The sequence below is a fragment of the Pelecanus crispus genome, chromosome 2 (genome assembly GCF_030463565.1).
Source record: "Pelecanus crispus isolate bPelCri1 chromosome 2, bPelCri1.pri, whole genome shotgun sequence".
Taxonomy (NCBI): Eukaryota; Metazoa; Chordata; class Aves; order Pelecaniformes; family Pelecanidae; genus Pelecanus; species Pelecanus crispus.
This window is the reverse complement of record NC_134644.1, coordinates 117,804,103-117,948,281: the sequence shown is the minus strand read 5'-3', so window position 1 is coordinate 117,948,281 and position 144,179 is coordinate 117,804,103. Positions and strand designations below refer to the sequence as shown.

General features: G+C 39.9%; 3 protein-coding genes across 6 annotated transcripts in view; all 3 read left to right on the top strand.

Moving 5' to 3' along the window:
* The first annotated feature begins 46,704 nt into the window (after positions 1-46,704).
* NDUFV2 (NADH:ubiquinone oxidoreductase core subunit V2) lies at positions 46,705-61,824 on the top strand. The gene is made up of 9 exons (XM_075705655.1): positions 46,705-46,804; positions 48,829-48,894; positions 54,831-54,893; positions 54,977-55,093; positions 56,711-56,879; positions 59,228-59,337; positions 60,255-60,331; positions 61,258-61,364; positions 61,643-61,824. Exons 1-8 carry the CDS (start codon positions 46,763-46,765, stop codon positions 61,349-61,351), a joined length of 738 nt encoding a protein of 245 aa, XP_075561770.1. The 5' UTR covers positions 46,705-46,762; the 3' UTR covers positions 61,352-61,364; positions 61,643-61,824.
* A 5,737-nt stretch (positions 61,825-67,561) lies between these two features.
* ANKRD12 (ankyrin repeat domain 12) lies at positions 67,562-138,146 on the top strand. Of its 4 annotated transcripts, XM_075706371.1 has the most exons (14): positions 67,562-67,633; positions 88,651-88,788; positions 96,932-97,079; positions 97,868-97,872; positions 103,220-103,283; positions 106,922-107,068; positions 108,829-109,029; positions 113,319-113,461; positions 115,108-115,255; positions 118,988-123,687; positions 131,196-131,294; positions 132,921-133,064; positions 135,929-136,024; positions 136,344-138,146. In XM_075706371.1, the coding sequence occupies exons 2-14, from the start codon at positions 88,702-88,704 to the stop codon at positions 136,527-136,529; spliced, it is 6,168 nt and encodes a 2,055-aa protein (XP_075562486.1). In that variant the 5' UTR covers positions 67,562-67,633; positions 88,651-88,701; the 3' UTR covers positions 136,530-138,146. The 4 variants fall into 4 exon arrangements, with proteins under 4 accessions (XP_075562486.1, XP_075562487.1, XP_075562489.1 ...); XM_075706372.1 differs by lacking the exons at positions 97,868-97,872; positions 103,220-103,283; XM_075706374.1 differs by lacking the exons at positions 97,868-97,872; positions 103,220-103,283; positions 136,344-138,146 and adding an exon at positions 134,886-135,037 and having other exon boundaries at positions 135,929-136,004.
* Positions 138,147-142,357: 4,211 nt separating this feature from the next.
* Positions 142,358-144,179, top strand: part of TWSG1 (twisted gastrulation BMP signaling modulator 1) — a 22,478-nt gene continuing 20,656 nt past the window's right edge. The window contains exon 1 of the mRNA XM_009492348.2: positions 142,358-142,480. Within this exon, the coding sequence (XP_009490623.1) occupies positions 142,358-142,480 (123 nt within the window). The remainder of the gene's footprint in view (positions 142,481-144,179) is intronic.

The following is a 144,179-nucleotide window of genomic DNA, read 5'->3' as shown; positions in this document are numbered from 1 at the left end:
TGAGGAGGCAACTCAGTCATAACTCAAGGGAATGTTTGTCACCTATAAAATTCATGTCAGAAAACAAAAATAGAAAGAGCAATAAAATAAATGAAATATATAATAATGGATGTCAGCATTGCAGACAAAACAATGAAGGCACTGCTTTACCATAAATCTACAGTGTGAAGCAAAGACCACAAAGGTTGTCTGTGGATTTTAAACAGCACTTTAAGTAAGAGGGATAGAGCAAGTGACTGAATAGGTTAGCATTGAAGTCAACAATAACTTAGCTACCCTTTGATTTTTCAAGCAGGTGAAGCGTTAGATGATCATTTGTTTGCACATCCCTGAAGCCTTTTATAATGTTGCCATCAGCTTTTTGTTGGAAATCCCAAGTTTACGGCTCATATCACCTTACAAAGAGTGTAACAAGTTTACAACATCTGACTTTTCCCCTTGCCACCTTCCCTGCATACCAAATGGAACGATAAACAAAAAGACGTTCCAGTGTTGATTCGCTTGTTATCAAAATACGCCATCAGCTATTTGGGGGCTCAGGAAGGTTTTTGCTTTACATCCTAAAGTCGGTAGAGCCCTATGGGCTATCTGATTTTTGAGGGTATTTTAGAGACTTCCAGAGGGGACACTGTCTTTATGAGGGAAGCGCTGCAGGAACCAGCCTACAACATGCTCAAGAGTGAGCTGGGCTTGCTGAAATCCCCTGCCAGCTCAGTCTGTGACAGCTCAGGTAGACCTCTGTGTGCGCCTTCCTCTGTGCATATGTGTGCATGCATAAGATGTGCTCATAAATATATTCTGTTAGAGAAAACAAAATGATAGCAGCTGGTAGGAGATGGCAGTTTCATAACCGCTTGCTAATTTTTCCATAGCTTATTACTGAGCATTTTAGAACAGTGATCTTGCCAGTAAGTGCCAGTTCTTTTTGTTCAGTTCAGTTTAATAACTTAATAATGCATAATTGGAGTTCTTGGGTACTGGTAGTGAAAGGACACTACGCTCCATTAAGTCCAGGATATTTATTTTGAGAAAATGAGTGAGTGCATAATTTTCTGGAAGCGCTAATAGACTTAGATGGGTTTCAAAAAGCCTTTTACCATTAAAGAATAAGACTCAACTATGGGTCACATGCTCCGCTCCAGGGATGAACCCAGGATATGGTCTGTCACTCACTCGTTCTTCATTAAAGAAATTCTGCGGATCTTGCTGGGAGTGTTCTTGACTCATTGAGCTGTGAATGGGATCAGACTCAGGCCTCTGATGTTTAGAACAGGCGGCACTCTTTATGTAAAAGATGTATGGGGTTTTGAAGCAAGTTAATTCAGCATTATATTGATTATTTGTAAGGCTACCCACTAGAAGTACCTCGTAGAAATTCTGTTACTGTCTGATTCATCCACACAGAGGGATGTTGTTCTCAGGGTCTTTTTAAAGTTCTTTCACTGACTGATGTGTTCTGTGTTCAAACTTCCTACACCCGCTCCTCCAGAGCTCATGTGCGATGGGCTGTAATGTAATGTAACAGCCTCTCTGCTGCTTCCTCTGGACCAGCACTGTGATTAGGTGGCTACTAGGCTATACAGATACTTAAGTGGAGTGATGGACATTTGGAGCTTGTTCAGCATTTTCCATGTCTGTGGAGCACCACACCCTTCCCACACTTAAGACTTCTGAGTTCCTGAGTCTTCAACCCAAACACCTATTCAGCAGTGTGCAGTACAGGAGATGTTCTTCCGTAACTTCTGATTTCTGATTAATGTTTATTTTATGGGTGTAACATCTCAAGCCTCTCAGACTAGCCTTCAACTTTGGTGTTAGAAAAAAAATTGCTAAGAATAGAAAGAGAAAATTTGGTCAAAGAGATTCGGCACAGACAATACATCCAGTGTGGTGCTGCACAAGGCTTGCCTATATTTCCTTGACGTCACTGGAGGGAAAGGGAAGTTGGGATACTTTCTATTGTTTGAGTATGGGAACTTTATTCCATTCTGATCAGGTTGGCTCATGACTTCTCTCCCCAACATCCCTCAGTTAGTCTTGTTAGATATTTTGATCAACTCTTATTCACCTTCCCACTTGCTCAACATAACGTACCCTCTGTTGAGGAGGTGGGATTTTTTTTTTTTTCCAAAATGCCTGGTATAAATGCCCAAATCTATTCCAGACTATGTGTCTGTCTTCAACTTTGCAAACTTGTTTCTCCATTGCTACCATCTCTAGTAAAAGTTCTTTGGAAAATCTACCCATTTTATACCCATGTCACTCATGTCTAAATAAGAAACAGATAAAATTCATGAGTCAACATGCTGGGCTGATGCTTGGCATATAAACAATAAAACAACAAAGCATATAAACAATAGCAGAAAGAACTAAAAGACTTCACATTTCACATTTTATCACATCTTATTTTCACTTGTTGCATGCATTTGGACTGTCCCACAACAATATTTCAGTTTTCAATTTAATTTTTATTGACTGCTTTTCTTTTTTCAGTCCCACTCATATAAATATGGCAATATGAGTTATCTGTGGATGATTCATTTATCTTGCTGACAGCTAGTCTGTCCAATGAATTAGAAACAATCACAGCTCCATGACATCTAACTATACTTTCCTTCTCTTTTTGCTACATTTTAGAGGAAAACAAGGTCTTAATCAGCAATGATGCATATTAAAAAAATGTTTTAAATATATTTGAGGGCTCTTGTTAGAGTTAAAATATTTTTTCTTTTAATTTTCTAACCGTGCTGAAGATACATGGTTTTCTGCAAGGAGTTGTAACGTTCTGTTGAATATTGGAGTTATGACATAGTATAAATACTAAGGTTTTTTATTTCTGGTTATTTATGTCTCTAGCAGCAGTTTCTCCACATGTAATGTTGTTTGTATTTGAGCACCACGGATTCCCTCGCCCAGATAAGGATTCACTCCATATGCCCACTTTCCCCTTCATGGAGTGTGGTTTGCATCATTCTCCACTCAGGAGCTTTGAGTCCCCTCAGCTCTTGGGACTGTTGACCTGGAGTCAACCTCTCTCATATCCATCTCTGATGATGTTAAAGGTAATGGTGCTAAAGAGAGTTTCCTAAGCAGAGTTTCTGAGGACAGATGGAAAGCAGAATTTGAATCTCTATTCCATAACACTTCCAACAGCAGGGAAAGTCCTAAATAGCTTCTTTCCTCACCAGCCATACTGGGGACAGGGATGTGACTCCTGTTCATGAGTATGCTTCTGTTGTGAGAACCCGTACATATTCAAGGGCTACCTCTGAGAAACAGGATTTACAAGTTTGGATCTGCAGTTTCTATATGAAGATAATCAGTAGAAACAAGACATGCTGCCGAACTTGAGTGCGAAAGGGAAGATCTGCTCCTCACAAGCTCATACTTCACCAGGAGGTGACCCACACAGAGCAACACTTCTCTCTAATCTGATGAGTACTTGCTAAAGGAGAGAGTTCAGACATCCCCATGAACTTTATTACTTTTACCTTCTGCTACAACTGATGACATATTGGCCTTCCTCTAGCTGAGGCCCAGGAAGAGTGTCATTTTGCGTTGTTTCATTCCACATTCATCCATATGGATTAAGTCCTACAAAAGCTTATATTCGCCAGCTGGCAAAAAGCCGTAAAACTTATTGTTTTACCGTGCCTCCAGTCTTTGGTGAGCACTATCGTTGACACCAAGGTCATTGTGCCCTTGTATGTACCATTGTCATTTTTGCCGGCAGGGCTGATGAGCCGCGGGGTGCCTGACAGCCAGCCGTTGCAAAGTGGCGTGGTGGATCTGACTCAGAATTTTAAAGTGGGGAGAAGCAGTAGGCAACAACGATACTGGGTCCTGCTCGCCATAAGTAAAGGGTGTTGAGCTTTGGAAGGAGTGTAAAAATTATTAGCAAGGCACGTAAAAGCTCCTGCTCTTTTTCTTTTGTACACGTATTTTTCCTAATGTCAACTTCATACAGAGTTCTCTGCGGCTGGTTTTCATTCAGGTCACCAACACAAAAAATCTCACCCACCATTGGGCAAAGTAATGCAAACTGTATGATAATCCAATTGAAGGAAATCAGGAGGAAAATCAGAAGATTGTCTCAAATCTGCATGTGCTTTAAACTTAATAAAACACCAAATGTCAACTAAATGCCTTGTGGTTACTAACAGCTCAGAAGTTGAAGGCTAAGAGCCATGAAATTATCAAGATTCACAGTTATGTTTTACATAGCTGCTAAACCTCAAAATAATTACTATTGACTGTCTCTGCTAATCAATCTAAAGCAGATGTTGGAAATCAGAGGCTAAATCATGTAATCCTGGCTGCCAAAAGTTTATCCAAAAATCCTATTTATGGCACACCATTGTGTTGTTATGTTTTTTACTTCAGTAATAATTGGAAGATGTCGTTTAGAACCATAACTGAAAAAACCCCACATTTTAATAACTATTCTGGGTTTATCTCAGTGTACATACGAGCACGCCTATTTGGAGGATTTCTGGCTCTTATATACACGTTTTCTAACTGTTGCCGATTTTGGCAAACAGCTGCTTAAATGCAAATATAAAATTTAACTGCAAGTGTCTCATAATCAGTCACATTGTAACTCACATTGTAACATGCTCTGAGAGCATGTTTGTTTGCAGGGTTATGGGATGCAGTCACAGAACGAGCCCTAAAAGGGATTTGAACAGGGGAGAACAGGCCCAGCTCTGGGAAAGCATTTGTTCACTTGCTTCAGTCTGGCTCTAGTCACGATATATATTACATATATTCTTAGAGGATCATTTCCAAAATTTGGGCTGAATGAGTTAAAGAAAGAATTTCAGTGGCCTTGCTGGCTTTTGAAACTTAACATGGCTTTTAAAAACAGCTACAGCCCAATTAAAAGAATTATGTCTTCGAGGTCTGAGTACACTGTCATTTAAATGGGACTTGTAAATAGTACCTGCAAAAACACCATCTGGCAACTCTCACAAATTAACGTTGTTATGCCTTCATGAAACTTGGAAGAAAAAGATGGAAGCTAATTCCTACTGTAAAGTAAAGAGTATAGAAATATATAGAAAATTACATTTCTTTGCAAAGTTCCATGACGCAACAGGCTTAATTTTAACAGTGAGGCAAACAAGTTCTATTGACAATAACTTAAGAAATATCCTCTTAAAAATAATTCAGATTTTGAAAGAGTTTATTAGCAATGATAAGTACATCCCAGGCCCTTCTGTCTGTCTTTCTGTCTCACAAATCAGGAATGCATTTGAGAGGGAAAGGCTTGAAACAGTGACTCAAATAATTTGTGCTGAAATTCCTGGAGCCTGAAATACAGGACTTGAATTGTTGTCAAAGCTGATCTCCACAATTTGTTCTACTTCAGCATAAATGAAAATACACGAATAGGGGAAAATCCTGTTGCCTCTAGTTTCTTTGCTGCGTGATTCTTTTTAACAGTCCAGTGAAAAACCTATGCTGAGTTTCTTGAAGCTAAACAGAAAAAATGCACAGAGAAAATGTAACCCTGTCTTCTCGCACCTCAGGCTTCCTGATGCCACAAGCTGCATAACAAAACCTTCATGTAGGCAGGAATCATGTCCTCCTTTCGCCTCACTTTTTCGGTCTCCTCAGCCCAGGAGACCCAGCCTAACCCCTGTGCCTCCCAGCTCTACCCCAGCTCTGTGCCGTCTGGCAAAAGTGGCAGCGTTTGTGCACAGGGAGCCCAAAACTGCTCCCTGGGCAGGCAGCAGTGCCCGGACCTTGTCACTGCTCTCTTTATTCCTGTTCCCACTGATGTCCGTGGTGGGCTGCTGCTGCGCTCCAGCCAGCTGTGAAAAGACTCTGGGAATTTACTGAGGGACCCATTTACCGGCATGTCATGTCAGGAACTGTATACGGCTTTCCTCTTCAGCTCTGAATCTGACCCACTCATATTAACCTAGATATTTTTATATTTGCATGACAATGAGCAGTTCTGCTCAAAAAACCAAGCCAACAAAAAAATCTGTGTAGAAAGCTGAGAAAGGATGAGAATAACTGTAGGTGTGAAGATTACGGTGTGAAGAATATGGCTCTTCTCCTGTAAGGCTGCATCACAGAAACAGCTGAGAAACACAGGAGGTAGGGGGAAATCACAAGGATTTTGGAAGTTTTGAGAAATAGCTAAATGATCCCAGCACAGATACAGCAGGTTACACGTACTATGGAATTTACAAGTCTTTTTTTTTTTTTTTTTTCCTTGTTCAAAAGGAGGAAACTGCTAAATTTTTTCAGCACATTCACTGTTTTTGATACTAAACTGCAATTCCAAACCCTTGCAAGTTGTGTGCCCTAGATAAACCAGCTCCCGGATAGCTCTGTTTGCTTAGAAAATATTTTTTACAATGTTAATTACTTCATAAGGGTTTTTTTTTTAAGTTTTGAAAAAATTAATTGAACATGAAAGTTTCAGGATTGCTCTTTCATGTAAGTCATTTGACTTCGTATACTAAATCAGCACAGCAGCTGATGGGGCCGTTATGTAAGTATTAACAAGACAGCTGCAGGTTATCCTTTCTTCATACTATTTAGATAAGCTCATTTGTTGTTCAGAAATCACTCAGAGCCCAAGCACTGATAAAAGTCTTCCAAAATCTGTGTTCAAAACAAGTCCAGCAGTATTCTGTAACACAGTCATCTGCACAACACAGCAAGTAGTTCCAAATATCTCTTGTGAAGTCCTTTTAAAAATAGATTTTCCCACAAACATATTGCTGGCTGAGTATGTGGAGTCTAGCTGGGCTTTTAGTTTAACTGGAAATAATTCCAGCCCCATCTACTGAGTCATTCTAAATTTGCAACAGATCATCTATTTAGAGAAAATGCACAGAAAATATACAACACTTGTCTTCTTCACCTATGTAAACTGTAAGTTGTTCAGAGAAGAGATGTTTTCTTTCTATATGCTGTTATAATAAAAAGGGCCCCACTAGCAGTTAGAGTCTTAAAGTAATATAAGTGTCTTAATAAGTAGAAATAATTAATGAACAAATGTGCAAAAGTTCTGAGGTTTACTGAGCCCGAAGCCTTTTATGTTTCCCTAAACCTACTGGAATGTCCATAGCAGGGTGACAGAAATTTTATAGGACATGTTCTTGTACATTACTTTTTCCTGTCATTTTCTAATCACTTTAAGAACAGAATTCCAATGAATTTACATTACTTTAAACTGTTGTAACAGACACCTGCCAGTGTCAACACTGAACAGCATAAGGACAAAATCAGCCCGCCTTTTCCAGAACTCACTCCAGAAATTTCAGCTGGGACAAATTCTGGGTTTATATGAAGAAGTTCACACATCTTGTCAGTGTACATTTGTGATCTCTTATCTTTGAGGAATATTTTAGAACACTGAAAGGGATGGAGATACAGGTAATACAGGTTAGGGACAGAATCAATATGCCATCCGTTCACTGGGGAAGCATTATATATCACATCTGGACAAGTCAACAGAAAGGGCTAGATCCTGTCCCACAGCAAGGCTTTGCACTGCTCCCTTCATCAGCACAAAGCTGCCATAAGGACTTAACTGGTCACCGTAACTCGCCACTGCAGAGCTCATCTCACACCTTTGGATGGTAGACAGTTCCGGCTCCACTACCCCTACTGTCTGGAGGCGGGGAGCGTGGTACCAGATACCCACCACGAAAGCCATTCCTGGAAGTCAGAATAGCTTTTGGGAGCATCAGACCAGCCTCTAGAGACTGCATGTGTGTTGGTGCAGTGTTAGTGATCCAGCGCTGGAGAGTGACACAAAAGTAGGGGAGCAGCTCCAACGAGACACCTTGCTGAACCGAGTCCTCCTGGCCACCGCTGAAGCGAATTACATCGACTAAGTTGTTTCTTCTGCTCTGAGGAGTAGTTGGGTTAGTAAGACCCATCTTGCTGTATTAGAAAGGCCTACATACCCCCATGTATGTAGGCCCAGGTCTGAGTCATTCCTGTATACCTGGGCAGTCCTACGTGCAGCTACACCTGATCATGTGGTGTTGAGGTGATGGCAGTATTTAATCATTCCTTTCTGCACCAGGTTGTGTTTCTGCTAGCTGGAGTCTGCTATGAAAGCTAAAGCTCCCTATAGCCCGGAGAGTGTTTACAGGACTTTCTCCTCAAGCTGTGGCAGGTGAGTTCTTGGTGCCTCAACAAGTGCCCTTCCCATCCGCAAGAGAAATGAGTCCCTCCAGCAGCAGAAATAAAAGTCCTGGGAAGCACCACCTACAGCTTTAAACTGAAATGCAGCATCACAACCGCATTAATGAGAGCAGCTGGAAGATTCAACATGTGACTGTCCAACAGATCTCTAGGGAAGGAAACACAGCATGCCAGGTTGGGTAAATCCTTCTGTCACGCCTGAATAATAGCAAGTACTTTCAAAACACTTTCTAAAAGCCAGAAGAAACTTATGCAACAGCTCATATCTCAACACATTGTTGCACTGAAAGTTAGTTACATGCAGCTTTTCCTATTCTTTTGTTTCACGAACTGTGTGGGACAATACCAGGAAAAGCCTCCTTTTTTTTTAACCTAGATAAATATTTCCTGAATTTCTTTGATTGCAGCTAACTTTCCAGTCATGTGGTCACAGACTGGCTCTTGTACTCTTTTCCAAACTCTCTCTTTTACTGCCTGTGTGCTTTCAGACAGATCCCATGCAGACTGCTGGACTAACAAGATAAGCCGGAGCTCTGCATGGTTTATGTAACATTGGTGCTTTACAGATACGAAAACTGAGGTGGAGCAGTGAAGTGCTCTAACTAAAGAAGGCCACATTAGTGCTGGGATTAGAATCCATTTATAAGATGTGATTCAGACGCCTAAATTTAGGTGTATACAGTGTAGGTCTCTATGATGAGGCAGCTGTCTGTGGTACCATTATCACAAAGGAAGTCGAAGGGTCGGTTCGGCTTCCTAAACCGTAGTTATCCTGTGCTATTTGAGACTCTCAAGGGCAACTGCTACACAGAGCTCACAGGCAATTTGTGTCCTGCTGCAGGGCAAAGATCCTGCTAGAGGCCAGGCAGGATGTTCTTGTGCTAGGGGCTCCATTTACACACATGGGCATCTACTGCCATTTGAGATGCCCTTGCAAATCCAAGGTGTGTACGAGGCTGGAAGACATGGCACAGGACCTCTGTCAGACATGTGCCCTTCTGAAATGGCAGATAAATATGCTTGTCCGGGCAAGGCACCCTGGCAACCTCAACTGGCACTAGATTAATACGTGATGGTGATGCAGATATCCTTGTCTAGGCAACTGAACCACATCCCTAGTCAATGTAGCTGGGAATGCAGTGACATCAGTTCAATAATCCTCTAGACTCATCCACTGCCAGGGCAGGTTCCTCAGGAGACATGGGGAGGATTCATAGACACTGGGTCTAGTGTCTGTCCTAGAAGTGTCTTATCTTGCTTAGTGTCCGGTTGCTGTTCCAGAAGAGTAAATGTCTCCTGTGGATCCTGTGCCACAGTCTGGCATGAATGTCCCAGAGGCAAGGAGGCATCTCAGACAGTTCCAGGAGCCCATTTTTAGGCAACTGAATCCTACAGTATCTCACCATTGGTTATAACGGCACCCTCACCACCAAACTCACACACAGACACTCACAATGTAGACACCTCATTGTACAAGCATGAACTGAGATCTTCACCTCTAGGTCTGCTCGGAGACTGCCATGCTGTAACATTTCAGACCACAGGCAGTTCCCTTACTTTCTGTCCTCCACCATGGGCCCCTGATCTCGGCTCCTTCCCACAGCTATGCTGAAATACAATCATTGAATCATAGAATTGAATCACAGAACATACTGAGAAGCGATCCATGGAGATCACCAAGTCCAACTCCTGACTCCACACAGGAAAACCTAGAAGTTAAATCATATGTCTAAGAGCATTGTCCAAATGCTTCTTGAACACCAACAAGCTCAGGGCCATGACCTGAGCACTTGTTCCAGTGCTTGACCACCCTCTCAGTGAAGAACTTTTCCCGTAATTTCCAACCTGAATTTCCCCTGATGCAACTTTGAGCCATTCCCATGCATCCTATCGCCAGACACCAGAGAGATCAGCACCTCCCTCTCCACTCCCCCGATGAGGAAGTTGTAAACAGCAACAAACAAACCTTGTATCCTCAGCTGTTCTTCATGTCCTCTAGTCCCTTCACCATCTTTGTTGCTCTCCTTTGGACACATTCTAGTAATTTTATATCTTTCCTGTGTTGCAGAGCCCAAAACTGCACACAGTACTCAAGGTGAGGCTGCACCAGTGCTGACTATAGTGGGACAATCACTTCTTTTTACCAGTTAGCTATGCTGTGCCTAATGCACCCCAGCATATGGTTGGCCCTCTTGGCTGCCAGGGCCCATTGTTGACTCACGTTGAGCTTACCATCAACCAAAACCCACAGATCCCTCTCTGCAGGGGGCACTCCAGCCTCTTGTCTCCCAGTCTACACGTACATCCAGGATTACACCATCCCAGGTGCAGAATACCCTCCCAGGAGCAGAATTACAAGTTACAATTACTCTAGTTACAAGTAGTAACTAAAACACACATCACTATTGAGAGAATAACAAACCCACCTCCTTGATGCTGAGCAAATCTACCTTCAGAGAAAATGCCTATGAGCAAATTCCCATTTGCTATTTCCTGCAACACCCGGGATCACAATGCCATAGGGAAAAGAGCCCTTAAACTTCTTCTCCCACTCCCACCTCTTTAATGACTTCCAGGTCTCTTCAAGCACCTATTTAAGCCTCTCCAGCTGCTGAACTCCCAAGTTTTTCCTGCCTTATTGATTCAACTGAATCTGCCTGAAAATGGACAAAAGGTGGTGAATACCTGGTTCATCAGGTACAGGTTTCAGAGTGGTGTTCTCTGCTCTGTAGAGAAAGTATCCTCAGATGGAGTCCTCCAAGTGTCATTAATTCTGCATCTGCTCAGTGTGCCCATGGTATCATCTGATTTTTTTATTTTTGTACGATTTCTAACATATCTCATTATTACCTTGGCACCTGGGGACTGTGATTTGCAGGAAGGGTTCTGTTCCAGGCCAGGCTGAATTATATTGCAGTTCCAAGGCATGTCTGGCAACAGCTAATAGTGGCTGGTTATTTTTAGGGGTTTTTTTCTGTTCTTCTCTCAGTTCAGATCTGTCCTATTTAAACTCTATTTTCAAAAAATAGAGACTTTAGACCAGCAATAGTTTTCACTCAAATTTGGGGGTATATTTTTACTGCTTATAAAAAGAGTTTTCAGTTAGATTGCTTCCACTCTGATTTTTCTAAAACAGTAGTATAATTATTTTGTACCTAAATCTGTATCTCTTTTCCATGGTGTGAAAGTATCTCTCAGAATAAGGACTGAATTCCCATCTAAACCCTTTGTTCACAGGGGAATTTTTTCACATATCCAGTAATACCTATTTCTGACATCTGAATATGAGCGGTTCAGCAGATATCAGTCTTTTTGAGGGCTCTGCTCCTCAGTCTTTGATATTTATTTGTGTGCTTCCAGATTTGCATTGCTCTAATTCACAAAGCCAAATTCAGTGACCCCCAATGCCAGAAAATGGCTGGGGCCACTTGCTGAGCTAAGAGTAGCAGAGGGAGTAGAATTTGGCACCTTCAGTACCAGTAGCAGTTAACAGAAAAAAAACTGCTTTCTTGGTATTATCTCACCTGAACCCACACAGGCTATTGCCCTATGTGGAGCTAATATTTTCTGGAACCCATGGTTCTAAGAAATGAGGTGGGGGGAGGAAGATAATTTGGAGGAAAAATGTACAGAAGATTTTCCAAGGCAGCTGCCAAAATTGTCACACACACATACACACAGAGGAAAAAATAGTGCAGGAGTGGTGCTAGATCCTCTCTCAAGCCATATTTAGCGTCTTGCTAAGTGATGACATTCCCAAAGGAAGGAGGAGTACTCTCTAGTATACATTAAGGGTACCAACAAAGTATGGAATGTATTAATATGCCATGCAAAATTGACTTGGCAAAGCCAAAAACAAAGGTCGCGTTTACTTTCCATTTCAGAGGTATCTGTAGTGCAAGCACAGCTATTACTCTGGTTTTGATTACTGCTACAGGCTTATTGTAACACTGGGGCCACGAAGGCAGACACTTCACAGGGTGATACACAACAAAGGAGCCATCTGCGACCTGCCATGCTATCATACATACTACAGTAATGTCTTCACAAAATATTTTCCCTAGAACATTTTAAAATCTACTTGATTTTTGACTGCCAGAAATATCAGCTTCCATTTTTTGCTGCTAGATTTCTTTAGAGAGTAGTCGTGCAATGGAGCATGGCAGCTGATCAAAAATCTGACCTGCTTAATGGAGGGGTTAGGGGTTGCAGAAAAGGAAACAAGCATATTTATTTTTCTTGGTAGCTCACTATTAGAAGCTTCCTCAATGCTGTGCAAATACTTATAAAGATTAATATTGCAACTGCTGCAGGTAAATTTACAGCCAGGGGACGAGAAAGCCAGGGAATGACAACTTTAATAAAAAGGCCTGCAGCTGAAAATGTGGGTCTTGATTCTTGTTTCTCTTGTTCTTGTGTAAAACAGGATTAAATTTTAAAAGAAAGAACTTACCCTGTTATAAATTTGTGAGATCAGACCGTGGCTCCTGATCTGGATGGGTGTAAAAGATCTAGTTAGAAAAGGGACAACTATTATTAGTCTGTTTTTACTTACAATGTTTATAAAGTGCATGAGTATGTTAGCTTGAATACATTTGTCTTGCAATAAAATCCTAAATTCCCTACAAGAGAAAGGGTTGTCATTTCAATTGTGTTCCACATCCCTGGTAACTCAAGCAGCCCCCTTTTCTCTTCTGCGTGAGAGTGCCTTATATAGGGCGTAAAAGCATGCGTAGGCATAAAAGCACAAAACGTTGAGCATTTGGAGAGCCCAGATGCTGTGAAATCAGGAGTATCTGAGGAACAATATGAGAGGAAATCCCCATCCCAGTTTTGGCTTTACGTGCTAATCTTGCTTTCCAGCTGTGTGTCATACTGTTTCTTGTAAGATACATCTCTGGCAAGATAGGCACTGTATTTCTGCTGAGTTTTCAAACAAGTGGGAGCAAGCGAGCCAGTAGCTTGCAGCCAGGTACACAACTAGCCCTGCTCCTTCATGTTTCAAATATTAGACTGTACTGATGCAGAAATTTTGCAGATGCTGCAACTCCATATTTGTGGGGTTTTGCAGGCTGATTTCCTACTTGGTTCAGGAGAGTTTCTGAGAAATTTCAACTATCTAGCAGGGCTTGGAAACTTTGCCATGAAATAGGATGAGTTTGTGTCCTGATGGTGTTTTGCTAGTAAAAGAAAAGGAAAATGGAAAGTTTATTTATGTGGCTGACACATCACAGATGGTTGCAACCATTTCCCAGCTATATGCTTTCCTTACTTTTTCCAAAATTAGCACTAATCATAACTCAGTCTCATGAGAATTGCCTCAAGAGTACTGTAAGAATTGCTATCTAATGGTTAGGAGAGAAACATCCCAGGTGCTGGAAACTCAACACAAAGTGCCTCTCACAGATATAACAGCCAGATTCAAAGGGATTAAAATTGCTAAAAAGCCTATCTGGGCCATTGGAAAAAAGCATGTGTGGTGTTTGCTACCATACCAAGGCTAATGCCAGAAAAAGATCCTTTTTCCACGTGTCTTTTTTTAGTTATACTCTACCTTCTTAGAGATGAGGGAGCCAAAACCACACACACTATTCACAGATTTATGCTGGAGCATAATGTTGCTTCCTGTTTTGCTAGTGCTTCCTTCCTTAATAATTCCTATCATTTGATTTGCCTTTCACTTTCCACTGATGTTTTCAAAGAGCTAAATGCAGACACTGCAGGATCTCTTTCCCCAGTGGTAATAGGTAATTAAAAACCCATCATTGCTCAAGTATAGGCAGGATTCTTTTTCTCCAAAGCATTAGTTTGCATTCCTTAATTTAATCTAATTTGAACTCATTATGGGGCTTTTTTCTCAGCTCATGGCTCCTGCTTCTTACGTGCACATCTGTCTTTCTCTCCCTCTCCAGACACAACTGGATATAATAATGTTGGCTTTGACACAACTTCCTAGCATGGATCTTTAAAATACAGGTTTCTTTCCAACAAGCCAAGGCTTCAGCTGCTACAAATTTCATTGCCAGACTTCTGCCCCATGCTACTGACAATAGGGACTGGAGTGGGCTCCCTGTGAAGGCTGCCATCCTGAACAGCATCTTGTTCAGTTCCTGCTCGCACCATGTGATCCTGTTCAGCTGCCTTGGTCGTCTTCATTTATTGAAGGGTCCCCTATTGCAGTATTGCTACTCGGAAAGATGGTGCGAGGGTTGAACTGCTCCATTACAGCCTCACTGTCAGGGAGCAGCAGTGGCTTGCTCCAGGTGAGGAGGGAAGCTGGGAGCCAAGAGTGACAGCAAGGCAGGCAGGAGCAGGGACCTCGCCAGCAAGAGTGCAGTCCCACACTATTCAAACACAAAGAGCAGAGCAAGTTCAGTGACATCAATCCAAGTCAGCTGAGAGTGCAAATTGGCAGGGAGGTCTGTAGTGACAAGGCAGGTTCGAGGTCAAGCTGGGAAGCCAAGTGAGCAAGGCAGAGTCAGAATCAGCAAGGTACAAGACCAGGGACAGGCATACCTACAACATAGCTCAGGCAACAACCAAGGGAGAGTGCCTGTACTTTAATGCAGCTCCTGAGCCAAGAAGGGGAAGGCCCTTGACCAGGCTTCTCACAGATTTCCCACACAGCTCTTTTCACAGCAGCCTGATCCCAGGATACACAGTGACACCATATCAGGGCTGGCCTTCATCACACAGGCCACTAAACCCTTGGGATGAGGAGGGAAGAAGCTACAGAGTCTTTTAGTGCAGTCAGGACCCTGACACTCATATCTTCCTCCTTTTCTTCCAAAAGAGGCTCAAGATGACCTGTGCTCCAAAAGTGGTACTTGAATATCAAATTGCTAATGGAAGATGGAAGTGCTTAGGAGGGTGTCGTGGTTTAGCCCCAGCCAGCAACTCAGCACCACGCAGCCGCTCGCTCACTCCCCCTACCCCGATGGGACGGGGGAGAGAATTGGAGGAGTAAGAGTGAGAAACACTCCTGGGTTGAGATAAGAACAGTTTAATAATTGAAACAAAATAAAGTAAAATAATAATAATAACAATATAATAATAATAGTAATAATAATATACAAAGCAAGTGATGCACAATGCAATTGCTCACCACCCGCCGACCGATACCCAGACAGTTCCCGAGCAGCAATCGCTGCTCCCCGGCCAACCCCCCCCAGTTTATATACTGAGCATGACGTCATATGGTATGGAATAGCCCTTTGGGCAGTTTGGATCAACTATTCTGGCTGTGCCCCCTCCCAGTTTCTTGTGTACCTGGCAGAGCATGGGAAGCTGAATAGTCCTTGACTAGCATAAGCAGTACTCAGCAACAACTAAAAACATCAGCGTGTTATCAACATTCTTCTCTTACTAAATCCAAAACACAGCACTATGCCTGCTGCTAGGAAGAAAATTAACTCTATCCCAGCCGAAACCAGGACAGAGGGTCATCAGGAACGAATACCACCAGGTTACTGGGAGAATGTAGTCCTTGAATCCTCTGGGTCTTCTCTGAGGAACTGATGCAGATTTCTGGCTGCTTCACATAGTTTACTGGTCCAGACAACTATAATGGATTTCTTATTCCCTCCTGAAAACTCAGTATAAAAAGAGATTCCTGGTCTCTTGCCAATATCTCAGTCATTATCAGAAGTAATCATAAACTGGTCATCTGAGAAGGTAATCTAAGGTAGAAATTCATTGTAACAGTTATAGCCATAAAATTCTATATTCTTTCATTTGGCAATAAGTTAAATAATCTAGAAAGTACAAGAAACAAAGAATTTTCATCCTTTGTTATCAAAGATCAGTTTAACTAGTACAATTTTCTAAAGAGAAGGCTCTGAGACTGCATACAGAAAAAGGTGCAGAGTATTATTCTTATGAGTAAACCATTGATTGAACCAAGCAGTTCACTGGGAATAAGGTTAAATCGGTGTTTTATGTGCATGGGACCAGGCCCTTGGATTACTTATTTTGTATTAATTAGCTACGTTCTCCCTATTTTAGACACAATTCCTTTTTAACGTGGTAAACAAGCCTTTTGAAGCCAGTGTGAAAAGGCACTTGAAAGCAAGATGTTCCTGTCTCAGAGGGGGGTTTCCTTGGAAGTCTAAATCATTATTTTTATGGTAACAGCTTAATTCTTAATAGCTTAACTCTCAGGCAGAGCTCAGAGAGGGCTAAGTTCAGAATGTATAGAGGTAATCTAACTACTTACATGGAAGCAGATCTAATTAGAGCTCAATACCTTTAAATGGCTAAATTATGCATGGTGTTGGGGTAGGTTGTGCTGACTGAAAATCAACACTGGCATTCCTGGTGGAAAGTAATTATTACTCTATTTACTTTATATATTTGCCTTGCTCTCACAGTAGGAAAGACTGTATTTGCTGCTTGGGAAACTGTATGGAAGGAATGCAGATGCAGGGTGTTGTATTTTTTTCAGCCAAGCTTGTGTCATTCTGTTTTAAATTCCAAAATAAGGTCACATTAAGTTTTCTGCATCCAAGTGCGAGCTTCTTTTTTGCTGCTGCAGTTGCCAGAAAAGTGAGCAATTGTAAATTTCCACACAAAGTTGAATCCAAGAGGACAGTGCAGATTTTCCATAGCACCTGTCAAGCAAGTAGTCACATCCACTGACTTCAACAGATGAGAAGCTGTAACACCGAGTGCTTTAGCTATTGACTCTGGTAAGAACAGCAATAAGCCAAGTTTGAGAGTTTTTCACAGCCTCATCTAGAAAGGATAAAAATACCAAGGAAAGAAGAGCTGTTTGGGAAGTACTTAAAAACACACTAGGGAAGAAAGATTTAAACAGTATAGAAGGAAAAAAAATATCCATTTTTATCACACAAGGATTCTAAACAACAATACATTGTCTTAAAGTGTTCAGAGTATGGTGAAACCCCATTGCCTGAGATGCTTAAGGTGAAATTAGTGCACCTGGGGGTACACCATAGGGGACAACTCATGCTAGCAGATGAAAGGTCACCATAGCTTTCCTGTCTAGCCTATTCATCCCTGGGCATAGACTCTGAAAACTATATTTTGATTTTTAGGTGTTCCCTCCAATGAAGCTGGGTTTTAACATGGAAAAATTATGCTCACTAGTTACTTTTTTTTTTTGTTTTTTTTCTTTTGTTGGCTTTAATTACAGCCATAACCTTTCAGTGAAATAAGGGCAGAAAAAAGACACAAAGGGTCACATTTTCTCAAGATTGCCCTCTCTCAAGTGACATAATCACTTCTTAATTCTCTCTTTATATTTCTCCCTCCTGCTAAATGATGAGACTAACAAGCCTCTTGATTGTTTTTTAAAGGCATGATACATTTCAATGGCCATATTTTTTATAGTAAGCACCTGGCTTTATTCCCAATTGGTCAAGCTAACACATGTTAAAATTTCTTCAGTATTGCTTCATTTAACACACTTCATTTTGACCAGCTTTCAGCTGGAGATATTCTTAAACAACAACAGGAATAAAACAGTGAAAAAATACTGAATAAAATATTTATACCATCACTGCTTAAGACTTTGTTATCTTCTTTTCTCTCATTTAACTTTTTGAGACAGTACAATGCAGTTACCAGATATGGAAAGTAAAAGGAGCTACCTTCACAGTTTCCAACAGATCACTGATTTTGATAGAATATCTGATTTAAACATAGTCATAAAATAGTAATACAAGCTCAGAAAATTACTATTTTCTGAGTAAGAAAAAAATCCAGTCTTGGTTTGATGTGCCTGCTGTCTGAAACTATAAAGATTTTTTATTATTGATTCAGAAGCATATCTGAGTTGGGAATAAACACCAAATTTAAAAAGTAGTTAATTTCCTCAGAAGCTGATTCAGAACTCATGTTTATGTGAAGATCAGGTTCAAGACCACCTGTCGAACCTGAACATATGTAAGTCCATGGGACCTGATGAGGTGCATCCCAGGGTGCTGAGGGAATTGGCTGATGTAGTTGCCAAGCCACTCTCCATCATATTTCAAAAGTCATGGCAGTCAGGCAAAGTCCCCAGTGACTGGAAAAAGGGAAACATCACACCCATTTTTAAAAAAGGTAAAAAGGAGGACCCTGGGAACTACTGACCAGTCAGGCTCACCTCCATGTGCTGTAATATCACAGACCAGATCCTCCTGGAAGATATGTTGAAACACATGGAAGATGGGGAAGTGATTAGAGACAGCCAACATGGCTTCACCAAGGGTGAATCATGCCTGACTAACCTAGTGGCCTTCTCTGATGGACTGACTGCCTCAGTGGACAAAGGAAGAGCTATGGACCTGTCCTACCTGGATATCTGTAAGGCCTTTGATACAGTCCCCCACAACATTCTTACCTCTAAATTGCAGGATATGGGTTTGACAGATGGGCTGTTAGATGGATAACAAATTGGCTGGATGGCTGCATCCAAAGAGTTACAGTCAACGGCTCAATGTCCAGGTGAAACCCAGTAATGAGTGGTGTTCCTCAAGGGTCCGTACTGGGATGAATACTATTTAGTATCTTCATCAATGGCATAGACAGTGGGATTGAGTGCACCCTCAGCAAGTTTGCAGACGATACCAAGCTGAGTGGTAACATCAATACACTTGAGGGAAGGGATGCCATCCAGAGGGACCTTGACAGGCTTGAGGAGTGGGGCCACTTTTTACCAAGGCCTGTAGTGACAGGACAAGGGGCAATGGTTTTAAACTGAAAGGGGGTAGATTTAGATTGGACATAAGGAAGAAATTTTTTACAATGAGGGTGGTGAGACACTGAAACATGTTGCCCAGAGAAGCTGTGGCTGCCCCATCCCTGGAAGTGTTCAAAGTCAGGTTGGATGGGGCTTTGAACAACCTGATCTAGTGGATGATGTCCCTGCCCATGATCTTTAAAGATCCCTTCCAACCCAAACCATTCTATGAATCTATGATCCTGTGTCAATGGAAAATGCTCGTGGATTTTTGATGGTGGTGGATTGGGATCTTTGATTATGTTTTGCCTTTTCTCTAACTTTCTTGTATAATTTCCTAATTTCTACCTTTTTGCTGTGATGCACTACAAATGGCAGATAATAAACTGTAGTAAAGATATTGTAAAGAGATAATACAGTTACATTATTATAAAACCCAATAGGTGGGCTCCTTGTTATTTCATTAAACAGATGAAGAATCCAAAGGGCATGGAAATAAACTGTCCTCTGATTTCTGAAGGGAGTGCATCTAGCTCCAGGGGAAAAAGTAATTGACACAGCAATTGTGGACATTTGACTTGTACTGCCTTTGTCCCAGCAGACAGAGGATTTCAAAGTGCAGGAAAGTGACTGACTATTTATAAATGTGACTATTAGTAGACACCAAATTCTTCACTCAGAACTGCTTTTAAAGTGAAAAAGTGACCTGAAGGCTGAGATGTAATGGCAAGCTAGCGTGTGATCACTTCTACACATGGAACAGACAAGACTGCATGTAGTGATGTCTGCCACGTTTTTGTGACATGTCGCAAAAGCCCAACAGGACATCCCAAACAGGCAAGGTTAATGTCAGCTACCTGATTTTTCATGGATGCCTCCTAGAAATTTGGAAGGAAGCATCCATGAAAAATATGATAAGGTCTTTAGGCAGAGATCAAGCTCAACTCAAATCAAGAACTGAAAACAAAGATGTTCCCTTGTCTAAATTCTTTCAAGGGCTCGGTGTGTAAGGAATCAGGCTAACACACCTATCATATCATGCCTGTTGAAGGAGGAGGTGTGGACTAGCTTAAAAAACTGATTGTAGCCTGCTATCAGCATAGCAAGCTATAGAGTGAATACCCATCCATCACCCTTCTCTCCAGGACTTCATTAACTCCCAACAGCCTTTAGCATTCCTGCTGCTCTTCTTCCCTCACAGTGAGACAAATTTGACCCTAAGGTACATTTATGCTTTTTCAATGAAGCAAATGAGGTTGCACAGATGAAACTGAGAGCAAGATTTCATCCATTATGCTCAGTTCATCTTTTCACTTTTATATAACCATAAGCAGGGCTGTTTCTTGATAATAGCAGGTTCAAGTCAAGTCTAGGACATTAAGTATTTTTCTTAAGTTTCAAGGGGCTCAGAAAGCATGCCAGATATCTCTGAGCCCAGGATTCCTGCTCAGGTAACTTCCAAACTAATTTCTGAATACAACAGCAAAGGAAGCAAAAGGAGACGGAGAGGATCTGGGGGCACCACTGAGTTCTGTGGCAGTCCTATGAGATTTGTGCACCACAGGTCAAAGAGAATTATTTTCAAATGTATTAGGAAAATCAGTTGTAAGAGCCATGGAATCAACTCATTCATTCAGCCCCTTGGTCACTATTTTATCCATGTACTTATTTCCAAGGTGAGCCAGAACACTTCCTCTTTGTTTTGTACGCTTACATCCTAACTTTTCCTCTCATATAAATACATTTTATACCTGTGTCATTTGATAGAGTCTTTTACCATCATCGCAGAAGAACAAGGTGGCTAATCAGACATCTTCCGTCTGAGGTTACCATACTTGACCAAGGGATTAGCTGGGCATCTACCCTGTGGGTTAATAACTCAAGGGGAAGGAACTATTACAGCTCCTAGCCTTGCTTTAGGATGGCACTTCAGCTCTGCCTTGCACATTAGTCTTAATTGTCCAGGCTGAAGGAATAATCAGTTCTTATGTTCCCTGCATCCTGGCAGTCTGAATTGTAATCTGCAGCCCAAGGGTAAAGATCTCATCTGAGGCACCTTTATTCAAGGTGAAAACCTAAGGAATTTTGCTTTAAAATCTTCTTGGTGAATTAAGCTAATACCTAACAGGACAGCATGCTTGTTCAACCACTTTTGCTAATTTCTCAGCACTAACAACTATATCAAATACATGTTCTACATTTAAAACCCCTTGAGGAGAAAAGCAGTGAAGGGGTTGGGAGAGGGAGGATTAGGATCCCATTTTTACCCCCAAACAAGGACAGCACCTGCCCTCTTCCTCCTCTGCCAGGTCTCTCATTCCCAATCCTGTATCATGTTGTGATGATGGTTATTCAGGCTGCAGGACCATAAACTCTGCACTGCAGCAGCATGTTACAGCTATATTTGCTAGTCACTCAGGGACCAGTTCTGTCCTTGCTTCAAACTGTGCAGAATGCAGGCTTCTCTCTTTCTGGGTTGCAGATGATAAACCGGTATGGCCACCTCTTCTCCAGGGAACTCAGGATATTTTTGCTTGTGTCTGCGTATGCTCTCACTCTGTGGGAAGAATAAAACATCTAAGGAGTGATGAGTTCTTGAATGCATTTAAAAAAAGAAACACTGGTGACTTTCTGAAAAAAAAAAAACGAAACAAACAGATTTAATTAATAGTTGTTACAATCAGCAGTGTTACATAGGGGCTTCAAAATGTCAATGACAGCCTAAGCAGTGACTAAAAACAACAGATTGATGTTCTACATTAGCTACTCTTCAATAAGTTCTACATTTACTCTGATTTACAAACCAAAACAAGATCATTCTCCCTCCCTTTCCCCAAGTGTCAGTTACTAATCTCAATATTTCAGAGGTTATTAAAGCCGGTAGATTAGCAGCCTTTACAAAGTATTCCTCATTTATTGATACCACTCACAGTTATATGAGCAGAACAAAAATTAAAAGGGCTACCGATCCTCCTCTCCAGGCCATCAGCCTCTTGCTGTGCATTTCCTACCTCTTCTAAGGTAAGCAGTTGTAGAATGTGACAGTCAGATGAAAATTGTCCCAGTGGTTAAAATTCTTACCTGATCAGCCTGCAGTTCCTTACCACAAACTCCCTCTGTGACCTTCCACAAATCCCAGGCCGGGACCTTGGCGTATTCATTGGATGCTAGCACTTCAGGAGGTCGTGGCTGCACCCATAAGCATGGTGCCTGGTTCCAGGAGCAAGCTCCACAGTCTGAATGTGGATGTTTTCCTCTTTCTCCTTCCCCTGAACATGTGTACATCCCAAACATTAAGAATTTTAGTCTACCTCCCTAGACCAGGCTGGAGAAAATGAAGGAGCACTGTTTCTGAGATGTGAGTTGGAAGAATGCAGGCAATAGGCTGGGCAAAACCTCCACGAGCCACGAGTTGCAAATGAGATTGAAAATAATGAATAAGATCTAGAATGCGGAATCACTTGTAGTGCGGTGAAATAAGATGGGGAAGGGGTTGGAGAAACAAATAACATCAAGAATAGATGTTTGAGATTGGAAAGAGTAAACCATGATTCTGCTGCAAGAGAGGAAAGTCAGACAACCAAAAAGTAGGGAGAAGAGTAAGAAAGCCTGAGTTCAGGCGGAAAACAGTCAAAAGCAGTGAGTCATCCGCTTTTCACATACCTACAAGCAAAATACCCTGTGGAAAGATGATTCTAGAGTCCTAATGTATCTACTGCACATGATAGATTAATCCTACTCTAAGCATTGTTCTCTTTTGCTTCCATTTGCCAAAGCTAATTTGGTCATTAAGTCCTTAACAAATCTGTGGACTTCCCCCAGTTTTACCCCAAAACAAGGAAAGTGCTTGCTGTTTTTAAACTGAATTCTTTCTCTTCAGAGGAAGCCAATACCTGCTGCTAACTCAAATGCCAGATGGTGCATTTGGATTTATTTAGACATGACCCACTTCACAGGAGGGAGTGTTGCCCATGTAAGATGATACCTGTACCCCGTGGGTTTGCATGAGGGACTAAATTTCAGCAGGCTGATAAGGCTGAATGCAAAGCAGTGCTGAGCCCAGCACTGTATACCGCAGGTGATGCATCACGTTAGCAGCTCAGCTGGATGCATCAGGAATCTAAATGCCTTCGAACTGGCAGTTTTTTTCCACATTAGGAACTAATAGTTCTTGCAAATGAATAAACTGCAAAAGTATCTTTCTGGACTGGATTAGGGATGAAAAGAGTGCAGAGCCAGAGTGGAAGAAAGAAGCCTGTATTTCTTTTCACCCACATTTCTAGCTTCAGCCTTTCAGAGTGATATTTTGCACTCCATTTTGCTCTCTAGCAATATCAAAACATCTGTTATGAGTCTCTAAAAGGCGACTGTTGCTAATCTGCCTAAAAAAGATACTGCAGAGACTGACTTTAAAACTTCCTGGCATAATTTCTTAGTTAGCCAAAGGAGTGGTGAATGAGCCAGTCTCTTCCAAAGAAGATGAGGATGGTATATAGTGTTTCATGCACATAACAAAACAAAACCAGGAATCCATCCATCTCATATGTAGTTGTGTGGAAAGATGTCTTTGCACAGAGGCATGTATTTATTTATTCACAGCAATAAAACACAAATAATGACTCATAATGTCCACAAGGGCATTGACATTTCTCAAGCAATGCAATTCTCTGGAGTCTGCTCCCTTCTAAGTGTTCACTAAGGTGACAGTGTCTTACTGCAGTTGGTTTTCACCTACAACACTTAAAAGATCTCCTTGGGAAACCATTAGAGGATTAATATGTCATATTTAGATCAAAATGTCTGACTACCAGGACATAAATGTCAGAGGTAAAATCCTTAACTTACAGTGTCTTCAAAGTCATTAATTACCTGCTTCATTTTGCAGCCACCTGATTTAGGATGTCATGAGCTAGAGGGTCTCCAAGGGAGTGTTTCTAAATCCTTTTTGAAAACCCTTATACTTTGGACTCAATGGCATTGAGTTTAATGATTTAATCATGCACCCTATGGAAAGACAACTTTGCTCTTAAACGTGATACCAAATCATTTCACTGACTATTCTGTAGCTTTCATACTGTGAGAAATAATGAACAGCAACTCCTTAATCACCTTCTCTGTACCACTCATGTTATTATAAAATTTATCACATCCCCCCCTTCCCTCCCACTCTTTGTTTTCCAAGTTGAAGGGCTCTAGATTACTTACTCTTTTTCTGTGGAAGTTGTTCCATTTTGCAGATCAGCGTCACCATTCTTCTCAGCATCCTTCCCAGCTCAAGTACAACCCTTTTGAGATGAATGGCAAGAATTTCATTAAATGTGAAATATATTTGTGAAAACAGAACATTAACTCCTACCATTTGTTTCCTACAATTTGGTTTTCAACACAATATTAATCCCTGAGAGATCTTCTGGTTTAGATCATGATAGCTTTACATGCCTTTGGTAAGAAATCTTTTCAAAAAATTTTTGAAAATCCATACGTATGAACAACTGTAATCATCTGCTCATTGACACCTTCAAAAGACTGTAATAAACTTGCAAATAAAAAGAAATCTGAGCTGATTTTTCCCCTATACCTCATATTTACACTTCACCCACTGACTGGTTTTATATAGTTTCTACAAATTTGCTTGGTACAAAAGTCAGATTTCCTTCCCTCAGAATAAGCTCTGTAGCTCTTTTAAAGACACATGCAGCATCTGCTTTTATTTTTAATGTATAAAAATACCTTCAGTATTCTGGCTGCAACTGTCTCAATCTTTGTATTCATTTAAATAAATGTCTAGATTTAAGAATATAAATAATGAATTAACCAGTAAGATACTATATACTTGATGACTGGATAAAAGTTTCAGATAGACACTTTCCAAGCAATAATTTTCAGTCAGTTCTTCTTCCACTTTCACTTACTTCCCTTTCTCTTAGATCTCAGACCCTGTACTTGATAGAAAAATACTATCTCCAGAACAATAATTCAATAAAGTCTGTATATGGAGATTTCTTTTCCCTTTAGCCTGAGTAATTCCAGTCTTGGAGGGAGGGTGGCAAGCCATCCTTTCTGGAACCTGAAGGTAAATGCCATTTTTCTCTTATGGAAGTTGACAGGAATAAAGGGCGTTGCAGTCTTAATGTGAACATACTGAGGTGCCCATGTCTTCATCGCTGCATTTACAAAGACCTGCCAAGTCCTGGCAACAAAATTCATTATATGAAGAAAAAAACCCAAACATATACTAAAATCTAATTCTAAAAGTAAAGGATCTGGTGACTTATTGATTGAGGAATTAAGAGATGCTTCCAGGCTGCTCATATGTACAAATTGTTTATTGCTAGCCTGTAGTCCTTATTCAGAGAAAAACATACACAGGAGTCTCTAAGCTTGAGCGATCTCCTCACAGAATTTTCTATACATTATTTTGAAAGTCGCTTCACCCACATTGTGCAATGCTTTGCCTCCAGCCCAAGCTCTCATATTTCAGACAATATCCTGAGAATTCTTTCAAAAGTGAGATGTTTTCATGCAGAAGCCCTCTGATTTTTTATTCAAGTGGGTACAGGAAAGCCTAGAGCTCGCAGTGGTAACATTCAGTCCACCAAGCAAAACAAATCAACTAGCTGCAAATGGCTTTCTGAAGTTGCAGGGAGTTCAGCAGGGCAAGAAAGTGATGTAGCTCTGCTGTTTTTCTTGTAAAGTGGAAGGACAGCACAGCAGCACCCAGCTGCAGTCTTTGAACAGAACAGCCTTGAACAGAATGGCACGAAATGGGAAACTGAGAAACCAGGGAACAGTTTTCCTGCTTGCTGGCCTCTGTGACCATGTAAAAATCTCTTTTAATCTCCATCTGTGAGTTCCCTGATGCAGGAAACAGGTTAACAGTGCAGCAATCTGAAAACAGAAGGGGTATTTTTCTTGGCTAAGCCAACTTACATATGTGTATGTCACATGTATCAATGTGACTTTGCAGAAATATTTCAAATGTTGGCAAGCAAGATCCACAGGTTTAAAAGAGCTTTTAATTAACATTGTCCTGCCTCACAGGGACAGTGAGAGGATGAATACACTGAAGATGTAAGGTGCTCCTCTAGTAATAGGACTCACATAAGTATAAATAAAACCCAGTTCAATTTTTATAGAATATTCTACCATCTGACTGATTGAAATAAAAATATCATATAGTCCCTGAGATCATCACCTGCAGACTTGTGTAACAGCAGAAACTGTTTTTCAGGAAAAATATTAATTGCAGCCTATCATTAGCCATGAAAACATTCTTCAGTGTTATGAGTCATGGTTCTTGTCATCAAGCTAAATGCCATGAAATGTATTTCCTAAAAGCAATACCCTTAACTTTACTCAATGCAGTGGTTGTGTTAGTATGGTTAAATGCTGGCTCTCCACAGTTTTATTATGAAATAAAATGGGCACATGTGAAAGGACTTGAATGGTATCACATGTATTTGGACTTCTGCAGTGGAGGCCTGATGCTGCCATAGCAACAAAATCTCTGGATTGTTTGAATTTGAAACCACCACTCTTAAACTCCCTGTTGTGATAGAAAACAGCTGTATTGCTAGCCTGTGGTCACCGTAATTTTTGCAACTACAGTTGTCTGCAGTATGGTCCATATTTATGTTATTAAGGGCTGTATTTCCCTAGGATTTTACATGCAGACTGATGCTTCTGTAGTCCTTCCCCCCACCTGACCAAGAATTTTGTCAACACCATATTTGCAGAAGATAGAGCTCCATGTACATGTCTGTATTTATATATCTAGCTACCAAAGCTGTGACTGAAGTTGGATTTTTCTATAGCAATATTGTCCTGATGTTGCTATTATTTGATTGTAAAGTATAACCACTGGACTTATAAATAAAAGTATACACATTTTTGCATCTTATTTTATATATTTATATGTATATACTGCAGCCTCAACCACAAACTAGGGGCAGTAAAATAAGCCTTTTGCCAGACACATGCTTCTGATACTTCTGTTCTTTTCTTCCTGGACTTAGCAGAGGTCTGGTTTAGGAGATTGCACCTCTGCTTAGAAAATGTAATACTTGAAAGCTTATAGATGAGATATTTTAAATTTCTGCCTTTCCAGCATTAAAGTTTTTGCAATATGATGCTTTGGATGCTCAATTTTTTTTCACAGTTCTTAAAGCACTAATTATCTTTTTCAAACACTGATCTTTTTCATATGCTCAGTCTTTACAGCAATTGCAGTTACTGATTTCATGAACAAATACTATTACAACAATATGAAGAATAGATATCAATTTTGAATCCTTTTAATGTACTGGGTACAGCTCCTGGTTTACATCTTTTCATTCCTCAACTGGTAGTACTTTCCCAAGTAATACCATATTTTCTCTATTTATCTACAGCCATTGCTACTCTAAACTTGGCTCTTCCTGCTCTTAGGCCGCTTATGTCACTCTGGTGGAGTAAAGGCTCTAGGTAAAGGTAGATTATATTTTCATCTATTTTCAGGTCTTTTTATGTACAGTAGTTGCATTGGGTATCTTCAAGATGAAAGAAAATCAGGTGTTCTGGTGTATTTTCCAGCCCTCTGTAATTTGCAATTGTTCACAGTCAGAAATGGTACATTACAAAAGAGCTGCTACCTATTAAAATACTTCTGGTGGGAATCCATTAGTGAAAATTTATGTTCCATTAGTGAAATTTCCATTAGTGAAATTAGTTATATAGCCAACATGACTATCTACTAAGTGTTGGATCAACATTCCTCTCCCTCCCTGCCTCGTAACTGGCTCACAAGTCATAGCAGAGCTTCCAACCACTGCTGCCCCAGGGAAATAAAATGGGAGTGTTTCTGGATATAGAGTCTCTGCTACAAAGCAGAAACTTGCCTGTGAAGGGAAATTATCCATACAGCTATAGGAATATAGTTACACTGCTACTACGGAGACAGTGCGACAACTCCTGTAGGTAGTTTCTCTCAGGATGCGGAATGTCTCTTTTCAGTTTAATATATGTTTCTTCAAAATATATGTTAAGCCAAAATGAAAACAAGCTTAAAATGATGTAGAGGTTCACAAGGGGACTGAAATTAACATAATCTTAATGATATAATTAAACCAATAGAGATGACAAACTTCCCCAGAGAAAAACATCCTTAAGTAAGCTCTTCAGTTCTGCATTAGAGGTTATTTCTCCCCCATTAATAAAAGAAGTGTGTAAAACACAACGTCTCTATCACATAAGCTGTTACATCTCATGGTACCCTACACGTGTGTTATCACAACAATCCTGAATGCAGGCGTCTCAGAGGAATAGTTACCCTCTAGCTCACCTTACTGGGGATTTGAATTTCAGTTCTGGGACTGAGACCCTGTTGGTGTTTGGGCAGCACTGGGCATCCAGGCTGCTGCATTTTCCCTCTGTAGCACCGAAGGTTCTTTGACCTCAGTGCAATAGTGTGGAAAATAGACTGTGAAGCTCAACCCTCACTCAGGTTTTTAAAAATAAACACCTTTTTATCTTGTGACCGGAGGCTAGCACAGGCTGTTCTATTGCTCTCAATAAATTTCCATCGTCTCTAAAGATTAACCAGCTTGGGAGCTTTTAATATATCATCATCATTACATTTGCCTTTGGTAAATTTACCTAAAATGTCTTTCCAGAGGACTAAATTGCAGCATAGCAAGGGAGATGAGAAATTGCTATTCACAAGCTATTGCCTCACAAAAAATGTATGCTGACTTAGGCACTATTCTTCATTGCCATTTTGGGGATGAAGATTTGGTTGTATTAAGATTTCTTACACATCCAGGAGTGTCCTCACACATATATAAATAAGAAGAACTGCCGAGCTCTGAAAATAAATCATTTAGCTTTGCTTGGAGATTTTTAGGCAACTCTGAGGGCTGTGAAGATAGAAAAATTGCTTAAAATACTTCCATTTGTTTTAAGAAAAGTCAGTTTTCAGTGGGCAGTGGGATACACAGCCAGCACTTCATCAGAGGCGTCTTCCAAGGATAGTCAGGGCACAGCACTGAAGAAATGAGTCAAGTGCCAGTTCTTGGTTGACAAACTGAAGGTATTTTGGAAAAATCAGGTACCCAACATCTATGTAGAGAGCTTGGCCTGTCAATGACTGTTATTCCTTGGACTAAGCGTGATAAAGGATTGTGGTAGCAGGGAACCAGAGTTTCATGAGCCTGGCAAGTAAGAGCAGTGCTTGAGCTCGGTACTCAACCTCCAGCAGTATGCATCCATTTGCTTACCTGCAGATTAAAAGGAGGAAAAGCAAGCTGAGAAGACCTAATGTTGAGGTTTTACAGTTTTCTGACAACACTTTAGTTTCCAAAACACAAAAACCATGTTGAAAAGAACATTTATAAATGACTAAGTGGTCTGAAGTCTTACGGATGCTTTCAGATGTTATGGCAGTCATTAACATGTTACAATGATAAAGAAAATGTCTAAGAGTTCTTCTGGTGATACGGGACTTAAAAATGATGGCAACATGTTCCTATTATTTAGTTTGCTTCAAAATTTTATTATGTGGAGCTGCACATCCCTAGAATTTTACATGCAAATTAGTGCCTCTTAATTCTTGCTCCCATATGAACCAAAGCATTAACTGGGCCACATTTTCAATAAGTGGAGCTCCATATGCGTACATCTGTGCTTACATGTGCAAATCCCAAAGCTGTACTTGCAGCTGAATGTTTTGGTATCTGTTATTTGCATGAAAAATGTTGTCACTAAGGGTAAAAACATAAGTATGTTTTGTATCAAATTATAGGCCTCAGTTTCCTGGAAAGATTTGAGCATATTAATAAATATAAATATGAATAGTATATCGCCTGATATGTTATCTCCTTTTGGGCTCATCCAAGTGGGAGAAATTGGCTCCATAGTCAGAAAACTAGTTATCATTTGGATGGTAAGACACCCAAACATCACGTTCTGGCCCCAAAACATTGCGGTGTCATTGCACTCCCTGAATCACCAAAGGCACGCTGGGTTGTTTCAGGCAGCATTTGTTGCAGGGACCCTCCAGCGAAAGTGGAATTGTCCATAAAATCTCAGATAGCCATTTTGCTGGCAAAGCAGTGTAAAGAAGTGCACGCTCTTCTCAAAGCACTGCTGTGAATTATCTTCCTGGTCACAAGGTGGCAACAGGAAAAGAATATGCTTTGCAAATAGGCATATATTTGAAGCACAGCACTTCCTTAAGTGGACAAGTTTGTATACCAGCTTACACTTTGCTCAAAGTTCTTCCTGAGCATAAAATCTCTTGCGGGAGCTTTGCAGGGTCAGAGTGATGTGCAGACAGTTTTCTTTAAAGTTATGAAGCTTGGTCATAATAGTCGGTGTTATTTTTAGCTCTTTCCTAGGGCACTAATTTCCCAGAGCTTCTATTGTAGTCAGTTCCCTTACACAATATTTCAGCTGTTCTGGATTGTAGAAAAAGTTGTCTCATCCCATTGTCTATAGGATAAGCAAAAGAAGGTTAATTTCCCTGGCTAAATTTAGTCTGTGCGAATAGCCCTTAATTTTTACAGTAGTTTTTTCTAACATTTTTCGTGAAAGGAGCCATTCAAAATAATGCAAATTATTCTGACAAAAAAGGGAGCCACAGGATCAGGTGAAGAGTATCTGGTGCCTGCTCCATTTTATCTTGTATATTGTTGTCAGGGGATAACTTTATAAACAAAGATTTTCCAGGCTGCATTTCAGATTTGCAAAGGACAACATTATGTCCCTAGTCACCATCACCATCCTCCTTCTGTGTCTATGTTCTGTAGCTTGGAAATACCGTACATTGTCTACTGCAGGCATGTGTTTTACATATCAAGACATGATCTAAAATTTATAGAAGTGGAGTTTTGCATTGGGACAGTTCCCACCTTTTACCAAGGAGGCCCTTCTCAGAGCACCTCTCCCAGTAGGAGAGAGCAGTGCCATCTATTGATTGGGTGGTAAAATAATGTCTCCCTTCTGACATTCAAAATGCTTTGGGAGTTTGGGAGTTCAAGTGCCTTCTTCAGAACACCAGCGTTGTTCACAAGTTTTTGTTTTGGTAAGTGTCATGCTTCAGTGATATCTTCTTGAGAAGGAAAAGACCTAACCCCCACAGCTCGAAAGTGTGATTCTTTTAGCTATTAAGCATTGCGATCTAGAACATGGCACTGTTAAGAAAAAAAGGCTGTACAGTGCTTTCTTCCTAATGCTTGGCTTCGGTTCTTTCTAGTATTTAACTTAGGAGCTATCTAATGAAAATGTAGATGTATATAATAAATGGCATACTACACAACAGAATTATCTGCTCCACCACACTTTATTTAGTAGGAATATACAAACAATATCTCTTACACATGTCTGGAGACATTATGCTATGTTATCATAGCAAACATATCATGTTAACCATGCAAACATATTATGTTAACCATGTTATGGTTAATGTGGAAATTCTTTATTACCAATAGTTTAAAATGGGCGTATAGAAGGCCATGATGAACCCAAAAGTAGAAATCACTGAAGAAAATCATAGATGAAAGCAAACAGAATTTTTGCATAGTACCAGCTACCAGACACTTTATTCAATATATTTCTGATTAAAATAAGTAGTCCTCAGTCGTTTAACTAGGACATTTACAAATTTATAGAAACTGGATTTTCTTCCTATAGTGTATATATATAGGACATACAGAACGGAATACCATGCAACATACCATGACATTCATGTAGGATGATGGGCGTAATTCACAGATGTACTGTGAGTAAAGTAGTCTTCTCAGACTCATGTTGATGAACCCTTTGACTAGTACTTCATGCTGCCATTTATTTCCTAACATTTAGCATGCTTATGTAACAAATCTGGTGGTGTCTGCCACCTGATTGCCAATTTCCTGAAAGATGCAACTACCCAAAAATCACTGAAGTCGGCTCTACCAACCCAATGTTTTGTTTCTATAGGTATTTATATAGGGCTGGTTCTTTCTCTACACCTCTGAAGTGTGAAGGCTCACATTTACTTGGAAAACAGCAGTAGCTGCAGAAGTTGTTACCCCACAGCTGAATAAAACCGGTGCTCGCTCCTCACCTTCAGTACACAGTGCGATAGCTCCGGTTAAGCTAATGCTGAAGATGGGTTTCAGGTAAGGCACCAGCTCAGGTCTTGTCTGGTCTGTTCAAATGTGACGTCGTGTCCAGGTAAGCACAGACCTGAGCAATGGACACAAACGTCCACTGGGTGGCAATAAATAACAAGAGTGTGGAGTGGTGCGTCCGTGTCTCCAGTACCGGCAATGTAACCAGCTGTGTTAATCTGAAAGGTTACAGGGTGCTACTGGCATAGCTGTGCATATTCCTCGGAATATTCTGAATTTTAGCTGTATGTTTTCTGTCAGGTGGGCCTTTAAAATTCGCAAGTGCAGCACTGTACTTCTTTTGTTGCAATGCAAAAGTATCACAGGGTGGAGACAGAAGCTGTGGCAAAACAAGGTATTGCCTCTAGCAGAAATCAGCGGTTTGCTCAGTGACTATCCATCTCTCAGATTAAAGCCTGCCCTTTCCTTCATCCTTTTGTTCCATGATAACAAGTCAGACTACATCGATCAGCCAAACCTTTGCAAAGAAGCTCTAATACAGTTGTTGATTAAACCTTGTGTTAAATAGTGTTCACCATAAAGAAACAAAGAAAGGCAAGGCTTGTAAGAAGAGTAATACCTGTTAGCAGATAATAGTGCAGTCTCACAAATGCCAGCCTTTCAAGCATATGCGCATTCTTCAGGACTTAAACCTAGTCTTTTAACAAACACTAACCTTAAGGCTTTAAAAAGTTTCCCTCTTGTGTTGTTTGAAGTGAACTGACCATCTGAAACAAATCCTCACTGGGACTCAGTGTTTATGATTTTGCCTCCTAAAACATGGTATCAGCATAGGCCCCTGTTTTGCACTTGTATGTTAAAAAATGTAATATAGGAAAATGGAAATGGCTGCAGGAGGTCACAGTGAAGATCAATCCAGTCCAGCAGTGGCCAACAGTAGAGCATGGGGCACATCGTAATAGGGCAAACAAATTCTTCCAGTTCCTAATAGCCTGAAGCTCAGCCCAGAGGTGACGTATGTGCTTGACAGCCTTTGGTGTTGGTTTTGCGTTTGTGCTTTTTTTTTTTTTCAATGGTTTTGTCTTATTTACATTTTCTCAACATGCATACAGTTTGGCATTGATCGCTCTGCATAGCAGTAAGTTCCACATTCAAGTATTCATCGCTTGAAAAGGTATCTCTGTTTGTTTGTTTTGAACGGAAAGAGTATTGCTGGGTGTTTGTTTTGAACCAGAAGAGTATTGCTGGATGCAAGTATGATGCTGCAGTATTACACACAAGGAGAGAAGTTTTGCACTTTTAAATCAGATAGGAGGGCTGCCTAAGCAGACTTATGTATGCTATTTGCACCACATATGATAAAAGGAGATGAAATTTTATATATTCTCTGTGGTCAGGTGATTACAGCAGCTGTAAGGCTCAGCTATAAAGGCTTTAGAACCAAGCTATCATAGTATTTATCCAGACATAAAAATGCTGTGAGGATAAAGCTCGTTATCTCAGGCCTTTCCAGATTGAGGGAGAAGTGTTATATTCATAATGACATATGGGAAGTACAGTGATATAAAGCACTGAGGTGAGATTCTGTGCTGTGCTTGAATCATCTTACAAGATCTTTAGGTGTTAAGATAGTTTTACACCTAGCCCGTTCGGAGGGTGTCTGTGACTGAGGAGCTTTGCCTGTAACTTACACTGTGTCAATCTCTCTGGGGCACTCAGAGGGTCACAACACTGCCTTGTGTCATCGCCTTCTGCTAAAACCTTTTCTATGACATGAAATACATGTTGTATATTTAAAGACAGCAAAAGGTTCAGTCTCTTTAAACCAACTGTGGATTAAATCCATCAAGAAGCTCTGTCGTTCCTCCTTTCAACAGTTTAGATCTTAGTGTATTGCTTCCTCTAGAAGTCAAACCAGTGTAATTATGGGGAAACCTGCTCTTTTAAAAGGATGGGAAAAAGAACTTTTCCTTGGAAAACAGTCTAAAAATTGGTGGTTGAAAGATTTTTTTACAGAAAATACAATAAAAATCTCAAGATAAGGAGCTGGAAGTTTCTTACATTTATTCGTAAGTGGCATTTTTCACAAGCGAAAAATGGGCCTTTGCATTTTCCAGTCCTAAGGTCAGCCAGAAAGCTAGGTGCAGACCTAGAGTTTAAAAGCATTTCCAAATTCTGAATAAATCTATAAACAAAACTAACTGGACCAAATTCCTTCTAGCCAAACCTAAGTGAAGCCTGTTGAATTATGTCAACAGGAAAAAAATTGACCTATCTTGTTTGTAAAATGTTGTGTAAATATACAAATAAATTGAGTAAACAGTTCCAGAAGGAGTGCAGCACCATCATTCAAAATACGTTCTAGAAGACATAAGGGTAGGTAGTGAGCTGAAGACTTGCATCATGGGGAAAAAAGCTAAATAAGGATTCAGATCTGCTCTAACACATTTAGCCTTGCTGCTCTTATTTCTTTCTCTAGTTTATTTAAGACAGAAGCAAAATCTACTTACCAATCAGACAGGACTAAATTCACCTCTGGTGTAATTTAGCTGGATTTAAGACCAAGACTGAATCAGTATTTTGATTGCCAGAGGATGACAGGCAGTGGGCATGGGTGAAGTGCAGGATACAATTCTATCTACATACACTGAATATCCAAAACCAATGAGAATACTTAGTGTCCAATGCATGGATTAAAAGCACCCCAGTATCTTCCTGCACAGGAGACCTGGTTCACTGGATTCGCAGATAATCCTGTTCCTCTCCTCAGCTTCTGCATGGCATTGTTCCTCCTGGCAGGAGTTTCTTTTCAGGCCCTGCAAAGCCTGGTAAACTGGTGTGGGTAGCAGAAACTGCAGTTCGCCAACTGTTACGGCTGGGACCTGGGAACCACCATAATGCGAGAGTTCTGAGAGAATGAGGTAGTCAATAATTCAAGCAGGCATCTATTTATGCTCAGCTTGTAGGCAATCCATCTGCTAACAACCAAAAATCAAGCATTAATTAAACAGACCTAAACATGAAGCCTTACGTCTACAATGCTGTGAGACTGCTGCTGCATTGTGGTTTCTGATGGCTACATCATTTGACCATTCTTAGCCTCCAAGGCTGCGTTGGCTGAGTTTGAGAGCTCTCTGGCAGGGGAAGCCACAACCAAAGGGGACACGTTCTCCCTTCCCCAAGCTCCACTGTGTATCACTCGTGCTTACGTACAGCTTTCCTGTGGATCAAGACCAGTCTGGTGCAAAGGTTTACTTCCTCTTTTCCTACGTCAGAACCAGTCTGTTCTGGCTTGTCAGACAGATTTTACACTCTTCTGCACGCAGGTCCAGTCCAGTCCAGTCCACTCTTCAGGTGGGTGTTACCTGTTTGCAGACTGCATGCTGGCCATCTGATTCCTTCAAGTTTTTTGCTGACTGGATACAGTTATCTTAGCTCTACTATTTTTGTGCAACTATGCCAACCAAACAGATATTACACAATATTTCACTTCCTACCCTAAATCAGTCCTGTGGTATGTCTGGGTGCAAGACAAACAGGATACCTCATGTTTCTGCTTTAACTCAAGCAGGCTTGTAGTATATCTGGGTACAATGCAAACAAAATATATTTCACAAATAGGTCTTCTCACTGCACAGTTATCCCTGCTGACCCTTGCTTCCTGTCATTCTGGAGGCAAACTAGCTGATCCCACAACTGAGTACACCATGATTTTTCTTCTTTTGTCAAATCACCTTTTACTCAGCATGGAGTTAGAGTCACTGACATTGAGAACAGTCTCCACTCCTCCTCTACCTGAGCTAAAAGCTGCCTTCTCACCATCAGGTAGAAGCAAAAGATAAACATGTTTTTAAATGCTTGTTTTTTGGTTTTTTTTTAAAGGGAATGGGTCATTCACATACTTAAATGTAAGATTATAATTGTACACGTCTCTGACTTACAACTTAGTAGCACTAACGATTACTTGTTTAATGATGGCTGGATATAAATACTAGATGGAATTTATAATTTCTTGTTCTTCAACTGTGAACCACAGCAGATGGTTTCAGTCTATGCAGATTAAGAGCAAAGTAACACATTTCGTATTTTCAGAATAAATAGGAATAACTTAACACCAATTATAGTTAGATCATGCAAAATAGGAAAGACAGCATTCTAAGCACTGAACATCTACTGATTTGAGCAGATTTTGAGATTATAAATATTACATTTGGCAGTTTAGAATCATCCACACCACAAATGGATGAGCAACTGTGAGAGTGAAGAATGAATCTGCAATAGGACTGGGATTTGGTTCCTCTTTCCTTTACACCACTCTTCCACTTCAAGCCTTTACAGTAATTTCCAATATAGCTCTTTTTCTGCAAGGACCCATGGTAGAACTAGTTTTGTCACTGGAACAGTTCCTCTGAGTAAAGCCCCTCTTATGTCCTATCCTTGTGTCCAGGAGGTTAAATTGAAGCATTAAACAGGAGAGGACTGTCCTGGTTTTGGCTGGGATAGAGTTAATTTTCTTCCTAGTAGCTGGCATAGTGCTGTGTTTTGGATTTAGTAAGAGAAGAATGTTGATAACACACTGATGTTTTAGTTGTTGCTAAGTACTGCTTATACTAGTCAAGGACTTTTCAGCTTCCCATGCTCTGCCAGGCGCACAAGAAACTGGGAGGGGGCACAGCCAGAATAGTTGATCCAAACTGACCAAAGGGCTATTCCATACCATATGACATCATGCTCAGTATATAAACTGGGGGGGGTTGGCCGGGGAGCAGCGATCGCTGCTCAGGAACTGTCTGGGTATCAGTCAGCGGGTGGTGAGCAACTGCATTGTGCATCACTTGCTTTGTATGTTATTAATATTGTTATTATTATATTGTTATTATTACTATTACTATTGCACTTTATTTTGTTTCAATTATTAAGCTGTTCTTATCTCAGCCCGGGAGTCTTTCTTACTCTTACTCCTCCGATTCTCTCCCCCATCCCACCAGGGCAGGGGGAGTGAGCGAGCGGCTGCGTAGTGCTTAGTTGCTGGCTGGGGCTAAACCACGACAAGGACAGAAGTACTTACGGGACAGATGGGGAAGTGCAAGGAAACGACACGAGTATTCATCAGTGTGACTGGCATCAGTTCCAGCACTCTTAAGTGTTGTCATGGGTTTTCCAGATATCAGAGCAAAGAAGAATTTCAACAAGGAATTGAAAGGTTATTTTAGATATTCATACATACAGGAAATTTCTCCCCAGTGGGCAGCACAGGGAAAGCATGAAACAAGTGGGCAATGCAGACTGGCATCATAGTGTAATAGAAGAGGAGATTTTCCATAGAACCACCGCCTTGACAGCACCAGACCTGCACATGGGCCTGCCCAGGAGCTCCCAGGTGTTTGATTCTGGTGCATAGCTCACCATCCTGCAGCCCAGATGGCTGAATTCATCTTAAACATGAGATGGAAATTCCAAGCCAAGCAATCTCTTGTCACTCTGTATGAGGACAACGTCCAGGATGGAGAGAGCATTCTTCTGTATGACAGCACCTGCAGTGGAGACAGGCATTTCTGTTGATGAGTTAGTGCCAAGGTATGTCCCTGTTTACCTTTGAGGAGTGACAGTTAGCAGTGTAGTGCAGATTGGACCATGGATTTTGTCAGGCAGGGTCTAGGCTGCAAGATGATGCCTGGTGTGTTTGTTGGTCCCATAGTTCCTGTTGTCACCCGGTTTCTGACACAGAAGTAGCTGTTGTACAATTGCATCAAAATAATTATAGGGATTGAATAGAAGAAATAAAAAATGTTACTAATGAAGCTTTGGAAGGGGGGAGAGGCCTTGAAAGTGAAAACAAGCCTTTGGAGATTAAAGGAAAGTCAGAACTTTCCCTTATTTTGTGACCAAATTTGGGGAAACAGTATTTGCAGCAATATTCTGAATGGCTGTGAATGGGGAAAGACTGAAATCACTAGGACATTTACTCAGGAGAGAGAAAAGAATGTGACAGCTACTCATATAAATAATAGACTTAGGTGTCAGCAAAGTACAAGGGCAGAAGCCGCATTGAAGTGGTTTTTTTGATGAAACCCCAGATAGCAATTGTAAACTGTTTGTTAAGTATGCTGAGAGATGAAAAGAGAAAGGATGATGAGGCAATAAGCAGGAAAGGCAGATGCGTTCAAGGGCACTATTTAGATTAAGATGGGAGAGGTTAAATCATGCCTGGATCTGTGAAGAGGATAAACCAAAAAGGAGTGAGGAGAAGCCTTAAGATGATTAAAGATAGTGTGATGAGTGGGCATCAGAAACTAAAAGAGAGGATGAGATTAAGTTCTTAGGAACATGGTCAGAAGAGGAAACCTGATGAGAAATTTGAAACCTCAGCATCTTTTGTGGGAGAAATAGCAGACGGGTAAGGCCATATATGTTTCTGGGTCTGGTACATGGCTCCTCTGTCACCTGTTCCAGTGTGGCCATCACAAATGATTGTGTTGGCTTTGGTGGTGAAAGACTGGCCCAGACTCTGGTGCCGTCACGCTGTTGGCACCCAGGCTTGGTGCTGGGTGCTGGAAAGGTGTGAGTGTGCAGGGGACACACCCGTGGGAGGCTCTCGTGTTGTAAGCAGGACCGGTGCACCAAGATGCTCCTGTCAACTTGGCAGCAATTTGTTTCACCACGGGTATCAAAGTGTGGAACAGCTGGATCCTAATAATCCACAAAGATATCAAATCAGCCTGTCTGTTCCCAACAGACTTCATTACGCTCAAAGCTTTGGATGCAAGACAAACATAATTCCTGTGCTTGTAATTATTATCCATGGAACTGTGGAGGTAGCTCTGACTAGGTCTGCATGTTTTGATTTACATTAGGTAAAACAGACTCCTTCCCTGGGGACCTACTTTGATGCAAGGGAAAGGCTGATATGACCTGGTGATAGCGAGAGCTATGCCAAAAGAAGTATTAAGTCCTGGAAGGACCATCCAAAGTGAACAGATCAAAGATTAATGGATAAATAAAAACCAGCTTCTGGTCATCCGAGGTGGTGTTTATGTAATAGTCGGGGGGGGAAAAAGTAAAAAAAAAAAAAAATACTGAAATACAGCATAACTGTTATAATAGACAGAATAGTAGACAAGGATAACAGAAACTTATTTGTGCCTTAGGATACCTGACAGGGTGAGAAGCATTTGTTTTCAGACAAGATGCTAACACATTAGAAAGTCAGCACCTTACTAGGCAAAGTAAAAATATTCCTTTAAACTGCATAATAATAATAAGTGCATAATAATAATTTGACCAGAAGTCAAATGCTTTCCTGGCAGAATTTTGTTGCCGCTAGGGAAGAAATGACGATGTTGTTTCCTTTCATGCACACATTCATTGTGTTGTGTTTTTTTGGTTAGGGTTTTTTTTTTTTTGTAACCTCAACCCCAAGAGGTTTAGTGCATTTTAATTTCTTTTTAAGTAGGTCACTGGTTTTCCTTTTCCGCATTGCCCTCCTTCTGAAACAACATGTAGTCTAAACCTTTATATATTATCTTTAGAATAGAACAAAAAAAGTTCTGCAGAAATTTCAAATCTACTCTAGCAATTCTACTGTATTCCACTTTAACCTCACCCACTCAATACCCACCAGGCTGTTCTCAAGTTCTTGCCTTTCCATCTGCTAGTCCTTCACAGAAAAGGATTCAGGAGGAAGGCATCCCAGAAAGATGAAAGCTGCATACCACGGAAAAAAGGAAACTTGTTCTTAAAGAGTATGGCAAGGCAACGCAAATTGTTACTAAAGCTGTCACCATTTTGGTCATGCATGATCTTTGTAAAAAGCCGGTAACACACTGACCGTCAGGAGCTAAAGAGTAAACAGCCTAAAACTCCATCCCATGATGTCCTTCCTGCATTTATCTTCACTGAAGATTACAGCTGCCTCTCTTGCAACCCCACAGAAGACCTGCAGAACTTGGTAATACAATAACCCACAAAATGTCAAAAGAATTATTTAGCCAGCATGAAGTGGGGAGAGACTGCGGTGAGGGACTGACAAGAATTACAGTACATTCAGGAGGTAACTGTGTAGAGAGGGTTTCATCTCTGATTGCTTGCCTGAAAGGCAGAAAGATTGCATTGGTAATTTTTTTGCTTGGGATGCTAGAGGCTGCAACATCCCTGGTTGCATTTGGTCAGCACCCTGAAGCCCAGCTTATGAATCAAGGGCCATGCCACAGGGACTGCTGTGTTACTTGGAGCTTATGAAAGCCAGTAGAGCAACATGCAGACTCCCATCTCTGCCAGTACAAGATGTGAGGTTCACAGGCACTGTGGGAGGAAGACATAAATAATAAATGAGCTAAATAATGAAGACTAGCTGTACCTAATTATAGCTCTAGCTGCCCTTTTGAATAAAGACAGTTCAAAGCTGCTGCAAAAAGATGCTGATCCCTTTTTTGAATGGTGTTTGAACTTCATGGATGATTAACATGGGAAAGTCAGGAGATGCCAATGGAAGTCACACCGGCCTTTCATAGCCTTGTTGAAGAGAGCAGCAGTGTCTCTTACAGCAGTTTATTTACACATCAAAATATTCTTAAGTTTAATTAATATTTGGCCTGACTACAGAAGCAATGTAAGAAGTAAAATTAAACAGTGTAGACTATTTGGAAGCTGTTTTTCCTTATAGCTTTTGGTACCTGACTGGGGAGACTAACTTAGGAAAATAGCTCTTCAGGTTCTGTACATAGTCAGGAGTCAGTTAACTACAGAATGAGTGCAAGTTCCTATCCTGGGCATTTAAGTGTCTAATGCTGAGTGTGTGAATGCATTTACCTCCTCCCCACACTCTATTAATAGTTTCATTGAGAAGAATTTGTTCCTAGTGCCCTTCCCGTGCTGCAAACCAGGGATTATGAATGCCTAATCACTGGGAACTAAATTTCTCTCAGACTGGGGGAAAAACATGGTCCATGGAATAGGAGCCCAGGTTATAGGTTAGTGGACTTGTGTTCTTTTCCAGCTCTTGGTGATTTCTTGTGATTGACTGGTGGTCAGTCCACATCTGCCTCACATTTTCCTATCTGTAAAATAAATATAATAATTCCTAATCACATTCTAAAAGAGGTCTTCATCTCTGGATAACAAAGTCTTAATTATAGACCAACTACGATTATTTCATTCCCAGCACAAATATCTATCTGTATGGGCATATTTAAGTTATTATTACATTTCTTAATAATGTGAGTAGCAGAAATAAAGGACAGTTTAAATTAATATTCTTCCTAAATTTTAAGTGCATTTCCACTTTCATACATAATATGAAATGTATGTCCACATAAAGGTGAAATTTAAACTGTCACAGTATATTGAAACAACTGCATTTGTAGAAAGTACAAATCTAACCAAAGGACTCATAAAATTCTACAATGCCTTTGTGCAAATAGCAAACACCATTAAGATGTTTTTCATCATATCTTATTCTATCAGTGGAATAATGTTCCATATTACTGTATAGGCTTGCTCGTTAGACCTCAGTAATGCTAACGCAACATCTGGGAACACAAGCAACATGTAGGCATGTTGAATAAAGTGCAGTGTGTCATAAAAGAAGTACATTGTAAAGAAAAAACATGTCATGTGTTGCTAATCTGTAATGCCATCTGTATACAGAACAGCCTCTATCATGAAGGAATGCCAACAAGTCATCTTTGAATTTAAGCACAGATTACTTCTATAATTAAATATATATCAAACTTTATGATATAACCCAAAATAACTGGCTAAACCATGTATCAATATTTTACCGAGTTCATGTCTCCACAGCTAATGCAAAACTTCCTCTTATTCATTTAGTGGGCGTTGTATAAAGGATGCCAAGGTTACAAGCATTTTATCTGCAGTAGGTACATAATACTGCTTCAGCTTATTTTCATTGTCATTCTCCATCATTTACTGGTACTGCTACCATTTGCTTCAAGCAAACTGTAGAACAGAGAGGCAAATTTATCGTCTCCAGTACTCAAGGCAAAGTTATCATCAACAAAGAACTGAAATATATTTGTTGCACACAATGGGCTGTGAAAGCTCGTATTTCACAAATGAGTAGGCCAGTTCAGTTCAGTTCAGTTCAGTCCTCTCCCCTTCGGTGCAGCTACACCACTGTCCACCAGCACAGAAGATGTGGCCAGTTACCTGTGGCAGTGTCACGCTCCTTCTTTAGAAGCAACTTTTCAGATGCTGTAACACCTACTACACCTTCCAGGTTTCTCTGGTATAGTAAAGATGACTGTCATCCCAGCCAGGCTCCCCCTACAGCAGTATTCCCTGGCGTTCACTTCCAGTTTGGTTCTTGACTGTTATTCAGGGCTGTGGCTAAGTAATTGTGGGTTGGGTTTTTTTCCATGTTCCATGTGCCTTCTCATTTTCCTTCCAGTCTCTACCCTTCTGCAGTTATGTCTCTGAAGAAAAACGTTCTGCAGAAGTGGTTCCATGTACAACCTCAACACTAACCAGTCATCTTTTGTTGGAAGAGTTCCTTCTATGGTGCTAATAAATATGCATTCTAATATTTACAGTTCTCCGTTGAGCGTGTTAAACGAGCAGGCAGTTCATTGCCTGCTTTGTCTCTTCTTCGCTTACAGAAATGGGTCTCAGATCATACTTTACACTAATTCTGCACTGCAGTACATGTAATTTTTTGATTAATTAAATCTAATCTATCACAAGGACAGCAACACTTTTTCAGCTGAAACAATCCTGAGTATATAAGCCAGTTTTTTGTACAATGTTGCAATGCAAAGATTGCAACTGAGAATGTTTTGTTTTCCAATGTTTTTAGGTCTTAATTATTTAATATGGTCTCTTCTGTTTGTCCCCTGTGTTTTCGCACTTCCTAAAATAGATCACTGTACTGGTGTAAAAATGAGCATACTAATGTATAATGCTGAGGTTCCAGAAAGATCTTAATAGCCTTTTCTTTTTCTTTTTTACATAGTTGATGGCAGAACTGATTGAAGGTGTTTTAATGTGATAAGAATTCTGTGATACCATTTGATAGTATTTATGTTCTCTCCAGATGACCTGTTTTCAGAAGAATCTCTTCAAATGGCTTGCCAACATTCACAGTCCCTACACTGCAAATTACTTACTATTTATATTACTTAATGTTAGAGCATGTATCATAAAATAATTAAAATTGAATGTTTTCAAGTATGATTGGTTAATATTGCTTGTACTGCTACGGCTGGAAGTACTACTTTTGAATGTCAGAAAATACACAGCGAGTGCCTGTACATGAATAATGGATTGAAGATTAATGACAGCCAATTTGTTTATTTTTGTATTTCAAGATGGAGAGCAATGTAACAGTCATTAAATATCCCTAGTGTATTCCCATTTAAAACAAAAGCCTGAAAGCAATTATTTGGCGTAATGCACACTAACAAAGAAATCCAAGGGCACAGTAAATAACTATTTGACTGCAAGAATAATTCTCTAGCCTACCTTTGCAGAAAACAATAGTATTCTCCATCTCTCCCTTACTAGCCCATGCCATTAGAGCTTGCGAGGCTGCTGGGGACAGGGTGCGAGGTTACAGAGAGAGGCGGCCTGGCCATTTCTCCCACCTGCCCTATCGGAGACACAGGCACCAGTACGTCGCCTGCTGCATTTCCAGACCCTTATCAAAAGAGAAAACACAGGGAGCCTCGTCCTCCTTCGCGTGGCTTCCCTTACTGGTGGGTCACACCGGAAAAGGAGTTGTCTGAGATCACTGTGGTCCATAAAAGACCCTGTGAGGAATCACCGGTGGTTCGAGGGGTTCTCTGCACGTGCTTTGCGGTGCTGCATCAGGCCCGGCGTGGGCAGGACCTCAGCACTTCAGCGCACGTGGAAGGCAGAACGCACAAAGCCAATGGGCCGGCCTGCGGATCACTGCAGATACTGGACTCCCATTCGAGGCCACACTCTTTCCAATTTATTTTTTTAGTATTGTCATCTGATAAATAGACTAAGTTGAAACTACAAATGCTTTCAAATGCCTTTTTTTTTCCTTTGTCTAGTAACACGTTTATGAAGTCCAACTGAAAAATGCATATTAGGCTAACTTACATACTTAATAAATTACCATGACTACATATTTTATAGTAAACAAATGAATGTTTCTGAATTTATCTGTGCAGGAACAGTCCCTGAATCTAATTCTACATGGCCTTTGCTATTCTCAGACTGTACGCCTAGGGCAGATTCTCAACAGGACATAAAAATTTGGCTTAGCGACGGGATCTGTAATTTGTGCTTGAACATCACTGCACCATTATGGTTGCTCTGCTTTAGGCACTCTTTTAAGTGTTTTAAGAATTCATCTCAGGGTAGTATACAAGCACAGAAATGAGGTTTATAAGCAACTAAATAATTAGTGAAAACAAATCAATGAAAATATCAAATACTGGTAGCAGCACTTAAATTACAAATGCTGGTAGTAGCTCTCAGCATTAAGGAAATGAAGAATAAGGAGCAGGAAAACAACCACTGACTACAGTAAACCCAAATGTAAAAGGCAGTAATCTAACCAGAGAGCTAGCACCACATCTTACCTGATTTGTGCAAAGGAAAGGTATTCTGTTGAAAGGACATTAATTCAGTAACAGTTACCAAATATATACGTGCAAACACATACATAGGGGTATATCTGTGAATATGTATATATGCAACTAGCTGAAAGAGTAATAATCTAAGTATCTTAAACTGGTTTTTAATTGCATTGCTTGGCATTTTGGGCTTTGTCTAGAGCTCTCTGTTAGGGTGCAGCAGGGCTCCTGTGGTGCCACAGACACAGGTTGCTTTACAGGAGCCCTCCAGATCCAACTACGCAGGCAGAGACACTGTGGTTCTGCCGAACCCGGCCTTTTGCCCCGACAAGTGCCCGGATGGATCATGGTACCGGTACGAATCCATAATGCGGTCATGAAATCTTTTTTGATAAAATTCAGTTTGCTCTAGCGTAGTTAATCCTGCCTTTTGAGCAAACCGAAATGAAGTAAAAAAGGGTCTGTCGACCCAAATAAGCAGATGAAAAATAAGGTAACGTTTTGGATGAAGGAAAACACTGTAAGGAAGGATGCATTTTTGTTTTATCACGTATTTACTACAAGTAGTTGATACTCACAGTGTTGCCTAGCAGATCGCCACAATTTTTGCAAAAATGAAATATACGTGGATAGATTTTCACCGTGCACTGCATGAATTTAATAAGGCTGCATCACTGAAAGCCAGGGTAAACGAGAGGGTGGGGAGTGCAAGGGGAGATTCCTCCTCAGGGAGGAGGATACGGTAAGAGATGTTGGAACATCAGCTGATGCTTTGCAAATCTGTGATGCTGAGTGCTCATTGGTATAAAATACTTCATTCTTTGTTGTTATTTGAAAAATGGGAATTTATTTTCCAGAGAAAAAGATACATTTGCATTCCTCATTGGAAGACCTGAATGATAAGGGGTCTACAGAAGGATGGATCTGTGACCAATGTTTCTAACAAGCTGTTGCATCCAAGGAAGAGCCTGTTACTTAGATTTTCTTTAGTTCCAGTATTGTAGTGTACTGACTGAATTATACCCTAAAATGAGAATGTTTATCAAAGGCCAAGAAGACAATCATATGTTTAGTCTTGTTTTTTCAAATCAAGGGAGGTCAAAATATGGATGCAAGCAGTTCAAACATTAAATACCCTGATCAGCAAAACTGTGTAGAAAGGAGGAAAAGAGAGGGCCAAAAAACCCTCACCATTTTCTGCAATTTTCCTCTATTTATTCACAGAATCATAGAATGCTTTGGGTTGGAAAGGACCTTTACAGATCATCTAGCCCAACCCCCCTGCAGTGCGCAGGGACAGCTTTAACTCGATCAGGTTGCTCAGAGCCCCAGCCAACCTGACCTGGAATGTTTCTAGGGATGAGGCCTGCACTACCCCTCTGGGCAACCTGTGCCAGTGCTTCACCACCCTCATGGTAAAAAATTTCTTCCTTATATCCAGTCTAAATCTACCCTCCTTTAGTTTAAAACCATTACTCCTTGTTCTGTCACAACAGGCCTTGCTAAAAAGATTCTCCCTATCCTTCCTGTAGGCCCCCTTTAAGCACTGAAAGGCCGCAATAAGGTCTCCCCGCAGCCTTCTCTTCTCCAGGCTGAACAACCCCAACTCTCTCAGCCTGGCCTCATAGGAGAGGTGCTCCAGCCCTCAGATCATTTTGGTGGCCCTCCTCTGGACCCGCTCCAGCAGGTCCATGTCCTTCTTGTGCTGAGGGCCCCAGAGCTGGACACAGTACTCATTACTACAGACACTTGCTCCCAAAAGGATTTGTTTCTTCACCCCCGATTTATGTCACAAAAGGTTAAAGGTCACTGAAAATTCTCATACAGATCTTGCGGTTTGCTCACGTTACTCCACACCAACCTCGCAGGTCTGACAGGGCAGGAATTCAACACCTGCAAGGCGGGGGCAGTCTGGATGACCCCTCCTTCCAGAACAGGCACTCACGACACCTGCGGGCGGAGGAAAGTGACCGCCAACCCACTCGTTTGGCACGGGCGGCCGTCACGAGGGCAGGCACAAACCGCCGCCCGCCAACGGCCGCCCGCCAACGGCCTCAACCGCCGGCGGCGCGCTCCTGCCGAGGCGGCAGGCTCGCGGGGCGGGCGGGCGGGCGCGCGCGCAGCCGGGCGTGGCCGGCGCATGCGCGGGGCGGGTCTCCTTGCCGCTGCGCGGAGGGCGAGCCTAGGCCTCAAGGAGAGGGATAGGGGGAGGGGGACGGGGGTCGCCGCTGCCTTCTGCCGCCGGCGCCATGTTCCTCTGCGCTCCCCTGCGGGCCGGGGCCGCACGCTCGGTAAGGGGGAAGGCCGCTGCTGCTGCGGCGACGCGGTCTGTCCCCGCCGGTCCGGGCAGCGCGCCCGCTCGGCTGGAGAAGGCCGCGGGAGAGGAGGGAGGCCGCGGCGCGGAGAGGGGTGGGAGGTCGGTGCTGGTCTCGCAGCGGGGCACGGCCTCGGGGAACAAAGGCCCGGCGCAGCCGGTGGAAGGGCGTCGCTGCCCGGGTGTCTCCCTCGCCCTCGGGGCCCCGGCGCTTGCCGGAGCTGCCTGACGTGCTCCACAGCCGCGCTGCCTGCGTCAAGTGAAAAAGGCGTCAGCAGTAACTGCTCGGTGCTTATTGTGGGTTATTGAGAAGCTTCCCAAGTGGAAATAAAATTTCCGACTTGCCTGTGTGCGTAGGACCAGCTATTGGAAGGAAGCCCATTAATTTGTTTTTCAGTCCTGAGTCAACTCTTCACACCAATTGAAATCCTTTAGGCGTCTGCAAAAAATGGGGGCTCCTCGTATTTCTTCTTCAAGTCTGGGATTTACAGGTGTAGTTCTTGAAAACAGAACAGTATCTTTGGATAGAATAAAGGGTTTTCATCTGAAGTGCTTCCTCTTGAAGCAACACTGCATATGCATTGTATTTACTTAGCGTTTAGTATAGTTTATACCAGAGCATCACATCCTCATTTATATGCTCCTTTCAGCATTGTCTGCAGAATTTCAGTTGTGTTTGCATGCTCTACTTACACTTTAAGCCTTTTGCTTAAATTTTACATGCTGTCTGGCTCACTGAGAACACCCACATTGGCATGCCATGCAGTTCATTTGATGTGCTTCATGTCAGTTGATAAAGACAACAGTCTGAGAGTGTCCTGGAAAAGGTGGCACTCAGGAACAGTCTGCAGTCCACAGAGTTATCCGTGTATCCCAGAGTTCATTTTGGCCTCTGACACAGATGAATTGTTTTCTTGGCTGCTACTTTCGCATGAGCCAGAAGAGGGGAGCGAAGAGGAAATGGATGCATGCAACATAATACACATAACTGCGTAGTAAATCCAGTGCTTCCTGGAAGGACTGATCATATGACAGGGAAAACTGCAGCCGTTGTGTGAAACTACATTGCAGGTGAAACTACATGATCTGCTGCTGAAAAGATCGAGCTGATCAGGTTGCTCTTGCAGAAGAGCAGGGACTGTAGTCCCCTGGTGCTTAGACTTGGATTTCAGATCTGGCCCCGTGACTGTGTTTTTGCTAGTTTGGTGCCGATACACGTGAAGTCCCACAAATTTTATATAGTAACAGAAATTAAGTAATTAAGGAGGGCTTTTTTCTTTTTTTAAATATGCTATACTTCTACTTTAAGAAATATCAAAATTGAGCTAGAATTCAATATAAAAATTAATATAAAATTAAATTTATTACAGAGTGATTACTTATGACAAGACAATATTATCAAATGATCTTAGTAGATTTGTAGAGTCTAGAAATCTTGATCTGTCTTGGCATGACGGATCCAGACAGAGCATACGGAGACTAGCTGAACAGAACTTGTATATGGGTCTGTGCTCTGTTGATATTTCAGATTTGTGTTTACTTTACGCTTGTCCTCTTGTGCCTGATCTCACTGTTCAGTTGGATAAGAGCTGAAGAAGCATGTAAATGCACACTAGAGAAAAACCTCGGTAGTAATGGTAGTTTCTGCAAACGTTAAATTTAAAGCACATATATAACATAACAAACTGGAAAACTCTTCATGAAATATTTGATGAGAATTTGTATTCAAGGCATTTAAATTCAGCTATGGCAGAGTATTATCTGTTTGACGTTAAAGCCTTTAACTTCTGCATTGTCTGAAAGGGTCAAGGTGAGTTAAGAGATTTGCTCTCCTAATAGTACAGGAGGGCCCTTAACAGTCTCTTTTTGACTTAATTTAAATTATTAGTGATGACAGTAGAATTAATGGTTTACAATTAGAATAGAAATCACGCTGGTTCTGAAAGCAGCCACTACAGTATGTAAATTATTAACTATTAATACTATCTACTTTGTTTGTAGATAAGGCAAATCCGATACTTACATAGAACAGCAGGGTGCAATGCCAGTGGAGGAACCTTATTTGTGGTAAGTAATTTTCTACTTTACTATAAGGGGGATGTGTAAGAAGAGCTTGGCATATGCTTTTTTAATCTGCCTAAAGCTTCTAACTTTTTATTAGAGTTGTGATGGAGTGTCAAAAGGTTTTATTTTAGGTTTTGGCGTTGTGTTTCTTTCCTTATGTAGTGAAAGCTCTTAGTAATGGTGATACTGTGTGACTGCAGATGAGACTTTGCTTAAACTTTATTTCGTTATAAGACAGTTCTTGTTTCCTGTTCTTATTGGAGTTAATTGAGTTTGTAATTGAAGCTCGTGAAACTTTTTGCAGGCGTAATTTCTTGATTTCTAAAATTTACTGCAGAATTACCCTTAGGTCCAAGTCTAGCCCTGTTTACTAGGATTTCAAAAGTGCAGTTCTTGTTCATATTATATAAGATACAGCATGTTATGTAATAATTCATAATTGAGGCCATTAGGCATTATCATAATATGTATCAATAGTAATAGTGATTGCAAAAAAGAAAAAGCCCTCGAATTTAAATGTGTAAAGCAGATGTGTTGTCTGTCTACCTCTGAAGAGAACCTGAAGCATCTTGAAGAGGTGTATTCTGTCCCATTCTGCTCCATTCAGAGCTTTATCTACTCTGCAGTTTAACAGCTGAATAATTTGGCATTGTTCCAACATTTGGTAGGGATCAGCACTTTGCTAGAGAATTGACCACATTGTTGAAAGCAGGTGCTCAGCATTTTTGGACAGGATTTTTGTTGTTGTTGTTTCCTTTCTGCAGCTGTCTCTACAGCTTTTCTCATAAGATTAAATTAATGGGATTACAGTACATGCTTTGTATGCTTTTCCAGAAACCTGAGCAGGCACTGATGATTTACAGAGCGAGAGCTGCATTCAAGGAATAGAGGAAACAGTGTAGGCTGACAGCTTTGGAAAAGTCAGCTGTAGTTTGAGGTTGGTGACGACAGGCAAAAGGTGTCTTTGGTACCCTAACGGATGCTGGTGCCTGGCATATGAAGCTAGATAGCTTTGTAAATTCTCCAGGTATTTTTCAAGATTTATGTAACTGTTTAAATTATTTGCTGGAGGGAGGAGGCTGAATATAGAGAAAAGGAAGTAGAAAAGTAAAGTTGTGTGTTTTAGTTAGCTACTTGTGGTTTACAGCTGTTTATTTAATAGCATCATTGACTTCTTTTATTTTTTATTCAGCAACAGATTTTTTGCTAGAAGAGCGTAGGGAATTGTTTTTGTGGAGGTTTGTTTTATGTGTGTGCTTGTTTGGTTTTGGGGTTTTTTTTTAATAGGGTAATACTTGTTCTTCTGTGAAGTAAAAGGCTATGGGAAGAAAAGAGTTGGATGTCATTTGTGCGTGTAATTATTTACCCTAACTACAACTAAAAACCTTCAGAGCAAATTTCAGATGTTATTTAACACAGCAAATTTCAGGGGAAACTCATCCTGCTGATTTGAGCTGAAGGCATTATTTTAATCAACACTAGGTGTTTGTATACAATCAGAAAATGGGACTTTTTTTCCTCCAGACTTCTGTAAAGGAAAAAACCCAATATAAAAAAAAAGTCTTAGTTTTCTGGAATATTACAAGCAGATGAAGTGTCAAAGGTTGTTGAAAACTACTTGTGGAGGAATAGCGGCCTTACCTGGGAGTAACTGTAACCTGTTGTGGTGGTCCTCTTTGTATGTCAGTTGACACACAAGTGTCTTGGTTTTATTTTGCAAAGCATATTGGTGGTGCTTGTTGCCCTTTCCATACATGAAATCTATATGTGAGGAAAGGAAATGCATACAGCATATTTGTTTTGTAACAGCGAGGGACAGGCTAGCAGGGGACCTGGTTGTCATAAAATCTAGTATTAAAAGGCAGTTCTGATTTGCATGCCTGTGCCTCCCTTTGCAAACTTTTTTCATGCAAGTTTTTTCCTTGCGTGTTATCAGAAACATACAGAAACAACTTCTACTGAAACTCCTTTTTATTCTCAAACAGACAAGAAGAGACTTTCAACCATTGAACTCAGTTTGGTACCATCACAGGCAGCTAGATCACGCTTCCAGAAAAAGTATATCACATTTAAAACTAGATAGTTTGCCCATAGTAACATAAGAGACCTGCTCCAAATCTGTCATATTTCCGATGGCTAGGGAAGGCCTGCTTTCAAAGATACTTTTATTCACAATGGTTACCTTTCTTTCCTTAAACATGTCTTCTCTATCTTTGACTTTTACCTGTCTTTAGCCTCCTTAACAGCTAGAACTTAACTTTTCTACTTTGTGGTTTTCAACACATGGACTGAGTTTCCTTAACACATCAACTGCCCTGATGTGGGCTTTGTCATAGGGCTGCACAGGGGTTCAGTACAGAAGGTTAGATAATTGCTATATTATAGTTTTAGTTATTTGTGAACATGGTCAGTGAAATACTTGGGCCCAAGAGCCCTTCCACCATTCTTTGAGAGGCTTATATCTTGAGTTCTGCTGCAATAGTCAATGTAGGGTACTTTCCCCTTGGAGAAGTAATAAATTTCTTTTCATTACTGATTTGATACGGACTCTTTAACAGGTTGTTGCTCTAGCCATCGTTTCCCCTGCAAACCACACAGTTCTCTCATTTTGGTTTACAGTGTTTTGGACTGGTGTTTACCAAGGGCATAGCTCAAGTTTCAGGCCAACTTTTTTGCAGTATATGTGAAAGCTAAATTATTCTAGTTATTATACTGCAATTCTTCAGTGCTCGTTAATAATTCTCTGTGTCAAGAAAGATGATTAGATCACTGAAAAAGAATAATAAATGGCCCAGGCTGGTGTAGCGAAAGGAATGCAAGATGAACATTCAGCAGCCTAGTACCTTCCATGGAAGAGTACAATCATCTGTGGGGACAGCATGGCTTGGGTAGGCCTTCGCAGTGCAGTTGTTCACACTCCAAGTAGGTTAGGCTGAATGCTGCAATGCAAATGTGATACAGTCAAGCCTATGCATGGAATGAAAACATACTGTGTTAAGACTTCAGGAAATTGGGGAGCACAAGAAGGGAATTGGGGGGAAAAATGTGCGGGTAGAATTTGACCTTGCTTTTCAACAAATTGCTATAGGTGGTACAGACATAATGGTTTGTACTTAAGTTTGTGTATGGAGGAAGTCTTAATATATTAGTTTCTCTTTATGAGCATCTCTGATATGAGAGAGCTGGGACTGTTAGAGAAGGCTGGGGGAGGCGGGAATCTTGTCAATGTCTGTAAATACCTAAAGGGAGGCTGCAAAGAGGACGGAGCCATGCTCTTTTCAGCAGTGCCCAGCGATAGGACCAGAGGGAATGGCCTCAGAGAACATCAGGGAACACTTTTTTTGACTGTGAGGGTGACCAAGCACTGGGAATAGGTTGCCCAGAGAGGTTGTGGAATCTCCTGCCTTGGAGATACTCAGAAGCAGCCACCTGGATGTGGTCCTGGGCAACCAGCTCTGGGTGTCCCTGCTTGAGCGGGAGCGGGGGGTTGGCCCAGGTGACCTCCAGAGGTCCCTTCCAACCTCAGCTATTCTGTGATGCAACGTAGTATTCCTTCCAGTACCACATCCTTAATTCTGGTCTTGTTCTGCAGAATCTATATCCTAAAAAAGGGCAGAAATGCACCAGTATCACTTAGGAGCAAATCAGCTCCTGTAAGTCTCAGATAAATGTGCTTCGTCAGACAAATGGAATACTAGGGAACATGGGATTGACAAATTCGTAACAGCTCAGTAGGCCTAGAACTCTGTAAGCTCTCAAAGAAAACAATCAGACTCTCCACAGCACAGAATTAGATGAAGCCCATTTAGGAAAATGGAAAACAAAAAAAGGTGACGTGATCTTATTTAGTGTTCACATGTACTGTAGCCTTTACAGTGTATCTTGGAGCCTTGCTGCACAGAACTGTGTGGCAAACTGTAGCTTCAGGTATAGTCTTTATTATTCCTCTTCATGTGTAGAGTATTTAAAGATACCAGTTTAGAGATGATACCCTGAAAAGAACAGCTGTTCTTAGACAAAGAGGGAGATTTTAATAAATCGAATACACTTACTTGCAAAATAAATTGAGATCAAGTACAATTGTAACTGTATCAGAGACCTATGGAAGGCAAAATAGCAGCCTGAAATAAAACAGGCATGCAGATTTGAGAAGGAAAAGTCAAGTTCTGGAAATACTTACCATGAATCATGGATTTGGTCTGTGCAGCTAAGACATAGAACAGGTCTGTAAGGGGAAAAAATTAAAAGTTGCGTAGTATTTCCAATCAGTTTTTCCTCCATTAGCCTCTTTTGAGAACTTTTGGTAGAAAACCCCCACCAACACTACACGCAAGGAGTCAGATCCTTTATCTGGAAGGGTCAGTCTAAAATAGTGGCAATTGTGTTCTAAAGGCTGTTTTATGTTGTCTTGTAGACCGCACAATAAGCAATAAATTCATACTTCATAAAATATTAGTGTGTTCAAAGGGAACTGGTTATCTTTTTGTAATTCCTGTTACTAGGGGAAAGTCATCCTTGGTGGAGAGGTAGATATTGACTGTACTTTGTATATTTGACTTGGAACTGTGGTAGGGGTACGTGCTCTCAAACTGATGGTGGCAGTAGTACTGTCTGTTCCAGGATATGGACAGGATAAGCAAAGGGAACCTCTCACTAGACCAACAGATGTAATTGAAGTTAAGTATTTGGCCTTTTGGTATTTCCATATTAAAATTTCTAAATCCAGGAATAGCTATGGACCATACATATTTTAAGTTGTGTACAATCTTTCTGTACAATCTTTCAGTATGTAAGTATCTTGCAGTGTGAAGATTTTTCATTAAATCCTTTGCTGCTTAATAATGCATTGTGTAAACTGTGAAATCACACTAGTTTACTTGAGAAAATTATCAAAGTGAAAGTCAACAGAGTAGGTTTCTTTCTCCTAAATACACTTTTAAAGCTTTTATTATTAGCTGGTTGTGGATTACTTTTAACATCAAGCCTCAAGTATAGCTTGCATTCTTCCCCAAACTTTCCATTTAATTTGCAACTTTCTTAATTTGAAAACTGTATAAAGTTTGGAATCAAACTTAGGTATGAGTATTTCAAGGATACCATAGATGAGCTGCTTAGAGATAACTGAAAATTTTGTGCAGGCAGTTTTTCTGGTGGATAAAGATTTTTGTCAGAACTAAGATTTTCTTACAGGAAAATGGCACTTTCTTCAAGACGTACAAATTTCTATTTTCTGACAATAGAAGAAGTAATTTCAATTTCACGTTTCCCTAGAAAACCACCTTAAAAATAATATGATAGAATACCTTATTTTGGAAATATTAATTGAAAATTCTGCTTCTTCCACTCTGATTCAGAATTGTATCTAAAACTAAAATATTGAAATCCATTACAAATCAAAAGAATATGTTAAAATGGGTTAATAATGTGTGTTTGAATGTGCAAACATTTTAGTTATATTGCAAGCTGCTTGATGAATTTTAATGTTTTTATAGTTACTGTCTCATGGGAAAAGAAAAAAAATGGGCTGTTGTTTTAGTCCCTGGTTGTTTATTAAGGTATTAACCAGAGGACTCATAATCTACCTGTGATGAGTTTGAACATAATTGCCAAACTGTATAAAGTGTTAAAAAAAAAAAAAAAGTATATTTTGGTAACACCACCATATTCCTCAAGAAATAATTTTTTAAATAGGAAATAACAGGAATAAGTAATTATTTTTAAGAGTGATGAAATAATTACCAATATTTTTGATAACTTTCCCAGAGATATTTAATCATTCATGATTGAGTACTAAGAAATTTTTATCTGGAATATATCAGTTTTATTCAAGCAACTCAACTGTAACTGTCTAATGAGAAGATATTTTACAACAGTAAATCCATCTTGAATAATTTCCTGACAACCCTATTTTTACATTTCTTCTTTTTCTTTTCCTGAAGCACAGAGATAGTCCTGAAAATAATCCAGATACACCATTTGAGTTCACACCTGAAAACCAAAAGGTATGCAGACAAAAAAAGTTAAATACGCTGACTTTGTCTTTAGGTCAGTACTGATATTTTTTCCCCTCTTTTCCTTTAAAAAGCGAATAGAAGCAATCATAAACAACTACCCAGGGGGACACAAGTCTGCAGCTGTCATGGCAGTACTTGATTTGGCCCAAAGACAGCATGGATGGTTGCCTATATCGGCTATGAACAAGGTATTTCATACTTGATTATCTTTCAAGCATGATTTCACTGTTTTCTTTAAATATCTTACTAGAATATTAGCATTTATGTATCAAAGCATACACGTGGCACAGAATTGTGAGAATTCCCTATGAGGGAATTTAAAAAATAAAAGGGAAAACTAACCCAGGGAATTCTGGGCTCTGTTGTTTACATAATGTTAGCCCATTGCTAGAAACTACAGACAGAACAAAACAAAAATTATATGATTTTATTTAGATAGGCTCTTTTCCCAGAATCATCCTGGAAGTAGGAACAGAAACTTGAGAAATTTTGCTCACTGCTGAATTTGCAGAAAGAAAAAAAGATAATGATGGTGGGGTTTTTCTCCTCTCAGATTAGTGGTACTAATTGCCAGGACTGTACTTAATCTCTAGGCCTCTAAAGACTTCTGCAAAGCAGCATGAGTGTAGTATGTGTCATGAGTGTTTTATAATGGCTCACAGCAAGTGCCCAGAAGACTTATCAAATTATGAAAATTGTTTCAAAATAAGCAAGTAAGCAACTACACTGCTCCAAAGTGATAGGTTGCATGACAGTAGTCAAATACCAAGAAATAAATAATTCCAGTTTATATTCGTGTGACTAAGTCTACCATATTTTGTGTTACAATCTGGCATATCATCAGTTTTAAAGTGAAAAGTTTTAAATTCAGTCAAGATATGCTAAATGGGGATTGTGAGCATTACAGAAATTACTGAAGGAGTTAAGTGCACCTTTAGAGAAAGGCAACTTACTGTGTCTGTTACTGTTTCTACAGTGTGGCATAAAGCCTCAAATTGCCTTTAATACTGAATGGGAAAAGTATTTTTGTTTATTTACTCTTAAGTTTTGGATTGATACTATGTTTAAAACAATCTTTAAGATTTTTAAGAGAAAAAACATTTTCTGTGGTTTGTTATTTGCTTGCTGTAGAGACTGGAACATAAAACAGTTACACTTTTGAAAACAGAGCCAGTTCTCAACCTGAGCAGTTTGCCAGGGTTCCAGGTTAATGAGGTCAGAGGGACTTACACCAGAACTGGCTCCATGGAGATCATGCTTCATTCCATATTTATTAGCTGTGACGCCAATCTGCAGATGTAGCAGTGGTGTTTCTAAGGCCAGCCCTGGTGCGTCACAGAACCCGAGGCAGACCTGCTGTATCTGAATTAGGTGAGCGTAGTACCGGTCTGTAAGTATTCCCTTACCAAAAGGCTTACGTGGGTTAGTGCGGGCAGATGTGTACAAGTTCGTTCATACAGCAAAAGAGCAGAAGTGCAGTATGAGCTGGAGCTGACAATGAAAGCTGGAACCCAGCTGACTCCTCACGTCTAGGCTTGTGTATGATGCTAGATGCTGGAGGGAACTGACTCAAGCTCCTTGCTGTGCTGATCCATGGCTTAGTGGAGTTTGTGCTCGAGCAGGGTGAATCCAATCAGGTGTCTTTTCTTGGCACTTGAATACAGCTGTGCTTTGATACCCATCTCCTCCCTCTTTATCTGTCACTGCAGAGAGAGGACAGGTGACTTTATTGAAATGGTTTGTTAAATGCCTTTACTGACGCCCTGTGAGAATTCAATATGGTGTCTCTTTTCCCCTTGTTACAGGTTGCTGAAATTTTAGAAATGCCTCCCATGAGAGTGTATGAAGTAGCAACCTTCTATACAATGTATAATCGCAAACCTGTTGGCAAATACCATATTCAGGTCTGCACTACCACGCCTTGCATGCTGCGAGACTCTGATAGTATTTTAGAAGCCATTAAGAAGAAGCTTGGTATGACACAAATTTGTGATACACTTTTTGTAATTTTTTTTACCTTTGTTTAATGATACTGAAGTAAAATTTTTTCATATGGTGGGGATAGAGCAGTAGTATTGAAAATATGGAGTGAAATCATTGGAGAATAGGCACTAAATACTTCAAATTTCAGATTTGGCATTTATTCTTTATTTTTTAAAGATTTCATTACAGTAGAGCAGAAAAGGCCATTGTCTGGAGTGCAATTTAGTGGTCTTAAAGTGGTTTTAAAGGCAATTTGTCGGGAAATGCATTATTCTAGTATGACGCTTGGACTGAGACAGTAAGCCCTATCCCATATATAGGAGAGGACTCTGAATGCTATGGCACTGTTTTATATGCAAAATAAGATTTTTTTTTTTTTTTTTTTTTACTTGAGGGTTTTTTACTTAAGTAAGATGATAGAATCATAGAATGGTTTGGGTTGGAAGGGACCTTAAAGATCATCTAGTTCCAACCTCCGCTGCCATGGGCAGGGACACCTTCTACTAGATCAAGTTGCTCAAAGCCCCATACAGCCTGGCCTTGAACGCTTCCAGGAATGGGGCATCCACAGCTTCTCTGGGCAACCTGGTCCAGTGTCTTACCACCCTCACAGTAAAGAATTCCTTCCTAATATCTAATCTAAATCTACCTTCTTTCAGTTTAAAACCATTACTCCTTGTCCTAGCACTACTCTCCCTGATGAAGAATCCCTCCCCATGTTTCCCGTAGACCCCCTTTAGGTACTGGTAGGCTGCTATAAGGTCTCCCCAGAGCCTTTTCTCTTCTAGGCTAAACAACCCCAACTCTCTCAGCCTGTCCTCGTAGGAGAGGTGCTCCAGGCCCGCCGATCATCTTTGTGGCCCTCCTCTGGACCCACTCAAGCAGGTTCATGTCTGTCTTATGTTGGCGGCCCCAGAGCTGGACGCAGTACTCCAGGTGGGGTCTCATGAGAGCCAAGCAGAGGCACAGAATCACCTCCCTCGACCTGCTGGCCACGCTTCTTTTGATGCAGCCCAGGATACGGTTGGCCTTATGGGCTGTGAGTGCACATTGCTGGCTCATGTCCAGCTTTTCATCCACGAGTATCCCCAAGTCCTTCTCTGCAGGGCTGCTCTCAGTCCACTCGTCGCCCAGCCTGTATCCAGGTTTGGGATTGCCCCAACCCGGGTGCTGGACCTTGCACTTGGCCTTGTTGAACTTCGTGAGGTTCGCACAGGCCCGCCTTTCTGGCCTGTCAAGGTCTCTCTGGATGGCAAACATGATGTTAACCTAACTTATGAATGCTCCATGGAAAAAGTCAATTGTGAGTGCTGCATCCTATGAGATGTAAGGAGAACCCATGGGGTTTGTGTGTGGGTTGTTTTTTTTTTTTTCCTCCTTGTTGGGTGGTTATGGGGAGAAAAGGGGATAAGATCAGCAACTAACAACTCTTCCCCTTCTATGAAGTCATGAGCTGTGCTAACACTTCCTGAGAACCACTGTGATAAGAGCTGCAGAACAGTTGTTTATTATCTTGCATTTCATTGTATTCTGTTGTCTGGAAAAGGCACATCTAGATGAAATCTGTCTTGGCTTGTTACTGCAAAGATAGCTTAATTTTAACTGAAACTCTTAGCTTGAGAAATCAAAGCATTAAGGATGATTGTGTAGCTCTTAATGAGACACAGGCCTTACTTAGACTTTTATTAGGTTTTTTTCCCCTTCTAATAACTCTGGAAGAAAACTGTTTTTCAGCATTCTTCCTTCCATGGAGTATTTTGTCAAGATCAGACTCTGAGATGTTATTTTGGCTAACCTGCCCTTTGTATCTGTCGCTTGAACAATAATGTGTCATGGAAGTGAAGTATGTGTACGGAGTTGTTCAAGAAATAAGCCTTTGTGTATAAACTTGGAAGATGCATATGAATTTGTAGCTAATCATGTTAATGCTTGGATCTTTGTTAATGTGGGAATTCAGTACTCCACACTGTACAGTAATGCATTTCATATCAGCACATGAAAGCGATGTTTTCCCTATTTTTTCAATCTGTTGTATTGATTACTGAAAATGCTCCTGAGTAGAGCTGTTCTGTTTCTTAAAACTGTCGTTTCATGGTTATTTTTCAGTTAATCATACCTGTAAATGAGGTCTCAAAAATGTATCCAAAGACTGACTTCACAGTTTATTAGAATCTTTTGTTTAATGGAAACATTTTGGACTCATTTAAGAGGATTTAACTATGCAGATGTTTTTAAGGCCAAAATACAAGTAATGAGAAGCCTACGGAGTACTTAACACTCGTGCTTTATTAATCTTGTTCAGTAACTATTGCTGAACCTAATATTCTTTATTGGTTTAGGTATAAAAGTTGGGGAAACAACACCTGATAAACTCTTCACCCTGATAGAAGTGGAATGTTTAGGTGCTTGTGTAAATGCACCGATGGTACAAATAAATGACAATTACTATGTAAGTATTACATTCCCTTTTAAAAGATTAAACTTATTTGCTGGGTTACCTGTATTTTCACTTGTTCCAGATTCTGAAGTTTTGGTCAGTTACTTCAAATTCCTATTGGTAGGGACAATTTATAACCTAGAGCATCTTCTAGTTTCTTGGCCTCTTCCTAGAACACTTCATCTGTATGACAGTGTATCTGTGTGTCTTTCCTTCCAGTTACTGTCTTGATTTATACAAGTGGAATGATGCATTTTTGTGATAGTGGTCTGCCCATAAATCTGGAATTTTTAAATAGGTATTTGATAAGCTTTTAAAAGCACTTTAAAGCAATCTGTTGGAAAGTGTGAACTGGTTTAACACTGTTTTTGAACTTTTAGACTTCTGAATTATGACTCACTTGGATGCTATCAGACCAAAGGAATTAATGTATTAACTGAATCCAGATTTAAAAAAAAAAAAAATTGAAAATATTTTCTTTTGTTACCACAATCTCATTATTTTTTTAAGAACTGTTCTCTTGAATTGTACCCGCAATTTTTTTTTGTTACAGCTGACACCATTTTGCAGAATGTGCAGTGGCACATGTATAGTGGGTAGGCAGAGATCCAGCTCACTAATATGCCAAGGAAGCTGAGAACAGAAACCTGTTATAGATGACCCACATCAACATTGTTAGTTTCAACATAATTTCTGCAACAATATGTAAAATAAAAATTTTAACATTAAAATGACAGTAGGCTTTTTAATTTTCCTAATTCTTTGAACCAGTATGTGTGTTAATGGACAGGATCAAAATGACCTATGCTAGGATGACACCTAAGAAAGCCACTATATGATGGATTTTGAATGCTGCAATTAGCATAATTGCTGACTTTTTCTGTTTTGTCAATGATCTGATTTTTTTTTGTTTGTTTGTTTTTTTACAGGAAGATTTGACACCCAAAGATATTGAAGACATAATTGATGAGCTAAAGGCTGGCAAAGTTCCCAAACCTGGCCCAAGGTATGGTGTATTTGCATAATAATGGCCCACTACTTGAAGGCTGATCCTTTAGAGAAACTACATTCCTGTTCCAGTGATTGGAGTTCACAACCTACAGCTAAAAAGCATTAATTACTGAAGAGAATGGCATGCATTCAGTGCCTTTCTATATATTCAAAGCCGAAAAAGAACTGGAAAGAACTGAGAAGAGAATTTTTCATGTTGTTGATGACTGACTAGAGGAGCATAAAATGTGAAAATGTCAATTCTGATTTGGCTTTAGTACCTAATAGGGGAATGACACCACCTGTTGGATTTTTTGTCTAGATTATGTAAATCAACAAATGCCTGATGTTTGGTTGGGTTGTTTATTTCTGACAAAACCCAGAAAGATCACAAGTTTGTGAAAGGGTTATTATTTCTGAACTTTTCTTATCTGTTATTTCCGATTGTTCTTTGTTAGCCCAACTATAGATAGTTATAGTTTGTGTGAATGGAGGAATTAATTTGACTTGGGTGTGTTACCTATTCCTGTTGTTTCTATAATGATTTTTTTGAAAACAAGAACAATAATCTTAAAACAGTTAGTTTCCAAACACAGGGAAGCATCTTTAACAAAAATATGACTGATACAACTGGATGCTGCCTTTGGTATTACTGGGATCAACATCACTTTTTTCTGGCCAACCTATAAATAAATAAACAAGAAAACTAGTGGTCCTGTCTTGCATTTCAGTTATGAAACTATTTGTCACTACTTGAATTTGGAATACTTTTGATTTAAGAGTAGAATCTTGCATTTCTGAAGGATGAACAGGAAGAATGAAAGAAAAAAAGTTACTTCAGCCTTAAGTCAGATTTGTAACTGTCTTCTATCCAGTGATTAAACAGTATCTGAGGTTATAACAATACCAGGAATGAAAAAAAAAACTGCTTTCATTTTTCAGGAGTGGACGTTTTTCTTGTGAGCCAGCTGGTGGCCTTACTTCTCTGACTGAACCACCCAAAGGACCAGGTTTTGGAGTTCGAGCTGACCTCTAAGGAATTTTGTAATGTAAGATGAACTGTCTGAAAATAATAAAGTAACTTTAATCTCAGTAAAATTATGTATCTTCTAGTACTCTTTTAAAAAATGAAGAAAGCCACAGCAATTAGACTATCTAATTTACCATGGTTTTAACTACTGCAAAGCATAATCATAAGTCTAGGTTATAAGAAAAGTGGTTCTGTAGACTGTAAAGTGACTCACTGAAAGAGTCCGTTTATAATCACCGAGAGATGAAAGTTGCATCTTTCGATCTGTCATTGAAAATACTTGCAACTTTTTCTAAGGTTCTCTGAAGAAGCAACAAAACTAACTAAATTACAAGTCTGGCAAATGCACAAGGAAACAAACTGAAAGGAGATTACCTGACAAAACTTCATCGCATGTTACTTTTAATTGCAATTTAAAAACAAAAACAAACAGGAAAGGAGATCCAAGCTGTGTTGTGCAACAAAAAATAAAATAAAAATCTGGTAGGTTCAGTAAGAAGTAGTTCTTCTTGAGTCTTAATTCTTCTTGCTACCATTCAGTGACCAGGAAAAATGTGAAGATTATCTTTTTATCATGTTACAGAAAAAAAACCCCAAATACCAGTAGTACTCTACTAAAAGAATGAACAGCAACAAGAAACCACTTCCTGTACAAACTTATTCAATACAGCTAAGGTATGCAGTTGGGGGAAGACAGAATATACCAAAACAGTTTAGTATTTGGCTAAGTGTAATATATGAAACTAGTTACTTGATTCATGGATCCTTCTTTGACCTTACTGCTGGGGATCAGCTACTTTTCAGAACTAATCTGTGTGAAATTGAGGTATTTCTCCTGATATAAAAGAAGTTGAAGATTTTTTTTTTTTAAATTGACTGCATATTGACACTTAATACATATGCTTGTAAAATTCATCAAATGCTTTATATATATACACAGATACATTTCAACGTAAATTAGGAAATGTGAACGTGCCAGTCATGTGAGACCATATCGTGTCTGCCTCTTCTAAAATCTGCCGTGGAACTTGCATTCTTATTACAATTAATGTGACAGATGGAGTATTTATATTTTATTCTATATTGTATTTAGTTGGTTTTGATATTCTGATTAACAGTACTTCCCTAAACTATTCTCCCTCTTCTGAGCCAAATTTTGTATCTATGGATTTCCCTGCATCATTATTATCTCACAGAGTCTGTTTATGCCCCACCTTTACTTTGGTAGGCTCTGTGAAGTTCCTTGATGTATTGTTAAACAAGTAATGTTACTGTTGGTAGTTCTGAGAGCAAAATATGTATGTATATCACTTGTATGTAAAACTCTCTCTCCCTTCTACACTACTAGATTTATAAAATGAAATAATGGAATTGCATACAAATGGGAAAGTAAATTTGGTAAATAAATACAAGTCATGAGTGAAGCAGTCACATAATACGCATGAAAAAAATCTTGTATGTAAGTGGTACAGAACACTGTGCATATGAGAAAATAGTATGTGGACTGAAAGTTACTATCTGTAACTTACAGTTACTATCTGTAACTTAAAGTTGCTGAATGCTCTTCTGAAAGGTCACTCCAGTGTTTGTAACAGCCACACGCCTTGTAGCAGGCCGGGCATCTGGTACTATGTGGCACTTCCCTAGAGACATAAAATGAGACAGACAGCACATTACATTCTGATGCAAAGACAGGCTCATTTTAAGATACCAGTCTGTAACTAAGCTGTTTGCTTGACTCTAACAACAAAGCTGTATTCTAGTTCATATAGGATTACCTTATACTAACCTAGTATCAAAGCAGGCGACTATTTTTAAAGTATACGTTGAATATAAATGAGGATTTTGCATGTGTTACAGAACTGTCATGTGCTAAAATTATTCATGGTTTTCTATGCAACAGTGAAACCGCTGGGATTGCATAATTGTGTTGCAGGGAAACATAGTTTTGGACCTGCCAAGTTTGAAACTTCCAAGTATACAGAAACAAAGCTCTAGAATGCCAGTCTCCTCCTGTTGGTAAAGCTGGACAGGAGAATTTGTTGCCTTGTCCCACTTTTCTCCCCTATTCATTCCATCTGTACGTGAAAATCTTGATGTCTGTCTCGTGAGCAGAATATGGGCCACAACAGCTTCCCATTTGTGGGAGATCATGTTAGTGATGTTCCACAGACATCAGTCATTTTGATGCAACACGTAACAGTCTGCCAATCACTTGACTAGAAAAGGATAATTTATGTTATCCTTATTGCATGGTACAAATCTGATACACCACTGTTTAAATTGAATACTGTAGGGCATCTGTAGGACTGTGAAATATTTGAAGAGAAATAAGCAAATAACCATTATGCTTTTCTCTCATCTTACCCACTTCATTCATCAATTATATGAGGCTTTATGGTCCTGGTGTTTACATCAAAAAAGTTTGGCAGTCATTATATTAAGAAAAATGATTAAAGAAAAAATTCCCATCTTGTGTTATTTCAGGTTTTGTTGAAATTTGAACATTTGAAACTTAAAACATCTCAACTAGAGATACAGATTCTGCAATATTTTACATGTAGCTGTTCACTATATATAAAATTATTTTTGCAATGATAACTTATGCAGGATTGTGATGAGGATTAACAAGGTGGAAGAATTCTAGAATAGTGTAAGAATTAATATATCTGAGTTCTCTTTTCTGTTCTTGAATAGCTGCAGATAATACCCTGTGCTTGCTTTTACTAGTATTGAATATTTTAGGTAACAAATACTAACAGGACATAATTGCCATTATTCTCAATAGCAGAAGGTTACTAATAGTAATTCTGGGCAGCTGACACTAACTTGTCAAATAATTAAACATTTTTAATTCTGCAGTTTCAGTCTACTGGTTAATATCTTGGACTGTGCGAGTACTGGGTGGTAAATTAAATGAAAAGTGAGTTAACTAGAGCAACAGCCAGTATAGTTCTTAAACTGGTAATGCAACGGTAATGGAACTGAATCTGTCTTTTCAGTGTTCTTGTTTGCCCCTCTTCTTGAATGAGGGAAAAATGAAAGAACATGCTATATTAATTCTCCAAATGTAAAAGCAGAAGAAAAGAAAGTAAAAGAAAGCCCTTTAACTGGGGAGGAAAAAAAAGACTACCTAGAGGAGATTTTAAGAAAAATAGGTACAGTCTTGGGAAAGGAAATGAGATTTAGAACATGGAAGCACGCAAAGAATCCAGTGGACTGAGAGAGTGGGTGGTGGTGGTTCTTTTCCTTTGGTAAAGATGGAAGAATGTTTGGAGTAATAGGAAACTCCACTAGATACCCAATGATGCATTCGATGTTGGATAACGGAAAGGATTTCCATGACCTCCACGCATGGCTAGAAAAATGTTACCTGGAACCATGTTCTGTCATGAAATAGGAAGCAGCAATGAAATTCAGTTCCATCTGCACAGTGTGGTAGCTGGGCTCGCTGGCTGACCTGCTGGTTACCTACCCGAGGCTAGTGCCTGTGCTTTCACCAGCGTGACATTTTGCAGGTTCTTAGGATAAAGTTCTTGGGTTTAGGTTTTTGTACTGCAGTCTGAGATTTTCAGTCATTCAATTACTAGATTGAATTCAGCGATGACACAGTTCACCCAGATGCCATGCATGTTTGTCTTAAGACTATTTCACACAGCTGATAATGCAAGATGTTGGCAGATCAAGGGAAGCACTATGCACGCCAACACAGTGCAGCTACAAAGGCATTTTGCAGCTGTGCTATGTAAAAGGAGGGGCTTCTGGAGACAAGGGGAAGAAACTAATGTAGGGGTAGCAATTAGCAATTAACTGACGGATCCTTTTTGTTAGTCCAAACAGTAGTTCTTACAAAAGTCTTAAAGAACTGTATTTTTTAGTTACTGATAGGTATTATCAAATCTTAACATCTGCTGCAAGAAGGTGTTGCTCATGAGACTCCTTCCCCGTTATCTCAGCTGCTGGTTGTGAGCACCTGCCAACACAGACTGAAATCCTGCACGCTACTGGTGCTGATGCACGAGGATCAGAATGCTGTATTACAGTGCTGCACTACGCCTGTCATTTTTTTAGGTGGTGAATCATCAGTATCATCCCTATATAGTACTCTGAGGAGAAAAAAAAAATACTCTGCCTTGGGAAGTGGTTCCTACTCCACTTAGGCTGGCAGTCAAGTAGCCTGTCTACTCTTCAATCTGCTTGCCACCTCAAGTGATGGCCTCTGTAATCAACCTGACATGAAAGAATATGAAGTGAAGGCAACTCCCTTTGTTACGTGGTCACGGGTGCCACCATACCTGCTCCTGGTCAGCTGATGGTACTCGAGCTACACTCACAGAATCAAATGAAAATGAAGGCAGTTGCTTTACAACACAAATGATCTGTACTGGCATTTGTACAATAAGGCTCTGAAAGCAAGTGAGAGAAGTTGGCCTAAACAATAAGATGTTGTGCACGATGGGGACATTTGAAGTATGTGATGCCGTTCTCTACCCACGCTGGAACATGAAGGGGCGGAGATCAGAACATAGGGGAAGTCCACACAATTAGATGGCCTTAATCAAAGTAATCTTTTAATTCTGAAAAATTCGTGTTTCTGACTTGCATAGTAAATACAAAGGAATTCTTGCTTCCTACACAGTAACAGATGAAAGTAATCCAGTAGCAGGCTGAGCATGGCAATTAAGACTACATCAGATGGAAGGGCTTTGTTTAGCTGCCTTCTCAAAGTGCTACCTGACAGCCCACCTATCTTTAGCATGTTCCAGAAGCAATCCAGAGATTAAAGAACCCATGAGTACAGAACCACAGAGATTCTTTAACTCTTACCACATACTATTTTAATAAGCAGATGCAAAACCTTTCACAAGGGCAGATGAATGACCCGTTTTCAAGGCTGCAACTAGGGCTAACGTCAGTCTACTTCTGTAACCCCTTTTGATGCATTGATATGACGTCTAGCTTGTTGGCGCAAGCAAGACATACTTAAAAAAAAACAAAAAAGGGTGGGTTTTTTTTTGTTTTGAAAACTGGAAGCGGGCGCGTCAGAGGGCAGGCTGTGCGGGGCTAGGGGCCGCACGCCCCCCCCCCCCTCCCCCCCCAGGCCCTGCAGCTCCCTGCCTGCCCCCGCCGGGAGGCAGCACCGACCGGGGCACCGGGCGTCTCCTCCCTCAGCCTCTGGGCGCGGGTGCCCCCAAGGCGAAGGGCTCCGCGGGGCTGCCCGGCACCGCGCCACACGCACCTGCGCCCAGGGGCTTCTCTCTCCCAAAGAGCTGCGGGCCCCTTTCGCTGCAGCCTGCGGCTACGCAGCGCTGCCCTCCGCCCCCGCCGGAGGGCGTACGCCGGGCAACAAGGCGGCCGCTGCCCGCAGCGGGGGGGGGGGGGGGGGGCCCTCCGTGCCCGCTGGTGCCCGCGCCCCGCCTCCTTCGGACGCGCCGCCACGCACGCGCACTGCGCCGGCCGTTAAAACTCACTGCGCCATCGCCGCCGGAAAATCCCTCCCCGGGGAGGGCGCGGCGGCGGGAGCGGCCTTCAGCGCCGGTGGCTCTCGCTCGGCTCCCGTCCCGCCGGGACTGGAAGCTCTCATCCCCTCGCCCCATCCCTGCGACCCGGTGCACCGCAGCCGGGCTGCCGCCATTTCCAGAAAGTTCCAGCGGCCGCGGCCAAGAAGAAGCGCGGCTGCCGCGGCGCCTGCGCACTCCTCGCCTCCTCCTCACGCCCTCCCCCCCCCCCCGCGCCCCTGTCACCCTGCGAACCCGTTATTCCCCGTGGCCCGCATCCGCGGCGGGCCGAGGCGCTCCAGCCCGCACAGCAGCGAGGAAGCGGGCGGGGCGCGGGGCGGTGCCGTGTCCCCCCCTCCCCGTTTGCGCCCCCCCCCCCCAACCGCCGCCCGAGCGCCGTAACGGCGGCGGCAGCGCGTGCCCGCCCGTGCCCTGTGCGCGGGACACGTGGGCGGGGCGCGGCCAATGGGAGCTGCGCCGGGCTCGGCCCCGGCGGCGACGTCGGGGGTGGGGGGGGGGCGGCAGGGGGAGGGGAGCGGCAGCGCAGGGTGAGAGGGAGGGAGGGAGCGGGCGGGGGAGGAGGGAGGGAGGGAGGGGTGTTTTCAAACCCGACAGCCACGGCGGCCGGAGCCGGGCCTGAGCCCCTGGGCACCGCCGGTGGCGGCGGGCGGCACCCGCTCCCCTGTCCGATCCCCGCGGCCGCGCCGCCACGGAGAGAGGAAGCGGGGAAGACGGCGGCAGGAGAAGGAGGTGGAGGAGGACGCGTCCCGCCGCCGGCTCCCGGGAGAAGGTAAGGAGCGGAGCGCACCTCCCCACCCCTCACCGGTGCGCGGCGGCGGCGGCGGCGACCCCCGATCCCACTTGCCGCCGCGGTGCCCGCGGGGTGCCGCCGCCCTGGCTCGGAACGGCGGGCAGCGGGGCGTCCGGGGAGCCCTCAGCCGCTGCCCGCCTCGGCGGCTGTCAGCGCTGCCCTGCCCGCCCGGGCAGCGGGCACGGCGCCTCCCCCGCCCGGCCCGGCGGGACGGCGGGCCTCTGGCCGCGCTGCCCTGCGCGGGGGGCACGGCGCTGGCGGGCCGCGGCTCTCCGCTGTCAGCCTGTCAGCGCCGCGGCGGGAGCCATGGCCGCCGCTGTCACCGTCTGGCGGCCGCGCCTCTCGCCCGCCGAGCCCAGCCCCTGCCCCGCCGTCCGCCGGGGGGCCCGCTGGCGGCCGGGTGGGCGGTGGGGGCCGGGGCGGCGGTGCCCGCGGGAGGCGGGGCCGGGGCCGTGGGGACGGAGGTGGTGGCGGCGGCGGCTGCACGGGCGGCCGGGGCGCGGGTGCCGAGCGCGGCATGGCGGTGTGCACACACAGACGCACACATACACAGACACACACGCCCCGCCGCCCCGCCTCCGGTTCGGGAATTTCGGCAGCTCCCTGCAGCCTCGGGAGTTGCTCCGCCGATCTCGTCCCTGTCGCCCCGCCGGGGTTGCTTGCCCTCGTCAAATCGAGAGCTGGGGCGAGCGGGTGAGGCGTTTCTGGCGTCTTCCGTGAAATGCTGAAGGCTGCCCGGCTGTTTTGCAGAATAATGCGTTCAGCCGGCTGGTCTGCCAGTACGAGGCAGCCGCCGCTGAGGTGGAGCACGGTGAGTCGCGCAGCACAGGTGACACTAGGCAACAAAGGAAGGACGAGGAATGGGGGAATGCCAGGCTCAGGCGCACAGTTCTTCATGCTAGTTCTAGCCTGCCTCTCTAGGTACCATCACTAATATTCAGTCTTGAGCTCCTTGTTTTTTTTTTTTTTCTTTTTAAAGAACTGATAAGAAATGAAAGTGTTTTGGTGTTTTTTGTTTTGTTTTTTTTTTTTAAATTTAAACTCCCAAATAAAATGAGTCGTTTAATACCAGTATTACCAGCTAGAGGTCTCGTGGAAATTGCCTGGACACTGTCGCTGTGTTCTATGCCTTTCTTCTGCAGGCCATGTGATGCGGAGGAAAATCTGAATTTTATAGCTCTGAATTACCAGATAGTTTATGGGATAAAACGGCGCTTTAATGAAGACAAGCGAGTAAGTTGTGATGCTTGTAGGAACAAAAAGCTATCAGGCAGATGTGGAACAGTCCAAATGTACTTATGTTCCAGGAAAGAAATGTTTAATCTTGGAACACTAGGAAAGGGTGAGATCATCAAGTCTATAAGAAATCATTAACTTTTATTAAAATAGTTCAGTGTTATTGACATGTCACAATTTGGAGGTGGGGGTCACTTCTACTCCCTAGTTTTGAAGCAGCAAGGGTTTTGGTTTTTTTCAGTATGCAAGTTGATGGCATCTTGGTTGTCCTATCTAGGTTGCTGTAGGCCCTCACATTTGGGTTACTCGAGGGACATGGTGAGCTACCCACAGGTGCTGTGCAGCTGCAAAGAGCTAAGCATCCTGTGCTTTCTTTCCTTTTTCCACTGTAATCTTCTGCTGTAGTTCAGTGGGTAAGAGTCTCCAGAGTAATAGATCTTCAGAGTGATGTGAGACATCAGGGCATTTCACCTGCTCTTATTATTTGAGGCTTGTGCAGATATTGGGTGTCACTTGCTTTTCTTCATTCTTTAGATGGAGACTCAGGCTCTCAGCTAACCTTGTGACTTGATGAGCTGGGGGCCTTAGTCTTACACTGGGTGAATTCAGTAGGTTTCTGTGCAAGATTGAGAAACTGTCTGTTCAAATAAAATTGTGGGTTTGAGGCATAGCAGAATACTTCATTGGGAAGGTAATGGTAAACCCATTGACTGTCTGTGTCTCCCCCCCCACCTTTATAGTTCTACTTTCCTGTATGTGTCTTGTAAGCTAAACAGTCAATGAGCTGCCAGTGTTTTTCTCAACACCTGGAGGACTATGGTGTCATTCTTGTGGTGATGTCAAGTTTTTTTGGTGTATGGTATGAGAGTCCCCTTTCTAATTTCCTGGCTTTTCTCTAGTAATCAGAGTGCAAACAGTTGATCAGAGAGCCTTTGGTTCTTTTGCTCAGTCTTTCAGATGTAAGAATTTCTGCCTTTCCATTGCCATCTCTTTGTGTGTTCTTCTCCCACCCAGAGGATTATACAAAATTTTTTGTGAACTCTGAAAACTACAGACAGCAAAGCTTAGGAAAGATGTAGAAGAAAGCAAGCTCTGTGCAACAAACTTAAGTTCATTTACGGTTTCTTCCAGCAGGCTTGCACAATAGGTAACTTCTTTCAGGAAAAGGTCTTTTAATAAGCAGGCTGAATGAGTGCTTGTATGAAGCTTCAGTGTTTGTTTGGCATTCATTGTAGGGGATAATACTATGTTACCACTTACCTTAGGATTAAAAGCACAAACTGAAAATTGAATACCTGTGCTTATTAAATTAGAGGTCATATCAGTCATAGTCTTAAGCAGCAGCTTCTTTGCACCATTAGGTGTCTGTTTAAATTGCTACCAAACCCATAAACTGTTGCAGCTTTAACTTCACTAGATGGAAAAGTCTTGGATATCCTTTTACTGAAAATATTGGCACCTAGAAATGGCTGAGCTAGAACTTCTTCTTCAATATTGGGCATACAGATACATGAAGACAGATTCTGTTTGTTGAACTGATTTACCATGTTTAGATGATCTTAGGCTGATGAAATTCTCTGGAAGACTAGCGCAGCTGGTCCTCTTTAAAACTGGAAAAAACTATTGATCACAAAATATGTAATGATTAACCTGCTACCACACTGTTAATATGCACACTCAGAACAACTTACTTTTGACAAACTTGATCTAATGTTGTGAAGAGGTGGGCTGGGCATGAATGTTTGGTGTTTCTTCTCTTCCACGTTCTATTGCAGATGGAGTAGTATAAATGTTGATTGGTCATTTAGTCTCCAGATCAGGCTATTTTTTTTTTTTTTAGCTACATCGTTAGACTCAGACTCTAGCGACAGATGGTATGAAACAAATATTAGCACAAACTCTATCTTGCATTTTGTGTTATGACACTGAATAGTTTTATTAACAGAGTAACAGAAGTCAGAGCCCTGCTAACATCTTTAGGTTTTTTTCTTACCAGTTCTTTATTATTCCAGAACCTAGAGAAGTCTTAGAAAGTTAGGATGAGAGGAAATGGGCTTAAGCTGCTCCAGGGGAGGTTGAGGTTGGATATTAGGAAAAATTTCTTTACGGAAAGGGTGGTCAAGCATTGGAACAGGCTGCCCAGAGAGGTGGTGGAGTCACCATCCCTGGAGGTGTTCAAAAAATGGGTAGATGTGGCACTGTGGGACATGGTTTAGTCTAGTCTACCCTTGATTGGTTTAGTGTGGACTTGGTAGTGTAGGTTAATGGTTGGACTGGATGATCTTAAAGGTCTTTTCCAACCTAAACGATTCTATGATTCTAAGTTCCTCCTTAAGCTTATGGAGCAATACTTTGTATCTTACCTATGCAGTTGAGGACCTTTATTGCCACCTTGTATTAAACCTGAATACTCATTTAAAGAGAGACTTGAAGCCCTTCAGAGTATGACTTTGCCTTGGTTTATTTTGGGTTATATGGATGCTTTGTCAGATCTAGGGAGATATCTGCTTTTATCTTTAGCAAGCAACAAATAAATAAACTCTCCTCAGTTTCATGGCTGCTACTCTGAGTGTTCTAGGTAGTCATAATGTCACAAGAGGATTGGTTTCACACTGGTTTATGCTATGAAAAGCCATTAGCAATATTAAAGAAACAAGTATGATCTATATTAGAGGCAAAAAGTGAAAATGCAAGCTGTCAGGGAAGACTTGAGATATTTTCTTCCCTGCCCCTGTCATGTGCTTTCTACTTGCCAGTAGCCTGGTGGAGATGAAGAGTATTGGAACAACTTTCTCGTTCTATGTCTTGCATTCATGAGGCTGGAAAACGAAAGAGGTAGAAAGCACTTTTCTCCCTCTCTGAGCTTCAGAATGTATTAAATGCAACAGAAACCAAATAACACTTCGCATTTCCAGGAGTATTGTTGTGGTAGAAATCTTAGAAAGTTCCATCACTTCATGGCAGCAGAAATGAGCTTACTTAAATGAAGACATTTCCTATGGTTTCCCTTATCTTTCTGTCCTTGGCTGGTTCATGGAAGTATCTTCCTCTTGCTTATGTTCCCTTCAAGATTGTGTGCAACAAAGAACGCTAAATGAGAGAACTCAGCTTTCTGTGGTGCTCTACACTGTTCAGCAACGTACTAATCTGAGTTCTTACTACTAGTTTGCTGATAAAGGGAAAATGGAAAGATCATTTGGTGATAATTCTCCTTCTAGAGTGAGCAATGCTAATCCATTCATGTTCTGACTTCAAGAAGGGACAGGTGTCTTGACAGCCATATTATGTTTTTTTAAATAAATTTTTTAAAATTGTCTTTTGTCCTGAAAATAACTGGTTCTTTGCTTTCCAGTCCCTTCGATTCTCCAGATGACATAGTAGAACATTAATGAAGGTTAATTGCAGTACTTACTGTAGTTTTACAGCTCTAAAGTTATACTTGTATGCAACCACTATTCTAGTTATTGTTTCCACTCCATCTGTTACCTCACTATCTCTCTTCCCCCAAAGAAAAGTTATTTCTGTAAAGGAGCTGGCATACGATTTTGTTCTGTTACTTTTGTGATATGTGGTGATGGCCAAGAGGTGGCAATAAAGATCTTTGAATATTTTGCATGTCTTCACAATTTAGCCAGGACAAAAACATCAGTTATCCAGTTGGGGACCTTTGAGTCAGCCTAATCAGAGTCCGAAGCTTGCTTTTTTTCCCTGCGTCTACTGTTTTAGGTCTTAGTCATGAATGGCAGTTCGCGCGCTCACTCAAGCACACTCTTTCACCTGTGGTGAATCCTGCTAAAGTTGAAGGACTGTGAGTAGGTGTTAGCAGTTCATCTGCTTTTAGCCTGTGAAGGGCCTTTGTGTGTTTTTAGGTTATGTTCCTTCTGGCAGCGCTGTTGATAAGTTGTGGGTTTTCTTGGTTTTAGGCTGGCAAATTATCATTTGCTTATGAAGATTTAAATAGAAATTGCTGAGTTTCTAGTAATAGCGTATAGAGTAGATTTGAAGTCTTTTGTCTTTGAGATCTTTAGAAGGTTTCCAGAGGGGAGGTAGATTCCTGTAGAAGGAATGTAAACTTAACTGGCAATAGGCTTGCTTATCTTAAGTTTGTCAAAGTACTGATAGAAAAGCTTTTATGTTTTTCTTTGGTACCCACTGTACTAATGGGAATAGTCTTTCTCAGTTGACAAAGATCTACTTAGTTACATCTTTAAGGAATAACCAGTAGATCAAAACTGAAGCTTACAACTCCACTTCTCTGTTTTGCTTAATGGGAGTATCATACTATGCTAAACAGCTGTGCAGGTGCTTCCTTTGAACCCGTAGCTCATCCTAAAAAAGACTCAAGAGGAAGCACCTGTGAACATACAAGTTTTTTAGAGTTGTAGATTAAAAGGGAGGACTAATGGATTTTGCAATAAGTGTCTTTGACTCCTGAGAGCCGGAGTTCTTGGGCAAGTGTGACTCTTTCTTGATCCTATAAAGAGGAAACATATTCTGGGAAAGAAAAGAATCTCCTTTATTTTTAGAGGCTATCCAGAACAAAGGGAGATCCCTTCAGGCACTCTGGAGGCTTATGTATGTCTGATGCTCAGAGTAAAGAGGTGAGGTTGTTTTTCCATGTAAGTGTTTATTTCAACAGCTAGGTATGTCCCTCAGTAGGAATATGACGTTTGTAGTCTATGCAGCTGTCTTAATGATGTGATTTAACTTGAGTATGACATCAGTACTCACAAGATACACAGGTTCTTCTAGCTACCTGTGTAAGTCTTTGTTGGCATAAATGCTGTCCTGACTATATAGCATAAGTTGCTGGAGAATATAGAAGACTTAAACCTTTTCATATGCTGAACGTATCAGCAGGAGGAGAGAACTGCCAGTAGACGTGCTGCCGCTGAGGTAAAGAACATCTGCATTTTTAATTCATGGCACAGAATCATAGACTAGTTGAGATTAGAAGGCACCTTTGGAGGTCATGGAGTCCACCCCCGCTGCTCAGAGCAGGGTCAGCTAGAACAGATTGCTTATAGTCATGACCAGTTGAACCTGGAATTCACCCCAGTAGTGTGAGTAAAATGTTATGGAGTTCTAATTTTAGTTAGTCTGTTCCATGCTGAACCTGTTGCTGAAAGCTTGATAAATTGTAAACTGTCAAACTTTTTTTTCTTTCAAACATGGAATAGAAATTTTTCAACTGTTGTAGGTAATGTGTTTTTCCTGACTAATTTCATTTTTAATAGTCAAAGGATGCATTCTTCTTGTACTGCCTGTGTGTGGTAGTCTTGTAAAGCTGTGGTGCATTCTACTAAGTTCTGCTATACAGATTCTTAATGACATTTTTGGGGAGGGGTTTGGTAATAATTTAAATGACTAATTAACTGGTTACATAAATGAGACCTCTTTGCACTCATCTTGCTTATTAAAAATGCAGTTTCTGATACTTATTTTTTTTAAGAAAGAAAAGACAAAATACATGAATGTCTTTTCTGTGTTGTTTGTACTGGAATTTAGTTGAAGAAAGTCTCTACCAGCGCCTGCAACTCAGAGTAAGCTTGTGAGTGAGAAACTGAAAGTGAAAGGATGTTATTTTCTACTGCCGAAGGAGAAATATGAAAAGTAGCTAAAGCATAAATATTAATAAGAGCATTTCTTCAGAAATTATCATTTGACTCTTGATAACATCTGAAAAGAAAATTACGGTGGTTTTGGTCTTGCAGAATTCCTTTCAAGGAGAAAACCAATTATTTATTCAACCAGTTGTATTTGTACTCTCGTCATTCTGTTTGTTTCTTTCCAGTGCTTCCTTGCAGAGCAGCCAGCCATATGTAAAAACAGTAATTCTAGTATCTGCCATGAAAAGACAAAACGGTTAATCTGAGCGTAGAGAAACGCACTTCAGAATAAGACAATACTGACAAACATCCTTCAGGTTCTTGAATTCGGGCACCAGTTGCAGTTCCTTACTGGCCCACGTGGAGGAATGCTCTAGAAATGTTATACCTGTGTGGTTCAGGAGGAATGATGCCCCTTGTCACTACGAGAGCAGTTCCTGCCCAACTGAAATGGGATTCAGTGTCTGACTCTGGAACGCAGGTTTATCACCATTTTGGGGAGAGGGAATGCTTTGTTTGTTTCTGTTTGTTGTTAATGCCAGGCGTTAACCCTATTGTTAAACATACCTTTCTTGCATCTTATCCCTCCCAATTTGGGGCAGGGGATGTGTGTCTATATGCATAAAAAGAAGTTTCAACACAAGTCTCTTAGAATCAGGGAGGATTTTCTGCTTTTAAATAGTTCCTAACCATTCTCTGATAAAAATGTCATCTGGTTTATGTTCTGCAAGTTCCACAAACTTTCAGCTTTGGTATTTTGACCCGTTTCATTTAAAATTAGTGTTGTCCTAAAATATTAATTTAAATGCTTTGAATGCAGCACTTTTCTTGGGTATTAAGAGGAAATTATATGAGAAAATAGAGACAATAGTGGTGATAGAATGATCTGCCTTTTTTTTAACAGCAAGCTAGTACTGGCTTATCGATGAAGATTATGCCATTCTTGAACAATCTGGTATGCCATTATGGTATCAAATGTCCCACTGTTTCAGGCTTTTCTAGAAAAACTAGCATTTTTCCAATCCTGTTGTGAAATGTTTTTAATTACTTAAATTTTTAATTAAAAATAAATTAAAATTTTTAATTACTTAAGACTATGGGTTTACAACTTCATTTGTAACATATGTATCCCATCCACATGCTTCACTATTAAGCAAGCCCACAGCCCTTCGAATGCTTCTCTGAAATAATGGATAATTCTGTGATCTTAAGTTGGTAGGACTTTTGTTCTGAAAGTTTATCATGAATAGTAATGTAAGTACAATTGAGGTGTAAATCAGAGAGTACCTATTGTAAAGACAGTCCCTTGGCCCTGTGTATTTCTTTTGCTAGCCAACTAACATTTAGGATTTCAGACTTGAGAAGCTATTTCTGTTCAAAGATAGAAGTGAAGAAATCATAGTATTTGATCTTACTTTTTGTTTCTTAAGGTGCCTTCTCATTCAGTGCCTCCCTGTTTCAGCTGTCTGTTTATATAAAATCTTCTTTTGGGTTCCTTGTTGCAAAGCACCATCTTCCCCACTTGCCTGTTTTCAGGGTTGTAGTGCCCTGTCAGTTTTGCCCATGTTTGTCAACATTGTTTTTCATCCTAAATGACATTATGTAAACAAATTAATTCCAATAGGCGTGGGTTTTGGTGTTTTTGTTTTTTTTTTTTTTTTTTTTTTTAAAGTCAGAAGGAGTTGTGTTCTAGGAGATGTTCAAGAGTCAACTGGGAAAGAATTCATCCTCTCCGTACTTTTGTTTCATACCTTTGCTCAGCACCTTACAGGGTCTTTGGAGGCAGTCTCTTGGTGTCTTCTTTTGGATGGGGCTTGATGCAGATGGGTTTACCCAGGTTTTGGGTCCATGAATCTAACTGATTCTTTGAGAGTGTCCTGTCCTTTGAAAATAACACCTTTTTGGATCCTTGGACTTCAGTATACTACTGTGAGGTGTTAAAGTAGAAGTAGAGCCTTGCATGCTCATTTTCTTTAGTTCTTCCATGTTCAGTTATCTATGTGGAAGAACATTAAAGGTCATTTATAGATAGCTGGGATCCTTTTGTTTCTTTTCCTCTGTCATGTTCTGTTAATAATTTTTAGCTCTTATATGCCAAGCAAGACTAGATTATTGGGCATAGCACCTGCAAGGATATTTTGACAGAATGTTAAGTTTTTTATGGTTTTTCAGTGCCTTGGCAAGACATAAACAGTAATTAATTCCATATGAGTTTAGAAGTCTGAATCAACAAGCTGCTTTTATTTTTTCATAATCTTGATGTGCGGAGTGACATTTGCAGTGGGAGGATCTCAGAATCTATTTGGGACTGGAAACTTTGGAGAAAGTAAAGGAAGGCAATGGGAGCGTGTTGCAAAAGAAGTGAAGCAAGTTCTTCCTGTCTGTATTTGTACACCTTCTTGCTGTATGCTACAATGTCACTAACCTTTATGTTCTGCTGTGTCAGAAATGCTGTCTGCCGTATATTAGAGTAGCGCTGCTCATTTGCCCTTCTGCCCATAGAAGAATGGGATCACGAGTTGACGGTTTTTGGTTGGGACTCCACTTTAAATAATGAACAGGATGGATCTCTGGGGATAAATCGCAATTGTGCAGTCCAGGATACTGCCCCAGGAGGAGTCCTATTGCAGAAGTTGAAATAAGTTCTCTAACTTAGGAGGAGGTTGCAGGAAGAGAAAAGAAGGTCCCATGTTGAAGAAAGTTGAGTACTGACCCTGGAAATTACTGCTTTTCAGTCTGTTTTGGATTTTGTGTAAGATACTGGTGTTCTATGAGCATTTGCCAAGTGTTTTCCTCACTTGTAAAAACCGTCTCAAAGCAGTTATCCACCTTTTTCCTTCTGCAGTGGTAGGGAAGAGGAGTTGCTTGCAGAAGTTGAAACTGAAGTCACTAGTAGCTACAGTCTTGCCAAGTATGAAGTACTATCTAATATGAAATAATCTGAAAAATAAAGTCTGTAATGTATTATGGGTATGGTACATTGGTCAAACTCTTAATCTCATCATTTCTGTGAACTTAAGTTGCCATCTGTAAAATGAAGGAAATAATGAATTCTCATTCCAGCAATATTGTGAAAATAAATTAATGTCTGTAAAAGGAGGGGGAGCCTAACCCTTCTTATTCCCAGTTTTGATTTATGGATAGTAAGTTCTGTGGTGTTGTCCTGGATAGGTCATCCTTTTTATTTAGAATGTTTTTTAAAATTAAAAAAAAAAAAAAAAAAAAGTGTTGTAGACATTTCCTTTTCTTTAAGAAGGTGGAAATCAAGGCAAGCTGAAATAGCAGGAAACCATGTTATGAGTGACAAATAGATGCTTTTTCTCTGGAAGCAAGTGAAGCCACTTGCTACGTTTGTTTCTGGTCAGTGGTTCATCAGAACTTCACCAGGTTGTCAAAGATTTTCACACAGCAACAGAAGCAAATTTCTTCCATTGCTATGAGAATTTGCCTTTGCCAGTAGTAAGAATGATCATAGAATCATATAATCGTTTAGGTTGGAAAAGACCTTTAAGGTCATACAATCCAACCATTAACCTAACATTACCAAGTCCACACTAAACCAATCAAGGGTAGACTAGACTAAACCATGTCCCAAAGTGCCACATCTACCCGTTTTTTGAACGCTTCCAGGGATCTTGTAAAGTTCAAGACCACTTTTTGTCTTGAGTGCTACTTAAACATTTCAGCAGGAGCATTAAGGGCTAAACTTAGCTTAAAAGGAATGTTCAGCAAATGAATATGTTGCTTGATCATGTCCAAGGAAGTATAAATAAAATCAGAGTTGTAAGATACCCTAGAAATCTCATTTGTTTTGTCTTGTTTTATTTTTACTTTCAGAAGCCAGTGCCAGTGTGTTAGTTTCATTCTGACAGGTATATTTTAGAGTTTTAGTTAAAAGTGTGTGAGGTGAGATATGTCCAATGCTGCTTCAATAGGGGTTTCAGTCCTTAATTGGTTGACATTTATTTTAAGCGCAGTTGCAAGAAAACGTTCCAGAAAGAAGTGTGGGTGTGTTTCTAATGATGAGCTGTGATGTGAAAGAGGAGCAATCTCTTGCTCAGATACGGCTGTTATTGAAGCATGATCTATCTGTAATTTGTAAACCAGTAGTACCTTTAAAATTCAAGTCAATCCATGCAACAAATCTCAAAGGCGTATTGGGGTGTGGTATTTTCAATCATTGAGTAGGATTTTTGGAAATTAAATTTTGGGCCAAAGTTTTTTCTTATTCCACAGTGTGCTGCTTGTAACACTCCGTTGCATGATTTATAGGTGCCTACAGTTAGTCAAGAATAGGAAGGTTTGTATTTTCCATGGTTTCTTGTACCATATTTTCCTGCTCAAGTAACATACTCAACCTGGTCTATGTAAGGTACAAGGACAGCTGAAAATGTCTGACTGTCTAGATAACTGAGGGATTTAAATGACCTCCAGATGTCCCTTAACCTCAACTGTTCTTTAATTCTATGAGCAATGAAGTTCTTGTGTTTTTTGGTAAGCATGTGTTTAGTTTAAAAAAAAAAAAAAAAAAAAGCTTTACTGAAACTCAGTCGGAAAACTCCAGATTCAGTCATGTTCTTTAATAGAGTGTATTTGTTAGAAAGAGGTTGACAAGTCTAGGTGCTACTGTTAGCATGGAAAATAAATTGAAGAGTATTGTGAAATCTGTGGAACTTGACAGTTGAAACCAAGCACAGGTAAACTCAGGCTCTTAAAAGATGGATTTGAAGGCATTCTGGGTAGGAGCCCAAGGTCCTATATAGGCAAGTGCAACAAAACCCCTGCAAAAAGTCTTGTTTGTTTTCTGCATAGGAGAGAGTTGTATGTCCTCTCATTTTTTTTTCTCTTCCTAGTAGAAATTCCTAGACTATGAGATATGTTCTTTATTTTGGTAGGAAGTAGTGGTGAGTTCCAGCTGAAGTATTGGAAAATCTTTCTTGCTGCCTGTGTTGGCTGTTTTTTAGGGACTTCATCCTAGCCCTGTGTAGTGTACTCTGGCATGTGATGAGTAGGTACTTCAGAGTATATTAAAAGCTGTGCTGGAGATTATGAGTAGTCACTGCCCATTCCTATTTCACTATTCAAGGACACCTTTATAAAATGGGGTTCAAATATTTTATTTTTCTTATTATAGAAAGATTTGTGCAATCCTTATATGTTTGGATCTCAAGCAGCTAAACGTTTCAAATTAAAATGTAGAAATACGCTGTGATAAGACAGCAAGTCTAGTAGCCCATTCCATATATTAGCTAGGATTTGAGGAGTCTCCAAGATACACACATCCAGGTTATCTCATGGTGTATATTTCTGAAAGCTATCTTTATGTTAGGCTGTTGTTTTGTTTGCTTTGATTTTTAGTGTATCATCTAAAATCTGGTAGAGAGAATTGCTGCAGGGGATGGGTAAGGCACTTTTTCTGAGGTTGCGCAATAGGTATAGCAAAGAAGGAGTAGAACTGATGTCAGCATTGCATGTTCTAGCCACAAAGTCATCTCAAGTATTGTGCAAATCTTAAAGGAAAATTGTAATAAGACAGAATTCCTCACTTCTGGACTAAAAGTGGTTTGCCATATTTTATCATCAAATGCTGTAAAATCTGCCAAATTTGTGACTCATGTCCATGCTGGGTACTGCATTTGCACTTAATACCGCAACAGACTGTTGCCTTAGGCACCGTTAGTTTGAGACTGTATTGGAGCTTAGTTCTTTCATCATAACTCTGACACTGGAATCTGCGTGGACTGAACTGTCGCAATCATGTGTGGAAAAGAGCTTGTGAATATTTTCCAAATAAAAATGTTCTTGTCACCTTTCATCTGTAAAAGCCACTGCACGTATCATTCAGGCACTGTTCTCTCCAACACACTAAATTGGTGTGTTACCTGAAGCCAGTAGTGTTTAGCAATTTGTTTGCTGGTTACGACTAGAGAACTGAATTGCAAGTACAATGAGACATCATGGAGTGCAGGGCAAGAAGTGCCTGGTAGATTGTTCTGTTCATTGTATTTGATGGTATTTTAGCGCACACCACATACAGGAAGTGGTGATGGTAAAAATTTAGTCTTAAATAGTATAACATACGCAAATAGGCTCTTATTTCATCTTTTCTTATGCAAAATGTGTTTTCCTTTAAGCTTGTAAAGGACAATGTGCTTCTAGCCTGCAGCAGGAGGCAGGCTTGCCAGTAGGGATGTACTGCAGTGTATGTTTAGTCCATTATAGCTGCATATGTCTAAAGTATTATCAGCTTTTGGAAAAATTGTTTTACTATGTAGATCTCATACCTACTCAACTTTGACTTTAGCACCCTGGGAGTTAATTGTTCAGTAATCCTACTTAGCAGTAACATGCATGCTGGACTCCAGCAGCATGCTTGGTTGCTAAACGATTGGGAGGAAATCTTTTTTTTTGGATCCTTGTAACACTGTTTTCAATAGGATTCTGCACAAGAAACGTAAAACTATTTTTGCTCAAATGAAGCCTTTAATAGCCCTTTCATTGTCTTCATTATAAAGATCAAATAAACTGCTGCAATGATTATATAATAGCTCTGTTTATATAGTCCTCTGCAATGAAGACCTTGGTACAAAGACCAATATTTTTGTGGCTACAGTCACTCTGAAATTTTGAAATTTCAGAACAGTATTTTGTATAGTGTTCTAATGAGATTTTTAAGTGCATGCCCTGGGCAGTGTCCCATCCTCTACCATCATTTTGACATTCTCATGAGACAGCAGCAGTGTTTAAGACTTAATTTCTACAAGTATGTCTGTCCAAGGAGGTAATGGAAAACTGACCACAGTAGTAAGCTTGTCATTCTCCATTAAAACTAAAAGGAGATGGAATGCTTCTGCTTTTTTACAGGGCCACAGGAATGGCAAGACTAAAGAATTTTGGTTTGTGTTCCATGTTCTGGGGAAAAAATTCTTGTGTGTTGATCATGAAACGGGTCGATGTGGCACTTCGGGACATGGTTTAGTCTAGTCTACCCATGATTGGTTTAGTGTGGACTTGGTAGTGTAGGTTAATGGTTGGACTGGATGATCTTAAAGGTCTTTTCCAACCTAAACGATTCTATGATTCTAAGTCTCCTGTACTTTCCTCCCGAGCACAATCCCTTCTTACCTGTCCTCTCAAGTTTCTCTGTGCTGCTTCCCCATCATAGTCACATTCTCTCATTTAGCTAATCTGAAGCTTTACTCCTCACAGGCATACTTCTGTGTGGGAAATATCAGGTAAAAGTATAGATGTTCTTTTCATACATGTGGTGTTTAAATTCCCAAGTCGGAAAAGCCCAGCTCTGTTGCTACTGGACTTCACTACCCTCCTACTGCATGTTGTACCTGAATGGTCTCTTTCCCCACAGTCCCAAATTCCTGATCTTGTGCCTCTTGGCATGTCCCCAACCTCTAACCAAAATATCCCAAATAATCTCTCATTCCATCTCGAGCTCTTTTTTCTTACTGGACACTGTACGTGAAAAGGTAGATGCTGATCTGATAACATATGCATTACAGTCTGACCAGGAGCAGTTTCCCTTTATAGCAGTAGGTTATGGTTGAGTGACTATCTGTATAAAAGCACTGAGTTCTGTAAGAAGAAAAAAAAAATGACAATGCTGCTACATCTCCCATCACAATGTTTCGTGTAGCACTAGTAATGCTGGAGTTTGTTAACCTCTCTTTTGGAAAGAAGTCACTTCTCTAGGTTGTTTGCTGAAGGGTGCTTTTATTGTGAAATAAAATACTGAAGTCATTCACACTTTCCTGATAAGAAGAATAAAGAACCCAAAGAGTGTTAAACTTGGTTAAATTAACCTCTTTTTGCTAGTATCTTTTTGCTTAAACTCTGCTCCTTCCAGTATTTAAAAAGCCCAATTTTCTGTGGATTTTGGTCCTTTGTACTATACCCATTCCCTTTCTCCCAGTGCATTAACCTCAGCTGCCTTTTGACGCTCCCACCAGAATACAGATAACATTTGGCATGGCTAGGCGGGAGCTACCTACATACTTCTTAATTAGCCAGTATGTACATACGGGTTGGCCAGCTGGCTTTCTCTGAACAGAATATGTAATGTTGGCTTTTGCCTGCCTTTCCCTCAGTTCAGCTGTTCTTAGACATCTCTCTCTTATACTTATCCACCAACTTTCTTTTTCCCTTTCCATAATAGACTCTTAATAGCTTTGAGATCTAGATCACGCCAGTCATTTCTAAATAAACTTGGAAGAGACAAAGTCGTGGGGGCGGGAGGGAGGAGATCGCTAGGAGGAAACCTACATCAGTGTCTTAGTTTGAATCAGGAATATGCCTTTAGAGCAGCTATCCTTACCTCTCCTCACCGTAGTTTAGTTTGCTCTATGCAGTGGCTACAGAGCTTGATTCCTCCTGTTTTAAGTCAAGAGATGTATTCAGGAATGTGCTGGATGTGCTCCAACCTTTAATGTGTGTTTAGTACATGGGACTGCACTAGAACTAGTCCAGAGCAAAACTGCTAAATGTGACTAGTGTAAATTCTGAATTTTTGTTACCAGCTGTTCTGCTCTACAGATCCGCTCTTGATAATTCTGTACTTGGTAATGTAGATGTAGCCTTAGCTGTCATCTTCATAAGTTCAATTTTAGCAAAACATTCTGAAGCACTCCTGTCAAATATTTATAGCAGAAACTTTATACAGTCAAGTCACTGTTTCCCAGTCTGGAGTAAATCCCTATTGGAAGAGAGGGATATTTTTCTTCATTTTTTTCCTCTGCAGATGAAATAAGGTATGGGAAATAAAGAAGAACAGAGGTAGTTGAGAAGATTGCCTTATGCTAGATCCCCTGCTTTTTAAATGCAAATGCATTTTAGACCTCAAGGATAAATGCCGTATCTTGGAAATTAACCCATCTACTACTAATATTCTCACAGAATTTCAGTCTTGTGCCCCACTGATTTGCTACGATAGCAGTCAGCTAACCTTCAAGACCAACTGTACAACAGGGCTTCCAAAGAAAACCTTCCCTAAGCATCATGTAAATTTTTGCTGTATGTGTTACGGGGAAGACATGCAAGAATAAGAAGGTAAGCATGCATTGTAAACCAGAAAGGAAACAAGAAGTCCTGTAAGCACCAGAACTGTTGATGCTTAATTTCTTACAGATTTATGCCTTGTCGTTGATTGGCTCTGGTAACATGCAGGTCTCAACTGAAACTTCCCCTGTGACTAGGGGAAAAGGAGGAAGGTGGTTTATAAAGGCCATCTTATCTGGAGTTTTCATACATGCAATATGGCATGAAGCTCATATCGAAACTTTCCCTCAGGGAAAACAGTGACAGATTATTATTATTATTATTGTTGTTGTTTTTATTATCCACTAGCCACCATTTTCCATGAAATTTCTGAGTGCTTAATATATTTGAAAACTTTTCTCTGCTGTCAAATTTAAAGAAAATCCATCTACAGGCTTGAAAGTCACTGGTGAATTATACATGTGCATGTAACATAAACACATGGGCCTCAGTTTCTCAGGAGACTGGTCTGAAAGCAAAAATTCATATAAAGGGATTGAACAACAGCAGCAGCGGCAGGGATTCTCTGGTTTTTACCAGAAATGGTAAATGAAAGCATGTGCTTTCATTAGTGCTAGATGTAAGCATATACAAATTAATATAGTAACTTGTTGGTATTAGGTTTATTATATGCCTAATTTTCTGTAGCTGGTTATGTCTGAAATTCCGGTAGCTGCTGGGGTTTTTTGTTTCGGTTTTGTTTTGGTTTTTTTTTCCTGAAATAATCCTAGCTTTTTATATTGCTGCCTGTAGATCTGTCAAAATGCTAACCTTAGTTATTTTAAGGACAAAGTATAATTATTTAGTCCCTTTAGGTGAAAAATTATTGAGAGAAAAGTTTAACAGTGTTTCAAATAATAGGACATTGGTAACTGGAAATTAACGTGCAGGAAAGATGTTCAAACATAAAGATGTCCAAACATAAAATCAGAATATCTGATTTTGTTACATGCAGAGAAGTTTCTTTAGTAGGAAGCGGATTCTATGTTTTATTGAAAACCATGAAGTGGATCAGTTTGTTAGAGAAAAAGCACAGCTGTGCCTGTTTGTCAGATGAAAAATAATGGTGCTGTTTGTTGTAACAGAGGAGAATAATTTGAATGTAAAGAGTTTAACTTTTAATTTAGGGTTCTGGTGATTTGAAATATGCCATCAAGACTGCCTGATAAACCAGCAAATGCATTAAGAAACAGCCTTGAAGGAAACTCGGAGCAGACAGATCTAGGTTTCCCTGGAAGAACCTGCTAATGTTCTCCATTTTCACTTAGAATGCAAATGTTTGTGTTCAGAACATGACTTGAAATGGCACTGAACTGCAGGCAAATGGAGATAAAGTGTCAGTAAAATCACTTCTTCAGGTCAGAATTTTATTGTAATCTATACTATGTGGTCATGGGTTGAATAGTTTGCTCACATTTCTGGACCACAGTGATATCTTTATAAAATAAAAAAAATCTACCCTTTATGAAAACTATTCTACTCAAATATTTGAAGCATTTATGTCTGACTGAAAAGTATTTCACACAGGGATTGTGAAATAGCAACCTGGCATATAAAACATGTAATGGAAATACTGCTCTGTGTTCGTGTGATAGTTGGGATGATTCTACTTTAATAATCCAGTATGTGATATTCAGTTTTAGTGAACTTCCAGAGTGGTTTTCTCTTCAAAACATAATTAGCTTGGGGTCAAGAATTGCATTAATTCACATTCAATTTTGATCATGTGGTGAAGAAAATGGAAACATCCTATGCTTTCTGTTTTCATTTACTTATATTTGTGTATTGTTTGTGCTAACTGTATCATTTAAAAATACCTTTAAATTTATTCTGAAAATGTTTTCATCATCCTCTTGCCCCTATACAATACCTGTAGCTTGAACTTTTTTTGGTCTACCGTTTTTAAAAATAAACTATTTCTGTTCAGTAAGACTTGAAAGGACATGCAGGGAGGCTGCGCCTTTTGTGAAGGAGGAACTCTAGTTCAGTTAATGTGGCTTAGCCTCTACTGGTGAGGCAAATAAGAGGAATGGAGCCAAGTCTAAGCTAAGAAATTTTACTAAGCTCATGAAGTTGGGCTCCTGACTGTTAGTACCAGAAGGCTATAGGGAATGGCATACAGAACTAGGAAAGGAGGAGAAGCAAAGCAGGAACGGCAATAGTTTCAGGGAGTTCAGTAGCAGGAAAAAAAAAAGAACGAAAGAAAACAGCAGCATATGCAGTGAGAATATTTTGATTAAAAAGATAAAGATAACATTCACGCATTGATCTGTTCTAAAGTAGTTGTAATCGTGATGATGTATACAGTGGGAATTGTTGCAAACGAAATGTAAAGAGAGGATTTGAGAGGCTAACTGAGCAAAAGCAGATTTATGACTTGTGTTTTCTTTTTAAACCCCTGAAAACAGAGATATCTGCTGCTATGGTAATACCCTATATATGGTGTAATCAGCATAGTAGTTGTCTGTGAAGATACTATCTTGTTGCTTCTTTGGGGATTAAGAAATGTTTTTGTAAACTACAGGAAACTCATTCTAGAGTACTCTCCATTGCACCAATAACCTTTTTTCTTCTTGCAACTATTAAGCAAGTAAAAAGAAAAGACAAATAACTGTGTGCTTTGATGTCCATTAAAAATGATCAGTTACTCTACATATCAGTAGGGCTGCATAAAACCTACTGACGCTACATAAGGGAATACACTAAAGTTTCTTTTGTCTTAGGTAAGAGTAGAACAGTAGGAATTTCACAATGTTGTATTGTAGTGGAGACAAGATTCAGGTTATTGTATGTGAGACAGTTTCTAATTAAGCTCTTCCTTGTGGTTAGTGTTTTAAAAAAAGAAAAAAAATTCCTCCCTTTTCCCCACCTGAAAAGAGAAGACCTTAGTGCAGCATTTCCTAATTTTCTGACTTTAGGATTGAGCATTTTGAACTGTCCTTCCCCTCTTGTTCTTCCCCTCCTGTTCTGGAAGAAAAGAAAATAAGATGTTACTTTGTTATATGCAACGGTATTAATCTTAGCCAAGTATTCTATAAAGGAATTTCCCATAGTTTAGGTCTTGTGGGGGATGGATGGGTGGGTGGTATGATGGTGGTGTGGTGTGTAGAAATTTGTTTGAATGTGAAAGTTTTGAGTGTCAGGTCTAGTGTGCAAAATGGTTTTCTCAAAATCATCTGGCAAAGAGAAAATACCAGTCTCTGTTGTCAGTTAGCTATGTCAAACCAAAATAATGGCCCTGGTCCTATAACAGCAACAAATTTGCTATGTGATGATCCCAAAATCTTAACTGTAAAGCAACAATAGAAATGTCACACCTGAAACGATGTCTAGCTGAGACATAAAATTACTACAAGACTCACTAAGACTGTGATCACATCAGTTCAAACACACCCATAAAATGTCACAATCTTTAAGGTGATGTCAAATGCAATTTTACTTTTCATGTGACCTTTCAGGCACTCTTACAAGAAGAGTGGCTCTTCATTCGGGGGAAGAAGCAAGTCAGGTGAACGAGTGAGTTCAGCAAATGACTTTGTTGGGATTTTTGGTTTTGACGCTGTTCCTGCTGTAAGCCATTTTTTTGTGCTAGATTTCTTGTTTTCACCCTCAGCTGGAATTGGCTTCTGAGTCTTGGCTAAGCCACGAATCTTAATGTATTTTGGGATTTATGAGGAGTGGTATGTAGTGGCCTGACAACACATTTTTCTGTTAATAAGCCTGGGCAGAATGAATGAGAATCTCTAGTGCACCTTTGGAGATGTGAAAATGATGGCTCCTGAGCTTCCTCAAGCAAAATGAGAGTTGTCGGTACAAATACCTTTACGTTAGCTTTCTAATATTATCTGCCATATTTTCTTCTACGGTCTTTTATTTACGCACTGTAGCGAGCAGAGTTTGCCCTGCTGACTCCCGTCTCATCTTAGCTCCGTCTTGGCAGCTGCCTGAACCATAGAATATGGAGAGAAGTATTAGTTCTGTGTTCCTTGTTTATTATTCAGAACTGATGCTGTTTGCAGTCTTTTCATGCTAAACTGACCTACCATAGTACTTTATGGTTTGTGTAGTAAAAATTCTGGTGTGCTGGCAAGATATTTTGGCCTGTTTCTTTATCTTAACTTTTTTTCTTTGTAGCAAGAACTTTGTAGTTCTTAACAAGTTGTTAAATAAATAGTAATATAAAAAGCACTAGACTGTATTGCTGGCAGTGTTGAAAGTGTAGAGCGGTCTTCTATTAGGCTCCTGATGTAAATTTTTAAGACAACCTGACTTTCCCTGGTAGGTATTGTGGTTGGACTCGATGATCTTAAAGGTCTTTTCCAACCCAAATGATTCTATGTATTAAAAATATTTTGCTTCTCTTGAAGTAGAAAAGTGGAATCAAAACTAACATGGAAAAATCAAAATTCTGTTATGTGAATCTGTAATGACACTTACTTGGTGTACCCTGGAGCTGAAACACCACAGTGCTCTTAGAGCTTTTTTTATTTTTTTTTATATATGTATAAAAAAATAAAAATAAATGGCTTTTGTAATTAATCTGCTAGACAGTGGAAATTAAGGTTTCTAGTTCGAGCTCTAAGCTTTAAAAGATTTTTCTTCTAATATATGTCTTTTGTTCCAACAAGTAGGATAACAAATCACCAAGATTTGACCTTCTTTCCATAATAATTTGGGTAGACAATATTTCAGTTTCCCAGGCCAGAAAGCTTAATTTCTCTTCGCACTGTTGCTAGAGATGATCTTGTACATCCTCACAGTCTTATTGCCTATAAAATTGAGATACTGAACAAATAAACCATCAAATACCCAGAAGTTTTAAGTCTGCCAGAGAGGTAAGTTAGAGGCTTGAGGCAGTTCGGCAACTGACTTGGTGGTTTTCTGATGACACTGTCCCCAGTAGCGGCCATGTTAGACCTTTTGGGTTTTCACCCCAAGGTTTGAGCTGCAGATGAGTGGGATACTTGAAATCAGGTGTCATTGTTAGACATCTTTTTTTGGGTACTATTCAGCTCTGCTACCATCTGCAGTAACAACACTTGTCCTGAAATGACACTATAGTGTTTATATTTATATAATGTTTGTTGGTTGTTTATTTTTCAGACACACGATGAACCCACTGATACAAGATACAGCTAGCTAAACAGCTATAAAATGCCCAAATTTGGGTCTACAAAAACAGTTCAAGTTGAAAATTCTGACAGTGATAGCACCATGGTGGAAAAAGCAACTGCAAGAAAGGTAATAAAATTATATTCATGTCCATTTAATTTCAGTGAAATGAGGAGCATGTGTTCTGTCATGATTTTTGTTACTGTAGTGGGAAGAAATAAATATGAATCTGTATTCTGATATCTTGAGTGTAGGGGAAAAAAGTAAGCTTTTACATGCCTTTAACAGTAAATTAAACTAGGGAACAGAATTTATGCCTTTTATTGTAACTTGCAACTTAATTCAAAAGGAAGCTGGACACGGTGGGTTTATTTGATGCAAGTTAGTGAATAGTTTCCATATCTTGCATTGTATGAAGTCTTTATACACTCACAACAACGATTCATATTTTATTTAATTTTACAACGTCTTACTCTCTGTAACAAACACATGAAACATTTCTGAAGGTCTGTGACAGAGTGCAGACCAATGAACAAACTAATTTTCTTATATTCCTTTGTAACACAGGGACTTAGGAGGAGTTGAAAGCCAAATGCTGCAGAAGGGTTAAGAGTAACTCCTCTACAAGGGAGTCCACTTTAAAACCTGTACAATCCATTTTCAAGTGTTGAAGAATGAAGGAGTATGCAAGCTCCAGTAATACTGAAGGGTCGTTTGTTGTTTACAAATGTGAAGTATCCTATCGTTTTCAAACTTCTGGAGCCAACTTGCGAATAACCCAGTTTGCTGTTTTGTCTGCACTTGTACAACAGACGAGTTTATCTGTAGTACTAATGAATAACAAAAGATAGAATAATATTCTGTATTTTGAATGATGAGTTGTATATTGCCATAGGGAAAGAGAACCCATTTATCTCCCAAACTATGTTTAAAACTGTTTTCTCTGGAAAAGGATAGTGTGTGTGTGTGTGTGTGGTCATACTTACTGTTACTATTTTGTTGAAGTCTGTATTCTCTGTAAGACCACTTAATGAATGGATATAAGAGAGGGAGAGATGAAAAAATAGGAAAAGATGAGAAGATCCAGCATCTGCTTAAAACTGTTTGTCTTCTGAAAACATTCACAGAAAACATTAGAGTTTTAATCTCTTCCCAGTTTATTTTATGGGTCCCAGTAAAGTGGGGCAAAGGTAGTTGTTTCTGCTAGCTGTGTTGAACTACTTTGATACCAAGAGGAAGATAACAGAGTAAAATGGGGAAAGGAAATTGGCTTACTAGTAATGGGATGAAAAACTGTTGGGTTTTTTTGTTTTGTTCTGGTCCTTGTTTGGGATATGGTCAGGTTAATTGAAGTGTTATTCAACACTGGGAATTAGGGGGGAAAACTCTGGGACCTACACGCAGCAAGAATAGGAAGGCTATTGCAGTAAAATTAGTGGTATTCAGTACTGCCTTTTTGTTTATACACTTGTAAATAACCTACATTTTTTTTTCAAGATTTTACGTTATTTATTTAACTAAAAAAATATTTTCTGGCTTTATAAACTCTTCTTATCTTTACACTTCAGTATTTCTGAAAAAAGCTTTTGACACAAGATCTTGAAGATATAATCAACAGCTGCTCATGCTAGGAAAACTGACACTGTTTTTCTTTTTTCAAGCTTTATTTGTGTTTTTAATTTTTAAAAAAATCTATAACACAGAGGTTAAAATGAATTTTCATCATTTGTTCACTTTCATCAAAGCAAAAATAGTGGATTTGCTGGAATGTGTCAATTTTTAAGTTTTCCTTTTCCCTGTTTCTCTGCTAAAGGTATGGCTTGAAATGCTTGGAATGCATTTGTTTGTAGGTTTGAATGTACAGAAATACATGATCATATTTTTATAGTGCAGATTACTTTCTTCCTTCATAGGCTTTGAATGTTACATACAAATTGCCTTGCAATCTGAGTTTTAAAAAAATAAATCAATCAAAATAAAGAGTTTACTTCTGAGGCCCCTTTTCCTCCTCCACTCTCCATCTCCAGCTCCCCCTCACCTCCTCTCCCTGTTGTTTGCTGCCGTAGTAGAAAAATGGTGCTAGTTTCCAGAGTGGCTGTTGAATCTGCAGCCACTGCCAAAGGACTGCCTTGACAGTGATCCTTGTGCCCAGTTCAGTATTTGCTAGTTGTCTTGAAACCTGCCTCTTCAGTAATCTCCTGCCTCTGATCTACTAACAACAGTAGCAGTTATGTCTGCTGAGCTATTTAACCCCCCTACCCTGCAGACTCTGCAAAGTTAGGGAATCTTCTGAAACATACGTTACATGCCCTTTCACCATAAGAAGATATGAATCCATATGAAAATAATAACTTTTTCCAGGAAACACAACAGTGAACATGGTGTAATTTATTTAACCACCAGGAAACACGGCAAATTTTGATTTGATTTAGAAAGGAGTAAATTAGCATTCTATTTTTAATGGTCGCATAAAACCCTTTCTTTGTCATATTGGTTTGGGTGGAGGTTTCTCTTTAGCTGACTGCTCTAAGAAGGAAATGCTTCTTGTTGAGACTGATCACCCGTACAGGAATTAGAAGTATGGACAAATGTGCTAGGTTCAGATTCTACCTTGCCTGGTATTTGAGATCAAGATGCCAGTGAAGGCAGGATTACTTAGAATTTTAAAGTCTGGGGGAAGATGGAAGTTTGACCAAGGACATACACAATGGTGGACTAATTAGATTGATACCAAACAGTAAACTGATAACTGTTTGCACTGTTATTTTAGTCTTGCTTGCTATCCACGTTGGCACAATATATAATGCAAGATTAGAATAATACAGGATTTGGTTTGGGGATTGTATGGTATAAATTGATATATGTAATATTGAAAATGTGAGATCCTAAATAAAATTACAGAATTATTTAAGCGTTGCAGTAAATATTCCTGTATTCAGGTTTTTAGCATAATAAATTAAGTTTGGTTGCTTTTGTCATATTTTGAGAAAATTGAATATATGGTTAAGATGTTAAATAGTCATTTAAACAGTCACATGAACTGTGCTCTAACACATGGGCAAGTAATTGTCAGCAGTGTTTAGCTGGCCCTTGAATAATCTGAAATCTTTTCCCCTGTATTAGAAAAAAATAAACAAAATATTGCCAAAAAGTAACCATTTTAATTCAGCCTAGATAATTATTTAAAATTCAACAGACAATACAGTAAGAGTAAAATTTGAGTTTGAACAACATAAAGTCATAAAGGCAAATCTGTACTACACACACAGACATAAAACTCTGAAGTAAAGATTGACCAGGCCAGATCAACAGTGATAATTTTAAATGAAATATCTTCAGGAAGTAGTGGAAATTTCTGTAAAGCAAATAATGATTTTTCTCAATATGTAAATATTTGCAATCATGAATTTAAAAACAATAATCTTTGAAGCATTAGAACTTCTTTTGAAAAAGTTATGGATTCATTAACCTAATGTAATTGATGTAAGGAAGTACTGATGCTGCAGGTGGAAGGGATACTAAAGTAAAATTTTTGCTTTAGTGGCATTTTGATATGGAAGTGTCTTGATTAATCTGGAAAATACCTCATCTCCACACACTTTTCTCTGTTGTGCAACCAATGACTGTGCCATTGGAAATGCCTGTGTCTTCTAGTAGCATAAAAAGACCCTGAGGCTGTCAACATTCAGATAATGGCAGTGATCCTTAGTACAAAAAAATGCATTCTAATTTTATTTTTCATGTAGCTTAGGCTTTTTATTTTTTCTGTAGAACAGTACAGTCAAACCACTTCTGCACTTTGCTATGTAAATTTGCTCTTACTTGCTTCTGTGTCCACTTTGTTATTGAAGCAGAAATGTCTGAACTGCTTGTGGAGCTTAAGTTTTATGACTGTAAATGAACAGAAGATAGGTAGTTTAATTATTGGTGTCCCTTATGTTCATAGATGCATTGGAGACGGAGGAGGCCTAATGTGAAATAATGTTCACACAGAACAGTGCATTTACAAATGAACAGTATTAAAGGACACCAATCCCCAAAAAATTCCTCATTCTTCCCAAAACAAAAACTGTAATGGCCTAAATATATAGTGTAAGACTATCCCAATGGTTAATGTATTAAGATAAAAGAAAAAAACACTTGCAGGATTTGGTTTTCCTAGTTGATACAATATTTAGCTCTTACTGGTTGTGCACTCTTAGCTGTTGACTGAGGAATATAGTGAAGTTACTGTTGTTACGAGACTTAATCTTTCATATTTGTCCAGTGGAAGTTAATGCTTATTATGCTGTTCTAGCAACCAGTGAATAGCTATGTGCTCAGGTCTTCCGAGAGCTTAAAAAAAAAAAAAATCATTAGGAATAACATCCCTGTTAATAAACTGACTTTATATTGTATATGCTTTAGGGTACATGTATTTTTATTTCAGTTGCTCATCTTGGGAGCATAAAATAAATGTAAAAATTGTAGGAGTGTGTACAGCAGATAGACCATTTAGTGTTTGGATGAGATATTTTATAAACATAAGAACATAATGAAATTTTAATTTATCTGAATTTATACTTTAGAACTTACATGGCCAAAACTCAGGAAGTAAATGATAGATACGTGGTCCAAAGGAGAAACAAATGTGAGGTTTGTAAGAATTAACTCTCTTCTAAGAAGAGTCCAACAATAGTGCCCAAAGCCATTTTAATTCCATGCAGAACGTGCTTCAGTATGTAATTATCTTTGATAGGCAGAAAAAGAATGCTTATTCTCCCGGGGCTTAGTACATCTGCTAGATTATATGGCACTTGTGTCTCCCTTTGTGTATTGTCATTGATTGCAGTGGTACCAGACAATAGAGCTGGAATGGGATATCAAGAGATTGTCCAGACTGCTGTTTGTTAGCCTTCTGAGATGGTTTCTGTTGAACAGATTAAAAATGTGTTCCTCATCATAGCACGCTAGTATGGTTTTTTTGAGAGCGAAAATTCTTCCTTGTTACTACATCCTCCAGTGAGGCATGCATTAAATGTTGAGACATGCAGATCCAGTTCATCCATTTGCCCCAGAGTAGGATAAGCTGTTCTCGGTTCTTGACAGATGTTTGCCAGACCTTTTCTTTAAAGCCTTGACTGATGGAAATTCCAGTCTCCTTGGGCAGTTTATTCTGATACTTAACTATACTGACTGACGTAGAGTTAGATACTCAGTAGAAGGATAAATAACCTTTGCTTTTCTCCTGTTACAGTCTAAAGCCATTAAATGTTTTCTAACTGTAGTGGACATGGAGAGTATGTAATGCCTTTCTTTTTGCAGCAATAGTTTATGTGTCTGAACATTATCATGTCTTCAGCGTTTTATTTGATTAGCAGCTTTCACTTTAGATTAATGATCCTCTTTAGAAAGTCCACAGATACTCAAAGTTACAGGTTGCCTTATGAAAGACGTCAACTTCATTTTGGGTTGCTTCCATGGATCACGTTAAACTAATACATAGGCCTGTTCATGCTGGATTTTGAACCTTGCTTTGGACCTTGAAAAAGAGATGTCTGTGCTGTTGCAGTGACCAGGAGTAGTTGTAACAGTGAATGCTCACTCTTTAAATCAAAATGTCTGTTCTAACCTGCAGGGCTTGCTACCTCCTCTTGCCCTCCTTTACTTGAAGTTGAATCTGGGAGGCTGTGAAGAGTTTTGTGGCTTTCAGTGTGGGGTCTTGTGATTGTACAGTTAATTATTCTATCAGTTTGTAGAACTTTGGTTTTATCCTGGCTTTTCCCATTATCTTTTGTATTTAGACTGTTTTTCAAATTTGCTAGTCATTTTGTTTTCCCTTTGCCAGTGCTCTTTGCTTCTCCTTCTCTCCTGGTTGTGATGGTGTCTGCATATCTAATTGCATCTCTATTTCAGCATTGTCACTGAAAGTAGTAAATAGCGTTGACTTTGTACAGACTTCTCAAACACCCTGTTCATTGCATCTCTTGGGTTGGAAAGTCCACCACTGGTGGCGGCTAAATGTTTATTTCCACAATAGCTAAGGAACAAAATACTCTTCTTTTCCAGTTTCTGTGTTTTCTATGTATGGCCTGTTCTTTCATTTTCAATGTGTCTTTATTTATCTGAAAGTATGCATTTTGAACTGTCTTTCCTCCTAATTAATCATCACAAAATTAATATTCAGTGTATATCAAAGAAGTAGTGCATCAGCCATAATATTTAACAATGCATAATACAATTTAAGAATAAGAATAAATATAAAGCTATCAGATTATTTAAGCAGCTTGTGTCTCTTTGTGGGTATCTACCAATGTATTTTACTGATTAGTACCAAAAAAGTGATTCTTTTTAAGGTTTACCAACTGCAAAAAGTTTGCCTTTTTTTCTACAGAACAAGTTGAAACCAATATTTCCTGCTTAGGAAATTTAAATTATTTTTAATTGATCCTTTATATTGCATAGCACCTAACACAAGATAATATTTTAGAGAAAGCAATAAAGTTTTAATACTACTTTGTCATATTGTGAGAAATTTACATAGGTACATATGAGAAATAGTTGTTTGGAACAAGGGATGAGAGAGCTCTTGGTGAGATTGGGCTGAAGTGGGGAAACTTTTGTGTAGTGGAAGAGATCGGAATGGGCTTAATGGAGTTTGGATCTGCTCCTGTCAACTTAGATGCATTTGCAAATCATTGGTTGTTGTAGATTGATTAGCTTCTTTCAAAAGTAATAGCACAGACACTTTATCTCCCACAGGCTCAGAGGAATCTTAAGGAGTTTTAGATTTTTAGGTTTTCTTGTTCTAGCATGTAAGAAAAAGGCTGGGGGGTGTTTGTTTCCTTTGGGGTTTGGAGGAGGGCTGGTTTTGGTGTGTGGGTTTTATTCTGTATTTTGGTTTGTTTGGGGTTTTGGTTTTGGGGGTTTTTCTTTCAGGTTTCCAAACTCAGAGTGAAGATAGGTTTTCTCTGGGGGCATCAGCCTTTTACTTCAGGAATTCTCTTGACATATAGACTGATCCCTTCTTTATGACTTCCCTGGTATGGACATTTGTCATCTGAAGATTGTTTGCAGGTTGTTTTTGTAATCACTTCTGCCAACTCCTTAGGCAACAGTTTAAATATATATGATATAATCAAATTACTTTTCTTACCTGTGTTTGTTTTTAAATAAAGGAAAGATGCTCTAAAGAATAGTACCTTTACTTGGAAGGATTATCTAGTTTTCCTCTAATCAGAATAAATCTTTTAACTCCTTGCTTCAAAAGTACCAACGAGCAGCCTTTTGTTTTTCTGATTGGCAAGTAAGTGTATGTGCCTCTTCTGCCTTTAGAAAATGAATCTGTTAGTGGTTTCACCTGATCATCTGTTAAGAATGATACAAAGCTGTGGAGTTCTGATACCTGACATAGTTGAATAATGTGTTTCTGCAGCATGTAATAAACAGAAGATGTTGTGTTTCTACATTGCATCTTGATTGGTAGGCCAAAATGTTGGAGTTTGCAGAGGGTTCTCTCAAGCAGTCTTCTCAGTAACCTGCTAGCTTTTACATGCTTTGACCACCTGTATTATCAAAGTAATCAAACATAAGTTAATATTGTGCCCGTCCAGGTTTTTCTATGTTTATCTTGAAATACATTTTATAAGCCAAAAATCCCAGATTTAGGCAACTAAAAATTCCAGGTAGCTTGTACCTATTTTTTCTAAATTGATAACCAGTTTAAAAAGTTTCTTCATAGACTTTCTAAGTTCTTAGTAAATTTTGCTTTAGAAAATCAAACACTACACTATTATTCTTGTTGAAATAGAAAGGGAGTTCTGTATGGATGGATTACGGGGTCGGGGTGGAGGCAGGGGATGGTAGTTAAAGGGGTTTTTTTTGTTGTTGTTGTGTTACTATTCACAGTCTGAATTGCAGTGTGGGCTTTCAATGTGCTTTTAATGTGATTATTATGGGAAGGAAATTGGGATGGTTATTAAGACTTAGCAAATTCTTGTCCAGTTTGTGGTGTTCCTTTGCTTATTAATCAAGGCTCTAATAGTGAACAGCAGTGCTACAGTGATGTATCTGGAAGTAGAAATAACACAGAATACACTAATTTTAAAAAGAAAGAAATGCCATTGATTATTTTTAGTAAGGTTACTTTAAAAGTTTTTGAATAAACTATGTAATACACATACATACACACATGCACATACATTCTCGCATAGCAGTCTTTTCAGTCTGTATACGTTATAAGAGTATTCTGCTTTATGCAAAAATTACTTAGTATACTTTTTATTTATATTAGAGCAAGGACAAGATTGCATCCTACAGCAAAACTCCAAAAGTGGATAGGAGTGATGTGGGGAAGGAGATGAAAGAAAAGTCTTCCATGAAACGTAAACTTCCTTTTACTATTAGTCCATCCAGAAATGAAGATCGCAATTCAGACACAGGTAGAACCTTTTTATTTCTTTAACTAATTATTTGTTGGTAAAATATGTCCTAATTTAATTAATTGTATATTATGTTTTCTATATTGATTATTTTTTTCCCTATAAAAAAGGATACTAAGTATAAAAGTTGCTTGCTTGCTTCTGATTGTTGCATCTCAATCTGATAGGCTTTCATCCTATCATTAGCAAGAGCTAGCATGCCAGCATAGTTCATCTGCATTTTCCAGTTGTTTCCTAACCTTATTTTTTGCTTCTATTTTAGTAATAAATCTTTCTTTTCATTGTCCTCTCTTAAAAGTCCATTTGCTTAAACAAGTAAACTGATGAAAAGACATGTAAGTGCCTTGATTTGAGACACAGCTGTCAGCCTTTTGTAGCCTTTTTTGGGGAGGGAGAGTGGGAAAGGTTGGTAGACGTACTGTCCTCCATATAAGAGAAAAGGTTGCTAAGGTTACGGAACTAACTAAACTAGCCATGGAGAGTGAACTTTTCTTCTAGTCGAAGCTCCTATGATCTGTTCAGGATACCTTTTCTGCACAGGCTGGTAGTTCTTCCTAACTTAAGCATATTCCGTTAGAACTGATTTCAAGACTTCAAAATCCATTCTTAACATGGCTCTTTTCAAATCAAGATGGAGGGATCTGGATGTATTCCAAGAGTACAATTATATCTGAGTTTAGGTAATTAGTTATCTGTGTCATAGTTCAGTAATAGTTCTGTTGGTAGCAAGACAGTATCCGTGCCCTCTGGAGGGCCACCAGAAGGCATGTTCCCCAAATTTGTCAGAGACTCAGTATTACAGTTTCTTATACAGTGCTCATTGTACATTTCAATATTTTCATAAACAGGTAATTCCCTTAATATGCTTAGATTTAAATGCAAGATAGAAGTGTATACCTCAGTACACATTTAATTTTTGTCCAGGATTGATTTAATGCAGCAGATTTGGCTTCTGGACATTACATACATATTTTTGTTACTCCAAAGAGAATACGGTATGAAATCCAAATTTGAAGTAGTCACATTACCAAACAATACTCTTGGCTTTAGATCTCTGTTTTCAGTGGTTTTACAGAATTCTAGAGTCTTACACTATTCATGATACCACTTGATTCTGAAAAGACCATGTATAAATTAAAGTATGCTCCCAGCATCTGCTTTATTAAATTTATTGCTTGGTGTTGGACCTTAACTTTTTCATAATGGAAATAAATATATTTAGAAGTAATATTTAGCACTGATCTAATGTTTTCTGTGTTGGAAATCTTTTTGTAATCTCTCCCCACCCCCATCAACTTTAAATAATTCATTGTCACAGCGTCTTGCAAGGTAACGTAATTTTTTGTGTTTCTCTTGCTATAGCATCTATTGTCATAGTTGCCACAAACAAGATAGATTACTGTAGGCACTTAAACATGAACAAAAAGACAATGCACACACTACAAAATCGTTTTGTCGCAAGCTGTAGCAGGGAGATGAAAGAAACAGTTCAAGCAGGGGCAAGAAAATATAGTAATAGAAGGCACATAGCTTTTAACTGCTGTGTAGCAAACATCATAGCTTGTCCGTTTCATTACTGCTGAGGTAAGTAGGTAAGAGCAACTACCCCGTTTCACAGATGATGAACTTGGTACATAAGCTTTCCAGAAACTTTAGAGGTAGGAAGATTACTAGGATGAAAAAACAGTTCTTACAATGCTGATTCTGTACCTAACAATTAGATTTAGACCAGTGGGAATTAACCACTTACATTGGTACCAGGTTTGGCACTGACATGAGATTAGGACTGACATCAGTGATCATGAAATGCAGTGCTGCTTCTGATGCAAACTAGGCATTAGACATTCAACAGGTTTGCCATCACTGGACTAAACTGTTACCTCTCACAGAAGTGTCTCCCTATTAACTATGTACAGAGAATGGCAAGTGTTATTTGAGAAGGAAGTAAGTTAGTTTTTGGAGGAGAGAGTGTAACCAGAGACAGGGGGAAAAGAAGAGGTGATGAAAAGCTTTGTATCAGCTAGTAGTGCTAGTGTTTAAAAATATAATTAAAAAAAAAAAATCCCAGTTTTCTTCTGATATTTTGTGAAAATCTGTAGCGGTATTCTAAGGAGATGGTCAAAGGTTTTGTATACAATTCATAATGAGAAAGATTCTGAAAAAATATGTGGTACTACTCCATTCTTCCCACTGTCTGTTACAGTCCCAGGATGTATTTTACCCTTTCCCTATAGTTTTATTTTTAATAGTCTTTCAGTATGTTTGTTTGTTTGTTTCCAGAGTTCAGAGTAGCAAAAATGTTCTTAATGCTTTGCTAAATAGATTCTTTGTAACAGATAAGACCACTGAGTTTGATTTTTCAAATGTTTTTAAAGATTTAGGGTCTTCAAAAAATGTGTCTGGGTGAACAAAAATCAAGAAATGCCATAAAAAGTAGCTCTAGGATTAAAAAAAAAAAAAAAAGGTTTAATTTATTAAATGGCTTATCTCCAAGATACATGATAGGATTGCTAGCTGATTGTAGAAACCTCGTGATAATTTGGTTTCATCCTGTTTAGGCAGGTAAACCAGCCAAAAAATGGGAATACCTAATGGTTAGAGCTTTACATCATTAGAGCTGTGTCAGTTCTATCTCCAGAGTATTCATTCATGAACGAAGATCTTTGTCTCTTGCTTTATTTTTGTAAAAATTGCCAACTACGTTTCCAGCTCTTGTTCCTTTTTGTGGTGGTTTTTTTTTGGTTCAGGTATGGTCTAGAAACTGTAAGTGATAATGAACATGGACAGCCAAACTGAATGTTAATTTAGAAATTTTTTTTAATTTGATTCTTACAAAACTATACATAAAGTAAATTTTACATCCAGTCAGTTTTGGCAAGATTGAAATCAAACAGCATTTGTAGTGTCCCATGAGAGTCTAGAACAATTCTAGTCCTCTGGTTTATCTAAATTCAGATTTAAATCAGTGTTTTTGCCTAAGAAACTGCTGCAATAAATTAGAATAGAATCGAATTATTTAGGTTGGAGAAGACCCTTAAGATCATTGAGCCCAGCCGTTAACATAACACTGCCAAGTCCACCACTAAACCATGTCCCTAAGCACTACATCTGCATGTCTTTCAAATACCTCCAGGGATGGGGACTTCCCTGGGCAGCCTGTTCTAATGCTTGATAACTCAACTATTTAATTAGTATTAATTATTTTCAGATTTAGCCTTTAGGTTACTTTCTTAATAATTTCATACTGGTTAGGACCAAATCCAGTTGCCTCAATGTAGTCATGCAATGCCAGTTGAGATGCCTGCAGTAGCTGAGAAGTCTGCACAGGGCTGAAAGATAACGTGAGTCACAGGAGACCTGTGGCCTTCTGAAGAGGCCAGTGGGACAATGACAAGACCTGAGCTTGCACTACATGCCTGTCTTTAAGCAACAGCATCCTATTCTCGGTTTCTTTTGTTGTGCAGGGGAGTGTCTGTTGTACTGTCCTGGTCTGGGTGGCTCTCCTGCTGAGGGCTCACATCCCCATTCTTTGATCAGCGACCACAAAAAGCTAATATGATACATACATACTGCAGTCAAATTTATTTATGTTGCAAACCCTTATGTAAATTAATCTTACGAAGGCTTCTACATGCAAGCTTTGATTAAGACTGGTAGAATTGATGGTGGAAGGAGAAGCGTTTTTCATACCTTCTTAAGTTCTCTGATGTCTACCACTCCAAAAACATAATTTGATTGAAAAGCCACCCCTTATTTAGACTACTTAAATAGCATTATTTAAATTTTGATAATTTATTTAATCTGGTTATTTTTAAATAACTTCTGATGTGGTTATCAGAATAAGAACAACAGGCAAGTGCTGCTTTTGCAAAGAACGAGTTTGTTTGCACTCTCCACCTTATTAGTCTGAAGAGAAAAATTTCAATTTTTCATGATAATTAAACATAACTGCAGATCGGAAAAATCTTTTCATTGTAAAGATACGTGTAGGCTTTTTTGTTGTTTGGGTTTTTTTGTAGTCTTGTTACATAGTTGACTATTTAGGAAGAACAACAGGAGTTACAATTACACTGAATGTGCTAATTTGTTGATCTTTCCTTGGAAATTATGTTCTCCAGATTTTCTGTTTATAGTAGCAACTCAGTTTTGTTTTCTGACCCCTTCAATTTCTGTATTTAAAGTAGTCCAAACATGGCACAGTCATATTTCTTCTAGCATTTAATTAACAACCGGAAGAGCAAAACAACTGACCTCTTTATGTTCCATGCATACATCATGGTAACACAATTTCTATACTTGTGCTTCCCATAGTTACAGAGGTTAGTGGGGCTGTTAAAGGGACTGGTTACACACTGAGTTACTGTGTGCCGGATTTGGACTTACTGTTCAACTAGTACAAGTTTCTTTAGCTGTTGTTTGGGCTAGAGGCAAGAAAGCAGAGGTGGTTTTGTGCATGTGTGTATGTTGGTTTGGTTAAATAAATATGCCATAAACTCGATTAATTAGGTATCATGATAGTACATTGATATCTCTACAGTGTACTGTGAGGTCTCTTCATCACATTCTAATCTTTCTTTCACTGAGGATGGGAAGCAGCAGTCAATCATGATGTGTTTCTCTTTAAAATAACTTCAGTCAGATTACCACCATCACACAGATCTAAGTAACTCTGTCTCTCTTAACTTCATCATCTGCAGAATTGATCATCTTGACCTGTCTTCTGCAGCTGTTGGTAATAAGCATATTAGTCTTTTGTTGTATATCACTCAATCTTATGACTTCCTTAGAAGCATTTATTTCAAGAAGTTCATATTTTAGCTTTGCGTGGTCCTATTTCTTAATCCTGTTATTCCTTACAATTTGCACTGAGAGAAGTTTTACATGAAACCAGACTATCATGAGCCCTGAAGTTTGAATTTGGTTTTTTTGCTTTATTTCCTTTATCCACTAACATGGTTATTTTACCAAATGGAATATTCTGTTAATTTGGCATGATTTGTTTTGAGAAATCCACGTTACATTATTTACTAATTTATTTTCCTAAAACACTTAGAAATTACTTGACTGAGAATTTGTAATTTATCCAAATAAAAAAAAACCCACAACCAAACCCAGATACAGTATTGGTTGCCTTGGGACATAATCTGTCATACATAAATTCTCCTAAAATAATCACCAGTGATTCTGATGTCTCTTGTGCCAGTATGTTTAAGTATTGTGAGTGAATTTCATTAAGCTCTTCTACAAATAAGTGCTCAAATGCACCTAAATCACTGCTTCACATAACTTGGCTATTTTTAAGTCCTTTTTTTAAAGTGTTAGGTGAAAAGCTTACATTGCAAAAGGAAAATGTTAAAAGGAGTGTTGTCCAGATAGATTTGGCTGCATATTTTGAAGGTTATTTAATAAACATAATTGAGCATGATACCACTTGATTACTTTTTATTTTTATTTTTTTAATTATAAGTAAGAAATTCCCTGATGCTCTGTTTCTAACTGCTGAAGAACCGCAAAAAGTGACAGGAAAGTGAATGTTAGAGACTGGTATTCCATAGACTTCGAAAACAAAATGCTCAAAGTCTAAAAAAACAAACAAAAAACTACCACCAAACCCCTCCCAAAAAACACCACCAAACCCTAATTGACTTCAACAGTCAGTTTAATACATAAAATTCTACCTAAACTTAATTTCTTAAACTGATATTATTATTCTTATTAGGGAAGTTATTACTGTTCAAATTGTATAAACATCAAGTACACAGCTGTGAAAAGTTCTCTGTTACCATAAGATACAGAATATCTAAAAAGTCAAAGTTCCTGAACATTAAATTGGGCTTCTCATGCTAAATAAAGTATAGTGTACTGCGTGATGGTATTCTTGGAGCAGTGAAAACAAATCTTATAATATAATCTGCAATAAACATAATGGGAGTTCCCAATAATTTATAAGAATTTTTCTGTGGACTTGTGTAGCTTCTTTATCAACAGTTGCATTGTTGTTTTCCTTGGCTTTTTTTTTTTTAAATAAGGTATATTTTTGCTTATTTGTGCATAAACATTTCTCTCTTATATGCCCTACTTCCTTCCTTTTGCTGCCTTCCACCCCCTTTGTCCTATGCTGTTTTATCTTGTACATACAGAACCAGGGCATATGCATGAGATGTTGGGGTGGGAAAGCAGTAGCCTATTACAGGACACACTCCAGTAAATGGATTATCAGGTGCACCTTCTGTAGTTGTAAGACTTTTTCCTTTTTTTAGGTTTGTTGTTGGTCATATTAATTTTGTGTATTGAATTGTTCAGATTTACTGAAAACACATATGAAGTCTCACATACATTTTAATAAAATTGTGTCTTTTGTGAGTGGTAAGGGCATAATTACAATATAACTTGGTGAGAGCACTTGTATTCTTATTTGTTACTTTTAATTGGTAAGCTCTAGAAATGCTTTGCAAACACTGTGTTAATAAAGAGTAGTAGAAGAATAATTTGCCCCACCACTGAAATGCATTGGAATATGTAGGGGAGAATCTTCATGTTGTTTGACAACACTAAACATGAAACGGGACTAAATTACACTCATTTACTTAGTAGACTTTTCTAACAAAATGATTAAAAAAAAAACCCCAAACCAACAGATAAAAATACGTGGCAAAGGCCACTGTGTAGTAAAAAAGTAAAAGCTAGATCATCAAAAGATTTATTTCATTTATTTTGGTGTATTACCTTCTCAAGCTGAGTATAACTATGAAACTGTAAGGAGTAATTCAGAATGAAAACGAATGTGTTTTTCAAGAAAAGAATCACGAGCAGTAAGTAGCATAAGCTAGGAAACAGCAGATCATGCCAGACAAACTGAAATGTGTTGTCTTGATGGAAGTACTAAATTAGTCACTGAAGGGTATGCTGTACCTCTCTTTGGAGAGAGAACAGCATCTTTGCAGTGAAAAGTTGAAAGTACAATTTCATTGTAGGTTTTCTTTAAATTTTCCTATGCAGCTGTTCTACCAATAGGGCAGTAGTGTTGATTTGGATATTGAATGAATTTTTAGATATTCAGGAGTATGAGATGCATGCAGTTTAGAAAAATCCCATCAGTTACTTCTGCAAAAGGGATCTTGTTTCCTTTTTAAACATGATGGATAAATTTGTAGGTGTTTTTTTTAATGGGTACATAGGTCTGTAGCTTTCCATTCTTAAAACAGTCTTGCTCATAATTGCTTAGTCTGCAAAATCATGTATTTCTTATTTGGTCACTATGGAATTCAAGATGTGCACTATTTACATGCTTTCCTCTGCCTCAAGAGCATTGCATTACTAGAGCCTGTGTATGTAATCAAGCCTCGAAGATGAGATTTAGAGAAGGCTAGGAAGGCAGAAAATGAGTTGAGAGGAAATGAATGACACAAGGAGGGCCACAGAGGGGGACCTAAGGCAGTAGTGGAGAAAATCAAAAGATAGAAAAGGGTAAGTTTGAGGCTTAATGGAACAGGAAATGGTACATGGTTAGGAACCTCAAAGGGACTTAAGCTTCTGATTTGTAATTTTTATTAATTTTTGGCTCTCTGCAGTAGGTTAGTGAAGTTTGCCTCAGTGGAGTCTTCTGGTTTACTACTATCTGCTTTTGCAGATAACAGATTTTTTTTTTTTTTAAATTAAGTTTTTATACAGGTGTTAAAGGTTGAGGTTTAAGAAAGGAAACTGGGAGATCAGTATAATCATAGGGACATTAGTAAAAATAGAATCCTTCCACAACCTTGACTGTAGCTTAATTGCATTTCTACTCGTAGTTTGTTTTTTTTTTTTAGTATGGCCCAAAATACTAAGATTAATTAAAACCGGATGAACAGTACCTCATCAGATGGTAATCAGTCACAGTAAGAATAAGATGAAATAACTTACTATACAAAGAGCTAAAGAACAGTGTGGCAACCAGGCTTATTTAACTATTAGTAACAAGCCTCAACCAAGCCTGAACCGATTCCCAGCCAAATTCTAGCATGCTAGTATGGCCAAGTCTGATTAATCAGTCCAACACCTTTCCGTCCTGCCCCTCCTTTCATTTATTACATATTTCCCATTGTAATTTCTAGATCTCAGCTTTTTTTCATGTTCTTGTTTGCTTTATGGGGGTTAGCACATCAGCCAGCCCCAGAGGAGAAAGTAGGCATCCTTACTGAATTCTGTCCCTACCTTTGTGGTCAGTAGTCCAGCCTGGAGGGTGAGTTGGGTTTACTTGTGACTGTAGGGTTCAGAGTCCTGTCTGGCTCCTTAAAGGCCTTTTGGGAAGGTTATCAGTAGGGAAACTTCCAAAAGGAGAGGGTGTGGGAGAGTGAGCAGGATCTCTGGAAGAGCTAATACTGAATCTGGCCTTCTAACCAAGGGAATTATTTGCTCAGAGTTTGGAGATGTCATTTTTGTTGGCTGAATCTGTTAGAGTACTCTTCAGACCATTCCTTCTTGACACTAGCGGTTAGAAATTTTTTTTTTAACTCTTTCAAAAATTTCAATTTCAAGACACCAAATATGTGACTAAGGTTCCTTATGCCATCTTTTACAACCAGTGTGTTTATATTCAAGTAGTAATCTTAGGGGCTCTGAAGAAAAAGATAGACATTATAGATCTAACATGTAAGTAATATAAGCTCCTTACAAAATACAAAATGTTGAATTTGATAAGAACTTGTTAAGACAGAAAAAGAGCAATTGCCTGGAATGATGAGGTAATTACAGGAAATAAATGGTCTTCACTGCAGATAAATGCAAACTAATATGTCTCTAGAAAATACAGTTAAACAATAATGACCAGGCAGGGAGATCTGTGGAAAATAGTTGTACCAAAAGAGATTTGATGCATTGAAAGTTTGTACTTGTTTGATGTTAAGATCATTAAATACTGCTTCAGTTAGAAGTTATTTAGTCAAAGTCACTTAATCACAAATCAGTTGTTTTCTATCATACTTTAATCTAAATGCCTGTGTTTGGTTTCGGAGACCTTTATACAGAAAAATGAAGGCAGAATTTTTGAAAAGGATGGAAGACATCGACCAAAGTTTCCAAATTACACAAATAGAATTCTAGTTTTGAAATTCGTTAGGTATTAAAAAGTTGTCTGATTTCAGAGCATATTTAACCAATCTGAAGATCTGTGAGAGTTTGTAGGTATTGAATAGCTTTAGAAATTATGTTTATTCAGATGTGTAATCTTAGCTCCTGGTTTAAAACTTGGACATGAAATATTAAGCAAGTACCATAAATATTCATAAAAGGAAAGAAGTTATGTGTATAAAATAGCTGTATGGTTTTTAAGACTATGAATTTTGGAGAAGAAATTGCTCTAAGGTAAGATAACAGGATGAGTTTGAGAGAAATAATCTTTTATACAATTACCTAACAAATACTAGTATTAAAAAGTCTTTTCCTAATTTTTAACATGGTGTCTTGAGAGAAGTAGAATAGAGCACAGTCTCAGAACTGTATTCAAGGCTGAAAGTTGACTTAGCTGATCTTACAGAATTTTCTAAGCGCCTGACTTGATTCTCTGAAAATTAAAGCTGTGACATACACAGTCTCCCTGCTGTGAAACAGGGTTTTAATCTTACAGAATTTTTTAGTAATCCTCCTTACAGCTTTAAGTGTTTTAACTTAGTAGCTTGTTATCCTGATATGATTAGAACAGGTAAGCAAAACTAATGCAAATGCAGCAAATTAGAGATGCAATTTCTGGCTTTCATCACCTGCCACCAATCACCAGTTCACATACCTTAAAAGGATGTTTTTTATTTCTAGAAAAATGTTCTAATAGAACAGCAGTTTGAGTTTTTAAATGTTAATATTTCCAGAGAAGGAAGGTCCGGAGAAAAAGAAAATGAAGAAGGATGCTGGAAATAAGAAATCAACACCAGTTAGCATTCTTTTTGGTTATCCCCTGTCAGAGCGCAAACAGATGGCACTTCTCATGCAGATGACAGCAAGAGACAACAGTCCAGGTGATCTTACAAAGTTACAAGTTTTCTTCCTCCTGCCTGTTTAATTCTGTCCCAATCAGAATATTCTGAACCCTGCTGGTTTTCAACATTCCTTGCTTTTTATTGCAATTTTTTTTTAGTTATTCATAATTCTGGTAAAACTCTATTGTGCATTGATGAGTAATTTGATGAAAAATTCTTGACCTTCTGTATTTATGTGCAAAGCTTTGCATGATGATAGGTGTAAAACCTGAAAATCTCTTTTCTTCTTTTGATTATTTTTGCCTCTCAAACACTGTTCCATAAGTATTAATTAAAAACTGAAATACTGTCTGGTTTTTACGAATTTTAACTACTGTCTCATTGCCTCCATTTGGAGCGGGATTTTAATTTAGCAGAAAACTGGGTTGTCTGATTAGGATTTAATGGGAGAGGGGAGACACCTTGTTTTTAATTCAGAACTTCAAACTTCCTTGATCCAGTTGTATTTAAAAAAAATCTTTATGTATGTATATGTTCTCCCCATGTAATGTTTTTACAGATTTGGCTTTTAAAAGTGAATGGCTGCATTTCCTTAAGAATTTGGTGCCAGTTACCTAATCTTTTACTATCCTGCTATGTTTAAAACAAAATCTATGTAGAGAAAGGCAAGACAATTTCATGGCAAGACGAAGTATCTTTAAAAAGCTCCTCAGACTTTGGAATACTTTGTGGGGAAAAAAGGATATTCTTTAGTCTCTCATGCTGGGGAAGTCGACCCCATATATGAAAACCTTTGAGTCCCTGGCCCATGGATATGTTCTCAGTTGCTTGAGCGATTAAACTCAAGGAATCATGAAGATGGAAACTGCTGGACTGATATGCTCTAGCTTCCTGCTGCGAGTTATAAAAGTTGCAGAGAATTTGGGACTTCCAGGCTTTCTCCTTTCCATCAAACCACTAGAAAGATTGCCTGACATATTGCATACTTTTATTTAAACTGTTATTGAAATAGAACCAGGCTGCTTTGGTTAGGGATTTCACTTTTAACTAATAGGCACTCTTCAATAGAATAATGTTTGAAGGGAAATATTTTAGCTAGAATTCTATTATTTCAGTATATATTTATATTCATAAAGCACTTTTTGTCAGAAGCATATATTCTATCAAATATATTAACATAACTTTAATTACAGAAGATAAAATATTATCTGACTCCCTGTAACCGAAGACTACCAGACAAATACAATAGAGGCTGTCTTGCTGCAGTTTCTCATCTTGTGTAAATCTGGCTTTGTGGCTTCCCTTGTTTTTGAGAAAATTTTGAGAAACTTTAGTAATAGTAGTGTACTGTCCAGTCCACCCAAAAACATTTGTGGTGGCACAACTGAGGAAGTGCCGGAAGTACAATGCACAACCAGTAATTCCTTAAACTGGCATCCCACTACATAAAAATACAGTGGAAGTGTCCTGGAGGAAGTGGAAGCAGGGTAGATACTGATCTGCATGGTGATGTTTTGTCTTGTTTCAGCAGAAGTTATACCAGAGTATGTGAATCTTGTATTTTAGATAGACTTCATCTGTCCTCCCAAACCTACTTTAAAAATACTGAGACTTTGCAAAACACTCCTTTGCACGTTGCAAATAGGCATCGTGTTGATACATGTGAAGTGTCAAATACATCCTTTATTTAAATATAATTATTCACTGATAATTGTAGTCTTTGAATACAATTGTTAAAATGAGATGAAGTAAAAATAGTGTTAAATAACTTAGTGACCATTTCAAAACTTATTTTGTAGATTCCACCTTAAATCATCCCTTACAAACACCACCAACACAAAAGAAAACTCCAAGCTCATCTTCAAGACAAAAAGATAAAGTTAACAAGAGAAATGAACGAGGGGAAACGCCTCTACATATGGCAGCAATTCGAGGGGATGTTAAACAGGTTAAGGAGCTAATCAGTTTAGGTGCAAATGTGAATGTAAAAGATTTTGCAGGTAAGTTGATACATGTTCTCTTAACTGTACAAATTAAATACTAATGCTGAAGTTGTTGTCAGAGGCTTAATTCAGTTCATGCTATATGCAAATTAAAAATACAACAAAATTTATTGGAAATTTTCAAATCATGTTTTTATTTCTGATGGAAGTGGTAGTACTGGGACACTGTAGTACATAGTATGTTATTAGAACGATATGATAATACCTGGATGTTTTAGTTGTGGCCAGGGCCTTTGCACACTAGGCATATATAAAAATACGTGTGCACGCTTGCTGAACTTTGTAGAATTATACTAGGCAAAGTCAGTAACTGATAATGGGATTGCAGGCTATGTGAGGAGATGCAAAGTTCAGTAACAGTGCGGGTGGTAGCACTGTAATGTACACTGTCGTCTTACTGTGACAGCTAACACGCACCAAAGCAGATGGGTTTGGTATAGCTTGCGCTTGTCATCTAGTCCTGCTAGATTAATACTAGTTTTGGTACGTTAGTATCTGCTGTGGTTTCAGCACTGTTTGATAAACTTTAAGGTAAGTTTGTACCATATTTTTGGTATCCTTTTTTTGGTATCTTTCTTTTCTTAGTACCTGTTTAGTAACCTTTCTATAAGGAAATGTCTGTGCTGCCTGTCTATTTGTCTGCAAGACCTCCTAAATACATTTTTTGGAACCTGTTGGCACACTCTTGCGTATTTTGCTTTTGATACTCTCACGGTAGTTAAGTTTCTACATGTTTTACTAAAAAATCTCCAGCAGAGTAAATGAGATCCCCAAAGTAATGCTTCCACAGAAGACAGAACCTGCAGTTTTGAGTTCAGTCGTTGCCAGCTGTTGATTAGCCAGGCACCAAATTAACTATTTACATACTGAGATAAGCCAAAGTACCTGCTGTTTTTTCTTCAGCCAGTGTAAAAGGGTGTAAGACTTAGGAGCTGGAGTATTAGGTAGACATTTAGGGCATAGAAGGGGGTTGAGGTAATGAGGAGGGATGGCACAGAGTGAAAGGAAGGCTAAATCAGAGGATAAAGAACCCTTTATCCTGCAGAGGTTGTTGGGGGGTTGGGGTCTAAGAGACATCTATAAAAACGTAGGATTCAGTAGATGTTTCTTTCTTAAAGAACTCTCAAAAATAATAGAAGTGTCACGTGCACATTATATAAACAGCATAACAAACTGCTCCTAATACTCTACCTGTCAACATTAGCTATTAAACACTGGCTTTTTTTGCATCCACAATAGAAGTGGATCATGGGAAAGTGAGGAAACAAATGTAAGAAAGAGCCACATTACTTTTGGTTATGTTCAGAAAGATTGTGCTCCTAATGCAAAGGATAATGCTGAAGAAAGGTGACAAAATTTGTGGGGAGCTGCTGACATCCCAAGGGAATAAAGAGAATATTGAGAATACTCATTGGTATAATTAACTGGCAGCACTAGCAGTGTCAAGTTTTTAGATTCATTGCATAATAGAAGCAAAAACATAATGAAGGTCTGAATGAGAGTTTTGACTAGACCTACAGTGAAGTCTGCTAAAGATGCTCAGTTTATGAGTCTGAATGGTTATAAGGAGAATTGTACTCTTAAGGGGAATGGTGAGATGAGCTGAGGTAGCAGGCCCCAGTGAGAGAATTAAGAACTACATGGTACAATTAGTTGTCAGCTGAAACTTGACATCAAGAGAAGACATTAAAGAGATGGACTAAAATCTTGATTTTAGGTAAGAAACAGATCAGGGATTTCTTGGAGTACAGAGGGTAGCTGAATTTGTGTTTGAAGATGTGGCTGCCCAAACTCATTTGTAGAGGAAGAAGAGAAAGGAAGTAGAAGTAGAACCCAGTGGGATCTTCAGAGAAGTTGAGAGGGGAGATGAGAAGAACTTGTTGAAAGAGCAATTTTAGAAATGGCGGGGGAAGCTCAGGGGAAGACAGACCCATAGAAATCACAGGGAGAATAGAAAGACTTCAAGAAGAGATGTGGTGGTAGGTTAACCTTGGCTGGCTGCCAGACATCCACCCAGCTGCTCTCTCACTCCTCCTCCTCAACAGGGCAGGGGGGGAAAGTAAGATGGGAAAAAAAAAGCCTTCATGGGTTGTGTTAAAAATTGTTTAATAAGAAAAGCAAAAGCTGCACATGCAAGCAAAGGGAAAAGAGGAGTTCATTCACTACTTCCTATTAGCACACAAATGTCCAGCCAATTCCTGGGAAGCAGGGCCCCAGCAGGTGTAATGGTTGCTTGGGAAGACAAGCGCCATTAACTACGAGCTTACAAGCATCCCCCCTTCCTTCTCCTTTCCCTGAGCTTTTATTGCTGACTATGACATCACATGGTATGGAATATACCTTTAGTCAGTTCAAGTCAGATGTCCTGGCCGTGTCCCCTCCCAACCTCTTGTGCGGGGGGAGGGAGAGAGAAATCCTTGGCAGTGTACAAGCACTGTTCAGCGGTAGCCAAAACACTGGGGTGTTATGAACACTGTTGTAACCCCAAATGCAATGCACAGCGCTATATGGGCTGCTGTGAAGGAAGTTAACTTCATAACTTCATCCCAGCCTGACGTGGTACAGATACTTAACTAATTTTAAAGGCCAATGAAAAGATGAGGAGAATGGTTGAGAGTTGGTTCTGAGAATCGATTGGGAGCAAGTCATTAGAGACTTTATTCAGAACTCTGGAGGAGGTGTTTGGGATCAAGTGAGATACTTTCCCATTGGTAATCCAAAGTGAGAAGCAAAGGTGGCTGAGCTTCAAAATCCTGTGCAGAGGAAAAAGTCAAGAAGAGGGGGAGGATTTGAGCCGTGAGTCATGGGTGGAGCAAAGTAAGAATTTAGGATGCAGTGAAGGTTAGAGAATTAAGATTTTTTTAGCTAAGCATTTGGCAGAACTAAAAGAGCAGAAAATGAATTGGTAATGGAGGAAGTAACTCTGCTCGTAGGATAGCTGCCAGAATGATACTGCTGTGTGAGAACACGAGTAAAGGAAACAGATGTTGAGAGCAAGCCAGGACTAGAGTTGGCACACTGGACTTTGTGATAGGATAGAAAGGAAAAGCAGTAAAACATGGAGAAGAATGAATTACAGAGAGAATTAATAAGAGGGAAGAAGACAGATATTGGAGAGCTGAGAGCAGAAGTGTGTCATCATTGTGGATGAGTAGGGAAAAAGGCAAATGACAAGAAAATGGAAGTAAGGAGGTGGTAGCCAGGCAGTGCTGGGAGTGAGTGACCAAAGTGATGGTTGGAGAGGAAATATAGTGTACAAAGATCAGGAGGAAGTGTTTTGCCACAGACTAAGGTAAAAGCTTTTTTTTTTTTTTTAATAATTTAAATGAGTGGCAAGTGAGAAGTTGAGTGAGAGATGAAGATGAGAAATTACCTTACTAAGGGAGTAGATAAGTCAGGGGTTTCTTCTTGTACCTCCTCTTCATGGATGTACTGATTAGATGCATTACTGATTAGATGCAGAGTTCAAGTGAATAAACTCTCCAGACTTGCACTGGTTATGTTGGCAACAAAAGTGGAATGCCTTCACAGAACTGGGCTGCAAGAAGGCAGCAGCAGCAGGCTGGAAGTTCAGGGCAGCTATAAAGTGGAAGGCACCAAGTTGGGAGGGGAGGGGAGGGGAAGGGGTGAGGTGAGGAATATAGTGCTTGTGGGTTGATCGTCATCTTCAGTTGAGGCTCTGCTACAAAAAATGAGCACTGAACTTCAGATTATCAAGTTGGAAATCAAAATGGCTAAAAAATTCCTGATATTTCCTAGAATATTACTAAAAGTTCTCTTATGTATTAGTTATTCAATATTTATTAGTAGCTTGCTATCTAGACTAATAGCTGCTGAATGTTAGTGATTCCTGGTACTTGTTCGGTGGCTCTAAAGGAGCACTGGTTATGATAATTTGCCATACTCATTCTTTCCAATAGTGTGGTTTTCAAATTGTTTCCCTATAGAATAATGTTATTTATATATACCTAACATTGTTCAAATGCTCACTAGTCAAAGAATTTCTAACATGTTTAGCCTGGGGATTTTGTGCCAGATCTTGTCTTTTACTATTTGATTAGTGATTTCTGTGTTCAATTTAATCACAGTAAAATTTGGAATTTGTTGACATGAGGTTTAAAGTTGATAAAGTGTGTGGTGTTCATCAGATGGATGGCATTACCTTCCTGCCAACTACTGTGTGTGAGTGTATTTGAAGTGTTTCAAGGCAATAGAGATCTATAGCACAGAAGAGAAAAACAAACTTAAATCTTTGATCTTTCAAACTTAACCACTCTTCACTATAGGTTGGACACCACTGCATGAAGCTTGTAATGTTGGCTACTATGATGTTGCTAAAGTTCTGATAGCAGCGGGAGCTGACGTGAACACACAGGGCTTGGATGATGATACGCCACTTCATGATTCTGCTAGTAGTGGGCATAGAAATGTGAGTTTGCTGGGAGAGTGGGAGGGGAATAAATAAGTGGTTTGAAATGCTCAGTCTTTAGAGCAAATGTTAACTGTCCTGATTATTCTCGTATGGTTTTATAATTCTGCTTCTGCTTTTTTGGAGCAAAAAAGTTGTTTTGTTGTTTTGGTTTTCTTTGCTTTATCTTGCTTTTCATCCTATGTCTGTTGCCAGATATTTTCTACCAGTATCTGTTTTCTTAAATATTTGAAAGTTTCCCTTTTACTTTTTTAATAAATAAACACTTTAATGACTTCTTGTTTTGAGAGACATCTACTGTATAGAATTCGCCAAAGAAAAATGTCTCCAAACACTATACTGTAGGTTTGGGGAAATATTTTTTATTTCTGTGCATATAGGAAAGTAAAATAAGCTTTAATATATTAAAGTTGTATATCTTACTTTATATATATATATTTGTTCATGGACTTTGAAATAGAGCATTGATGTATACATATTCTTTATGTTTAAAAGAAAAAATTACCAGTAATGACTTAGCAGAGAAGATAAATGGAGCACTGTAGGTATTTTACATTAATTTCTGAATTCGTTCTTGTTTTCTGCAAACTAGATGCATAAATGACTGTGCCCTCCTTTTATGTGTCTTTTATTTCATTACTATGTGTGTGATCTGCTATATAAAGCAAAAGGTAGAAAATATCTTTAAATCAAGTATACCTTCTAAACAAGGTGTTTCATTGGAAAGGGTGTTCTGGAAAGGCTAGAGAAAAGAATTATGATAATCTGATCGTGAAATTTTTATTAGCTGTTCAGTAACTGTTTCTTATGGGTATCTAAACAAAAGTGAGTCTTTAGATCAAACTTGCATAAAATTGTAGTAGAGATTTGGAGGACAGGACCTCTTGCTTGTCTGGTCTCAGTATACTTATCTGTGACCATCTCACTGACACTACGTATCAGAAAAATTCTGAAGTTTCATGTAACCGTATTGCTGCCTGCTGAATTTCCTCACTCTTAGCATGTAGGACCAAAAAAAAAAAAAAGTAAGTACCTGATGCTGGATACTGTGCTGAAAAGGCAGTGGCCTTGGTATCATTGTAACTTTAACAAATTTTTTGCCCTTGATGCTAGAGAAATTGATGATTTTGCTGTATTGTATTCAGTTGGGGATGAGGGTAGTTTTTCCCTCCAATAAGATACTTGGATCTCTGTCAGGGCTTTTCTGGAATGCTATGGAAACCAGTAGTATGGCTACTTGAAAAACTTTTCCTGTTCCTTATAGTTAAGTGCTATAAAATTTGGAGCAAGGAGGTGAATTGAGTGCAGAGGAGTAGAGAGCTTGGTAGGTGAGGAACCACATGAATTCTGTGAGGAACTGCTAGAACAGCAAGAACACAAGGCCATTGTTGCTTTTCTTTAAGGTGATGCTATGTCTGTGTAACAGAGGACAATTTTCTTTAGTCTTCCCCATTATCTCTTTTAAAAAGCAGATTATCAATACCTGGACTTTGCATTCTAGTTGCTGAAATCTTGCTTTCGTGTCTCAGTTTCATAGGTAGGAGTTTAGGATTGCATATCACATTATCCACATTTCGTGTGCGATGGTATGCTGGTCAAGTAACATGTTGTGGAAAAACTAAAAGTTCATTTACTTAATGCTGCAGATTGTGAAGCTGTTGCTTCGACATGGTGGAAATCCATTTCAAGCCAATAAGCATGGGGAGAGACCTGTTGATGTTGCTGAAACTGAAGAGTTGGAAATGCTATTGAAAAGGGAGGTGCCTATCTCTGATGATGAGGACAGCTGCTCAGGTAAAAGTAGCCATTTAATTGCATACTTCAAGTGCATCAATTCACCTGAAGTTAGGTGGTTTAATCTTTTTGCATAGTGTTAGCTATTAAGAGTTGCTGCAGGTAGCAATTGCTGTTGCTAAGGTTGATTTCCACTTCTAGTCTTAGAGGTAGTTTTCAAATCTTTCAACTGAATTATCTGAAATGTTTATTCTGACTTTTTTTTTCCTTCTCTCCTTCTGTCTTTAATAAGCCCTTCTCACTCTCCAAATCAACCCTGCCTCAGAATGGTGGTTTTACCAGAGAGATACAGAGAAAAATACTATATTTATTATAATACGAAGTGGTTTCTGAGAGGTTGTCTTGAGGGAAAATATCCCCAAAGTCACTTATTTCACATCCTTAGTAGATGAATTGGGAGCTAGTGTCTCACATGGGGATAACTTAGTTATACTTACTCAGTAAAGAAAAGTCCTTGCCGGTGGGGGAATCACTGGTCTGTGAAGGTGACCAGATAGTAGCTTGCTTACGTGGAGGCGGTAATTCTTGGCCCCTACTGTATTCCTGCAGATCAACGATGTAGGTATCACCTCTTGGGGCACAGAAAGAGCTATTGTCTCCTTGGAAGAAAAAGATTCTTGACCATGAGTAACTTGCTTGAGTGCTGGGCAGGAAGTTTTCATTCTGCTTTCACAGAATCTTCAGGAATTCAGATTCTTTTGAGTAAAACAAAAGAGGTGGATTGAAAACTGGCCAAACGGCCAGGCCCAGAGGGTGGTGATGAGTAGCACAAAGTTTAGTTGGAGGCCAGTAGCTAGCAGTGTAACTCAGGGGTCAATACTGGGTCCAGTCCTGTTTAACATCTTCGTTAATGATTGGGGTAGAGTGTACCATCAGGAAGTTTGATGACACAAAACAGGAGGAGTGGCTGGTGCACCAGAGGGTTGTGCTGACATTCAGAGGGACCTTGACATGTTGGAGAAATGGGCTGACAGGAACCTCATGTAGTTCAACAAGTGGAAGTGTGAAGTGCTGCACCTGGAGAGGAACAACTGCATGCACCAGTACAGGCTGGGGTCTGACCAGCTGGAGAGCAGCTTTGCAGAAAAGGCCCTGGGGGTCCTGGTGAACACCAGGTTGACCATGAGCCAGCAATGTGCCCTTGCAAGCAAAGAAAGCCAATGGTATCGTGGGCTGTGTTAGGAGGAGCATTGCCAGCAGGTTGAGGGAGATGATCCTCCCCCTCTGCTCAGCACCGGTGAGGCCACAGCTGGAGTGCTGGGTCCAGTTCTGGGCTCCCCACTACAAGAGAGACATGGACATAGTGGAGAGAGTCCAGAAATGTCCACAGAGATGATGAAGGGACTGGAGCATCTCTCCTATGAGGAGAGGCTGGGAGAGCTGGGGCTGCTCAGCCTGGAGAAGTGAAGGCTTGGGGGGGATCTTACCAACATGTACAAGTACCTGAAGGGAGGGTGTATAGAGGACGGAGCCAGGCTCTTTTCAGTGGTGCCCAGTGACAGGACCAGAGGCAATGGGCACAACCTGAAACACAGGAGGTTCCCTCTGAACATCAGGAAACAGGTTGTTTGGGTTTTTTTGTGTTGTTTTTTTTTTTTTTTTTTTTCTTTTACCGTGAGGATGACCGAGCATTGGCATGGGTTGTCCAGGGAGGCTGTGGAGTCTCCATCCTCTGAAATACTCAAAAGCCATGTGGACACAGTCCTGGGCAACTGTTTCTGGGTGTCTCTGCTTGAGCAGGGGGGTTGGCCCAGATGACCTCCAGAGGTCCCTTCCAACCTCAACCATTCTGTGAAAATTACATGAGGGAGAGCATTGTGTCACATGATTGTTAAAGTCAGTTTCTTTTTCCCTGAGAGTTTAAAAAAGAAAAAACAAACCCCCAAAAAACACCAAATACCCCCCCCCCCCAAACAAAAAAAACTCCATAAAACCAAACCAACTAAACAAACAACAACAAAAAAGCCAACCTCAAACCCCTAGGAGTGTTTTTGATTCAAGGTTTCACTAAACTTCAAGCAAAAGAAAGAAGTCTTATTGACCTATGCAGAGCTAATAAATATTCTGATGTAGTGTTAACTTTTTTTACATTAGAAGAATATCCTGAAATACAGTGCATAGTCATTAGCCAAATCATTAATCTTCAGAAAAATATTTTTACATATGCATAATAGAAACTCGTTACTATTTAACAGTTGATTCCTCAGCAGCTGTATGTCTGTGCAGGGTATTGCTCAGTTTCCATGGGCTGGTTTCCAAGAGGAACAGAAAGTTCTCTGCAGTTTCTCAAGGAGTCAGGCTTAGAGAATTGGTGATCAGTCTCCTGTACTTCCATGGCTTTACCTTTGGTCGTTAAGGAGTAAGCTGTCTGATGTGTTTGGAATGGGGAAAGACTGTTAGGAGCAAAGCAAATAGGGACATGGAAGAGGGAAGCAGCAGCTACCTTGTAGGAGAAGAGTGAAGGGAAGGCACAGACAAGCTACAAGGAGTGGTTGGAGTTAAGGCAGGAAGATGATGGCATGTACATAAGAGCAGGGGGGTGGTGCGGTGGAGTATATAAAAAGCTGATAGCACAGAACTAGTAATACGTTCTGGGTGCTACAGATAATATAGAAGATAATAGGGACTTCTGGGATCTGTTTTAGTGATACTGTGTTGTTGAATACAAAGTAGCTAAGAAGCCTGCTGGCAAGGTAGGTGTCTTAACCTTGTGTACTGGCAGCTGGTCCACAGAGGATCCTGCTGGAAATGAGGGGGAATCTTGCAGCAGAACATTTTTTTTTTTTTCCTCATTCAAACTTTTAATGCATCAAAACTGCTTCATCACTTTCCTTGCACTATTATTTCACTCTTCTGATACTTTTTATTCAGTATGTCAGATCTCTAGTCCATGGTACTGAACATGACAATACTCAGTTCTTTATAAAAAGCAAGCGGATAGATTCAGCTGAAGAGGCTTGACTTGGAACCTTATTTGGAGGGAACAATACATCCAGAAATACTTTTTTAAGATTTTTGAGTTCTACGTTTTCATATGATCAGGTGGTGATAACACTCCAGATGTGTCCTAAAATTTAATTTTAGGAACAGTTGAGAGATTTACATTTTGGACTTGGAAGTCCAAGACATCCAGTACAACATACTTGCTCCGTGCTATGCACTCATATAGCAGAGACTAGCTGCAGGGAATTATAGCATAGTCTACTTTAGGCTGTCCGTATCAGGTGCATAAGGATTCATAAAGGAATTTCTTTACATGAGCAAGTCTTTGTCTTTTAAGAATAAAATCTCATCTGCCATTGAAACATGACTAAATAGTTCATGTAGAGGAACATAGTTTAGTTGTTAGACAGCGTAAGAGTTGATGAATTCCTAGAGGAATGAGTCATTGTAGCAAGATGTCCTTGAGAAAGAGTCAAGTTATGCAGGAATTATGCACAGTAGATGAAGTTTACAAAAGTTAAAGTGCATTCTTTTTATTAGATTGGGATATAAATGCTAATTAATATTTTTACATACTTGAGTGACAGCTGTAAAGTGTGGGGAGCACTTTGGCTTCAAGAGCTTTTGTTTCTCTTAAACTTAATTTTAGTGAGGTTTATTGTGTGGTTTGAGTGTTTTTTTTCTTTTTACATTTGTATAGCAGCATGACTGCTGAACTGTTTTGTCCTGAACTAAAGTGTGAAGAATGTCGCATCAGTATGCAATTAATTTTTGGTTTTCTTACCCTAGATTCTGAAGAAGCTCCATCTGTAAATCCTTCCAGTGTAGAGGGGAATGTTGATTCAGAAGCAGAAAAGGACTCTGTAGCCAATGACAGCAAACAAATGGTCCCTAGTAAGGCACCACTTCCATCTGCTCTTGATGAGTATGAGTTTAAAGATGATGATGAAGAGGAAATGAAAAAAATGATTGATGACAGACACATTCTTAGAAAAGACCTAAGGAAAGAGGATGAGACTGAAGTTGAAAAGAACAGCTTATTTGTTAAACAAGAAAAAGTTGTCTATTCAAAATCATTTAAAAGCAAAAAGCAGAAACCATCTAGAGTTCTGTATTCAAGTTCTGAAAGTTCAGATGAAGAAATACTTCAGGACAAGAAGATAGTCTCTCCTTGCACTATTTCAGAGACATCAAATTCTGATGTAAGAGTGAAGAAAGAATATATGGTTACAAATGAACACAAGCAAAAAGGCAAAGTTAAAAGGAAAGTAAAAAATCAGAGCAAAAATAAAGAGAATCAAGAACTAAAGCAAGAGAAAGAAAATGCTAGAGTAACAAATATAGCTACTTCTGGGTTAGATTCTTTAGATAAAACTAGAGAGGAAGAAACCTTTAAGAAGTCTTTCACCGCAAAAGAAGATTCTTCTTTACATCTCTTTCATATCACTGCTGGCAAATCTCCAAAGCATCCCTGTGGATTAAGTGAAAAGCAGTCAACACCATTAAAGCAAGAAAACACCAAAACTTGCTTGTCACCGGGAGGTTCTGAAATAACAGTGCAATCCGAATTAGTTCGGTATGATCACAACACTGATTCTGAGTATCTAGTAGAAAGTTCTAGTGGCAAATCCTGCAAGCACAAAGAAAAAAGCAAGCATCATCAGAAAGATTTTCACTTAGAATTTGGTGAAAAATCTAGTCCTAAAATTAAAGAGGAAGATAATAGCTCAACATTTGAGAATTCGGAGTATACTCTGAGAAAGATTGACAAGGAAGGTAAAACACTTAAAAAGCATAAATTAAGGCACAAAGAAAGAGAAAAGGACAAGCACAAAAAGGAACAGGATGGGGAAAAGGAAAAACATAAACATAAAGATAATGTTAAAGAGGCTCAAAGAAGTATTGAGTTTGACAGAGAATTTTGGAAAGAGAACTTTTTCAAAAGCGATGAAAATGAAGATGCGTTGTTAAGTATAGAACATGAATCTCTTTCTTCAGACAGAAAATCAAAGCTAGAAAAAGCTGTGGCAAAAGAAGATAAGCTAGTTAAGGAGAGACAGTTTCAGAAAGAGAGAAATGCTAAAGAGGAGAGAGAGAAAGAGAAGAACAAAAAGGAAAATGAGAAGTTTCTCAAGGATGAAAAAATAAAAGATACAAAAGATGACAAAGAAATTACGCTTGCAGATAAAGAAACGGAATTGTTCTGCTTTGGTGTTAAAGATGACGCAGCCAGCGTGCATTTAATAGAAAAAGAAACAGATACTGAAAAGCAGGAAAAGAATTTAAAGGAAAATAAAGAAAAGACTGAAAAACGAACCTCAGCCAAAGAAAAAGATGTTGAAAAGATAGAAAGAAAAAATGGAGAAAAAGAGAAAAAGGTAAAACATGAATGCAAGATAGAGAAAGAAAAAGCAGAAGTAAATGAAAATACAGAGAAAGTAAAGGAGAAGCCCAGTTTCCAGCAAGCAGAAAGATGCCATAAGGAAATTGATAAAATAAAAAGCATGAGTACTCTTAAAAAACTTGATGACAAAGAAAGAAATAAAGAAAAAACTGATAAGAAGCATGATAAAGAGAGGGCTGATAAAGACAGACATTGGGCTGAAAGCAAGGAAAAACACAGTGCTGAAAGAAAAGTCAAACAGTCTGAGAAAGAATCTGAATATACTAAATCAGAAAAAAATAGAACTAAAGACAAAGAAAAGGAACTTGAAAAAAAAGACAAATCCAAAGACAAGGAGATCTCAACAGTAGCAAACTCAAAACACATGCAAGAGGAAAGGAGATGCAGTATTACAGAAAGTAATAAAACAGTGCACGACAAGCTGTCATCTTTGAAAGAAAAACCGAAAGATGATTTGTTGAAAACTCCAGATGGTAGAGAGAAAGATAAAAAAGATAAAGATATAGACCGATACAAAGAGAGAGACAAGCATAAAGATAAACTGCATCAAAGTAGTTTACTTAAACTAAAACTCGAACATGAGAAACTTAAGCCTAAACCAGCTCCGGCAGCAAAGGATGCTCGACCTAAAGAAAAAAGACTAGTCAATGATGATTTGATGCAAACTAGTTTTGAGAGAATGCTTAGCCTTAAAGATCTGGAAATAGAGCAGTGGCATAGAAAACATAAAGAAAAAATAAAACAGAAAGAGAAGGAACGTTTAAGAAACCGCAGTTGTTTAGAACTTAACAAGATGAAAGAAAAAACAAAACAGTCATTAGCAGAAGTAAAAAGCAAAGAACTGGTACGTTCAAAAAGCTCAGAGTTGCCAGATGCTTGCATGAAGGATAAACAGCAGAAAGACGCTACAAGTAATAGATCGCAATCAGTAGATATGAGAAGTGTCAATGTTACAAAGCCTTCCTTCGTTTTAGATAATTTAAATAGATCCCCCAAATCAGAAAGTGAAAAGACAGGTCTGAGTTCCAGATCAGTGTCCGTGGTTTCAGTTGCAAGCTCTGAGGACTCCTGCCATACCACAGTAACTACTCCAAGGCCTTTAATCGAATATGACTCAGACTTTATGCTAGAAGGTTCTGATTCCCAAATGTCTTTTTCACAATCACCATTTCTGGCAAGTGCCAAATCACCAGCCCTTCTTGAAAAAGAGACCGATGGTCTTGCTGAGTTGCCAGATCGCATTAAGCCACCTTTCACAAACAGGCTCCCACCAGCGTACATTAGATCAGCATCTGTTGAAGATGTTAAACTGGTTTTAAATGAGTGTAGACCTGTTGTAGAGGTTCGAAGATGCAGCATGCCTGCTCCTGTTTCTGAACACAGCAAACAGCCTCAAATATCAGAAGAAAATAATCAGAGTGCTCTGCCATCCGTTCAGACTTACACTAGCACTTCTCCTAAACCAGAACTACCATGTAGCATGCTTGAAAGAGATTTTCAAAGTAGTATGTCTGGTTTGCAGTCAAACTTGACATCATCTCTGACTGGAGCTGCTAGCAACAAGCAGGCAACAACAGGTACAAGTACCGTTAAAAATACTGCTCAGATGAGCCCTTCAGAAGACTGTAATATGCATTTAGAGCCGTGTAGTCAAAGTGGTGTGACTCAACAAACCAAACCGTGGGATGTGCCTTTTGACAGACTTAATTCATTAAACAATGAGTTTAACAGCTCAGGGTATGGTGTATCAGAGCAAGACACTAACAGTGTTACAGCAATGCATAATTCTGAAAACAGGACATTAAAAGAGGAACAAGTGTCTGAATTTTTGCCTCTGCATGCTGAAATCAAGGGAAATCCCAGTTCTCAAGAATCTGCATCAGTTCTGCCTTCACAGTCGCCTTGTTCTTTACTTATCCAGCCACTCCCAGATGTGTCTAAACACATTTCTTTACCCGGCATTAGCAGTCAAGATTCATCATTTGTACAACAACAAAATCTTGTTCAAACTACCATTTCTACTTTGGATACAGATGCTACTAGTACCAGAGAGATGGAAAATGCTTTCTGCCCGTCAAACATTAAGAAGGCTGATGCACCCATTGCTGTATATTCCGAGAGCTCTGCGAAGGATATTTCACAGAGCTGTGAAAGGGTGAATGATTTACCTATGGTACCATTAGAAAAAGATACTCCTGAAAGTGATAGCAGTTCACAATTAAATGTAAATTTGTACACATTCAATAAACCTGTTTGTAAGAATGCTCAGAGTGAAGTGGATAGTAACACAGCAGATGCTTCAGACATTAGAAATGAAAAAGGCCAACAAGAAAAGTTGGTTTCAGTGCATGTTGATAGTAAAGCTGATGCTGACCTCTCTGAACCAAGTCCAGGAATGTCAAAGGGAATTACAAATGAATCAGCTAATAAAAAACCCTGCACTGCAGACAGAGAAAATGTGTTGACAGATGATCCAGCACAGTACTCCTCTTTATCTAATTTGGAAAATAGTTCACAACAAATTACACAGGAAGAGGTGCATAAATACAGCCAAATACTTAAACTAGAAGAAGAAATTGCTGAGGATCAGAAGATGGAACAGCAAGAAGTACCTCAAAGAATCACGAGGAACAGAGCAAATATGCTTGCTAACCAGGGTAAGCAGAATCCTCTTGGCTGCACGCAGACTTCAGAAAAAGAGTCTGAATCGTCAGCATCTATGAAAGCAAGGATTAGATTAACTGAAGAGGATGATGCTCAGGTACATCATCCACGTAAAAGAAAGGTGTCGCGTGTGCCTCAGCCTGTGCAAGTGAACCCTTCTTTACTGCAAGCGAAGGAGAAAACCCAGCAGTCGCTGGCAGCTATTGTTGATTCTTTGAAACTTGAAGAGATTCAGCCATACAGTTCTGAGAGGGCAAACCCGTATTTTGAATACTTGCACATAAGAAAAAAAATCGAAGAGAAGCGTAAATTACTGTGCAGTGTTATTCCTCAGGCACCTCAATATTACGATGAATATGTGACCTTCAATGGCTCATACCTACTGGATGGCAATCCCTTGAGCAAGATATGCATCCCAACTGTAAGTGACATGGTTTTTAAACATACAGTACAACAAAAGGCATGTTTTGGTTTTATTTTTGTAGCTTTCATACTCTTCCTAATTTGCTTCTGAATACTTGTGCTAAAAATAGTAAGTTGACGTATGTCAAATTAATAGTGACCAGTGATGTCATTTTTAAAAGCCCCATTCAATGGAAATATAAAACAGTGGTTTCAGTCATTAGAAGACAAGCCATCATGTATGACACATGTAAAAGGCACACAGACAAATACTTATTTCAAAGTATTTACAACTGTAAAGCCTACTCTTTCAAAAGTGAAGTCAGTTGTTGAGAGCTTCTCTGAATTTCTGCCAGCAATAATTTGGTTAAAACTAATTATTCAAAGCTGTTTCATTTGGAGGGGGGGTGGATGTGCAGTGCTTCAAAATACTAAGTTCATGACCAAAAGTTTTAAGTAGGAGAGTGCTTGCCAGCTATCTCAGTTTCTCCTTAACACTCTCAAGAGCAGCAGATGTAATCTGCTGTGTCCCAGCTTTTGTAATCCATCAATTTAAAGTGTTCTGGATTTTATTTAATAATGTGAAGTTCTTTTCCTTTTCACTGAAGAACAGCCATAGTTCAGGGACACTTGTTTAGTTCTAAGCTCTCCATAGTTGTGACATGGGCATATTCCTGATGAAGGCTGTGAAGGAGGCTTGTGCAATGCAGAACATAATTGGCTCAAGTGCAGTTAACGTTACTATTTGCTGTAGAGGTGCCCCTCCAGGTGTCTCACAATAACATGGTCGCTGCTGGTCTCTGTTCTGATGTCAGCATAAACACAGTAGCACCTGAATTGTACTTCCTTTCTTTGCTCCTCAGCACACCTGATTTTGTGCTTATTGTGTTCTACGTGGGGGAGACCCAAAACATTGTGCATTGAGGGCTTTCTGCTAGCCACCTTGAAGTACTGTTACTCCTGGGAGTAGAAGGAGGTTTTATATTTTTCCACCTATTGCCTGATCCACTTAAATTGCTCTAGTTCTGAGGCAAAACATACTACCTTAAACCTGTTTGAATGGTTTAAGTTAACACACGTAATAGGCTGAGACCACGTATTTGATTTCCTAAAGCAGTTGTTTGGCTGACATACATAGCTTGATAATATCAGAATGTGGTAGTATTTGATTGTATGCCCATTACTTAAGATGTGTCAAGTTAAGGAAAAGTCTGAGTTTAGGAGGAATGGGGAGAATATCTTAATCCTTGAATGGCAAAAATGCCTACTAAACTGAATTGTTTGTGTGTATGAAGTTTCATATGCACAAGCCAAGCATCCAGCCTTCAGCCTCCCTATTTCTGAATGGACTAGTTATTACGTTGACTCATTTAAGATAACTTGCCCCTACTTGAGACGCTGCCTTAGCTCTTTCCAGTACAGTTTGAAGATTCTTTTGATTAAGCAGCGAACACAAATTTAATATATAAAAGTAAATTTTAAAATTTGTGTTTACTTCATTCCAGAGGTAGTCATAACCCCTGTATAAGCTGTTTCCTCTCATTTTTCCACTATGCCCCCTATGTCTGCCCAAGAGAATTAATACGTGTATCCTCTAATGTTAAGTAAGTTTTCTCTTGTTTGATGGTGGCCACAGTTCTTTGAGATTAGTTAATCAATTACGGTCTGAGAAAAGATGTGGATAAGATGACCATTCTATTTGGTCTCTAACTGAACTAGGATGTATAGTAAGCTTGGCTACAATGTACCAGGCTGTCAGCCTTCCCCAGTCTAGAAATTTTTCTCAGTAGCTGTTGCAGCTTCTATAATACATCTTTATCACCAGAAGCAGAGATTTTTTTTTTTTTTTATAGCAGCTGCTAGTCAAGTACATACTGTTTCTAAGCTGCAACTTACTGATTTGGCATCACACTTCAGTGCTTTATTTGGGATAAGTGGAAAGTGAAGTACAGCATATATTTTTCCCTAACCCATCTTCTACCTGGGCAATAGAATTCATTTCCTGTCATAAATGGCAATGTGTGTAGGCACCATAAGAAAGGGAGGATTATTGACTTGGTATTAAAGCGTTGCCTCATACTTCCTTCCTGTCTCTCTTGCTGCGTATAATAGGGACTCTGCAGTTCATGAGAATAAATATAGGTAATTGGGTAGTGCAAATTCTTGGGTAACTTATATTAAGTAAATATCAGAGATGAATGTGTACTCCCCATTCTCATGGCTTTAATTACTTGTTAGGAAAAAAACCCTCTAAAAAATGTGAATATGTGCTTGAAGGATTACAGTTATTGATTTTTATCTCATTTAGATTTCCGAGTTGCTTCCCTACACATACATGGTCTGGTGATACTGATGTTTTAAACTGTTACTTGTTTTCTATGTGCTTTCATGGTACTGTTAATCTTCTACAGTTGTAGAAAGAAACAGGTGAAGCTTTTTATTCCATGCTGGTAGGAGCAAAAGGGAAAGAATAAAAATGCTGAGAAGCTAAAATAAATTATTAGGAAATTGGTGTTTATTTCCATTAGGAGTAAAAGTGTAAGAAAGCAGCATGAGTTGTAATCTAAAGAGAGATATTTCAAGCATTTTAGTTTTGTTTGTCTGAAAAAATCATCTACAGTGCAGCTAAGTGCTTTTTTTAATTACTGTCATTTGTGTAAATACCAATTTTGATAAAATTTCTCATGTTTCTTTCCAGGAAAAAAGGTACCATTTAAAAAATTACTGGTAGTTCAGATTTAACTTCTTTGCAGAGCTTGCTTGTGTATACAATTCAATAATTTTAGTTTGTCACCGTTGGAAGTCACATTCATAATAGTTCCCATTACAAATACCATCAAAAGGAGTATTGCTAAACCAGAGATCATTTCATGCTCAGAAATGAATGTTTGTTTATATATTGCACACATTGCCTAACAACGTAAAAATAAGGCCTATGCCTAGTCTGTCTGCAACTGTGGAATATTAATAGCATGTACATGTTGTTAGGCATATAATGCGTAATCTAATATGCAGCTGTAAAATGACCTCTCTGTTGGGATTGTTTTTTTAAAATTTTTCCTTAGGTGGTTCTTTAATGATTCTCTGTTAACCTGATTTTTGCCTCGTTAATTTACATAGGCTATGTGAAAGTAGATACTTTTTCTTAAATTATTCCTGTATTTTAGATATCACTGTGTGAAGGGCTACGTGAAGACAATATATTTAGCTCTGACACTGGCACTCAGAATAGTTTGTGTTCTCTGCATTGGAATTTTAATGATGCACTGTAGTTTATCTGATGAACTTCAAACATCCTGAAGGTGGGAACCAGGAGATGGTGTGCTTAAGTTTGCTTTCCACAGCCTTGTTTATATACTGTAATTTATGACCCGTATCACCTAAGGCTGTAAGGATAGTCATGTATGAATTGTGGCTTCCCTCTCATCAATGCAAATACAAAACATAAGATAGGAGACATCAGGTCAGTTCAAAACAGAAGGAAATAAATCTGAATCTTCTAACAGAGTAAATTTGTTACTTAGGTATGTTGCCTTTCAGATTGTTACATCAGTATGTTCTGCGGGGTTCAGTCATCTTTATCTGTAGTGTCTCCTGAGAAGAGATAGAAAGATGATTCATTTCCAGCTTGCGATGACTATCTAGCAGACATGTTTCTAGTAAACAGGATTCTGTCCTGTCTCTCTAGCATTGCTGTAGAAACTTAAGTGCTAAAAGCTTATTTTAGTGCTGCTACCAGAAACTTGCTTCCTAAATACATGAAATATTATAGCAATATAGAGCAGGCCAGTCGATTTGGGTGGCATGGGTGAGGGGAGATAGGTAGATAGGGCTGTGTGAAAATAATTGCTGAAGAGGTGTGTGTATGTGTGAATCTGAGCTTAAGTGTTGCTCTTTTTTGTAATGGGCACAAACTGAAGGTTTATAGAGTGAAGAGCTGGTATTCTTGTTGCAGTTGTTATGAAGGATGCAAGGCATGGAAGAAACTTTCTTAATTGATTTTCATGTGTTGGAGATGGTGAGGGTATGTCTTGAACCTTAGCTATTACCAAACAAACTGTTGCGATGGCGGCCTTCTAGTGAAGCGGAGCCAAGGGGTGGAAGGCCGAGTTCTGTCTAGCTTTTCTGGGTAGTTTCTCAGGCTGGCAGGGCTCGTTAGTTTCCCTCTTTTCTGTACGGAGTCTGGGCCCTTAAGAAACTCGTTTGAAAACTTTATTTTGGTTATCCAAGAAACTGAGGTCACCTTTTCCTTGCGGCATTTGGTTTCACTCTCAGTTCTTTCAAGTCCAACATAGATGTTTGTATTTTCCCTATATGCTTTTTTACTAACCATCTCTTTGAATAGAAAATCCAAGAGGCTCCTCTGGCTGTTCCTGCCTTGAAACCTTTAACTTCAGTTTCCTTTGAGACAAGAAAGTTTACTTCCTTTGTCCAAATGCAGTACTGGTTCACAAGCTGGGTGTTGGTCTCTTCTCCCAGGTAGTTAGCGATAGGACGAGAGGAAATGGCCTCAAGCTGTGCCAGGGGAGGTTTAGATTAGATATTAGGAAAAATTTCTTCACGGAAAGAGTAGTCAAGCATTGGAACAGGCTGCCCAGAGAGGTGGTGGATTCACCATCCCTGGAAGCATTCAAAAAATGGGTAGATGTGGCACTTGGGGACATGGTTTAGTGGGCATGGTGGTGTTGGGGTGATGGTTGGACTGATGATCTTAGAGCTCCTTTCCAACCTTAATGATTCCTAGTTTTTACTTTCATTATAAATGATCCAGCCACCAAGCCAGGAGGTGTGGGGTTGCTACTCTACCCTTAATTGGTTTAGTGTGGACTTGGTAGTGTAGGCTAATGGTCGGACTGGATGATCTTAAAGGTCTTTTCCAACCTAAATGATTCTATGATTCTGTGATTTCCAGCAGGTGGTGTGAGACGACTCTAATCCTGTTCAGACTGTAAGGATGTGAGGCTCTTTCCTCCCATGTTTCTAAGAAGGGGGGTGGGGGGGTGGTAAATCACAATTTCGTAAATTCATGTAAACAAGCGCAGTCCTGTATTCAGCTTTATGTTTCGGGAGACGGTACCGGGCTGGCCGGAGCGAAATGTTAACAAATTTACGCAGCAGAGGCAGCAGTGATCTCTGGGATCATCAAAAGCCGTAGCTGCCGCTGAGGCAGCCTGTCAGCCTGTCGCGCTGCTGGGGCGTAGCGCTGGCGGGGCGGGGCCCTGGGGGTCCCGGGGGTCCCGCCGCGGCGGGAAGGCCGCCCTCAGTGCCCCCGGGGGCGGCCCCTCTCCCGCCGGCGGGCGGGGGCCGAGCCCGCCTTCCCGCCGCAGCGCCAGGGCGCCCCCTGCTGCCCGGGAGGCCGCTCTCCCGCCGGCGTCAGCGGCGCTGCCGGGGCGGGGCGGGGCGGGAAGGCGCGCGCGAGCAGCGATCGGTTAAACGGTTCTGGGGCCTGGGAAAGGCTGTCGGTGAAAGCAGGCTCGCAGGGGCAGAGGCCTCTCATCGGCGCGAGTGAAAGGCCACACGAGTTGGCTGCCGAGAGAGCTAAGGCCTTGCCAGTTCTTTCCTATGGGGTTGATTCTTATTTCTGTTGCAAAATGAAACCGCCTCTGCATTTAAAGCACTAACGTTTCATCGTAACATTTGAAATTGTTCAGGTGATACGGTTGCTCACCAGCTCGGAAATCTTTATTTCTGGATAACTTAGCTGCGTAAACGCATAGAATATTATAGACAGACTGTTTATCTTGCTTTTTATGCCGTGTGCTTCTTTATTAACAGCAGCACTGAGATTTTTGAGAGGTCCTTTTGGGTTTAGTAAAATTAATTAAATAAAAGCTTGGTGTTACTACGAGCATCTTGTCTTATTTTATTGAACGACTGTGACTGTACTGCTGCGCTGTGCCCTGAACGCAAAGTTTCCAGGCAAAACTAGACTGCAGTATATCTCGGGCTGAACTTAAACATGCTGAAATCCATTATGATCGAGACAGGTTATTCTGGTAGGTGTTTGTGGTTTGGGTTTTTTTGTTGTGTGTATTTGGTTTTAATACCGTTGATTTATACAAAATGGCATGTGCCATAAACGTGACTCGCTGATTTGGGAGCCAACCCGTTTTCATTGAGAGAAGTGAAGTGTGTCTTGTTTAGTAGTTTGAAATGTGAAGGAGTTGAATGTCATTTCATACCAAATAATAATGAATGAGCCGCAATTAGTTATTCAGTGTGTTCTTTAATCCCAAAGACATTGGCTAACTTCCAGCTGGGGAAAAAATTGTCCTGAAATAATTTTCCAAGATAACAATAACTGAATAATTTCTGGTAGATAAACCACTTTGTTACTGGAGCATATAGGTGCACAATTGGTACTAGTAATGCAGTATGTCCATATTTTCATAACAGATTTATTATTTCTTGACAGTTGCATATTACTGAATAAAATTATTTGTGTCTATGTGTTTGTGTTAGGTACAAGGTAGAGTATAATACCTGTAGGTAGGTATTTCAGCTGTGGTTTCTGAGTGTCAGTGGTAGTAAGCAGTATTTCATTTAGTTTTGATGAGTCTTTCCAAAGCAGTATCAATGCTTTTACATCTAGCAGTTGTTAAAAAACATGCTGAACTGTCAGACAGAACTTGCATAGAGAAAAGTAAACTTTGGGTGGAGCCCTGAAACTCCCAAGATGTTTATTAGTTACTTCTCAAGAAACATTTGATTTCTGCAATTGCCATGAGGGCTCCAGGTGCCTTTTCAGTGTTTGTCATACAGCTCAGTCAGGACAGTAATACCAGTTGTTTACTATAATTGACTAAAAATGCAAAATGTTTAGAGGGTAGACAATCAATAACAGTGTTGATAGCTCACTCAAGGTTTTTTTGGTTTGGTTTTTTGGGTTTTGTTTTTTTTTTTCCCTAAGCTTTTAAAAAAACTTATTTGAGTAACTGACAGGAGGAAACACTTTTCCAAGCCACTGCCTCGGGCTCTAGTCTACTTTTTGTGCTTGCCTGTGTTCTGCATGATTGTAAGATTAGGAATATGGTTGGTTATATTTTGTGCCATATTAAATGCCAGTGACACTGTATGGATATATCAAGTCACCTTTTTTTTTTAGCAATATTTTTCTTTTTCTTACTTTGCTCTTGTATTTGGCTAGACAGTTTTTAACTTCTGAAAATTAACAGTTGTGTTTTAAAGAGTCTTTAAAATTGAAAGCAAGTTGTGTATTTACTATCTTCTAATGTATAGCCTTTATAAAGAACACCTATAGCATGCTGACAGTGACTGGTAAAAAGCACTATACAGTTTGAAATGCCATTTCAGTCAGGTTTATTAACTTTATGGTAAAGAATCCTTAAAACCTTTTATTGCAAATGGATTGAAGTCACATAATTAATGGAATGTACAAGTCTTGTATTTTCCCTAAAAAAATACCTTGCTTATGTTTATTTTAAATAAATACTCAAATCATACAGGCAATGTTAAACATATGTTAAATACATACTCACTATACTATTTATAAAACTTTCTCCACAGATTACACCACCTCCCTCACTGTCGGACCCACTTAAGGAACTATTTAAACAACAGGAGGTTGTAAGGATGAAACTACGTTTACAGCACAGTATTGAAAGGGTAAGACTGAAGTAATTTACTTCTTTATTTCCCAACTTCAAGCTTCAGGGTTTTTTCTTTTTCAATGGATAGACTATATGTTGCTCAATTTAACAATGCTTTAAAAGTAATCTGCGTTCTATCCAAATTTATGAATTGGAGAAACTTGTAAATACGAAAAAAGAAAAAATTTTGGACAGCTGTTAGCAGAATACTTAAGTCAGTAAGATAGCAGCTTTTTCCTGTTAATTGCTCTAAGATGTGGCCCACATTTTCCCAGGGGCAGTGAGGAGTGGGAAGAAAGCTGCAGACTCTACTTATGAAAGCTAATAATGGTTGTAGACTTCAGAACCAAATTGACTGAGTTAAAAAAATTGAAGCAAAAGTAAATTCTGTATTGGTAGAAGACACATGTGGCTCTAAGACTAAAACATTATTTGCAATATTCTGTTTGCAAAAACTGCTTAAAATTGTTAGAACTACATCTGTAGGCTTCACTGAATTTGAACATGGAAATTGAGAAAATATTCCTGGTTTAAGAGTATTCTTTATTTTTAGGTTGCCCAAACCTTTTTCCTTGGCAGCCTAGATTTGGATGTCTTGTCAGTATTGTGAGCCAGATTGCTTGTGGACGCAGGCAGGACCCCTTTCTTACTTAGAATGTATCTTCAGGGTTTCCACACAGTTATACAAGCAGCTGGTTCATTAAAACCCCATGTGGTAGTTTTTCAATTAAGTTGATTTCAATGTGGCTTAACAAACCAGCTGAGAGGAGGGGTTTTACTTGAATTCAGTATTTCAGTGTAAAGCTAGGTATAAAATAACAAGCACAAAGATTGTAAACATAGCTCAAGTTCTGGCTGAAAAGAAGTTAGTTGTAACCAAAGGAAAGGTGCTGCTTTTTCTGTTTTCCAAGCTTTTTATAATCCACCTTCTTTGATAAAAATTGGAGCCATTATGTTGCAGAGCAGTAAACACACACATGCATTCTTTCATGTCTTATAAAATTGTGCATATTTTTACTTACTTTGCTCAAACAGACTGTTCTTCAAATCAAATCCACTTTATACAACTGTAAGTCAGGTTCGGCCAAGTGAACTATATTTTCTTGTCTCAGTTCAGGAAAGAAACTTCGTCCAGCTATGGATTTATGAAGTTCTGCATGTTGTTTAACAAAAAAAAAATTAAAAATTATTTCAGTTACCCTGCAAATTACATTTCTGCTTCAGTTTGCTTGGCCATTGTGCCTGGCATGATGAGCATGTGACAAAAGTCTTAATATGGCTGAGACTCACAAACCTATATCCTGACCCTATGCTCCTCATATCTTTCATCTTCTTCATTAACTAGAACTTGCCTCAGTAGCACTAATAGGAAAATTTGGGCATGCCATTCAGCCAACAGTGGTGGGAGGGAGAAGGTGTTTTAGTTCTGACATTCAGGGAACACTCTTTGCATCATTAAATTGAACTTTTGGATTTGATTAGATGAACAACTGGTCCTCCCTCTACCAGCCCATTTCTCACACTGTTCCAAAGTGTATGCCCCTGAAAATAAATGTTCAAATTAATGGACATTTTTATGAATCAAACTGAAATGCTGAATTTACAAAATGTATATTTATATGTTGATATCTTATTGAATTAGGAGAAGCTCATTGTTTCTAACGAACAAGAAGTTCTACGTGTTCATTATCGAGCAGCAAGAACTCTAGCTAATCAAACACTACCGTTCAGTGCCTGCACTGTTCTGCTGGATGCCGAGGTTTATAATGTGCCTCTGGATGCTCAGGTAAAGAGATGTATTTCAGAATTTCAGACAAAATTGTCTCTCTAGCCTGACTCAAAAGGTGTGTTTGGAGAGAATTCTGTTCCCATACTGAAATTGTCATTGATTTGTCTGGAATTAAGGTTTTGCACATTATAGATTGTTACTTTGATTAGGCCTCTCATTTGAGTATACAAGAGGATAATGAGTATATGTATGCTGGTTTTCTGTTTTGTACCATGTCTGGTTTTCTTTCACCTCCAGAAATTAAGGAGAACATAACTATGCTGGTTTTTATGAAATCAAATTTCAGTCAGAACATGCTTTGGAAGCTTACAAATATAGCTTAAGCAACAACAAAAAAAAATTACCAGACTATAAGATCATTTTTGTCACTAGTCCAGAGAATCAGAATGCAGTAGTGTGTGAAGTGATGAGATTGGTTCATGAAATTTGGAAATGTTTTGTGGAGATATTCACATACTACTTTTCTCCTCTCTATAAGGCAGTCATTAGAACTGTTCCATAAAAACCAGATGACTAACAGTGAAATGTTGAATGCTACCAGATGAAATTATATTTTTCAAAATCACCTCAAGCTCCATATTATTTACATGCGCCATGTTATTTACATGTTCAATGTTGGTATTTATTTCCTGATTAAAACCTAAAATGAGCAGTAGACTTTATAATCTGCATACCTTTTATGGACTACCACTCAGAGGTTTGCTGCAGCCGTTATCTCTGAGAGAATATAATTTCATGGTGTCGGTATTTTGTGAGCAGGTCTGCTAACAAACAAAAATGGAAACAGCATTCAGAACCTGTTTCAGTGACTGTGGGGAGCACATAATGCAAAGAAGTTTGATGTTACGGACGTAATAAAAGTGTTGATGCATTGGATGTTGGGCATTTTAAAATGAAACACCTACATTTCCGACATACGTGGAATTCTACTTTAGTCCTGGAGCCCCTTATAGAATTATTACAGCTTCCAGTGTTTCCTTAGTCTGTTACTACATTTTTTTTCACCATCTTTAAAGAACTAGAGCTATTCACAATGAGGTGATTCAGCAGGAGATAGCAGTTTTATGGAGACTGTATTGTTCTCCCATTTTAAGCTTTATACCGACAAATTTTTAAATCATCATTTTCCTCATAAATCTAACTGATAGGGCAAAAGTGAGGTTTTCCTCTTCTGTTAACAGTTAACATTAACAGAACATTGTTAGTTCTGAAGTTCAGGATGTCCTTTGCCTTTTTTCTGTCCCAATTTAGAGGCCCTGAGTTTTTTAGAAATTTGAGATACGAGTTACGCATGTAACAGCACTTTTATAGTTAACGTTTTACAATTTATTTTAAATAAGCCGATTCTGTATTTGCATTCTGTGAAACAAAAGGAATCTGTATTGGGGGAGAAGTTGTTGCGATTTCCCCCTGCCAAGTATTGCAGCTTTTTTGACTATCTATGTAATAACAATAGTAACAGTAAAATGCCTCTCCTTCCCCCTCACTACCTCAACAGCTTTATGTTTCAGTCTGTGGTAATTTTTCTTAGAAAATGATAATACTGCACATAATGTTCAACAAAGTATTAAATACACTTTTTATTATAATTGAAATCAATGTTTTAAACTACCAGCTTGATGCTTTGATTTAAATTTGCTTCATGGGAAGAATGTAGATGCATCATTCTCTTGTAGTGCATTCTGCCATTTCGCTGTTACACCGCTAGCAACTCTTAATTTTCTTCTACAATGAAGAAACATTTCTGATGAAATTTTTCTTGTATTTGAGCAAGTAGCTGGGAAAGATTTGTAAGCAAAGATCTGGTTTATTTTGCAGGAAAATGGCCACCTCGGAACTGTTTTTATGGGATTTCTGAGTCTTTGGAGGTTTGCCTTTACGGCTGCACATGTTGAGCAGACCTTGAGAACCGTACTTTGCAGTCATATGGGCCAAACCAAAGATGGGGGAGGAAGAAGGCCCAGTTTCTGGTGAACAGACTGTTAGCTGGTCACAGCTCACCTAAACGCCTACAGTTCAGGGTTACAAGATCAGTGTTGTTGAGGGCTCTTTCTAGAACCAGTCTGTTCAGCTGTTCTTGATACCTGAAGTCTCAGTTGTTTTCTAGAGATTTCAGTCTTTGCAGGTTTTTTCCCTGTTCTTGCCCATTGCTACGGTGTACGGATTCTTACAGTGTCTGTTTTTTTCCCTAAAAAAGTAACAGTAGCTTGTTCTATTTAGTGATTATTATTTAAATCTTAAATTGGCATAGTCTGGCTTTAGGACGATCTATAGAGTATCTAGTTTCTCATGAGGGGCAGATGTGACATTCCAGATTCTTATTAAATAAGTTTGGTTTTTTTAAAAAAAAAAATTATTTCATTGAGCAGGACAGTAAGCGTGTCTGCTCACTTTTTTTAATCTCCTTTTGGGGATTTTTATGGTAAAAATATTTTTTTGTTATTGCTTTTGAATACTTGTGTAGCCAGTTAAGTCAGGCTGCTTAAGTTTCCTTTATTAATGTTTTTGCTTTTCCTGAATTTTAAAGAGAACAAAGAGGCAGAAATTTTGTGGAAGGATCTGCCTTGTACTGATTAAGACTTTAAGGCATAAATCTTTGAGCCTCCTACTCTAAATTTCAAAAATAGTCCAGTAAATAGCTTGAGGGAATCTGAAAATACCCATTTTAGCGTACAGCCGGCTCACAGTGAAAGTGGTGGTCAACATATATGTTCATATGTACCTTGATACTTTGACTCAGCATTTATTTTTCCATCTGAAGCATTGTTTATGAAGGTCCCACAGAGTAGGTTTTATGATTTAAAGCATGTTTAAGACTGAATCATCAAATAACTTAGTTTGAATAATTATTTTTTTTTCAGGCTGATGACAGCAAAACATCAGTGAGGGATCGGTTTAATGCACGACAGTTTATGTCGTGGTTACAGGACGTTGATGACAAGTTTGACAAATTAAAGGTACACTTCTTTGTCTTTCTACTTTTAAAAAAAAAAAAACTCTAAGGTCACTACAAAGATGAGATGAATAAATAGTAGATTTGTATGCAATATTGTAGGCTATTGTAGAGGTTTTAAGGACAACATAAAGGCGAGTCTAGCAGTATAAAAACCTAATCTTTGTTGCTATATAGCTTAATGGAATAATCTTGCAAATTTCTAAATACATAGTGGGGAAAATACTACCACCAGAGAGGCTCCTAGATGTTTTTTCTATTTTCAAACTTGTTGCAATATTTTTTCAAATATTGAAATAACTTCTTTCTCGATTTTAAAATAGACGTGCCTTTTGATGAGGCAGCAGCATGAAGCAGCAGCTTTAAATGCGGTACAGAGACTGGAGTGGCAGCTTAAACTACAAGAACTTGATCCTGCTACGTACAAATCTATCAGCATTTATGAAATTCAGGAGTTTTACGTCCCTCTTGTTGATGTTAATGATGACTTTGAATTGACGCCAATATGACAAATAGCATCTTCTGGCGCACCCTTTCCCTTGGACAACTAAAATTGAGGTGCAGTGATACACAAAGGTATTTTTCTTTTAAGACAGAGCACTTAATTCCGTGGAATACTACCTTTCTCAATAATTCAGGTGTTCCTTCAGAGAAGTGTGGCACGAGCTCTTGTTCAAACACAGAAGATGATGCTAATTTTAAAGTCAGTTTCCCAGTAAACGCCATTATCTGTATTTTAAAGCTGCCTATAGCTTTAGAGCTTATTGCTGAAAAAGATGACAAAACATGGTGAGTTAACAGCGCTGGAAGCTGTTAATAACTAAAACAGCCACCAGAAAACAAATGATACTTAAAATCTGCTATAAAGCTTTGTATTATGAAACTTCAGTAACAGTTGAACTCCCACAGAAAAATGATGAAAAAGCCTGTGGAAGAAAGTGTAAGACTTGGAGGAAAATAGTCTATTAATCTTATTATATTTTGTAAATTACTGTACAGTTTTCTTTTTGGAAAAAGATGTAATATTGTCTTCATTTTTAAATAATTTATTTTCTACATATTGTGCAAATGTAAATAGTCTTGTAATTAATGTTCAAACCTGTATAAAATAGATATTTTAAATGTAAAACTGTTTTTGTCTAATGTTTTATTGGACCAAAGTTGTAGTTTTTATTAAGTGTAGTGCGTTCCTGGTTGGCAGTTCTTTTTTTGTATGGCATGTGTTTGAATTAGCTGCTTGTTTCATCACCATAACTGTAAAAGAATTGAAACCGAACTGTATTGCATGCTTCACAGAACTCTTAACTCCTTTATGTCAATAACTGATATCTAAACAATTGTAATATCTACAAAATCATATTTCATATGTCTGCTGTTGTAATGCCATACCTATGACTTAGTATACTGAAAATATTTTTGTGTAAAACAAAAAAAAAACTTTTGCTCTTATATGGTGGTCTCGTAATAGAGCCTATTTTTTCCAACAAAATGCCTTTGAATGAAAATTCTTAAATTGTATATTGTCTATTTTAATATTAATCTATGGAAGGATATGTAAATAGTTGTAAATATAATGTTTAATAAATTTTATTGGTCATGTTATTAGCTGGAATTTCTTAATATTGTAACACTTGCTAGGTCAAATCTTAGCATTCCTGAAATATGTAGGGAGGCTCAATGAAACTAAAAAAGATTCCTGTTGTTGTGAAATTCAATGCTTTTTTTTATTCTTAGTACTGTTAATGAGTAGACAGTTAATTATTTATTAGTAAGAGGTTACAGATATTCATGGAAAAAGATTTGTACCCTCTAGTCCATAAATTATTCAAGAATGCTTGGGATCTGATGTCTGTGAAGTTACTTCAGAAAGAAATGGGGCTGAGGCAAGAGACCTGGTTACCTGGCAAAGAGATTTAGAGCACTTGGTTTGAACTGATTTCTAATTACTAGGTGAACTGCTACAGGGTACTGACTCCTGCTTGTATGAATGCCCAGGGTGCCTTTCTTGTGACGGAGAGCAAACGGGCATTGAACAAGAGACTGCATGGGCAGCAGGCTGCTCCTCTAGTTCCAGTCAAGAATAAAGTAATAGTGACTCAAGCACCGTAAAACCAATTAATATGTCATTGCTGCCCTGTAACTTTTTTTTGCACTTTTGTTAGGTACCTGTGGAATGAGAAGTTGTTCCTGCTTTTATGTAGGAATATCTTCCTGACATCACCTGGAATTGAAGGTGTACTGAGGAAAATGCAAATGTGATATTCTTCTGAAAGTAAAATGTTTTGCTGAAAGTAGCTGTAAAATTTAAAAAAAAAACCAAACCAGAAATCTGTATTACTTGCTTTAAAAGACAAGGAAAAAAATCGATAAAGCGGCAAGGTGTTAATAACTAGCAAGTGGTTCTGAGTTTACTTCCATCAGATCCTTAGAGTAATAAAAAGTAACATACGTATCTGGAAGTGGGAGAACCTAATACAGACTTTTTGAAGTGTGGGATGTGAATGAGGAAGAGTATTTCATAAAGGACAGGAACGATGAACCGGGCTGCAGAAGCGTTGGCCGTGTCAGGCCGTCGCACAGCGGTACCTCGGTGCGCGCTCGGAGAGGGCAAGGGCGTTGGGGTCTGCCGGAGCAAGAGCCGCAAGGCGAAGCGGGGAGCAGGGCGGCGTTGGGGTGCCCGTTCTGCGCCCCGCACGGCGGCGGGAACAGCCCCGCGGCTCTGGCAGGGCTGGGAGGAGGTGGGGGTTCAAGGGTGTTTACTGGAAGACAAATGGAAAGATCAGCCTCTGGAAGTATCAGCAGAAACATTTTTGTGATAGTTTAAAAATATTTTGGCAGTATCCTGTCTTAGAAGGAGAGCTGAAGACAGATGTTTCTTAGGGTTAGCCTGTGTTTTCTTTACAAGGAGACATGATTTCCTATTATCGGGGTCTGTGAAACAGATTTTTGGTTTTTTTCAATTGCAACTTAGTAAAAAATTTAGTTGCTCAAAGAAGGGGGACTGTCCAAACTTTTCAGTCCCTTAGACAATACCTGGCTTCTCTGATTTGAATCCAGGGTTTGTTCCAGCAGTCTATTTTTTTTTTTTTTTTTTCTTTTTTTCAAGTTTACTCTGTGGGGATACTACCTGGGGTGCTGTTTAAGGACACCCTGCTGCGGACTTCCCTCGCCCAAGTGGTGCGAGTTGGGAGGGGAGGAAGAGGGAGGAGAGGAAGCACAGTGGGAGCCTGTTGGGGGGAAGGCCGTGTTCCCCCCGCGAGGCGCTGGCCGCCTCCCGGGAAGCCCGAGGGCCGCGCTGGGTTTCTGGGGACCTGCCCGGCTTCCTCCCGCGTTTTCCTTCCAGGGACCAAGCTCGTTACCTCGGCCCCTTGGAGCCTGGCGCGTCGCGGGGCAAACCGCCCCCAGCCGCGGTCCCCTCCTCATGGCGGGCGGCCCCTGCCCTCCCCGGAGCGGGCCGCGGGGCCTCCCGCCCCACCTGCTCGGCCGGGCGCAGCCCCTCCGCCGCCGGCTCCCGCTCGGGACAGCTTCTGCTTTATCGCAAGGCTCGAACTCCCCCTCAGCCGGCTGCCTCCAGCGGCAAGCCCCGCTTGCTTCCAGGCCCCCCAGCTCCCTTTCTTCCTTCTCCCGCCTCGCCCGCAGCCCTCCGGTGCGGGGCTGCTTCCCCGGCCCGCAGCAGCCGCTCGGCGCAACCCCCGCTCCTCCCCGCCCAGCTCCCCCGGGCTGAGCTGCCGCCCCTCCGCGCCTTCCCCGCTGGCAGCCGGGTGGGCAGGGGGACGGCCAGCCCCTCACCCGGAAGCAGCGCCCTCCCGCCGCCGCCTCGCAGCCCCCGGCTCCGCCGCCGTGCCCCTCCGCGCTCCCCCCCGCCCCGCTCGCCAGGGTCGAGCGCGAAGCCGCCGGCTCCCGCCGCCCCGCTCCGCGCAGCCGCCGCCCGCCGGGGCGGAGGGTCCCGGGGCGCGCTGCCGGCGGCGGGGGGAGGGCCCTGGCGCCTGACGGTGCCCCGAGGCGGGGCGGTGCGAGGCCGCGCCGCCGCCTCCGCGCTGCCTGCGGCCGAGGGGGGGAGCAGCGGCCCGAGGTGCGCGGTTGCTGCTGCCGCCGCCGCCGCCGCCTCCGGAGCAGCGAGAGCCGCCGGCGGAGCGGGGGGTGCCCGGCCCGCGGCGCCGTCCGGTGAGGGGTGAGGCCGCCGCCGGCGGAGCGGGGGGGGCGCGGGGGGAGAGGTGCCGGGGATGGAGCCGGTGGCCGGGGAGGAGGCGGCGGCGGCGGCGGGGCCGCGGCTGCTTCTTTGTGGAAGGAAAGTTTCGGTGCGGCGCGGCGCCTGCCCGCCGGAGGAGGAGGAGGAGGAGGCCGGGCCCCCCGCCGCCGCGGGGGGGGGGTGGCTTTCGGCGGCGCTCCCCGTGCGGGGCCCCGCCTGCCCCGGGCCGCCTCGGCGGGGGGGTGCGCTCCTGTCACCGGCCTCCCGGGCCCCTGGCAGTGCCATCTTCGGGGCCCGGGCCTCCCGGGAGGCGGCGGGGAGGGGGAGCCGAGCGCCGGTCTGTCGGCCGGAGCGGGTTTTTTGGGGTCTTTTCCACCCCGGGTGTGAGCCCGCCGGTGAAGGGAGAGCGATGCTGCGCCGGGGCTGGGGGGCGCCGGTGCCGCCGGGCCGGGGGCCGTGCTGCGGGGGGGGCCGGGGGAGATGCTGGGCTAAAAGTTTGGGGAAGCGGCGGTCGGTGAAACGAAAACACAGCGGTGGGGGGAGCCGGGGGAAGGGGTCGGTGCGCCGGCAGCCCGGGGCGCCAGCGCATCCCGGCACCGGGGGGCTGCTGGGAGCGGCTGCAAGCGGCATCGCTCCGGCCCCGCTTCTCGGAGCCTTGGGCCCAGGGTGCGGAGCGGTGCGGAGCGGTGCTGAGGCGTGCGGGGATGGCTGGTCTCGCCAAGCATCGTGCCGGCCTTGGCTTCTGCGCCTGGCCCACCGCGGGGTGCAACGCCCGATGGGTTTGGGTTTGGACCGCTTTTAGTTGAAGGGACAACTTTTTGTTGGCAGTGGGTAGCAGGGAGAGTAAGCGGTGACCCCCTTCCCAGGGGAAGGCTCCCGCCTTCTCCATGCATAACCCCGGGGTGTTGCGGGGGGGGTGTCCCTCTCCCCAATCCTGCATGGGTACAGATGGCGGTGCGCCCAACACGGAGAGATCGAGCAGCCTTTAATAACCGTTGTAAGAAAAACTGATCTGACGCAGGCTTTAAATGTCCAGATTGTGCCTTATTTACACGTTGGCTCGTTTTTCTGGGGTTTTTTTTTTTTATGTTTGGATATTGCTCGTTGAGCGTTGGGGTTTTTTAATTCATAAAGCAGAAAACCATTTCTAGATACCGAAAGAAAGAAATCCAGCACCCCATTAACATTTTTTTCCTTCTTATGAGAACAATACAGGCTCACTGTAAGCTTGCCCAAACATGGGCTGCCTTTTATTATATATTGGTACGGTGCCTAGTGCAATAGGGTCCTCTTTTGGCTGGGTTCACGTGGGAAGCACAAGTAAGAACTCACTGGCACGCTGCTAATCGTGCTATATTTGTAACAAATACCACCTGCCGAGAAGCTGGGTTTTCACAAAGGGAGAAAGGTGGAATGCTTTGAACAAACCCAGTTCTGTCTGTTTGAAGTAGCAGATGCTCGTCTCCGGTTGCTTTCAGTCACTTGCGTGGCTCTTGAAAGTACCTCCTTCAAAGTCTGCGATACTTTTTTTTTTTTTTTTTTTAATGTTGGTGTCTGTATTTTTTTAAAAAGAAGTTAACAACTTTGTGATTGAATTGAAAGCCTATGTGACATCTAGCTGTCGGTATGAAAACAACGGTCTGTCTACGTTAAAGGTGACACGGCAGCTTGCCTTCCGTGTCATGAAAGGTTTCTGTATAGCTTTGGTCCTAGACACCTATGCGTACCTTTAGCCTGAGGAGATGCTACATGAAACCTATCTGTCTGCTTTATGCATTTACAGAATTAGGTCTTCATTGGTGGGTTTTCTCTTCTGAGGCATTTTTTTTATCCTCACTGCTTACAGGGTATCATATTTGATTGTTCGCCTTCAGTTTATTGCAGTTTTAATCCAAAGGTGCAATAGCAGAAAGCTTCAAATAAACAAGTTAGCTGGGGAGGAGAGGGTCGGGTTTGTTGTTAAGCACCCCAATTTGACACCCCCCCCCCCCCCCCCCCAAAAAAAAAAAAAATACTAATCTTTATTGAAGGAGTTGCAAGGGGGAAGGGAAGTAGGATTTAACTTGTGTTCCAATAGCCTTTTCAGTTGCTGGTTTTTATTTCAGTCCTGGTTGAAGTACTTGTGAAAATTGCTCACCTGCAGGAAACATGAGGTCACAGTACGTCACAGCGCCCGCAGTCGCTCTCCTTCTGTTCCTGCTGTGGATCCAGTCATCAACAGGCTGCAATAAGGCGCTCTGTGCTAGCGATGTCAGTAAATGCCTGATACAGGTACGAGTCGTGTTTCCTTTATTTGCTTTCGAGCGTTTAAGAAACAGTTCTGCATCTGTGTCATGAAAAGATCCAGGATAAAAATAACTGGTATTTTATGTTAAATAGTGGAGTTTTTAAAGAAGTTAATTGTGGTCTCCTGCACATGTAAACACAGATTAACAATCGTTTTATAGACAAGTGCATATGTGTATAGGCGTGTTTCTTTTTTTAACGGAAGCGTTTTCAAGTCAAGGATTATGATTGCTGAGTTATTGTTAGAAGCCACTACCAGTCACACTGTTAGTTTTCAGTCTCTTTCTTCTTTATTAGTGATATTATGAACAAGCAGCAATTTAAAACAGACATTTTGTTAGAAAGGTTTCTGTGGGCAACAACTGTTTTTTTTAAGGTACCTGCAATAGCAGCAGTTCAAATGTGCTTACAGTGTTCCCATATCTGCCTGAGATGTTCCTCTTATCCGTCCCCCTTAACTTGCAATCTGTCCACTTTCTTAACTCGCCCAGCCCAGGCAGAGGGTCAGTGGTTGATGCCTGATGCTCTCCGTAGCATCAGGTTTGTACAGTGGATGAAAAGATGCCTAAAAACTCACATGAGAGAACTAACACGAGCAGGGACCTAACTTGTCTTAGAGTCCTGAGGTGCATTTGGAAAAGCTTTTTGATCAGGAGGGACCTATGGCTACTAATGGTAATGAGCAAGCTCTGAAAGCATGCAGGTCTACCTTAAAAAAAACAACAAAATCAAACGAACCCAGAAAAAAACAAACAAAACACAAGTTGAATTTGTAGGCAGTGGATGTTAAACTCAAATCCAGCTGCTGCTTTTGACTCACTGTGTGTAATGTCCATAGAGTGAAAGAAACAGACTGAGACCAGGTTGCTCTTATAGCAGGAGTTGAGAGGCATGGAGTGCAGCAGAACGAACGTGCCTTTTGTAGCAGAATTGCAAGCAGTTCTGGTATCTACCAAGTCTTTATTTACTGATGGTGTGTTGAGCATGCTTTTTGACTCCATACTGGAAAAAAAGGAGCCATCATGTGGTAAGAATAGACTAGACTAGACTATTTCAGTCGGAAGGGACCTACACCGATCACCTGGTCCAACTCCCTGACCGCTTCAGGGCTGACCAAAAGTTAAAGCATGTTGTTAAGGGCATTGTCCAAATGCCTCTTAAACACCAACAGGCTTGGGGCATCAACCACCTCTCTAGGAAGCCTGTTCCACTGTTTGACCACCCTCTCGGTACAGAAATGCTTCCCAATGTCCAGTCTGAACCTGCCCTGGTGCAGCTTTGAACCATTCCCACGTGTCCTACCACTGGATACCAGGGAGAAGAGCTCAGCACCTCCCTCTCCATGTCCCCTCCCCAGGAAGCTGTAGAGAGCAATGAGGTCGCCCCTCAGCCTCCTTTTCTCCAAACTAGACAAGCCCAAAGTCCTCAGCTGCTCCTCATAGGACATGCCTTCCAGTCCCTTCACCAGCTTTGTTGCCTTCCTTTGGACGCATTCAGGGACCTTCACACCCTTCTTAAATGTGGGGTCAGTTGCAGCTTCTTTAAAGGAACCGTTTCTTACTGCCTCTTTGTAGATTGGAAATGCAAAAGCAGAGAGCGCAAGTAACGTACACCGGTAATGTGCTAGTATGTTTGCTATAAATGTATGATCACAGTCTGAAAAGTGATGCAGAAGTGGCATGAA

Bases quoted from the DNA above. Each gene is read 5' to 3' on its own strand.
- NDUFV2 (XM_075705655.1), top strand. From the start codon at position 46,763: ATGTTCCTCTGCGCTCCCCTGCGGGCCGGGGCCGCACGCTCG. The intron at 48,895-54,830 runs GTAAGTAATTTT...CTTTTCCTGAAG, and splicing joins GTGGAGGAACCTTATTTGTG to CACAGAGATAGTCCTGAAAA. The intron at 60,332-61,257 runs GTATGGTGTATT...TTCATTTTTCAG, and splicing joins GTTCCCAAACCTGGCCCAAG to GAGTGGACGTTTTTCTTGTG.
- ANKRD12 (XM_075706371.1), top strand. From the start codon at position 88,702: ATGCCCAAATTTGGGTCTACAAAAACAGTTCAAGTTGAAAATTCTGAC. The intron at 103,284-106,921 runs GTAAATGGATTA...TAATATTTCCAG, and splicing joins CTATTACAGGACACACTCCA to AGAAGGAAGGTCCGGAGAAA. The intron at 136,025-136,343 runs GTACACTTCTTT...ATTTTAAAATAG, and splicing joins ACAAGTTTGACAAATTAAAG to ACGTGCCTTTTGATGAGGCA.